This window comes from Pseudonaja textilis, chromosome 1 (genome assembly GCF_049901715.1).
Source record: "Pseudonaja textilis isolate UNSWEBS1 chromosome 1, rPseTex1.2, whole genome shotgun sequence".
NCBI classification, from domain to species: domain Eukaryota; kingdom Metazoa; phylum Chordata; class Lepidosauria; order Squamata; family Elapidae; genus Pseudonaja; species Pseudonaja textilis.
The window spans coordinates 117,088,511-117,210,406 of record NC_141990.1 but is presented as its reverse complement, the minus strand read 5'-3'; the positions used below and the strand labels follow the sequence as shown (position 1 = coordinate 117,210,406).

Here is a 121,896-nt window from a genome sequence, read left to right as displayed (position 1 = left end):
ACTGAAATATTCCCATTTTACTCTCAGAGGATAATTGAAAGAATAATGCTGACATCATTTTCCATTCTTCAAATACCTTTTTTCATCTGATTATGTGGAAAAATGTATTAATCTTTGCATGTGGTTACAGAAAACCTATTTCGTATGACTTATTAGGTAGAAATGGATAAAGAATAAGGTATTTAAACCCAAGCATTAATTTTTGGTCAGATTTTAAATTCAAATAAATGGCTTGTACAAATACTCAACAGTGATATCCAGCATGGTGTTTCATTCTGGCTCAAGAATGATGCCATTCCATGGCAATAAATACATACACAAAAAAGGATTTAGGCCGTATGTTGCAAAGTAAGGAGTGAAATATACAAATTTTATATATATCCTGTTGGATGACACAGAATGGCATTCATAGCAATTGGTGATTTGGACAGATACTACTTAACATACAATGTTAGAAACCAAATGGACCATGTACCCCAAGTTAATTATTGGATCCCTCCAAATAAAAACATCTGTATCTCCCAAAATATCCTTTATGACATGATAAAGAATTTAATCCACCCCAGTATTTCAGAGATTCAAGATACTGTTAAGATTATGGATAAAATTAATGGGGTATGAAAGAAAAATGACATAATCATGGGAGTTAATTTCAGCCAGTTACCCAGGCTGATGCCTTTCTATATGAACTAAAGTCAGAAGGGGGCAGGCTATAGCAATAATGTAAAAATTCCAGCTGTCCTGTCAGAGAACTAAGGAGTGGAAGATCCAATAGGAGTGAAAGGTCTTGATTTCTTGCAGACTCATTTTTCAGGAGATGACAACAGAGACAACAGAATCAGCTATCTTAAATGTAATCCTGACCAAAAGAGAGGATTTGGGAGATGGACTGAAAGTGCCAGGACCTTCAGCAAAGCAACCTCATGTTAAGAGTTCAAGGTACCTAGAAAAAAAAGCTGAGCCAAATCAATACAATAGTACCTTGGTACTCAATTACTTTGAAACTCATAGAATTTGGTACTAAACACATTTTGATGTAAAAAAAATTTCCGGATACTCGTTCGTTTGGTACTCAGTGCACCAACTAGAATTTATCAGTGTTGGCTGCCTTGTGACTCACTATAGTATTCCTCATGAGAAAAAAATTTGTACTCATCGTTTTTGGTACTCAACATGCCTCCCAGAACCAATTAACGCTGAGTACCAAGCAATGACAATATAAACAAGATATTGAAAAACAGTACTGTAGGCAACAAAGACAAAGTCAGTTTCTTTGTAAATGTAATTATTATAAAAAATATATTTCTTTTTTGTAATAGTTTTATAAATATAAAAATTTTATTTCTATAAACTGTATTTTGATAGCATTAGAACTTTCAGTACACTTTCTTCAGCATTTTTGTTATTACATTGAAGTGTACCATCATCTTTACATTTTTCCATACACACACCCAAAATTTTGGGGAAAGCAACTAAAGCAGCAATATTCAGATAGCAATGGCAACAAGATTCATTTCTTCCCAATAAACATATCCAGAAAATGGAGAAAGCTTGCTTGCTGGTGGGTTTAACACTAGTCTTCTTGGAAGTATCCCTAAAACTATAGTCCCTGCTCCAAAGCTGAATGTTGGACCTTCAGTGGAGAAATCACTTGATTTCCTCACAGAGGTCTCCAAGTGAAAAACCAGATACACGGATGCAAGGTGAAGAAACAGCAGCTCCATCTCCACTATGCTTCCAATCTTTCATAAGATGCCTGTGGAAATTCTCAGTCATCCAGGACAGAGTTGTCTCCAAAGTGCTTTTTCAAAAGGTAACTGGACTGTTTTTTTCCAAGAGGAGGGGGAGAAGGAAGAGGAGGAGGAAGAAAAGCAAGAAGAAGAGGGAGGAGGAAGAAGAGCAAGAAGAGGAGGAGGAGGAGTAGCTTCTCATCCAAGAAACTTAAATCAGTTGTAAGCGGATTCATCATTCACAAGCGGATGAATACGCCGTCTTGGAATGCTTGATACCTAATGGGGAAATTATTTTCTGGGTGGGCGGCTGCGCTCTGCATCGCGAGATGCAAGAAAGAGCCGTCCTTTCTCCTTCGCCTATGTTACTCAGAACGGGGGAGGGTATCTTCCGAGTACCAGCAAATGTCTCCTTTTTACATCTGTCTCTCTATCCTTGTCTCTCTCTCGAACTCCGAACCCCACAACTACTTTGTCACGGGGAGGGGCGAGGGGAGCGACAGAGCCGCGTCACCCTGCTGAGGAAAAGATGTCAGAAGCCGCTTTTTGCGCAAGCGGATGCGGGCGTTTGCCAGTAATAGTTCCGGTTGAGAACGCCGACGGCGCTCCGCCTTACCTGGCTTGACATGCAGGCGGCCGCTGATTGGCTGAGCTGGCGCGCCCGCCTGGCCCAGTCGCCGTGACAGAGGAGGGAGGAGAACGAAAGAGCGAGCCAGCTAGGAGCGGCAGGAGGGGAAATAGGAAGCGCTGCTGACGCTGCCGCCGCCGCTCTCGGATTGCCGGCTCAAGTTCTTCCTCTGGGTCCTCCGAACGCGCCGGCCGCCTCCGGCCCTGCTCCTCTCTCCCTCTTTCTCTCTCTCTCGCCGCCTCTCTCTCCTCCTCCCCGCTTGCTCTTCCCCACCCACCCCTTCCCCTCCTTGTCCATTCGCCCTTCTCCCCTTCGCCATGTCCACCCGCTCTTGCCGGGAAAAGGCGCAGAAACAGAACGAGCAGCACCAGGCCATCCTGGCCAAGCTCTTGCGAGAGGAGGACAACAAGTACTGCGCGGACTGTGAGGCCAAAGGTGCGGGAAGAGGAGGGGGCGGGGGGCGCAGGTTGGGGCGGGGGGAAGGAGGCGTGGCTTCCGAGACTGCCGGGCCTTGTGTGTCTGTGTTGGGGCGGGGGAGACGCAGGTGAATGGAGGTGATGGGTGAACCAGGTGAATGGAGGGAGGGGACATCTCTGGTCCACGCGAGACGCCAAGACACGAGATGGGTATCTTTGGCTTGGGTTAGTTGGGTTTAAGCGTCGGGTCGTGTAGAAATCATGCTTCGTGGCTTCACTTGTTTTAGGGACAACCCCTCCCCCCTCCCCACACGCACGCTTTGTGGTCGTTGAGTAAGCCATGATGAACAAGAGTTAAGCGTAGGCGCCGTTTGGTTTAGGGGTGGTTAGCAGCTGTTAAAAGTTCTGGCTTGGTTGGAAACGTGTGGCATTCTCGGTTTTCGGTGGTCATTTCATTGTACTGTTGTGTTGGATTTATCTTTCGGATTTCTGACGTTTCTAATTGTGAGCTCTTTTTTATTTTATTTTTTAATGAACACAGGGCATTTTATTGCGTTCATTAATGTAACGACAATAAAATCAGTGCATTAGTTATGGGCTGGGGGATGATATATAAACTGGAAATCTGTCTGAAGCTTTCATGAATGGCTTAGATCGTTCCATTATTTCAGAGTCGGGAAAAGCTTTGTGGTTTATATTGTACAGTGGTGTTTGCCCTAGAGCTTTCTGAGTTTGTCTTGCTTTTGCTCAATCCTCAGTCCTGGCTAAAGAAAGATATGAGTCATGTCAGAAGGCTAATATTGCTTTTCCTGAGTGCACAAAAGGAAGTAGCCACCTTTATAAATACTGAATTACTTCTGGGAAACATTGGCACACTGAGAATAAAAGAGAATCCTGGTTGCAAAAGTTAGTGGAATGTATTTCTGTAGATTGCTGTAATCGCATTAAGGCCCAGGGATTCACTATCTTAATAAAATGTCATTTGTTGATTTTTCCAAATTCAGTCTGTTTCTCTTGTGTGTAATTTTCAAATCTGTGACTTTTTCAAATAGAATTTTAAGTTTTCTATTATAAAAAAAAACCTGCACAAAGATAAAGCAGTCCATTCCAAACTCCTTTGAAACACGATATTCTTTAATGTAGCAATGATAATTAAGCTATGTATATTGAACAAATCTTAGATAACAAACTAAGGGATAGGGAAGTATTCCAAACCATTTGTCCATTTTTTTCATTTGAGATTGAATTTTTACTTGTTTCCAAGATGAGGCTCACTTTTAAGGCTGATTTAGTTTTGATTTATTTTACCTTCCCTCTTGTTTCCTTAATCTGCCTTAGAATATAACATTTTTGCAGTTTGGGAAGATGTCATGTTTTCTCTAAATTATTTTATGAGAAAACTGTAGGGAATGTGATTTGTGGAAGAAATTGGGATATGTGTAATTTAAATGCAGCACACATTTATCAAATTTAAATTTATAGTATGTACATATGTGCATGTATGTAATCTGTTTATAAAATATGTATTGATATGAGATATAAAGAAAGATTTATTTGAATATTTGTAGGATAGGTTTTACAATAAAGGTCTACTTTATTTTTATCTTTTTAGCAGAATCATTCCTATATAAATGGGAGTAGGTTTGTAACTTGCAAGAATATAAATAAAATTGCCAATACTAGAAAGTTTTAAAATGTTTTAAAAATATTTTCAATTGCCATTTGACAAATAGGAAAGCTTTAAAATAATTTTAAAAGTTTTCTCAGTAAGAAAAATATTAAAATGAAAAGAATCAGGTTTTAAAACAACATTAAGGGCCAACGGAGCTGTTATGAACACTTGAAATAATGGGTGAAATCCAATGTGTCTTGAATAGGTTTGAACTATTTCTCTCTGTAAATTCCCATGACATTTAAAAAAATGATCTGGTATTGTGAAGCTCTCCAGGGCAGATTACCCCTTTTCCAGCTTCATCAATGAGAATTATGTTTGTTGGCAAAATTAAACAATTTGGATTACATATTAAGAAGGGATGCGATGGCTCAGTGGTTAAAGATGCTGAGCTTATCAGTTGGAAAGCTGACAGCCTGGGTTCTAGACCCGAGTGCTGCGCAATGGGGTGAGTTCCCATCTCCTGACCATCTAGCAGTTCCAAAGCATGCAAATGCAAGTAGACTAATAGGTACTATTTCACAGTGGGAAAGTAACAGCGCTTCATGTGTCTTTGGCATATAGCCATGCTGATCACATGGAAAATGTCTTCTTCGGCCAAGAAACCAAGGTAAGTACCACACCCTAGAGTCTAACATGGCTGGACAGGGAAATCTTTTTTATTTTATGAAGAACATAATATATAAACATAAGCAGTCCACAATTATCTATCTGGCCTATCTATCCTGACCTGTCTCACAGTGTGCAACCAACCTCAAAAAGAAGTCCTTAGTCTCCCAGCAGATGGTCTTCAGAGAAAGACACACACTAGCAGTAAGGCTAATTGTCATTGATCCCCATGACTTCCATGAATTGGTCCAATCCTTTTTAGAAACTAGCCAATCTTGTAGCCAGCATCATATGGTAGTGAATTCCAATGTTTCTATTACTTGTACAAAAAATCCAATCCTTTTCCCTGTCTTTATTCTTCCCAGATTAGGTGAAATTACATTAGGTGAAATTGAAATCCATAAGTTAGGTATACATTTTTTCTGTTTGGATTGAGTAAAATTTTCATAAAAGTTTTCCCACTTTAAATTGAAACATTTTAGTAATCCCAATGACAAAATGTTTCATAGGAAGATTTAGATAGGAAGTACTAAAGCCTTTAACGAAAGGAATATAGATTTTTGATGTATATTAATATATATATATTTCAATGTGATTCATTACTCACATACTTCGAGTTTTTGAAATATGTCAAAAATAGTTTTTAGAGCATGTGTTTCCTAGTGGCTTATGTATTTAATTTATCTTGGGATCATTTTTTTCTGAGAGAAACTCCTGTCTGTTTTCATTGGTTAAAACAAAACTTGTACAGAAGGAGTTTATAAATGTATAACTTATTTATAAAACATGCATCTAGGGCTCTCTGACTCCAGAATAATTTAGCTGCCTTACAACAAGAAAGAAAATTACAGTAGCAAATTAAAATAAAGTTGATAGTTGCCCGAAAAAGAGCAATACAATTCTCTTTCCAATATAGTGCCCAACCTAAAGGGATCCATCAACTGTTCTATTCCAGGGTTTGGGGTAAGATCCAGGGGTCCCAAGCTTTTTTAAAAAAATTGGGAGGTTACATACAATTTAAATCTCCTAGGAGATGCTGTTCCAGAGGGTAGATGTTCCATCAGAGCGCTCCAACTTCCTGGGTGCTGCTAGATAATACCATTCTATTGGTGGGACCAAGAGCCAACTCTTTCTAATTATGTAAGGTAGAAGCCATAGCAGACTGTAACTACCTCCTACACTATGTGAGACTTTATAAGTGATACCCAGTACCTTGAATTGCACTCAGAACCTATTGATAACCAATACAGCTTGCAAGAAAGAGGTATTACAGGGACATTGTGAGAGCTGCCTGTATTGTTCCCCATGTTCATTTTGGACCAAGTAGCCCACAAGCAAAATGACTAAGGCATGAGTGGAATATAAACAAGGTCTCTTGATCCAGGAACTAATGCAGATGGTACACAAGATGGATCTCTATAAAGGTTTCTTGGGCACTGCTGCTGTCTGTTTCTTGAACAGGAAGTGAAAGTCCAGGAAGATTCTCAAATTGCATACCAGCCTTAAGTGGATGTGTAGGCCCATTCAGAAAACCCTCTGAGCTAGATGGTCTAAATATGTGATTTTGCTTGAGTCTATTCCTCCCCATAGAGGCTCCAACTGCCTTCAGGCATTTAACAAGAGAGTGAGGGCATCACTTGGCTGATCCAAGGTCAAGATGAGACAACTGAGTGTCATCAACATACTGATGATGTCAACCTGATGTTATCCTAAGTATGCACTCATTGAGGTTTACTCTTCAGCTTCCTGCATGATATCCTAGGTGTCTGTTCTAACATTTCATTTCCTGGAGAAAATGAAAAATTCTCTGTAATCAACAAACAGCAAGAGGTCACTTAAGAGTCTGACCTGTTTCAGATAGAGAATAAGTCCTTTGATAAACATCCATCAAATTCTCAGGGAAAGTCCTAAGCTTAACCTGGAAGCCCAGCGGATTTCGTAGAAGCCTGGAGCAGACCGTTCTAATAGGTCTTTCCTTTCTGGGAGCAAAGGAAGCAGCACCAGCAAGTGATTGGAGCAACACCAAATGATTGGAGAGTGATACAGTCATAACAAAGGACAATTAATATCCTGATTTGTAGATCACATTGCAACTGCCCCAAGATGAAAATCAGATATAGCATGGGACCCTTGGTAAGCACCAGGCACATACTCATTTGAGTCAGGTCCATGGTTGATATAGTGGCCATGAACTCCTTAGCTGCCCTAGACTGTTCCACCAGAAGTCTCCAAATCCTCTCCAGTGAAAGAATGTAGCAACTCAGGGATGTAGCTAAGCAGCAGGCAGACTAATAGAGCAACAACAAGCAACAACAAACCCAACTGTTTCCTAGAGCCCAGTTTCTATCACAAGATGTCATATCCAGTTATCTTCAGGGCAGAGTCTCTGAAAGCCATCAAGTCTTCCACGATGACAACGGCTCATCCCTTGTACAGCTAATGCTAGTCAGGCACAACAACTACAAGAAGGAAATACTGGGCCAATCAGGCTTGGTTATACATGTCAAGCTGCCTGCTTCTTCCATGATCATCCATGGGTAAAAATGGTCATACTGCAAACTCGGCTAGCATTTAATAGCCCAGAACCAGTGCCACCAAGGTTCCAATGACTTAGTCTTAGGTGAATTCTGATCTGAGGGCTGGAATGCAGGATCAATTGGAGCCTTCAATCATATCACCCTTATGAATATCAGATTCCTATCATCTCTCCCTCTTCCCATCACGATGCTGATGTTTTCACCCGCCTGCTATTCACCTGATGTTATCACCTGCCTTCATTTCTTCGCCTATTCCAGCCTGCCTTTAGTCTCCCTAACCTGAAATTCATCCAATCAATTTTCTACACATAACACACCCAAGCCTAGGTGTTCCTGCCCTTGGCACTAGGTAAACAAAGCGGTCAAATTAAATGAACCAACCAACTAAAAATTCCAGCAGCCACTCATTCACCTCACAAATTACCCCCATCCCTCCAGTACAGGATAGATTTCAGATTATACATAGGCTATGCAGAGTGGACATGTAACAGAATCTCAAAAGGTTCAGACTTGGAAATCTGTAGCTGCAGAGCCTGGGCAATCTGCTCCTCACCGCAGCCTTGTTCCCATTGCTGCAGTCAAACCCATCATATCAGAATTACTATTAAAGAATTATGACAGAAGCTCTCACTTGAACATTTAAAAGTAACTTATTTTTACCCCAATCTACCAATCTACCATACTTTTCTTTGGGTTGTACTTCTTAAAAATTTTTCTCTCAGGGTCCCTTTAAAAAGTTATGGAGGACTGCAAGAAACTTTTTTATTTGTATGGGTTATACTTATTGATATTTACTATATCAAATATTAAAATTGACATTTCCGGTCACCACTGCTTCTCATGGTTATTCTATCATTTACAGAGATAAAATTCTATTAGGATTCACTAACTGATTGTAAAGTTTAAGTTTAAACGTAGTGATAAAATCTTACTAAGAGAAAACACCATTTACATTAAATATCTGAAAGCTGCAAAGTTCAGGCCTCCTTCAGGTGTGAAAAATGTTCCTATCTTTAAAAAGCTTCAAATCTATTTTGGCTTTGAAATGAATCACTATGAGATCAGATGATATATGAAATAAATGGAAATATTCTGAGATGTCTTTACAATTCTTCTCTTGTTTCCATGTTCTTGTCCTAAGATGTAGTGGAAACATTGGATTACGGATCCTATCTCATCCCATTGTATCTTCCTTCCTTCCTTAGACATCTTTGTTAATGTTAATGTTTATCATTTTAATATTATAATGTTTTATCTTGTTTTTATCTTGTTTGCCTAGCGTTGCCTCATGGTGAGATTGGTGGCATATACATTTAATAAATAAAAAAATAAAACTATTGTGCCCAGATAGTTTGGTTCTGGATTAAGATAAGCAAATAAAAATGCTTACCAAGAAAGAAATGAAGTGGCATTGGTTAAGGATTCTGTGCCTATGGGTGCAGTTACGCAGTATAGCATTCTAAAGCTGCACTCTTTCTTCAGATAAACTAGTTGAGTGGTCTTTTGGGCCTTGTTTTTGTCTTTGGCTTACTTGTTATAGCAATGTCTGACTTTCCTAAATGTTATTTCAACACTAGGGTGGTTTAATATCTTTTATTGGATTGCCGTTAAAACTAGCCCTTGCAAAATGTGGCCATTGGAAGAATGGTAAAAACAGATTATACAGGGATGTGTTTGAAACTGGAAGTGTGTTTCATTTTATATATGAAAGAAAATATTGTGGTTCAGAAATTCAGCTGAGCTATTCTGGCCAAGTAGTTATTCCTGAAACAAAATTTGGAGAAGACTTACCTTACAAGTAAGGAAGGCTGATGTGTTTCGCCCTTCTCTTTTTCTTCATGGCCTGTGCACCAGCTGTTTATGATCTTCAAAGTGACTTTCTTTCTATCAATTATAGCAAGCTCAGCCTCTCCTAGGCGTTTCCTTTTTCTTATCTTCTATTATTTTCTATTATAGGTGGTTTTCATTTAGCTACCATTATTGGGACTAGCAGTGTGGAAAATCATATGACCGTGACTGGGCTTACAAGTTTACTTCAGCTTCCCTTTTTTTACAGTGTCAGAAGCCAGGTGGACCCAAATGGCAGGAAATGTTTCTCAAATCTCATAAACTCAGCTCAGTAAAAGGGTAAATTTATGTCCCAGTGTGGGGCAATTGCTAAAAAAAAGTACCTGTAGTGAAGTAAAGGAAAGGCCATTGATAATGAACTCTCATCCTGGAGTACCTTTTTTCCCATTGTTTTTCCTTGATTCAGCTTAAAATAATGATGCTAGCCTAATTCTGTGTGGTTTAGACTTCTTAATATGTTCCATAAATTGGAGGATATGTCCTTAAATCTGTATTTAATGCACATTTCATTGGCAGTCACCAAAATCGAGCCATTTTAACAGTGTAACTACAATTTTGTATTACTGTTGCTAGGGTTGTCTTTTCCATTTTTAGACAAATGCTAAAATCTTTAGAACATTCTGGTTGGTATTTTTTTATTGAGCTTATTAGATCATTTGCTTATTTTCTTGATTTTATTGCTGCTTACTTTGACATTATTCTTAATAGTAATTCCTTATATGAGGCTTTTTAATTTTTTAAAATTAAATTTTTATTTTTCAATATATAATCTGGGGTGGGTGTGGCCTGAACGTTATGCGTCTGGCCTGCAGGTTGCCAGTTTGACACCATGGTCTAGTTCAGGGGTCTTCAAACTTGACAGCTTTAAGTCTTGTGGACTTCAACTCCCAGAATTCCTCCTCTAGGTCTTGTTAGCTCAGGAATTCTGGGAGTTGAAGTCCACAAGTCTTAAACTTGCCCAGTTTGAAGACCCTTGATCTAGTTTAACAAAGAGGACAGGGTGATTTGATAGCAGTCTTCCAATATTTGGATATATGCTGTCACAGAGAGGAAAGAGTTGACCTACTCCAAAGCAGCTGAGGGCAGGACAAGAAGTAATGATTGGAAACTTACCAAGGAGAAATCCAATTTAAGAACTAAGAAGAAATTTCCTGACAGTGAGAACAATTAATCGGTGGAATTGCTTGTCTTCAGAACTTGTGGGTGCTTCATCATTGGAGGTTTTTAAGAGATTGGACAGCCATTTGTCAGAATGGAATAGGGTTGGACTAGAAAACCTCCAAAATCCTTTTCAAGTCTTTTCCTTCATTGCATTTTTCCCCAATGAAAGTTCTTTACCATTTCCCAGATATGTGTTATCTGAAGATAGAATTCACTTAAAAATGCTAGCGGAGAATTACTTTTCTTCAGTGTGCTGTTGCTAATTACTGTATTGATAGTTAACCTGTGCACATGGTTTTGCCCTTCATTTTCAGCACCATTTATTACTTTTAAAGGGATGTTTCTTTGATCCGTATGTGCAATCTCAGATGTATGCCTGCAGCTGTACTAGAGTAGCATCAACATATAAATCTTGGTGAGTTTGTATCTCATTTATTTAGGCAAATAACTTTTCTTTGGGGGAGGGGCTTTTCAGATTTTTTTTCATAAATGCTTCCTTGAATGCTTTCTCACTGTATGTTCAAGGTGATTCAGTATTCATTTATATTGTGTTTTGTATTTTCATTTCTAGCTTGATAACATGTATAAATTAGTAAGGAAGTCATGTTTGCCTTATATTCAACTTTGTGCTCTCAGTAGGATTAGACAAATTACCATGGGTACATTGTTGCTCAGTGTTTGTGTTTGTGTGTGTGTGTGTGTGTGTGTGTATGAAATGGCTGTGAAAGTCTGACTCAGACAAACACTATACAGAAGCCTGCTGATGGCAGATGAGATTCTGCCGAAACGTTGCTACAACTTTAAAAGCACAGCTACAATGATGTGGGAAAATACCCAAACAAAGCTGAATACCATACACACACACACACACACACACATATAGAACTGCATGTTTAAACAGTACAATAGAACTGGAAATATTTGAATCTTTTTTTCAGTTATAATATATTAGGTAAATTAAGTCCTACAGTAGACTAAACAAGAAAAAGATGGTTCAGTTGCAGTTGTTTCAAGGTTATGCCTAGATTTTCTACAAAAATTTAATAGTAATATGTCATTCTCTAACACGGTGCTTTAATGTGCTTGAGATAATAATGAGAAAATGAGAAAAAATTAAAGATTGGAATTGTGAAACAGGGAGTGAGCAGGGGTTCTGAAAATATTAGGACATCCTTTGAGGGGCCATAAGTGCAACATGAGCAATTTAGCTCAGTTAACCATGTTAGTAGCATACTAAAGAGGTTGTGAACCTTTCAGTTGTGGGAGAAAACAAAGGAAATAATAATGTAAAGCAGAGCATAAATCTTTTATTTCAGAGAAGAATAACAAGCATGTCATTTTAAGCTTTGAAATGCTTATCAGCTCCTTACATATTATATGAACTGAAACCTGTAGTCATTTTCCAGATAGATATAAATGATAATAAGCCACCTATCCTTAGGGAATTATTATCCACATATAGTTTATTGTTCAAAAATAGCATCTAGAATGGCAAGTCCCACATTATCCCTAACCCACAGAAATAAAATGGTTGATTACAGAGAGGGACATTAATTTAGGAACAGAAAGAAAAAAAAAATCTTAAATTATGGAGGTATGTATATTAAGGTTTTTTAAAGTCTCAGTGGAATTCCTTTTTTAAACCATAAAAGGCAGAAAAAAAACACCACTGGAGGTTTAGAGACTGCAGCTTCAACAAGCCTATTACAGCACAGCAAGACATGTCCGAAAGCTTTGACAAGAATGTGTCTGACAATCAGGAATGTGTATATATAATGTCATTTGTTCAATGCATCCTATTTGACTTTAATTAGATTCAGCCCTAAAGAAATTGGAGCCGTCAAAACATAGTAGTTGGCATTTCAAACTTCTACTTTGGCATGAAAAATAATGCAAAGTAACAAAGCATAGGGCTAAAAAAAAAGTAGAAAGTACAGTGGAGTCAACTCTGTGGTTAAAGAAAACGATCAGCAGTTGGGCTTTCAGAATTTCCTATCAGTTGAATTTTAGCTAGCTTTCCAAAGATGATTGATTCCAAGAAGCAATAAAGCAATGACGCATAGAATAAAAGGACCAGAAGGGATATCCAGGTCCTGCATTATCTACTGATAAAACTTCAGGTTTAAAGATCGGATTGCTTTTTCACCAAACGTTTAGGCAGCCAATTTTAGATTGTGACTTAAAAGTCGTCATTTACAGCTCTCCAAAATTTCTTTGCTTTGTGTGCTAGAATACACAAAGATACACAGAATAAAAGATACCAAGTTATTAATTTTCATTTCTATAGATTCAGGTCGCATAGCATGCTACCATGGACTTATTTTTAATGGACTCTTTCCCCTAAAAAAAAAAAGACTTACAAAGCAAGATAGTGCTAGGTAATGTCAGAAGAACTATTCGCATGCTTTTTACCACAAATGAAAACCTGCTTAAATCAATTTTTCTTGTTATCAGCTGACCTAATCATGTGCTTCTGTTGTAAAGAGAGACAGAAGCATTTTACTATATTATGCATCTCACTGTATTTATTAATAATTTTTAACAAAAAGCAGTATAAAATACTGCATATATAAATCAATAAAAATATATATACCCTCATATTACTTCAGAATAAATGTCAAGCCATGACCATTTAAAAAAATGTTTTTTAATGACAGCGTGCCTCTGTTAGCTAGCTCTTTGAGGTAGACCAGGTCAGGAAAAATAAAAACTAGAACTCCATTTGATTGACTAGGTTATAATAACAGAATCATGAAAACCTGATGTTTATTCTTCTCTCCTACTAATAACAAAAAACCAATTTTGAGTTGATTTCCCACGTTTTCTGATTTTTCTGGGCTAAATAATTGCCACATATTTTTTTTAACACTATCTGTATAAACTCCTACAGGCTTCAACCAGGAATATAAATGGATATAAATGTGAATCATACTTGAAAGCTGATATTTTCATTTGTGTTTGCCAGTTTCCTGTTTTATGTGTTTAGTTTGTGTGTAGGGGTGAGTGCATGCATGTATAAAATTGGCTGATCTTGTGGATACCAAAATATCCGTGGTGGCCATAAGCATCACATTGTTTTTCCATCCTTGAAATAAATGCAACGATAATATAACTTTTTCTATACAAACTGGATAGTTTTGTGCATTTAAGAAATAAATCATATTTCTTTCATACCCATGTGCACTTTTCCTAGTCATATTTTCATTATCTTTGGTTTCAAATAAGAAGAACAGAACCCCACCCTTTAATGTTTCATTTGCTCATTGTGTGCATACATAGACTGTGCCACTAGGTGGAACTATTAACCAAGTGAAATGCTCTGATTTGCTTTAAGTTACAATTCCTTGAATATCAGGAAAGGCTAGCTGTTAATAAAGAGAGAAACTATAGAACCCTCTGGGATTGGCAGATGTCAACAAAGCTATTTTCCGGCTTCCTACCCCAGGGGAAGCACAGGGAGTACTGTGGTCATCACTCTGCATTTTATCCTGTAGTTAAATCAATATAATAAAGATAATCTGAACTACAGAAAGATGATTAATATTCAAAGTCATCCTACATTTATAATATATGAATACATTTCGGCCCTGCTCACTGACAGGCATATTGAAATTATTAGACATTCAGAGTAGATATTAATAGATAGTAATTTTTATGTCAATTGAAATTCTGAAAACTGATCGTTGCCTTCTATTTATATGCAGTAGAAAATGACATTTTCATTTTAAGGAAAAGTTCTTTTCACAAAAATGTGTTTAAAGTAAGGCCTTTAGAGTTGCCTATAATTCAGGATAATATTTTGCTTGTATTTTGAATTTTTTCCATGATCTTTAATAATACTTTTAAACAATATCTAGAAACTAGTGCAGTTGGAATTAGTCATAGTACATTTTGGCTTCTAGTACAAATTGTCTAAACTCTGTCCAAAAGATGTACAAGGCTCAATATTACAATCCTCTACATGGCTTTCTTCCAGATAAATATTAGTTATAGCTGGGTGAAGAAAGGCAGAATTTTGGGATTGTTGGACATGATATGTTCTAGAATATAAGCATTATAAGATTTTAAATAGCTTGCTCTGTTATATAATAAACCATTGAAACACATTCTTTGAAATACATCTTTGTATCATTGGCAATTTTGATGTAATTTATATTTGTTTAATATATAAAGTATGTTAAGAATACCAGATTAAGCAAAAGGATTTCTAATAAATGAAAGCCACAATATCCAAGATTATCTCTGAATCTTAAAAATCAGTTCCCTCTCAAATTAGGTATTTTGGTCAATGTTTGGAAATAAAAGAAGAACCAAGTTAGTTTTGTGTATAGATCCAACAAAAGCAACAATAACCTAGTAAAATATAAGAACTTGTTTCTATTAGTTTTTTCCCCTTTCATTTTACCAACCTCGAAGGGATGGAAGGTTGAGTCAACCTTGAGCCCTGTCAGGATTGAGCTTCAGGCTGTGGGAAGAGTTTGTCCGCAAAACTGCATTCTAACCATTGCGCTACCAGGGCTCTGTAAGCAAGCTGGCTCCACAGCTATGCATATAGAGGTACCATTTATGGGAAGGCTCAGTACAGCAAAGCACCATCGTACTTCCCGCTCATGGATACTTGCAATAAGGGCAATTCCCAAAAGCACCCAAGATGGAAATGCTAGTGCCACTTTATCATTTTATTCCTCAGAAGTCCTCTTAAGTCAGGAAAAAGAAGAAGCATAGCTATTAGGGTATTTCCTCAGTCTCTGTGCATGAATTCCCTAGGTGCCAGTTTCTCTCATAGTTCAGTGTCTTCTAAGAAAATGGACAAAGAAGAATAGTTATTGGGAGGAACATGGCAAAGAAATAACTCCTAGGGACTCCAGGAAGGTTTTATGTCCCTTTTTTTTTACATAGTACTTTCACTCTTCTATATAAGAAAGTCCATGACACCATTGTCTTCAAGGGAATTCAATCCCTGTAAATTTTACATGAGTTGTTCAATCAAAGGGAAGCCAAAGCATTCCCATTAGTTGCAGATACAGCAGCTGACATCACCTTCCCAGTTACACTGATTAGGATTATGAGGTCTTAAGTGAATGTCTCCATGTACAAAGAAAAAAAATGTTTAAAGGTTTCCCTGTCCAGTTGTAATCGACTCAAGGGGGCGATCTCACCTATGGTTTTCAGCTGAGGGAGCCTGTATTGTCTGATAGATGCTTCCGTCATCATGTGGCGAGCATGAAAATACAGAATTCAGTAACTTTTTTGCTGAAGTAATACCTATTTATCTCCTCACATTTGCATGCTGTCAAACTGCTAGGTTGGCAGGAGGGATGGGGTGAGTAACAGGAGGTCACTCCATTGCGTGGCACTCAGGGTGCAAAGAAATGTCATATCAAACATCTTAACTGTATCCTGTTGGTAGGTGCTCCAGTAGCCTACCTGTTTGGGGAATGAAAAAGATAGAACTGACATAGTCATGAATCCTAATTATAGATGCAATATTTTTTTAAAAGAAGGCTGAAGGAGACACCAATATTCTAGCAGTCAAAGACTGCTTTTATGTTCTGAGGAACAGTCCTATAATTTTCAAAGACCCTAGAGTTGACTCCAAGGCACTTTAGTGATACTCTGCCAAGCTAGCCAAGGGGATGGCATTTATAGACTACTCTAACCTAGATATTTTCCAAACCATTGCTTTTCTGCTTAGCCATAGAGCCATCACGTACAGAAAAGATTTTTAGGGTTTTACTCAAACTCTACAGTGCCAGAAAATAAAGGAAATAGGAAGGCATCCTGGATCTCAAATGTTTTGGTTGGTTCTAAATAGAGATCCTAAAGTCTTATTGTATTGATTTATTTGTTCAATTTATTGTGATCCATCTCACATACATGATTCTGGGAGGGTCACAGAGTTAAAACATAAAAAGCCAATGCAAAAATAAAATAAAATAAAACAAAGCACACTAAAAATAAAAGCTGCAAGACAATCTGTGACCCACTGGGTCACCGTTTCAGAGTTATATCCTTACATAAACAGAGAAACAGAACAATCATGGGTGGGCAAAAAAGCAGTTGGAAGCAGGAGCAACTTCCAACTTCCTGCCAGCTTTATTCTTGGCTTTCCTTGTATGAAGTAACTCTTCCAACTCTGTTATTCTGAAGCTGGCAGGGAGTTCTGAGACTGATGATCGCATGACCCTTAATTTCAATCCCATGGGAGCCATTGGTTCCAGATTTTGGACACTTTCTGTAAGCTAGCCAATTTGGAGTACATTGATTCCAGAATTGTTATCCTGTGATGCACTGTTTCACCCTGTTGAAGGTTACAAGCAATAAAGCAGACACAAGTTTAATGTGTGTAGTTTAATATTGCATAGATTAAAACCATAAAATTTTTTAAAAAATAATATGAGACAGTGCAGTCCAGCTACTAATAGGGTAGCCACTTGGCATGATCCACACCACTGCAGTTGGATTCCCAGACAAGATGGCAAAAGACAAGCGTTAAAGCTCTTTGTAAGGGCCAAAAGGGTGGGTGCCAATCTTAGTTTGGGGACAATGATGCTTCAAAGAGTAGGTGCCATGGCAGAAGACATTCTTTTCCTGGGTCCTGTCAGATGACATTACTGAGAAGATGGGACCCATTATATGCTTCTGCTGGATCTCATGGGATGGGTAGATATAACTAGGGAGATGCGGTTCCTTAAATATCTTAGATTACTTTCAATCTAGAGACTAGCCACCCTTCCTGGACATACAAGAAGTAGATACTCTTTTGCTTCTCTTACCAGAGATTTCTGAGATTTCAATATCTGAGCTGCCTAGATAATGCTTTCCTCTTTAGACTGTAAGGCACGTCTAATATCCAGTGAGCTATCAAGTAATTTCTGAATCATAGTTTTCTATATCACTCAGTGTAGAAATATTTCTTTCCTTTACGGTATCTGTAGTATTGGGAAATTATTCTGAAGCCACAGCAGATCTGAATTTCTCACTTCACTAGCGCAGCTTCTGCCAGTGCAGCAAGAGGATCTGATATATAATAGCCGCAGTTCTTCAGATACAGCTTTTTTGGAAGCAGACCTGCAACCCCATAAATTAAGGTGCTAGATTCCTTTGCAGATTCCCTGGGATCATCCATCTCTACACATTCACATATCAAGAATTTCCTACAGGCAGCTTACCTTCTGAAGCCTCCACCTCAGGGTGTAAAACTCAATTTCATTGAGGGCCGCATCAGGGTTGTGTGTGATCTCAGGGGGCCAGGCTGGGCCTGGCCAGGGTGAACCTGGTCATCTCGATGTTACTTGTGTTGGGGGTGCCTGTGGTGGCCTGAGCGCTCTGCCAGTGAAAACGGGATCCCAAGCTCTGTTTTTGGCTGCAATGACTTCCTGCAACCCTCTGCCAGTGAATATGTAGTTTAGGAGGACCTCCCACAGTCCATCCAAGCTCCGTTTTCACTGGCAGAGGCACTGCGGGCTGATCCTTCACTGTTTCCAGGGCAATCCCACAGGCTACATCTAAGCACCCAATGGGCCAGATCCGCCCCCCAGGCCTTGAGTTTGACACCCAGCTCCACCTATTCATATAAATTCTTCCTCTCATTTCCTCCCAGGGATTTCCACCTGATCCTAAAAGATTTTGTGTTATTTTTTTCAACTTGATCAATCAGAGATAAACTATATGTGATCTTTCTATATGCAACTGTCTTCCACCACACCTGAACATATGTCTGTCCTTCTGCCCACATCCAGCCATAATCCTAGAGATGCTAGTGGGACAACTTGGACATTTGGGGAACCAGCAAATTCTACCTCAAAAGAATCAAAGACTGACATTGGTCAGATTACCTACTTATCTCATCCCCACCCTCTCAGCAATAGGGCTCATTGCTACAAGGACCAGACCGCAGCTGCTTTGGTAGGTAAAATGGACCAAGCCACCAAAGAGAACAATCTTCTTAGCTACCAGTTTTCCCTTGAGTACTGTTTGAAGGTCAACAGGCATGGCTCTCTATTCCTTAGTGAGAGACCACAAACTTAACGGGCACATCTTGGATAATGCTGTAACGAATAATGTGTTATAATTTGCTCAAAAGTTTCTCGCCCTATTTGGACTGCTCAAGTTAAGTATATCTATGAGCCACATTAAATAGAAAACGAGCTACTGTGAACCTACTATGAAGATTCATCCACCCAAGAAGACAATTCTTTGCTGAATAGGGAGGAAGTTGTAATATTTATCATTTGTATCTGTTTGTGTTCTGTTTTTAATTGTACAAAACTGATGAAGTTTCCTAGGATTTTGTGTCTTATTTTCTTTACAGATGATATATACTTACATAAACTATTATTGTGCTGTTTGTATGCGGAATTTGGGAGAAAAATAGTCTTTTATGTTTTTTTTGATATATTTAAACTTTGGCCATCTCCCTCATAGAGAGACTCTGGGTTTTTAGGACCTAACTGTAACTTCCGTTCTTGATTAGATCATATTGTCAAAACAAATTGGTTTATTTTTAAGGTGGGTGGAGGGAGGGGAGACTGTCTAATAATTATTTCTTCTTATACAGTATCTGTGCTGATACTATATATTTGTTGAATCATCCTTAAGTTGAAATAGTGAATGGTAGACATACAAATGTCCCTGTGGTCTTAGTTCCACATTTAATGCATCATGAAGTCACACTAATGCCCAAGCATATGCTGACAGTACATACATTTACCTGATAGTATAAACTATTCCTGGATATATATCTTTATTGGAGTTTGTTTTTGAAGCTTTTATGTCTGAATACAATGCCAAGACTGCTTTTCTTATTGAATGCATAATTGAGGTTCCCCAATAGTGAGTATAAGCTAAAGACATAGAGAATCTAAGTCTCTGATTTTGTGTTCTGGTTCAAAGTAGTTCCTTCTGCTTGACTGCAGAGAAACCAGCTCCATTTTGTGGTTTTATCCCTTGGTTTTTTTCATAAGAGTTTTAGTTTTAAAAATTGGTCTTGTGGTTGTTTTACCGTCATTCTCCTAATCCCCGTTTTCCTTTACCTCATGTTATTTCAATGATAAGTTTAGGTACGTCTTGCATTACGGTTTATTAAAGTTCTGTTAGCTTCTCTAGGAGCCTTCAGGATTGATGGGTAGAAACGCTTTAAACAGATAAGCAACTTCAGTTCTAGCAATGTCTGAATAAACCTTTTAAAATCCACTTCAGACTATAGAAAGTTTGCCTTAACCAAACAAGCAGCTCTCTACCAGGATAACAACATAATCATCAGAAGTATTTTTATCCCATTCTTCAACTGGAGAAAACTCCTAGAGCAGCTTACAAAAATCAATAACAGGAGTGTGCTGACTGAAGAGCTTTCACACATATTAACTGTAAATCCTAAGGAGCTATAGAAAAAAATAGCTGAAGGGTTAGACACAAAAGCCACTTTACTTTGAAACGGACAATTTATAATTGTTTGCTGGTACAACATTGTATGTTTCAGTCTTGATTCAAAATTCTTCAACCTTACCATGTTCAGTAGGGTTAATAGTCTCAAAAATTCTGAATTAAGACTTGAAATAACATTGTGTGGGGAAAAAATCAGGACATGTACAGGCTACCTACAATTTCTTTCTTTTTTAAATAAATTTTATTAAGTTTCCAAATTTTAAAAGCATAAAATAAAACTTTATACATTATTATCAACATCAAGACAACTTTTGCATCTCCTCACATTTTTCAGTATATGTATTTACTTATTCCTTTACCATTACATCTTACTCTTACTATAAATCAATATCTTTTATTCTTACATCTCAATCTTCTCCATGGTATATTTACATATTCCCTCATTCTTTTCCTAATTGCCATTTTATTTTCTTTTTATTTCTAAACCACTCATACCAGGCCCTATAATAAATTGAATCGTCTGTCTTTTATTTTCATCGTTAGCCTGTCCATCTCTATACAATCTATTTTTTTTTTATAACTACACCTTCTGGTGGAACCCTTTTTTCCTTCCAGAGTTGTGCGTACGAAATCCTTGCAGCTGTTAATATATGTAATGTCGAGCGGCGGAATAACCCGAGGCAAACACGGAGCAAACTTCAGCTTTTACTTTATTGTAACAATAAAGGGTTGCTGCAGCTGCTGCGCTAACAAGGCAGCCAGCTGGCGGACAACAGCTGATGCCGTTTGACAGCTCCCCAATAGTAATAGTAATGGTCCGTGTTCCCACTGGAAACACGGAACGGAGTGAAGACTTCAGCTCAGTCTTTTCCAAACGCCACACTCCTTTCCCCCAGAAAGCATGCATAATCCTTCAGATAACTCGGGCACTTGCACAGGCGGCCAGATCTTCTAAGTCCTGACGAAGCTGCTGCTGGAAGAAACTTTTCTGCTTGGTGGGCAACATCTGGTGCTGACGAAGCTGGCGTCTCAGCTTCAGGCATTTCTGGGCGAGGGACAGATGGCTGTTCGGGTAGGCTTGCGTTCCTGTTGGATCCGAGGGAAGTTTCTTTGGGCGCCGGCGGTTTCTCTGTTGCAGGAACGTTTTGAGGGCCATCTGCAGACGCACTCCAACGCCTTCTAAGCTGATCGATATGGCAGTGCTAGATGTGCCCGTCTTGCAGTTGAACCCTTGTCCCTGGAAGAGTGGGCAGCAATATCGAGGGCAGTGATGGGGAGTTTGAGATCGTTGATCTGGAAAACAGCATTAGTTGGTGCAGGATCCTCCACAGGAACAGGCAGGGGGCAGCGACTAAGAGCATCAGCGTGGCATAGACTCTTGCCAGGTCGATGAACCAGTGTATAGGAACAGGCAGCCAGAAATAAGGTCCACCTGGCCATTCTTGGAGACAAAATCTGAGGAGTTTGTCTTTCACCAGACAGAAGGGCTAACGGTGGCTTGTGATCCGTGATCAACTTGAAATAGTGTTCATATAGAAACATGGAATTTTTTGATAGAAGCAACTGCAGCCAAAGCCTTGTCAATTTGGCTGTAGTTGCGCTCAGCTGGGGAAAAAGTTTTGGAGAAAAAGGCAATGGGTGCCTCAGAACCGTTAGGCAGTCCATGACTTAAAACAGCACCTATGCCAAAAGCATCTGCTGCTAAAACTAAAGGTAAATGTTCATTAAATTGTATCAGGACAGCGTTGGATGTAAGTAATGATTTGACAGCATGGAAGGCATGGGCTTCCCTAGGTCCCCATTGCCAGGGGGATTGCTTGTCCAAGAGTCTGTGCAGAGGCTCTGCAATGGAAGCTTTATGAGGCAAAAGTGAAGCGTAAAAGTTAAGGAGTCCTAAAAAGGCCCGTAGCTCAGTTTTGTTAGTTGGTATGGGTGCCTCCTGAATAGCCCTTACTTTGGACTCGATTGGGTGTATACCAGAGGCATCAATTCTGTATCCCAAAAATTCTACTTATGGGGTGGCAATAGTGCACTTGTCTTTCTTTAACTTAAGACCATGCTGTCTGAAACGATCGAGGTCTCCTCTGACTCTGCAGTAACTGAGGCTTGTCGGGGCAGATATTAAAATGTCATCAAAATACAGAATTATGCCCGGTAATCCTTGAAGAAGTCTTTCCATTAAGGATTGGAAAATTCCTGGGGCTACACTTACGCCAAATTGGAGGCTCCTACATTTGAAAGCGCCCCTGTGCATTACAATAGTTTGTAGTTCAGCGTGTGTCATCAACAGGGAACTCTTGATAGGCCTGTGACATGTCTAATTTAGCGAAAATGGTTCCTGGCTCAAAAGAATGTAGTAGGTGCTGGATAACAGGGACTGGATAGGCGCTGATTTGTAAATATTTGTTCAATGACGTCTTGTAATCTGCACAGATTCTTATGCTCCCTCTTTCTTCAGGGGTGTCACTATAGGGGTTTCCCATTTTGCGAAGTCCACAGGCTCTAATACACCTTGTTTAATTAATTTGTCAAGCTCCATGTCTAATTTGGGGTGGATTGTAAAAGGTATCCTTCAAGGCTTTAAGCGGATTGGTACTGCCTGAGGGTCCAAGTTGAAAGATATTGGGATTCCTGAATAACAGGCCAGCCCCTCGCTGAACACATCAGCATAGTCATTAAACAAGGTGTCCACTTCAGCATTTGTAATAGAGTGGATTCCGCTTATATGGAGGCCAAGGGCAGGGAACCAGTCTAACCCCATCAGGCTAGGGAGGGCACCATCCATTACCACTAAAGGCAAGTGACCTTTAAAATTTTGAAATTGTACAAAAAACTTGCCTTTTCCGATGACTGGGATGGTTCTGCCTTGGTAGTCACGTAGGGTTAACTGGCAACTGTGAAGCTTCTTCTTAGCCATTCTGGGAAGTAGTTGTTTCAAGGTGCTCCATGAGATGATGGACAGTGCTGAGCCTGTGTCAACCTCCATCCTGCAAGGTTTTCCTTCTATGGAAACAAAAACACTAATTTTGTTAGAGCCTTTGTTAGTCAGCTTGGCTTGATAGGAGGTAGAACAGTCTTCAACTTGTTTTTGGAGATGTTGGGTTGCCTGAGGCTTTTGGGCAAAAGTCTTTCCTGCTTGACAGATCCTGGCTAAATGACCCTTCCTTTGGCATTTTAGACAAATGGCATTCCTGAACTTGCAGGATGCCCTGAGGTGGTTTCCCCCACAGTTTAGGCAAATGGGCTGATGCCATGGAAGTAGATTGGAATTTGGCCTGTTTTCCCCTTGACTGGTTTTTTGCTGCCTGAGGCAATTTACATCATTAGCCTTTTCATAGCCTTCTTCTGAGGAGGCTTCATCGTAATGGATAGCTGAGCTGCCCTGGCTAATTGGATTTCCCTGAATTTCTGCTACTGAAAGTGCTGATAGTTCAGCAGCTTGAGACTCTTCAATTGCTAATTTAAGGGTTAAATTCCTTTTAGCCAATAGACGTCTTTGTAGCCTTAAATCCCTGACTCCACAAACTAGTTGGTCTAATAACATGTCTTCCAGATAGTCTCTAAACCCACAATGCAAGGCAGCTGTTCGTAGGGCAGCCATGTACCCACTAATAGTCTCCCCCTCAGCCTGAATCCGTCTCCTAAAAGCATGATGCCTGGCAATTTGGGATGGCTTAGGGGAATAGTGGTTGGAAAGAATTTCCTGCAATTCTTCCCATGGAACAGTCTTATTGAACATGGAGCCAATAATGCCGTAGCAGTGTCAAACACTGTGGCTCTGCTAAAACTTAAAAAGTATGACTTTTTCCTATGATCGGAAATGTCAGCAAGGTCTATGGCATCTAGGAAACAGTCAAATCGGTTTCTGTAGGACTCCCTCGCTGTTGGTCTGAAAGGCGGGAATGCAGGGTTCAAAGTCATCTCGACTCAGCGGTGCTGGATCTTTTGAGAAAAGTTGAAATTCGTGTTCGCGAATAGTGACAGTAGCTCTTAAAGTGACATTCAGCTTGGTAGTGACTTTGGCTTTTTTTGTAGTGACTTCGCTCAGCGATTCTTTGCCCGGTTGCCTCTTATAGGAATCCCACCCTCATTGCCAGAGTTGTGGAGCAGTGGAATAACCTGAGGCAAACACGGAGCGAACTTCAGCTTTTACTTTATTGTAACAATAAAGGGTTGCTGCGGCTGCCACGCTAACAAGGCAGCCAGCTGGCGGACAACAGCTGATGCCGTTTGACAGCTTCCTTTTATAGCTGGCTGTCAAACAGCATCAGCCAATAGGAACAGTCCATGTTCCCGCTGGAAATACGGACTGGAGTGAAGTCTTCACCTCAGTCTTTTCCGAATGCCACATGTAACATAATATATCTATCTCTTTTATTGCTTTTTTTTTTGTTATACCTAATAAAAAAGTTTCCAGATTAAATTCCGTTTTCTGATTCGTGATTTTTTCTATCCATTGTTTAATTGTATTCCAATATTTTTTCACTTCCTGGCATGTCCACCAGGTATGAAAATAAATACCCTTTTCTTTTCCACATTTCCAACAATTTGGGTCTGAGTTAAACATTTTTGCCAGTCTTGCAGGGGGAAGGTCAGGCTACCTACAATTTTTAACAGATGTATATTGTCTACTTCTACTGTTTTGACAGCATTTTGTCTATAGACCTCTCTTCTACCAGACAAAACATCTTAAATCTTTCCATTTGAACTAATGTTTCTGGTGACATTTTGTCTATAATTGATCTTGACAGAAAGATGGATGTGGGGCTGCATTTAATCTATAAATAGTTCATTCTTGTCTGCAGTACATGTGGAAATGGGCTAACTAGGTAAAAAGGATTTTATTTTATTTTTTTGGCTGAGTACAACACGTTCTTTCCTTGCAGATGTCCCATAAATGGGATGATATCATCAGGTGGCAGTGCTGAAAATCTTAAAACATTTTGCATTTTTAGTAAGTTTGGATGAGTTTCCGAATGGAAATGGATGTACTTTCATTTATAGACCCTTAGCATATTTATTTCTACATTTATTTCACTATAACTTTTTTTTCTAAACTCTTTCTGCTGACAGTGTTACCCAAAATTTATGTAGCTGAGCACTATAAGAGCTTGTCTTTAAGTCTATTATACATTGATAAGAGTTTCACTATGCTTATTGTTTGCAGATTACCACTTAGCAGGCCTGTTGAGGATTATCTGGGCCTTTATAAAGAAGGATACCTGGATGATTTTGTTAGTCTCTTGGCAGCTAAAGTTAATGGGATGAGCGAAATAGGTTCTAATATTATTATCTGGATCCCTTAGAGCTTCTTAAGCCAAAGATAATAGATAAAATAGTCTGTGATGTGAGTTGTGCCACTTGTAGGCTTGACCATGTCTCCTTGGTTCCATCTGGCAGTTGGAGTGGAGAGGGTGAGCAGCTAGATCTGGCAAATGTTCAGTGCTTTTTTAAAAAAGTGTGTGCGTGTGAGGGTGTCATGCCATTTATTTTAAAAGAGGTATTTGTGTCCCTTTCTACCTTGAAGACATGCTCCTTTGACCTAACTGTTTTTGATATATTTTAACGATGGTTTTTGAAAAGGTGGTAGATGCTCAGTAACTGTGATGAAAAACCTAGATCATGTGTCATGTTGCCATCACGTGAGGTATTATGATATTTTTTTACTTCGAGGAGATGGGGTGGGTGTGGCCTGCGCATGATGCATCCAGCCTGTGGGCCGCTAGTTTAATACCCCTGACCTAGATGGAAAAACCAGGGGAGTCAGGTTTGTTTCAGAAAAGATTCTTGGATCCAGGGGAGTGGGGAATGTAAGAAAGTAAATCCACCTTAATTATACTACTGTGTTTCTCCAACAATACAGCCTCCCCCAATAGAAAGTCCCAGCATGTTGTATAGGCATAAAATCAAATTAAGCCTGCATTGACCTCGGCGTTGGTGGGGCAGTTCATATCGGGAAGGAGAGCCTGCCTGTCAGGTGCGCTGGGCGCCCCAGGTGAAGCTCTTCACGCTCTGCCCAGCACTAGGCAAGGCTGGTGGCTGGGCACTTCTCCCGGGGTGGGCTGATCCTGTGCTACAGCCCCAGGAGATTCACCTCCCCATGTGGGGTTGGGCTGCCCTTTCGGGCAGGGGAGTCTTTGTCATACCAGTAGTAGGGCGTCGTTTTTAAAAGAATTGGCTTTTCCTTTGAAGGCGAAGGGAAGGCGGCGACAGGAGCACCTGAAGCTGAGTGTCTCCGCCGGGCTCCAGTTGTAGGGAGGAGCCCTGGCTGGCCGTGCATGGCTGTGCCAAACGCCATGGCGTTGTTCTAAATGCCGTGGCAGCACGGGGAGAAGGGAAAGCAACGGTGGCTGAAGGTCTCCCGATACCAACACCGAGGTCAACATCCAAGCCGCCGCCACCTGCCCGAGGATGCAGGGGGGGGAATTAATTCACCCCCGAAAAGGCGGCCTAGCCGTTTTTTCGGGGGTCAAAAAAAATAAGGCCCGGCCTTATTTTGTGAGAAACACGGTAGGTATACAGTATGTGGTGTGGGAGAATTATTTCAGATTTCATTTTACATTACCCTGCTAGCAATAAAAAACTTTCTAGAAAGTATTTCCTTAGATTGCCAACTTCACAGGGTCTAATAACTACAGACAATTCTAGAAAAAATTGTTTATTTAGATTCCTGCCAGTCAAGATTCAGACTTAGTGATGAAATGGCAACATTTGAAACCGTTAAGTATAGTATCTTCCTAGACAGCCTACAGGGGCTGGGAATCAGTGTCCTGTATCTCTGTTCTATGTGAGTGGGAAGTTGCGGTCTGTAATCAGGGCAGCAAAGATAGTTTTTAATGCCATGAATGTTTCAGTAAAGAATATTACAGGATTCAATGCCCCCACCACCACCATGTCACTTAACATCTATATCATGTTGCTTAACATACACATGAATTTGCTGGGATAAATCATTTGGGGGTGGTGTCATTATTATGTAATGGATATTACATAAGCTCAATTCAGACTGCTGTTGATGGCCTACAAAGATTCATTATTGTATAGTGGTGGTTAGGCACCTAATGGCCATGTTTAAATGTGCCTGTCTGGCAAGAAGAACATAGCAAAAAAATCCAACTCGGAATTCCTATTCTACTTGAGCTATGGGCAATAGCTGTTGCAGTCTAGGTATGGACTTCCTTGCTTCCAGATGTTCAAGCAGCCCCTTCCTTTTTGGCATTGTGTAGAGCTGTTAAAACGGCACTGGATTGACATTTTCTGGTTGCCATTTGCATGATTTGTCTCTTCCTTTTGCTTTTGTTTTTATTTGATTTTTTTAAAAAAAATACTATACTGCCAAGAGGTTAGACATTGAAGTGGGTTGTAAAAAATAAAACTAGAAAAATCTCATAGTGCAACAAAGTGGGTATTATACTACTGAATTTCAGTTATGTGATCCAGGGATGCTCTGTACTCTGACTGCAATAGCCTTTAATCTAGAGAAGGCTGAAAACAAGTTTTCTTTTTAAATGATGGATGGATGGATATTTAAGTACTCTAAGTATTATATAGTTTAATTTTCATACATTTCTTTTAGGTCCACGATGGGCTTCCTGGAATACAGGTGTCTTTATTTGTATCAGATGTGCTGGAATACATCGAAATCTGGGAGTGCATATATCCAGAGTCAAGTCTGTCAATTTGGACCAATGGACACCAGAACAAATACAGGTTAAAAAGTTATATTCAAGTTGTATTATGGGAGAATTTGTTTCAAAGTATATGTTAATAAAAATGAATACTCTTGCTTGAATTTTAAAAATAAGGAAAAACCCAACATAATTTTTCTAGGTAGCAATATAATTATTTATTGATTGCTCTTTTATGTGGGAACTGCATCTTGCAACAAGTTATTGTAAGTGTTCAAGGGAGAAGTTTTCTTTCTAATTTTAGTGGCATCTTGTACATATCAAGGATTAGCAAAAGATAGGTTGTGCAAAAGGTTCTGACTAATAACAGGTTGTTCTGTTCTGTTCTGTTCAATTTGTTCAACTTGTTCAATTCCAAGTATTCCAGAGGTTTTCTGACTTTCTATTGGTCTGTTTCAAGTGTTCTGACAGGTCAGAATAGCACATTCTGAAGTTGATTACTTCTAGAAAATTTGGACCACTTTAGCGTTTGAATATTTAGTTTTTCAAGCTTGCAATTTAATGTTCCAGGTAGTAAAATACTTCATCAATTTTTAATGTTCAAAAAATGGTGAACTAATATTAGTTTGCTTTGTCTCCAAACTTGTATAATTTTTGTAAAATATTTATGTCTTTTTTCAGTTCTATTGCATATTATTCCTTTTACAAGCAGAAAGAATAATATGCAGTAAGAAGATCATCCTTTTTTGCTACCATATGGTTTGATATTTATGCAGATGTTTATAATCAGGGTCTAGAATTATGTTTTTATGTTATGAAGTTTTCAAACCAATTTTAATCATTATGCCTATGAAAAGTTTTAAAAACAGAATTCTAACATGAGGACTTCTTCATTCACTTATTAAAATGGCTGAAAATGACAGTAAAAAGATATTTAAAATAAACATTTCTAAATTATAAAGTTAATAAATTCCAAAGCATGTGCTATAATAAGAATACAGATGTATTGCTGAAATAGATTTTTAAAATGTTATAGCCTTAAATGTTTCTCTTGCTGAAAGCATTCAACTTTGCCCCTTTGCCATAGTGGGTAGCTAAGGATATCTGTAGAATGCTGAGGCTCTCAAACTTTGTCTCCAAGAAGGCTTGGAGTCTTTACCTGCTGGCCCACCCTTCTGCTTTGAATGCTGTCTTGGTAATTCCTGTTGTTGTCATCTCTTTTCCAGCAGCATACCAAACAAACTTCATCTGCCTAATCTTCCTATGAGTGATATGGCACACTCATATCCACTGGTGTCTTTCTGGGGATTAAAAGTTCAAACTATAAGAATTGAAATAATTTTAGCAGTCTAGCCTTCTAGTCAAATAGCATAGAGCTGTAGTGCTAAAGGATTCTGCTCTTCCTTGGAAACAGACCAATCTCACAAGAGATGAACAAAATTGAAATTTATTGGAAAAGAAAAAAGGATAAAATTTATGAACACCCTTTAATTTAAAATACAAATCCAGGTGGTAAAATAAGTAAATTACCAAAAATCATTCCTATCATAGGATAACAGCTGCTGAAAAGAAATGTACAAAAGAAAATACAGTGCCCCAAGTAGACCCAAGATGGCCAACACAATTATTGTAAAGAAAAGCTGCTTATAAAGAAATTAGACTGAGATTCAAATTATAACATTAAATTATTCAGTCATACCCACCCTTAGTTATGAATACAGATTGACATTGCACAGAGTTCAGTAGTTGGTACAAACGAATAACAATACAGGACAGTAACAATTTAGTTTAAAAACAAGCCATTAGGCCATATGCAATTCCCCACTAGATGTGTTACCAATTTCTACAGAAATAGTGCTACCTAAAGCATCTGGTCCTGTGTTCAGTTCTGGACATCCCAGCTTCTTGGAAATTCCAAAATTTAATCAGAGGCTGTTGATAAAGAATTTAGACTCATGTTTTTCCCAGTGTGATTCACAGCATCTGGAGCTGTTCTCACAGTTTTAAAACAACCAGGTTTTTCTGTCTCCACAGAGGAATGATTTCATTCTATATACGATTCTGGGCCCGCTTTGCCCCTCATGGGATATTGATGGTTTGGAGTGAGACGCTGCTCTGTCTATCATGGATGTCTCAGACTGAGCAAAGAAGCTTACATTCATAATAATCTTTGAAGAAGATTATCCAAAAGTTCCAGTAACTCTAATCATATTAAAGGAATTAACTCAAAAGTAGTAACCTGGACATTTATGAATTTTAGGCTTGTATATTTTTTTACATGTTCACTCATGAATATGTCCTATGCTGCCTTATTATAATTTTTATGTAAAATGGTTATTAGAACAGCAAGTTTATCTTAAAATGCATTAAACTAAATTGAACTTTTTTTTGTCATTGCTTTTAGTGCATGCAGGAGATGGGAAATACCAAGGCAAGATTACTTTATGAAGCTAATTTACCAGAGAACTTTCGAAGACCTCAAACAGATCAGTATCCTTTTTTGCATTTCCCTTTTTCAGGGAAATTGGGGAGTAGTTATATATGATGGTAATGTTAAAATGGATGTATGCATCCTGCACAATGGCCAAGTGTAAATGTCAAGATTCTCAAAGGTGTAAAAGTTATTTTTTTAAAAGAACTTAGAGGCTGCTTAAACTTAAACACTATTTCCATTTTAGTTTGATAAAGATACTATTTGCTTCAAGAATATTGAAGGCAGGAAAAAGTGCCCCGTTGCTTAAGTATAAAGTTACTAAAGATATATACGATACATCTGGCCTATTTTAAATAAAGAGCTAAAATTAATATATTAATAGTGCATTAGAACTTAACCCTGGTGCTGGGTTTTGGAAATGGAAAGTTTGGAAACTTGAGTCTCATCGTGCAGAAAAATTTATATTGAGAAATTGATTGAACTCAAACTAAATTTGTCTTGTCTTATAAAACAATCTTTCTCATCCGTTTGTCTTGTCTTATAAAACAATCTTTCTCATCTGCCAGTATTCCAGCTTTGACCCTCATACCTCCAACTTTCCAAACTGGTTGAGAAGGAGCAAATCCAATAAGTATGAAGTTGAAATAAAGCTATAGACCAGGAGTGTCCAAACTTGCAGCCACAAGCCGGACGCGTCATGTGCTGGCACCACCCCTACCTGGTTTAGTGAAGGGGAAAAAAGTCCCGACAAGTCACATGGTGCTGCTGTGATGCTGCAAGTTTGACACCTCTGCTATATACCCATCATAAATTCTAATTTTTATTAATGAAATTTACTGAATATGCTTGGAATGATAAAAACAGTTTACACACACACACACAAATACATATATTAAACACCCATTTTTAAAATTCAGTCTGAATAGAAACATTGGAGAAAATGTGATGTATTTGTCTTATGCATCAAGATGATTATAAAAGTATTAAAAAGTGCTTTTACAAAATCAAACGTGTAAAAGAACATTCTAGAACAGGGGTCGCCAACCTTTTGGACCTTAGGGACCACCAAACTCATAATTTTAGATCCCAGGAACCACAAACCGGTTCTGTGGGCCTGGCCTAATTTGTGGGTGTGGCTTGGTTGTCATGTGACTGTCTGGGCATGGCTTGTATGTAAATAATATAAATATATAAATATTGAATTTTTTTATTAAAAAGGGCAACTTTTACCCAAAATCAGGCAAAGCAGGCAGGCAGATTGAGTTGCTCACAGATTCATTCAGAGATCTATCTATCTGCCATTGGCTAGCTCAGTCTGTCACATAAAATTTGCTTGCAAGCAAACTCACAAAATTAACTCACAATACACCATGCACGTAAATATTGAATTTTTTATAAAAAAAGAGCAACTTTTACCCAAAATCAGACAAAGCAGGCAGATTGAGTTGCTCACAGAATCATTCAGTGATTGATCTATCTGCCATTGACTAGCTCAGTCTCTCAAATTTGCTTGCCGCGAGTCTGCACTGAATTTGCTTGCAAGCAAACCTTCAGTCCTAAGGGAGGTTCGGCTGTGCTGAGCCGAAGATCTAAAGACTAGCTAGAAAGCAAGAAATCCAACCATTTCCTGCTTCCTAGCTAATCTAAATCTCCAGGCACAGCAGAACAGATGATGGTCGGAAAAAGGAAAAATAGCAATTTAGCAGGCAAGTTTACCAGATAAGGAGTGAGTGGGCGGGGAGGGTTCCTGCGGGCCATGTGGGCGGTGCAGCCTTATGTTTCTGTGCAGCCTGGATTAATTGCTTTGTGGGGGTGCTCTGGGGGTGAGATTTCTCTGCGGCCCACCAAAATTTTCTTATGGCCCACCAGTGGGCTGCAGCCCACCGGTTGGCAACCGCTGTTCTAGAACGCTAATGAAAATTGAATAGGCATCCTAAATTTGAAGCAGTTCAGTTCTGGCTTTAGAATTATTATGTAAAATTACAGTTTCTGCACTGAAAATGTCTGTTGTTTTATGCTGCTGCTCTGTGTGTGTGTGTGTGTGTATGCGCGCGCACGTGCATATGCATGCATATGTGCATCTCTTCCCCCCCCCCCCTTGTTTTGTCTTTTCCTTAAACTAACTTATTCAGAGCTGTGGAGTTTTTTATCAGGGATAAATATGAGAAGAAAAAATACTATGACAAAAATGCAACTCATGTCACCAGTGTAAGTAAATATTACTCTTCTCTGAATGACTATGAGGCACATGAAAACATAATTTTATAATTAATATAATATAATTAATATTATAATACTATAAATAGTATTTATATAGAGGTATTAAATATATAGCAGAGACGTAATCCCATGATAAGAGAAATAGATTTTAGTATAGAACTTATCTCCATTTCTACTAACAGTATGCTTGGTATTACTTGTATAAATCATTAAATAACTTGATGGATATTTGAGGGCTTAATTCAGTTAGAATTTTCACCTCTAAATACACAGGATTGTATATTGTCAAACATAAACACTTTCTGAGCGCTGAACTGTTTCTTAGTTTTGTTCAACAGTTTATAGAGTCTGAAATAGGATCTAGCTCTAAATCTTAATCCCTAAGGAATAGGCATGCTGTTGCTAATGCAAAATGAAGGAAATATTTCAATTAATTCATAGTGGAAATATATAATTTATCAGAGAAAATCAATAGGAAATTAATTTCAAGCAACTTGTTAAAATTGTATGACTGAAGTGAAATGTGAAGTGAAAGTTTGTCACATCCATTGCTGTTGAAAGAATTTGAAGAGCTAAAATAATTGGCTTTAACAAGAATTGTTTCAGATCAGAATAAATGTTCATCTAGCTCCTAATTTTGTCTCTTATTAACCAACCCAAAACACAGTTGAGGTTGGTATTTCCTGTTGTTGCTAGGTTTATAAGCTTTGGTTTAAAATCAACTGTGAAAGAGATTACAAGTAGCCCTCGACTTATGACCACAATTGAGCCCAAAATTTCTGATGCCAAGCAAGATAGTTAAGTGAGTTTTGCCCCTTTTTGCAACCTTCCCCCCATAATTGTTAAGTGAATCTCTGTGTTTGTTTAATAACAAGGTTAAGTGAATGTGACTTCCCCATTGACTGCTTGTCAGAAGGTGATCACATGACCCCAAGACTCAGTAACGTCATAAATATGAACTAGTTTCAAAGTGTCTGAATTTTGATCACATGATCATGGGAATGCTACAAAAGTCATAAGTCTGAAAAATGGTCATAAATCACTTTTTTCAGTGCCATTATAATTTTGAATGGTCATTAAACAAATGATTGTAAGCTGAGGACTATCTGTAATGTAGCTTGCATTTGAGGTGGAAAATCAATACCTAATTCTCTGGGTTACTTTTCTTTTGCATTTTTCTATTTAGAAGTAGTTGTATACATTAGATTTTCCTTGCAGGACTGCTACTTGCCTTTATTAAAAATAGTATGTAGTTAAAGGATATAAGCTGTAATAGAAATGTTTCAGGAAACTTTTGAGGCTTTTGTAATTCAAAGAGCACGCTATAGATCTATGTTGGCGAACCTATGGCATGCATGCCGGAAGTGGCACGCTGAGCCATCTCTGCTGGCACGCGAGAGCTCACCCAGAAGAGCCCAACTGCTCATGTGCGCCCGCACCGCCGCTTGACAGCTGATTGTCAGGTATCTGGCGCGCATGGGTGGGGGGTGCGTGGGAGACAAGTGTGCATGTGCAAAGATGTGCAGCGCACAGGGGGATCATGTGCACATGCACAAGGGATGAGGGGGCCCCAGCATGCATTGCCTTCTGGATGCTGGCACACGAGTGCAGGAGTGCGCATGCAATTATCAGCACAGGGGCCGAAAAATGTTTGCCACCGCTACTATAGTCTCATCATGGAAGCAGGAAAACTTCTCTCCTTATAAAATGTTTATCATAGTGAGTAAGATTGATCACAACACACACATTTATCAGAAAGAAAATAATAGCAGTCCTTGTTAGCCTGCAAACACTCCCACTCCTTTCACCTCACATCATTTCAATTTCTGTTTTTCTTGAACAAAGAGTCTCACTTCCACATAAAAGTATTGGTCTGTACTACTCATTAGTTTCTTTTTCAAAAATTCCTCTGAGCTCTGCACAAACTCCAGCATCATTATTCTCGTTAAATATGATGCTAAAGTCTTTACTTTACAGTATACTTATCTGCCATTTATTAATTAAATGGACTCTTTAAGAAAATAAATTGAGGGCAGATAGCCCTGTGAGGAGGCAGCATTAGTAGAACTTGCTGCATGCATATTGGTGTCCATAGCATGGTATTGTTTATCTCTGGTATAGGGTGTCCAGTGATGCTGGAAATGAGGGGAAAAAGTTATGCCTGCCCTTTCTGTGAGCCATAGGGGAAGAATAAATTGAGAAGGCTGGCATACCTAAAGCAGCCTTCTTCACACTAACAGACTTTCAGATGACTGGATTTCAATGACAGGTAGTTCTTGACTTATAACCATTTATTTAACGGCCATTTGGAAGTCACTTAGTCAGCTGTCATGCCTAAAAGAGGCCTGGGACTCACAGTCTTCTGTTTTCTAGGCCAGTCTCTTAACCACTGCCCCAGCTATATTGTTAGAGCCAGAAGTAGCTGTCACATTTCTAAATCATTTTGTGCTTTAATTTTTCTGAATGCCTTTTCTGTATTGGGAAAAGTAAAACTATCTATGAGCTCATTGTAAATAATAGGGTAAGGGTTTAGAGGCTGTGGTTATAAAATTAATTTTCCACTCCTTGTAGCAATATCTTTGCTCCTTGTAGTATAAAAGTATATGATTCTTATTGTTATTATCAATAAGAAAAAATGTAAGATCCACAAGAATCCTATGATACATTACCTGCATGATTTGCTACAATTCTAGTTGAACTGAATCAGTGCAGTGCAGTGCAGTGCAGTAGGGAGACGACAAATGAAGAAGTAATTTTAAAGTTGTCTTTCCTGTTTAATTTCTGAGATATGAATTTGGGAAGCAATTAAAAGTTCATTGTTACCCACTGTTAACAAAAGACAAGTCTCCTGATTTGCTTCTGTACCTGTCAACAGTGGTGTCCCCCAAAGCAGCGTTCTAGGACCAACTCTCTTCATACTCTACATAAATGACCTCTGTGATCATATTAAGAGCAACTGCATTCTCTTCGCTGATGATGTAAAGCTATTCAACACCACAGACAATACTGTTACCCTCCAAAAAGACCTTGACTATGTATCAGAATGGTCAAACAAATGGCAACTTCAAATCTCAATAAACAAATGCTCTCTCTTACATATTGGCAAAAAAAAATCAGAAAATAAAGTACAAGCTAAATAATCAAGACCTTGTTGATGATCCAAACTTTGTCAAGGACCCTGGAGTACTCATCTCTAATGATCTAAGCTGTGACTACATAGCCAAAAAGGCATTAAGAGTTGTTAATCTAATCCTACGTAGCTTCTTCTCTGGTAATATCATACTACTAACTAGAGCATACAAAACTTTTGCTAGACCTATACTTGAATACAGCTCATCAGTCTGGAACCCATATCATGTATCTGATATTAACACAATTGAAAAAGTCCAGAAATATTTCACAAGAAGAGTTCTCCGCTCCTCTACTCATTGCAGAATACCTTATGCCACCAGACTTGAAACTCTAGACCTAGAAAACCTTGAACTACGCCGCCTAGGGGCCGATCTAAATATAGTATATAAAATCATACATTGCAATGTCCTACCTGCAAATGAATACTTCGGCTTCAATCATAACAATACAAGAGCACACAATAGATACAAACTTAAGGTTAACTGAACCAAACTTGACTGCAGAAAACTTATGTTTTTTCTTATACCTGTATCTTGTAAGCGATTGACAAATAAATACTAAATACTAAAACATTTGTGGATGTTTCATATATGATGATCACTTGCGTTCCTACACTGGTTAATACTGTGGATAAAGCAGAAAGTATTCAACAGATTGTGGATTATGTAGACATGCTCACAAAATTGCAAACTTCCTTATAATATGCTTATTAGTTTATGATTAAAAGGCTCTTTTTGACTAACAACATTTTCTTCTTGCTTTCAAAAGAGAAGGTTCTGTTTAGTAGTTATATATTTCATTAAGCATTACAGTACCGATATAATTTTTTTCCTTCATAAAATGAATCCATTGGAATGAGCAAAAATAAAGATTCCTTTGCCTATTTCCCTACTCCTATGGGATAGTAGTCTTTTTTTAGTTTTTTTAGCTTTTAATAATTCATGAGTCATGCTGAATAAAACTGAACAATGGGATGAGAGGCTTAATTATTTTCTCTTGTGATAGTGATGTGATATTATCTGACTTAATTTCTTTCTTTATATTCTAGCAGATTCATCCGTTGAGCATTTACTATACCCTGATCGGATTTTAACCTTTAAAAATGTCTTTAGTAAATTTTTAAAGGGCAGTTGACTCTTTGTACCAATCTATATAATAATTAATTCTGTACCTCCAGTTAAATACTAGGTTGAACTGAGGAAGTCATTGACTCTATATTTATTTTGTTTGGAACATATTTTCAAAAAATATTTTCAGTAGCAAAATTAGCCTAAACTTAGCTTTGTCTCTCCTCTCCTGTCTTCTGTTTCTCAAAAATTGAAAATAATAAAATATACTTTAAAATTACTTCTTCCTATATTTACTGTAGCCTGTCATGTTATCTTTCCTCATCTTTCATCTGCTTTGTACAGATGTCTTCCTCTGATGCTGTTCAACCTCAAACATCTCCTCCTCTGCAAGCTGCCTCTGAGCAAAGCAAAATGGAGGTATTCCCTCTTCTTAGTGTTTGTGTTGTGTTTGGTGCAGATGTGTTCTACTTTTGTTCTGAATAGCTATAGGACAGACTAATATATTTGTTTGTGGCTTACTCTGTGTGAATTCAGCTGTAGTTGTTCATTGCGGTTTCTATGACATATGGCTTAGCACAATGCAAATTCCGCCAATATGGAATTATTTTCTGATATATATTTGTCATTTGTCTTAGGTAGGACTAAAAGTATTTAAGCCAAACTGTAAATGTTGTTATATTGCATTTTGTAAATCTATCCAAAAAGATTTTCTTCCTGAACTTTCACAGGTCATCTTGAACTATTTCACAATAACATACAAGTCTGTCCTAGATTTGTAACTTAAATTGTATGTTAAGATTTCCTAAAAATAAATATTGTTATGGAGATAATGGATTCTGAGCAGAATTGGCGAATTAGTGGCATAATTTGGAAAGTGAATTATTAATTAGTAGAATGCATTCCTCATTTTCAGTTGTCTGTGTACTCATTTAGTAATCCTCCATCCTGAACATGTTTTCTTTGAAATAAGATCCTCTAATTTCAGTAACACCTATTTCCAAGTTATTTGATTTGGGATTTCTCCGCTGTCTTTTTGTAAATATCCACATAATAAAATTGCCAATTCCACATGACTTCCAAAATGAGAAACAGCTGCAATATCCTGACTACCTCTTTATTGCTTTCTTAGTCTTGAACATGGTTTAAATTACATCCACTGGGGTTTGCATACAGAGCTTGGATTGGAATTACAGCCTTTTAGTTATTTGCTTGCTTGTTTGTTGTTTAGAGTATTTGCAGGCCACTCACTTCTTTAAGGTTTTTTTTTGGGGGGGGGGGAGAAATCTACAGAAACAATCAAAATGACTGAAGACTAATAATCCCTTGTCAGACTAACCACACAATCAGATGTAAATGTATTGTTATGTAGTCATTTTCTGAATCATGCTTGTGCTTGTTAAGACATTCAACGCAATGTACATTTTTTAAAAAATATAACGTAAAATAAGGGCAAAACTAAAACCTCTCTATAACAGGATAATTATTATTTTAAATGGCTAGAACTGATGAGGTGTGACAAAAAGGGTCCTATTTTATATACTATCCAACCTGTCCTTTTTAAATCATGAGACGTACACGAATCTCTGATGGAAATGTGAGCTTACTCCTAAAGAAAGAGGAAGCCATGCAATGTCAGAAAATCTGAATTATGTGTTCATTTATATAGAAGCCTTTATTAATCAATATTAACATTATCAATTGTGTTGGAAACAAATTGGAAGCCAGGACAAAAACAGTGATATGGGGGATCCTAAGGTGCACATCAGATAAAGCATGTGGATGAAATTTTTGAACTCTTTAAAGCAGGGTGTCAAACTTGATTTCATTGACGGCTGCATCAAGGTTGTGTTTGACCTGTGGGGGGAGAATGGGTTTGGCCAGGGTGGGCGTGGCCAGCTCAGCGTCATTCGTGTCCGTGCCTGTGGTGGCCCAAGTGCTCTGCCAGCAAAAATAGGCTCCCAATCTCCATTTTCGGCTGGGATGGCCTCCGGCAAACCCTCTGCCAGCAAAAACAGAGCTTGGGAGGACTTTCGTTCTGCCCTCCCGAACTCCGTTTTCATTAGCAGAGGTGCCACAGGCCAGTCCTTCGCGGTTTCCAGATCCGGCCCCCAGACCTTGAGTTTAGGACATGTTATAATAATCTGTATGACATGTATCCCAATCACCAAATCATAGGTAGTCCCAGTGCTCCAGTATTTTTCTGGTGATGTCTTATAGAAGATATAAGAATGCAATATACAGCTTTTTAGAAGTCTTGTAGTGTAATGACATCAGGACTGAACAGTAATTCTCATACCATCTCTGATAATTTTCAGCTAAATAAACCATTAAACCATGCTTTCAATGCCATATTAGCCAAACATTTGAGAATAAGATGCAAAATCCCATAAAACCAATAGCAGTGGAAAAGATGACTATGATAAGACTATGGAGAAAGCCGATGGAAAATAGAAAACATATTCTATTACATATTCATATTCTACCATACATATTCATACATATTCAATTTTCTAGTCTTTCTGCTATAGTATTAAGGGGAGTATATTTAATATACTAGATATTTGAAGTACGTGCAGATGTATGTACAAGGTCAGCCTTGTAATATAACTCTTCACATATCGTATGCATATATAGTACATATACAGACCCATATATACCATATATGGCTTCTGATAGAAATAAATGTCTTTCTAAAATAGTTTAAATTAACTTTTATAAGTTAATATAACTGATATTTTGTTTTAAAGATTTATTATATACAATATAATGTTTAATGGAACATCTTTCCACAGAAGGAAAAAGAAAAGAAGAAAGAAGAGAGAAAAAGGGACAAAGAACCAGAAAAACCTTTGAAAAACTTAGGAATTGAAAAAGTAAGATTGGTTTACTTGTATTTTTTAAGATTATATCATTATTCATAATTAATAGTAAGTACATAGTGCTACAAATTCATTACAGTTTTTTACTCTTTAACTTTTACCACTGTTGGTCTTTTGGCTAAAATCAATTTTTATTGTTTTAGTTAAGATCACTTAACTTAACTAGTTTCAGAAGCATTACATCTGAATATTTTGTACAATTGAAACTTTAAAATATGAGTTGTCTTAACATCTGAAAAAGAAACTTCCAGGAAATGCCTGGGCTATAGACTACATTGGAAAGTAGGAAAAATTTGGAAAATTGAAGCAAGTGATATGGAGTTGTATATATAGTCATCAGGAATTGAGATTAGCTGGAGGGAGACTTTATTTTTTTCCTAATAGCATGATTTGCATAGCATTGCAACTGGAAATTTTAACAATGTAAAAAATTTGTGACGGTTCCTCTAAAACGGGTGTCAAACTCGCAGTGCCACAATGGCATCACGTGACATATCGCGACTTTTTTCCTCTTCGCTAAACAGGGCATGGGTGTGGCTAGCGTGTGACGCATCTGGTTGGTGGCCCATGAATTTGACAGTCCTGCTCTAAAAAGTGAATTCACAAGAAAAAATAATAACTTTTTCATTATTTCAGTCTGAGTAGGGCGTTAGTTGTCTTCTTGCAGTTTTCTTTCTATACTAATAATAGCAGATAGTTTATCGCTCTCACACATGTCACATAATTGTGATTTGGCAACCGGCTCACACTTAAAACATTTGCAGCATCCTGTGGTCATATTATTGCTGTTTGTGTTCTTCCCTGCCAGTTTCCCACGAGCAAAGTCAGTCAGGAAACTGGCAAAGAATGTTGCAAGTTGTTCTGGTAAGTTATTTGAGTTTGCATCAACACTCTACTCTATGCATTTGGTTTCTGAGGCATATACTTCCAACATTTCTTGCTGCTTTATCTCCTAGAGCAGATGTGTCAAATTCACTGCCCATGGGCCTGATCCATCACTCTGGCCACACCCATCCCATTTTAGCAAAGGGGGGGAAAAGTCACGATACGTCACATGACAACGTGATGACACCAGTTTGACACCCCTGTACTAAAGCTTAGGTAAACCAAGGGGTTCTTTGGGATCTGAGATCAGGCATAAGTTGCAAGGGTGCAGTCTTATCCCATATCCTACCAGCTAACCCGTGTCATGGAAGAACAGCCCTGCTTCCAGGTGCTTGCTAAAATGTGAACAAATCCATAGGGCGTTTGAAGCATACCATCTTAAATTGATGAATCATCCTGAAGGAATCAGTTCTGGTAACTAGGCTCAGGCTAGTTCATTGGAACAAAGCGTAAAACCAAAAGATGCAGGCATGCATTGCAATGCTGTTGCTACCATCTTCTCTGTTTTCCTTCACCTGTTGCCCCAGATGATCTTGCAGTCCGCCCAATTGCACTTCATGCCACCACACTATCCTCCTTACCTTTAATATTCTGTGTTGTTCTTTTTATTCTTTCTTCGCCTCCCTTGTCACATTCTGTTTTCTATATCCCATTCTTTCCCGTGTATTCACTGTCATTATCTCCACTTTCCACATTTATAATTATCCGTGCAATTTCCTTTCACGAAGGACTGCTGGCCTCTTGTCTCAAACCAGTCCCTCCTCAGCATACCTAACTTCTTTCTATTTCTAACCATGAAGATTGATAAATAGTCTATAATTGGCCAAAGTGTGGGAGGGGAGAGACTGGGGCAGCCATTCTGATCTAAACAGCAGGGATTGAAGAGAGGAGGAGGGACTGCATTCTGTTAAACTTTCACCTCAATAACTTGCATTGTTTTAAATCTAACACAGGCACACTATTTTCATTTATTAATGGACCAGCATTGTTCCTAGTGCAAAATTATTTCCTTTCAGCCCACTCTAGCTCTCAAGGTGGTCGTCACATAATTGTTGATAATTATAGCTCTTTTTTTTACTTTGGATCAGCCACTATATATTGACCATTAGTTGTTGATTGCTTCCAGCCAAATTATTTCTTCTGTTACAGCAGAATTATGCTGGTTCATCTCACTTTAAACGTGAACTGAGAAGAGATTTAAATTTCCTGGAATACTTCATTTCCTCTTCATCTGTTTGCAGTGCAGCATGAATAAAGCCTGACTTCTCTGCAGTGCTTTAGATTCACAAGGAAAGCAATGCTATGTCTGTGCCTCTTTTTCTGTTTGTGATCCTTTGATTGCTTCCAGCAGTAGTATCCTACTTGTTCCACTATTGGTTCAGTGATCACACACATGCCCCTAACGCGTGCATGCAGCTTTTCACACACCAGCTGAGGCGTGCAGCGCCAATCAGCTGAGGGGATAAAGAAGAGAAAAGCACAGTGGTGGGTGGGAGGGCCGATTGTGCACTCTTCTCTTCTTTCTCCTCTCAGCTGATCAGAGGCTTTTTTCTCTCCTCTCAGCTGATCGTGGGAGGCTTTTTTTACTACCAGGATCTGCCAAACTGGTAGGAATTTTTGCTACCGGTTCAGGTGAACCAGGCCGAACTGGTAGCATACCACCATTGATTGCTTCCTAACATGCACCTTTTCCCTTACGATAATATTCTTCAAATAATCTGTCATTCCTGGTTGGTGTCTTGTTCCTTTTTTTTTAACCAAAATAATGTTTTATCTGCTGGTTGAACACATGGTTGGGTGTGTGCCTGTATTTCAGTGACTGCTCTTCTGTGTTATGCTCAGTTATAGTCCAGCCTTAATGATACCACAAATCATTAATTTAGAAAGAACAAGTACAATAAAAAGTATTAACAATAAAATAAGCCACAGACATTATTATTGATACTCTAGGTCTTTTGCTTGTGCTTGGTACAACTAGCATACATCTCCCGATGTTCACCTCTTTCATACTGCTGTGCCTGATAATTTTACATTCGTTGAAAATCACAACTTTGACTATTATTGTTTCAATTCAACTGGTACTAAGAACACTCTTAGTGAAGCCAGCTGCTGTATTTGATGCTCCCTGTTTGTTATTTTGCTTGTATGAGTTTGCATAATTTTGAAAAGTAGCAATTTTCAGAGTTCAGGACATGCTTTTTGCCTGGCTTAATTATTCATTGGCTGCCTCTGCTGAATAGCATGCAGTAGCATTAAGTGCTTCTTTTGTTACGCTGTTCCAGTGAGCATAGGAAGGCTTATTTGATTCCACTTCAGAAGCATTGTGGGATTACATTTTTGCTTCCTTTTATGATTGGAAAACCTATAGAGAGGTCTCCAGGCAGATTTATTTGATGCAAACTGAGCATTGTCTGTAGCTCTGTTTACATTTAGAATGTGCAGTATATTTTACATTTTCACTATGTAATGCTGTCTTGGATCAACGAACACACTAGAAGCAGCTTTAAATATCTGCTGTAATAACAAGGAAATGCTTAAGACAAGAAGAAATGACATGTGCTTTGAAAATGATCCTGGAGTATGCCTTAGTAGAAGAGCGTGACATTTAGCCACATTCTACTTCTGCAAATACTAGTTTTAAGAATTGTTTTTCTATTTCTTACTGTTTTAAAACCCACATGTGAAAAATCCATTTGGATTAAATCCTGTTGATGTGATGTTCAATGCTTTACTAGGGAAAATTGCATCCTAATAAATTTAAACTCCGCATTCAACCTTTATATGAATAATATATCTTACTACTGGTATATCATATGTTACAGCATATTAAAGAATTGCTTATGATCCTTGCAGAAAATGTTCAGTCTGAAATATTGCTTATCCTTATTTCTCCATTGTCTTATGGGAAACCTTTTCCGTAGAATTGTAAGCCATTTCAAGCATTGTCTGTTTCTTTCATTTCTGCATGAGATGTTAAGATTAGAGCCTAATAGAAATGGACAGACGTCTAAAACTATAAGAACTGAAACACACTGTCTAGTTTAGCTCATTTGGCTGCAATTAGTCAAAGCAGTGTGATTTCTGTATCAAATTAAAAATGAATATTTGATTTTACAAACATGCTTGGGAAGTGCCCATCATCCTTTAAAGTGCTTTTGAACAGCCATGGAATTTGGTTTAGTTATTGTAAAATAGGAATTATTCAAACACGTCTCCGTAAGCAATAACTATTTGGAATCCTGTAATTTGGTAAGGTTTTCATAGTGATTGGTAGAGAATTTCAAGTAAAAAGAATTAGCTATTTTTATTATTTTAATACCTTTTAAAACATTTGAAGTGCTCAATTAGATCAAATCGCAAAACTGGCACAACTAAGATCTTGCACAGTATTTTGTTTATATTGAATAGCTGTTAATTCCAAAAATCTATACTGTAAAGAGTTTCTATTAATAAAATGGTTATTAATTTGAATGAACATCTGTCCTACTGAACTCCAGAAATTACATCTAAATAATTTCTGCCTACATGTTCAACTATTTAGAACATTATATAAGGATTAAGTTATTGCAAGATTATTTTTATATATTTAAGGACACCATAATATACACTGATTTCCATGTCAAAAAACCTTTATATTAAGTAATATCTGTTCATTATCTTTAGAGAACAAGACATTGATCAGATCCATTTGTATTACATTTAAATTCCTCTTCGAATTAATTTCATAGATATCCACTGCAGCTCATTCTTGTTTTAGAACTTCATTAAAATATGAATATATTCATATAATAAAATATTCTCAATTTTATAAAGCCTTTGATCCATTTTCTGTGCAAAAAATGTGGTAAAGAGGTGTTTTCAAAATTTGCAATATGGATTTCTGCTCCATTTTTTTTATCTTCTGGCTTTAATGTCCAACCTTCATGGTCCCTTATCATAAAGAAAACCCAAACTAATCTCCAATTTCCATGAGAAAATATGTAATTCAGACTTGTAATTCCAAATTCTCCACTTCTTTAATCCATTATTAACCTTCCAAAATCCATATATTAAGCAAACTGTTGCTGCATGGTCTAAAAAAAATGTCTCTAAAACTTTGGAAGTCAAATTTGAATCATTGTCTTTTTCAATAAATGAAAACTTTCCCAATAAATACAATAAAACCTTGCTGTCCAAAAGGTCTTAATTTCTCCACCATACCCCTCCCCCCCCAAAAAAAATCCCAAAAAATGATTAAGATACAAGACTTTGTCAAGGTTGATGCCCATAGACTCTGTTTTGTGATATGAGCTTGATGTAATCCCAACTTCTTGCCACTCCATTCATAAACCAAAAATGGTAGTTTCCATGGTTTACTCCTGAGGAGTATTTGGATGTGGGTGTTCTCAATCACGTGGATGATCTCAATGATCTCTTCTTCGTTTCTGAAAGGATATGTAATTTCTGAATTTTCTGAACCCCATAAATTTGATTGAGTGAGAGCCAAAAAGTTTCAATGTTACTAGGTAAGGAAAAAATAGAGGTGGTAGCAATATTGGCACTTGAAATAATCTTTGACCTTTTGGTCAAATCACTTCCTGGTCCATGTATGGTTGACTGACACTCTTTTCCTCAGCAGGGTCAGATTTATTTCAATGTTCTGCCCAGATACCAGAGGAAACTGTCCTTTTTACATAACAGAGATCCCTAGGGTGGGGAACCATATGTCTAAGTGTTCATATTATTCACACTACAATTCTACTAATAGCCATTCATTCATTCACTCATTCACTCATTTTCTGTAGCCACTCAGAGTCAGTCGCTTTAGTTGGGCAACTATAGAAACTGAATAAGTACCAGTACATGGCTGGAAAATTCACATATAAAGCTGGTTTTGATTCTTTGGTGATGGAGCAAACAGAAAAGAATGGAAATAGTTAAAAGCTTTAATTTAATAAGGTACTCACCAATGTTTGTACTAGAAGTTGCATAAGTAGTCAAATAATGAAATAAATTATGTGTGAAAACTAGTACTCAATGTTTCCTTACATTTCCATGGGACAGTTTTTGAATGATCCCTGAGGATGCATACTAAAAAAAACAACGTTACTGCTTGGAAACATTACACAAAGATTTGAACAAGGTTAAAATATGGAGATTGGTTTAGCTTTGCAGGAATGACTTGACATGTAGAGTATTTAATCAAATACATCAATTATAGTACTATGATGAAAGAAAATGATGCTTTAAAATTTGCAGGATTGTTAGGATACTGCAGTAGATTTATTTGTGCTATTTGATCTATGGCACACATTATTTTATTCCATGTATCAGTTTTCTAGTGCAATCTAGGATTTAAAATAAAATTTCAAGTGACATGATAACATGCTTTAATCTACTTGCTAATTAACCCTTAATTCCATTTACTAGTCTTGGATTTTTCATACATGTCAACTTTGAATCCCTGAAGAAAGAATGTGTTAATTTGTTATAAAACATGCCATATACATAACCCCCCCCCCCTTCAGGCATCCATGAGGGATGGATGGGACAGCAAAAAAGTCAGGATGATATTTACATCTTGTATAGAAATGGCAGAGTTTAATCTGCACTGTCATGACTATTGTCTGTTTCTTTGACCCCTTCTGGGATGGGGGACTTGCATTTCAAATATAGCTTCATCTTGGTTCTTTAATTTTAAGCATGTCCCCATAACAATAGCACCAAAGAAAACATGCACCTGGGGAGAAAGATTATCTGGCAACGCGGACCCACTTATGCTGGGAAAAATAAATTCTTGAAATCCTAATAAATGAAATGTTCAGTGTTGGTAACTATTTACAGAATTCATTTTATAGGAGTCTGTGATTTCATAGTTTTGCTTTCTACTAATGAATGAGCTATTGATGTGCTAGACTTACAGTACAACTTTTCTCAAGAAACTCAATGTATTTGGCTTATGTTCCAAGTTTTTTTTAATCTTTGCAGCAACTGCAACTTACCTATTGAGAATAATTAATAAATGGCTTAACTGAGTGGAGATTTTAATCATAGTCAACTTCTATGCTGACTATATATTGAGTAAGCCTGATTAGAAGAAGATGAGCTTGTGTTTAAAATTCAAGGAAGAAATATCAAGAATCTGCACTATGCTGATAACACTAAAGGTAGTCCTCGACTTGTGACCACAACTGAGCTCAAGATTTCTGTTGTTAAGTGAGATATTTGTTAAGTGAGTTTTGCTCCATTGTATGCCTTTCTGTCAGAGTATATTCATGAACTGGAAGCTTAGTAACAAAGTCAGTCAGTGAATAGGCATAGCAACTAAGTCAGCCAATGAGGGCTGTTTGGAAACTGAAACTGGAAGGAGCCTAGGCATGGCTTTATATTAAGCTCTGAAGCTGTGTTAAGCTCTGAGTCATCTGCAACTCTGAATCAAAACTAAAACTGTTCTCTGCTGTTCTCTCATCTGCTTGTGTTTTGCCTATAACACTCTACCACATTGGAAGAATCTACTTTGGTATTGTACATTTATATGTTATTGTGTATATAAAGAAGTTAATGAACCCTGCTGAATCAGTCATCTGTGTGTGCTTTCTGGATTTGAATTTCTGCTGCAAACTCTTAACACTTTCTTGCCACAGTAAGATGAATCACTGCAGTTGGTAAGTTAGCAATCCAGTTGTTAAGTGAATCTGGCTTCCCCATTGACTTTGTTCCTGAGAAGGTCACCAAAGATAATTACATGACCTTGGGACACAGCAACGGTCATAAATATGAAACAGTTGCCAAGCCTCTGAATTTTGATCACAAGATAATGGGGATAGTGCAAAAGTCATAAGTCACGTTTTTCAGTGCCATTGTAACTTTGAACAGTCACTAAACAAACTGTTGTAAGTCACGGACTACCTGTACTCTGTCTGATAGGTGAAAATGGAAATAACTGATAAGCTCTAGAAATGAAAGTCAAGGAACATAGCGAACAAAAATTAAGCATAAAAAAGAGCAAACTAGTGACAACAGTGCAGCAAACAGCCCTAGAACAGCTGTGAGATGGGTGCCTATACTAGGCAAGCAGGCAAGAGAGAAGGAGAGAGAGAGAGAGAGAGAGAGAGAGAGAGAGAGAGCGCTACGTATGTATGTATCTGGTGGATAGCTTCTGCCTTTTATGACTACCAACAACAAAGGAAAAGTCAAGAATTATTCTGTGAAGTAGCACTTAGGATAATTTTCCCACTAATACTTTATGGAAACCAAGTTGGAATTTAAAGGAACATGGTGTACTGTAAAAACTATTACAACTTTTGAACTTAATTCTTGGAGAAGAATATTGGCCAGCTAAATAAACAAAAGGTTCATAGAACAAATCCATTCAGAGTTCTCACTCAAGGCACTAAGAGCCGCGTTCGTATTGTTACATTTTAGACACATAATGCAAAGACCCAGCTCTCTTGAGAAATCCACATTGCTGTAAAGTTGGAAAGAAAGTTGGAAGAGGGGGAGATCAGTGATGATGGGTACGGCACCGGGAGACCGGGTTGGGGTGAAATCAGCTTGGACATCCATCTACATGGTCACTAAGAGTTGGTGGCACATAATCAGTCAATCTTTCCCGCATTATTATGACATTCAAAAAGCTCCATCTTAATAAAATATTATATGCAAGTGATGTTGGTGTTGTGTCGTAGCAAAGCAAATGAGAAATAATCTTGAGAGTCTTTTGTTTCAAAGGACACTTCAGATCGCCACAACTCTAGTTGCCATTGGGTAAATAAGTTGTTGCTTCCTACTCATGGTCAGATCAGCACCCTGTTAAGATTTGCAAAAGCTGCTAAGGGATTACTGTTTCAGAAAGCCTTCAGAGTCTGATAGAATGGCGTGTTATCACTTTGCAGTAGGTGATTGTTTTTATTGAGAGTGGAATGGTATTTCTCGGCAGGACAGTATTATTGCTTCTTTTACATTATGTTATAATGTGTTGTGATTATCTTTTTTTCCCCTGTATTGAAATGCCTGCTGCTTACAATTGTCTGTGATTGAAACAGACCGAAAGAATGAATGAATACACGAACAAGTATTCTTTCTGTCTCAGTTCCTCCATTGGCCTTTTGTAGAGACTAATCAAAGGGTTGTTGAAGTAGTGTATGTGAATGTCTCTGACCAGTAGGAAATAAATTCTGTCATATTTTGTTTTGCCAATTTGCCTTTTGTGTGTGTTCTATTATATACAATAATAATCATCTTTCCAATTTAAAGTAAGACTACATGGGGGCTCTTGTTTGTGGTATTTCACGTGTGTATATGTGTTGTCACAATCTCTATTCATTTTTAATAAAGCCTCAGAAAAAAGAAGATCAGCAACTTGAGCTTAAAACAAGTCCTAAGAAAGTACCAGAATCAACTGTTGATCTTCTGGGCCTTGGTAAGTAATTATCTATAATTTTGAATAGAACAAATTGAAACTATCTGTATAGTTGAATTGACAAAAATAATATGCAATGCTGCCTACTTAAAAGTAATGAGTTTATTTTGGAAGAGTAGTTATCACAAGATTCTGATGAGAGAATGCAATATTCACTGAGAAAATGCAATATTCTCAGAGCCATTTTTTGTTGTTGTTTAATGTCCCATCCTAAGGAATCAACATTAATCCTGTGTGAATTTGAATTTGGTTTCTCAGGACACAAATCTTTGGCTTCATTGTTGTGCTGACTTAATGGAGGTTCCCCCCCCCAAAAAAAAAAAAAAAATCAGGCCAGCTATTCTGAAAAACCATAAATGCCAGAGAAGGAATCGTTTATTCCATCCTTTCTCCTGCAACTAATTCAGCTTTTAACTTTTATTCTGGACACCTCCCCATATACTCTTTTTAGGAATATCCCTGTACATTGAGCACAGCAATAGCACTTAGATTTATATACCATAGTGCTTGTAGTGCTTTGCAACCCTCTCTAAGTGTTTTTACAATGTCAGCATATTGCCTCCAACAATCTGGGTCCTCATTTTACCAACCTCAGAAGAATGGAAGACTGAGTCCCCCTTGAGGCTGTGAGGATTGAACTCCTGGCAGTGAGCTGAATTAGCCTGCAATACTGCATTATAACCACTGTGCCACCACGGCTCCAAGGAACATAGGAACCAAGCTTCTCATCATAGCAGGGCAGAGTGCTTCAGGCCTCTTCCACCAACTTGTTTTGTTTCTGTGCTAGTTGTGCAGGAGAGTTAAGTGACAAGGCTGACCCTAAGCCAGGAGCTTTCCATCCCTCATTTGATCACAAGCTATTGTGTATGCCTTAGATATCCAAATCCTATAATAAATGAAACTGGGTTCTTAACATGCCACCTGGTGATACCAGTGTGCATCCAGATTCTTTGCTTTAGAAAATAATTATTTTAATTAAAATCATGGCTTCAGGTCTGAGGGTAAAATAGAGGTGATTTTGATTGCTTTAGCAAATTCTTTTTTCTCTCAGAGTGGATGATGCATTCCTGAATCATCTTTCAGAACTTTGGGACTCTTCTAACTAGCTGTGATGGGATTTTTAGGCATTAATTTATATTAATTCTGATTCCTTAAAAGATGCTGGAGTATTGTGATCAATAATGTGACCATTAGCCTTTGAATTCTCCCATGCTATTTAATTTTTGGGAAGCAGCTGTGATACATATATAATTGCAGTATACCTGCTGATGTATACCTAATGATGATGCTTATTGCAACTTCCCATGCTGCTGCCCCGGCCTTGCTTCTGCTATTCCCACCTCCTCCATCTTGTCTGTATTATCACCAATGCCAAAGAAGCATCTTTTCAAGAGAAAAGAGCCTTTAGAGAGATGATTGCAGGGTATTATAATAGGCTTTAAGTACTGTAGGACTTTGATTTCACTGTTCCAGAATGACACAGCCATGTATTAATTTAGACCAGTTATGGAGAGCATATAATTCACTCATTACAACAGCTTTACGGGAAGCTGAATCTGTTTCCAAGGACAGTTACTGAATGCTGGATTGTCCTACTTTAAAAAAAATGCCCCATATGAATTTTCCTAGATTTTAAGATCCTCAAGAGACCAAAAATATTAGTTTTAGTTATTAGAATAATTACCACTTTAGGACAGCATTATTATCCACCTAACTGAAGGCCACCAAATAGTGTGCTTGCTTTTGATTCTTCTAAAACTCTTCAGGTAATAAAATGGGAACAAAAGGTAGCTAGGATGGTAGGCGTTGTTTAACAATTTCAAATGTTATGTACAGATTTAGATACAATATGCGGGTTGTCTACAGACATTCAGTTAGGCTGCTGTTGACCTAATTATGCAAAATGATTTATTGTCATTTTTCTATAAGTAAGTTAACAATTTTGCTGACCCAGTTCATTGAGAAAGGATATCATTTTATTACTAGTATTGTAAATGGTGGTGTTATGGCCACCCATTCCAGAAGACTCTGGGCAGCAGTTGTTGCCTTAGTTGCTATTCTTGTTCATTCTCGCATATTCTACATATTTTTTTATATGAAAAAAGGAAACTCTTAGCCACTGTATATTTAAAAATATTCAGGAAATTACTGTGTTATTTTACTGTGGCATCAGTGGAAAGAAGTACACTTAGCACCTCTAGAGCTCTACAAATATTTAACGTGTGACTTGAATATAGGTTCCCATAAAGTACTAATGGTTTAAGATGATTTGCAAATACATCGTGGATAGATTTTCCCTTCTTATATTTCCTGTCTGGCAAACAATAAAGTATCTGCAATAGAATTGGAGAAGCACATGGAAAAAGGGAATCCATTCTATCAGTTAATTCCCTTCTCTGTGTATATGAATATAGCGAGACCAACGTGTTTACTCTCATCCTCTTAAAATATACACTGTGTACTGTTTGACCTTTGCCAGTGTATTTCAGATCGAAGAGCAATATTACCAACAGTTCACATGGTTTGTGGTTGTACTTATAAAATATTGTAGGCTTGACTAGTAATGTAGTGTTATTTTTTTCTCCGACTGATTTCCCAACCTTTTATAATACTGCAGATAATACCTGTTTTTTAGCTTTACTGATTAGCGTGTGTGTGTGTGTGTGTGTGTGTGTGTGTGTGTGTGTGTGTAAATTCCCCATACTAGAGATTTAAATTCACAGTAACTGACATCACTTTTTAAATTTAGAAACAAGGCATTTCCTTTAAAATAATATTTTTACAAAATTGCTCCTTTTGTTGGATGTCTTGCAAAACTATGCAATGTTACAGCATTACTTTTTCCATCAAGTTGAAAGACTGAATTTGCCAAAAGAAACAAAACTCATTTTCTGTTTGATATACCATTTATCAGTTAGATGTTTCATTAGAAAACAAATGAAAATGTAACCAACCATCTCAGCATATTATCACTTAAAAACAGATAATCTCAAATATCATGTGAGGGCATCAGTGGATTCATTTTAGATTGATTTTAAAATAACAGGCATTAAGGAAGAGATTTACCAAAAACAAGAAGAAACTAAATTTCTACCTTCTAAACAATATTTTGCTTAGATAATTTTCTGTATAATTTTCTAACCAATGCTCCCTTTGATGTTTTAAAATCCACTTTGAGATTCTGCAGATCCAGTATTGATTATAGAATAGCAAATTTTCTCCTTTTGGTATGTTGCAGAGATAAGTGATAATAAAATGTGAAACGAATTCTGTTTTTCTTTTCATACTTGGGAATATGGTATCATTTAGCAAACATTTGGCATGATCTTCATATTGTCCTGCCATCAGTAACTATAGACTAGTGGCAGGGACAGGAAAGCATGCCAGAATGAAAATACTATATAGTATGTAAATCTTGTTTGTTAAATTATGGTTCAATGTTATTGTACTCAAAAATTTAGGCCTCTTTGTTTTGACTCAGTTCTCTTATAAGCATACTTCCATTTTTTCTTAAAAACAACCTTTTCTGTTCAGGAAAGCCTGGATGTAAGAGACCGTTGGGGGGAAAGTATATCCATTGAGTTGGAATATCCGTTAAATCCGAATTTATGCATAGATTTAATTTACATCATTGGCATAATCATCCAAATGATGTAATTTAATATGAAAACTGTCAACTACATAATGATATAAATTGATATAAATGACAAATACAGACCTCCAATTGCTTCAGAAACAGTGGTCTGGTCCTTTGAGATTAAAATCCAAATAAAATGTCCTTGGAATCTAAAGTTTATAAAGTAGAGGTCCAGAGGATCATGGTTTTCCTGTATGACAAAATTGGACAAATTTGGCTAAATTCACCAGTTTATCAGAGCAAGCTGTTAAAAATTTGCAAGTTTTGTTTCATTCCCATAATCCTTGTTTATAAAACATGTTTGTCTATGTATCTTAACATTTAAACATTTGCCATTAGTGCATGTTAAATAAATCTAGAGAAAAAATTCTCAACCTTCACAACTTTAAGGTGTGTGAACAACATGCTGGCAAGGAGAATTCTGGAAACTGAGGTTCACACATCTTAAAGTTGTCAAGGATAAGATTCAATGGCTAAGAATATTATTTTCATGAATGGGAAATTGGGGGATTGAATTGTTATTTATCCTTCGTATAAATTGTTTCTGAATAGGCTCCTAACCAGGACCACAGACTTGAAGTATTTTTAAAATGTATAGGTTTCCTTTCAATAATAATTAAACTTATTTCTGAAACACATACAAAAACAAATTAGAAAAACAGATCACAAAACCAGAAGTTGTAAATTCAACCTCATCTCAAATTAGGGAAAATAAAAGATATTCAGTACTGGAATGATATTGGAGTAGACATTTGGATAACTAAAGGGTCCCTAGGAGCATCTGTTAAGTGCTGTGAGCGATAGACACATTGGCTAGTCCCCTCAGTGCAGCAGCTATGTTGTTAACTAAGTTAAATTTCCAAACAGGCATTGCAGTAGTGATCTGCATAGTATCTCATATCTATTTGAGGACAGCAGCTTAGAAAATTTTTTTGTAAAGCATGTGTTGCACTATTTTTAAACTGACCTTGAAAAATTTCAAAAAATATGTACAATATTTTGTGTTTAATGAATCAGTTTAATCAGTTTAAATCTATCATCTATCTAATTTATATACCACCACCACCCCAATCTCACAAGCAAGTAACTGTAGGCGGGATACAAATGCAGGTTTTTTTTTCTGCATATCTTTTCTTACAATTCTACCTGTATTGAGAATTGCTTAGGTTTTGCTTGTTCTTAAATCTCTTGACAGAAAGTACATTTACTATATCCCTTTTAATAGCTGATTTTATTGTAATGAATTAAAATATAAAATGTAACCAAATTGGATCACAATGGCCAGTAGATGAGTTTTATAAATTCTTGTAGCTTATCTAAGAGAAAAAGGAGAAGATAAGCCATTCATACTTAAAAATAATCATTACTTTCCTGGAAATGATACTTGAAATGTATTATAAAAAATGCAAGTGTGAAAATATTGTTAGAATAATAAGTTAGAATTCATACATTTGGAAAACCAAATCACTTCCTTTCATATGGATCCTATTTGATGTTACAGGGGGATCTCAATTTTAAGGTATACATATTTTGGCAGATTATTACAGGAACTGCAATTCCTATAGTGCAATATAGAACCCTTGACATATGGTGTGTTGTCCAGACAGTATATAGGTAATTGGGAATTGAGATAGTTAAGTTACAATTGGGACTTGTCCCCTTAAGGGAATGCCTCATGGTAAATATAGTTAATGCATCATGGGAAATGTAGTTCATGTCATGTGGTCATATCTGTAATCCTGACTGGTCACTGAATTGACCCTTGGTTGGGTTGGGGAGTTTCCTTTACTCCTGCTTGGACCCCAGCAGCGTGCTGGTGTCTCACCCTTGGGATGAAAGATCACTGTATTTTTACACTATGAAGTCAGCTGTGCAAAGAGTTGGACATTAGATGAATCTCAACATAACTGTGAGTTACACCTTGAGAATGCCTTGTGATCCAATAAAGAAACTTTGTATGGAAGCCTTTGTAGAGTTTGTCTGTCTGTCTTTATATTCAGCCAGCAATTAAAAGACAGAACATATGGATAACGATGAGCAAATGCCCCTATGTTTCTAGGAAAGTGCTGTTTGCCACTGAAGAACTTGTTATTCATGAAGTATCTCAATAAACTCTTTATTTGTGTATTTGTTAGTAAAATTCTTGAATTAAATAATCACTTTTTCTCTGAATCTGTATGTTCAGATTCAGAGAAAAGGTGATTATTTAATTCAAGGATTTTACATATAGAAAGGGGAAACTTTTCACTTGAGCATGAATAGTTCAAGCTCTAGAGTTCAAAACAGATGTCAGTTTTCCTTAACCTCATTTATTTCAACAACTGGCTAGGTTTTTTTTAACATTGCCAGACTTTTTCTATTTATGTACCACCTTCTTCTGAGCACAGGGGGAAAAGAAAGTTGTGTGGCTGTAGAAGGAATTATTTATCTTTACACCGGTATATGAATGGAATATGTTTGGGATCTGTCTGCTAATGTCAAAGTATCATGTAAACTCCGGCAATTACTGCAGAAAGTAGTTTGCCCTTTAACCTCCCCCTTCCATTCCTCTGAAAATTGGTATGATTGGAGAGTCAACTTAGTTACATAGCTAGGAGTATCAATCAACAAGTTTTGTTTGCATATAATTTTTCCTGAGTAGAGGCAATCTAACTATAGTGAAACCACAATGAAAGGTTGACCATTTTATATACACGTCACTTTGTCAATTTATGTGATGTTAAAATTCTATAAACTTTGTGTAATGTTAAATTCTATAAACTGTCATAAGTACGTAAGGTAAAGTAAGCTAAGATAAAACTTAATTGCTTCATCCAGGTTACTTTGTATGCAACAGACTTTGTTATTTTGAAGGCTGTCTTAATAGAACTTGCATCCCATGTCTGCTAAGCAGAGGTTCACTAAATTGAGGCTTCATTGCTCTGTAGTTGCTACATTGTTATCTCACACTTTGATTATTGTAAAGAACTATATTTGTGTTTTTATGGAAGTTACAGCTGGTATAGTATATGATAGATTGTTGAATGAAATTCTTATGTATATATTGAAGCAATTGCAAGGGCATGTACAGGTGAAACTCAAAAAATTATAATATCGTGCAAAAGTTTATTTATTTCAGTAATGCAACTTAAAAGGTGAAACTAATATATGAGATAGACTCATTACATGCAAAGCAAGATAGTTCAAGCCTGATGTGTCATAATTGTGATGATTATGGCTTACAGCTCATGAAAACCCCAAATTCACAATCTCAGAAAATTAGAATATTACATGCAATCAATAAAACAAGGTTTGTACATAGAAAAGTATAAGCATGCATATGTACTCAGTACTTGGTTTGGGCCCCTTTTGCAGCAATTACTGCCTCAATGCGCCATGGCATGGAAGCTATCAGCCTGTGGCACTGCTGAGGTGTTATGGAAGACCAGGATGCTTCAATAGCGGCCTTCAGCTCTTCTGCATTGTTCGGTCTCATGTCTCTCATCTTTCTCTTGGCAATGCCCCATAGATTCTCTATGGGGTTCAGGTCAGGCAAGTTTGCTGGCCAATAAGTAATGCCACAGTAATCCCACAGTTATTGAACCAGGTTTTGGTGCTTTTGGCAGTGTGGGCAGGTGCTAAGTCCTGCTGGAAAATGAAGTCAGTATCCCCATACAGCTTGTCTGTGGAAGGAAGCATGAAGTGCTCTAAAATCTCCTGGTAGACAGCTGCTTTGACCCTGGACTTAATGAAGCACAGTGGACTGACACCAGCAGATGACATGGCTCCCCAAATAAACACAGACTGTGGAAACTTCACACTGGACTTCAAGCATCTTGCAGTGTGTGCCTTTCCATTCTTCCTCCAGACTCTGGGTCCTTGGTTTCCAAATGAGATGCAAAAGTTGCTCTCATCAGAAGAGAGGACTTTGGACCACTGAGCAACAGACCACTTCTGTTTTTCTTTAGCCCAGGTAAGACGCTTCTGACATTGGTTGTTCAGGAGCAGCTTGACAAGAGGAATACGACATTTGAAGCCCATGTCCAGGATCCGTCTGTGTGTGGTGGCTCTTGATGCACTGACTCCAGCCTCAGTGCACTCATTGTGAAAGTTTGAATGGCCTTTTCCTCACAATCCTCTCCAGGCTGTGGTCATCCCTGCTGCTTGTGCACCTTTTTCTTCCACACTTTTCCCTTCCACACAACTTTCTATTAATGTGCTTTGATACAGCACTTTGGGAACATCCAACTTCTTTTGCAATTACCTTTTGAGGCTTTCCCTCCTTATGGCGGATGTCAATGGTGGTTTTCTGCACAACTGCCAGATCAGCAGTCTTTCCCATGATTGTGATTCCTACTGAACCTGACTGAAAGACCATTTAAAGTCTCAGGAACCCTTTGCAGGTGTTATGGCTTCATTAGCTGATTAGAGTGGGACACTTTGAGCCTAGAATATTGAACCTTTTCACAATATTCTAATTTTCTGAGATTGTGGATTTGGGGTTTTCATGAGCTGTAAGCCATAATCATCTCAATTATGACACATCATGGCTTGAACTATCTTGCTTTGCACGTAATGAGTCTATCTCATATATTAGTTTCACCTTTTAAATTGCATTACTGACATAAATGAACTTTTGCACGATATTCTAATTTTTTGAGTTTCACCGGAATGTCCTTAAACAACTGGTGAATCTGAATGCTTGACACAGTGCCTTCTTCATAATGTGGGCAATAAACTTAGATGATCTCTAAGTTAATTCACAAAGACCTTGCTATAAGCAACACACTATAATCTTGACTTATAATAATTAAAGTTTACGGCCTTGTTTTCCCACTGAAACCCATAAGATGACTATTGTTATATTCTTCAAATCTATAGTTCCCAAACTCTATGTTGTGGCACCCCAGAGCACTTCATATACAAGGTCACTATGGGGTTATTAATCACAATTTTGGCCTAGGGGTTCTGTGAAAAACATACTGAGACACTAGAGCAATTTGGGAACCTCTCTTAAGTGCCTATTTTCATCCTTGCTTTTCTTGGATAAATATCATGGAAAAAGTATTCTCTTTGGTTTTTCTTCTCTTTTTTTAAATCTGCAGTGTTTTAATGCATTAGTTTCACCTGTGTTTATGTGTGTACATATATGCATGTGTAATATATATGCATGTAAAGCATATATTTAACTTTTGTGGTGACTACACAGAAAATGGTATAAAAATACACTTAGCAGATCCAGTAAAAATTAAATAGGCCAAATATTGATTATTTTCATCTTTCCATTAATTATGTTTACAACACACTGTCCCAAAATTCTGAAGTTTTGGAATCTAACTCGTTAAAAAAGTATCTTCATAGAAGATTTGCCAAGCTTCTCCAGTTTCTGTGAATGCACTGCACATATAGTACATGCTAAGCTTTTGAGCTGATTAAAAATATATATTTAATGTAAGTACTGCAGGGACGCAAGAAAACCTATCCTGTCTTTTGCTGTGTGAATAAACTCAGAAGTAATTGGGGCAAAATCAACACAGTTGTATTTTTTTCAAGCAGAATAGAATAATTAGATCAACTTACGTTTTTGAGACAACTTTCTTCTGGAATTTTCTAGCCGTGATAAGCTTATTTGTAAATACTATAAAGTGGATAAATATTCATCTTACCATAATAGCATTACTAGAAAGTTACTGAAGAATCTGATTCCTGAAAGCCCACTTTATTATGATACATCCCAAAAGCGAATGCCTTTAGAAGCATCAAGAGAAAAACTACTTTTATTGCCTTGAAATTGTGTTTTCATAATTTCCGAGTTGATATTCTGTCTGCCTCTAAGCATTATCCTCCTAAAGACTTTTACTCCAATACAGAAAAGGATCAAAGAGAGAGTTTTGGCAGGTCCTCTTGGAGATGTCCTACATTTACTATAAATTTTATTTTATTTATTAATTGTTCTGGACCAACATTAAATGCCAGAATGTATATATTTGGTGTTGACCTACATCTAGGATATTGCTGTAGACTGTAGAGCACATTTTGTTTTTTAAGTCTAATATAGATATTTAGATGATTCCTCACTGAGGTATTTTTTCCCAAGAATTTGACCTTCAAACTCAGTAAAGGAAGAAGTACATCCCAAAGGGAAGAAGACTAAAAAAAAAAACCCAGAAACTCATCTTTATAGTGGAAATATGTGATATTTTATAAATAAATGCATTAATAACACAGCTATACTCCTTTGGAACCAAAAGCAATCTTCAAAGCATAAGTTGTTATACTAGTTTACGGTTTTGTAAAGCTATAAAGTGTACATGAATATGTTAAAAATAGTTCAATAGTCCACGGCAGATTTCATGCTGAGAAAAAAGAAGAAAAAAATAACATGGATATCTAGAGGGATTTCATTTCATGTTTATCAAATTGAGACTTGAGGCTGAGGCTGTTTCTAACTTTGGACTTGTAGGAGGATGGATGTTAAGGCTAATCACATAAATTTCACTCATAACATCTAAAAAAATGAAATACTGTATTTTTTAGTCAACTACCACTTATTTTTCAAACTAGTGGTTTATCTCCCTTTTGAATTACTTAGGTAGACAGGAATAACATTTCCTGTGTGTTTGGAATAGCTTAGGCATCTGTTTTGGCCACTGCATGTACTGTGATTACAGCTGGGGGTCCTGTAAACAAAAAACCTTTTTTCTTCCACTCACAAATGGTTTTAGTCTGTGTAACTTTGACTTCAAACTCACAATATCTTAAGACAGACTTTGCCTCAAGCAGGCTGTTATTGCATCTGTAAAATACAGATGGGGAATCTTTAGCAACTTCAGCCTAATTTAACAAGCTCTGAATTAAGTGCTACATTCTGTTCTGTTTAGTATTTTCCAAGAGACTATGGAAAGACTGCACCTCTACTGTTGTAAATTTGAATGATAAGGTGTTCGCTTAATATTGGTGGAGCCTAAATACAATTTATGAAACAACCTGGTGATTTCTGCCAACATACGGTAATCCTTGACTTACAACCATGATGGAACCTGTCCATCATAAGTCATGACAGTCATAAAGCATGTCGGCCATGTGACCAATCTGATTTTACAACCTTTTTGGTCATTACACGATCCAATTGTATTTGCTATATAGGATGCTTTTGCCAAAAATTTGAAGTAAATGCTGTTTTTCAACAAAAATGTTACAAATTGAAGTCACATGACTACAGGATGCTACAAATGGCCAGAAAGGTGGCCCAGTTGCCGAGCACCTGAAATGCGGGTGAGGGGGATATTGGAATTTCAGAAGCAGGTACTTTTGGGGGGAGGTGGAGTATCAAGAACTACCTTTTAGCTGTATCAGTGTATCTACATGCAATGTGTGTATGCTTCACAGTTATCAATCTGGCTTAATATTTTTTTTAAATCCAAAAAATGTAAGATGGTCCCGCTGACTCCTCTGTTACAAATGGAAGTACCATCACTCCTGCCCCAATTCTGAATGATGATGATCTGGATATATTTGGCCCAATGATCTCTAATCCTTTGCCAGCCGCATCTATACCACCTGCCCAGGTAAGGCACAAAAAACTATTAATTTAACATGGTAGTTGACTTTGGAATTCGTAATAGAAGCAATAGAAGGAGAAATGATTTATGTCAGTGTCTGGCACGCTATCAAGGTTACATTGGGAATAAGGATACAATCGGTGGTATTCAGCCAATTCACACCGGATCTGGTGAACCAGTAGCAAGAATTTGCAGTGGGTCACTGAACCGGTAGTAAATTCTGGCTGGCCATACCCCCCACCTGGTTGCCCTCCCGCCCGATGCTCACCCCGCCTGCCCGCCTGACATTCACCTAAGGTATTTCTTTTTTTCCCTTCCCAATTATCAGCTGTAGATAAGATCAGCTGTGCCAGGATTTCCCTTGCTGAGGCCCAGGAAGGCAAAAAATGGAGGGAGAAGCTCAGCCTCCCCCCTCCATTTTTTGCCTTCCAGAGCCTTAGGGGAGCAAAAATGCCCCCTCCAGAGGCTTCTTTGAGGCTCCCAAAAGGGAGCTTGGAGGGGTGCTGCGAGCCCCTCCCATCCTCTGTTCCTTTTCTTCCAGAACCCCAGAGGAGCTTTAGGGAGAAAAAACGCGCCCCCCCAAAAAAAACTTCTCTGAGGCTAAGAAGCTCCCAAAACAGCTTGGATGGGTACTGCGTGTCCCTCCCATGCTCTGTTCCTTTTCTTCCAGAGCCCCAGAGGAGCTTTAGGAGAGCAAGAATGACCCTCTGCTCCTCTGTGGCTAGGAAGCTCCCAAAAACGGGTGGGGGGGCTGCAAAAAAAGCCACGCCCACCCAGCCACACCCACAGAACCGGTAGTAAAAGTTTTTGAATCCCACCACTGGATACAATACAGAATATATGGTTAAAGTGGCATATTGCAATGTCAGGGTCCAGGTAGTCCTCAAGTTATGACAGTAATTGGAAATTCCATTGCTATACAATGAGATCACATGGCAGCCCAACTTAGCAGTAATATTCACAGCTATCACCGACACAATCATTAACGGAATACAACTGGTTATTCGGCAAGGGCCCATCCTGATCCATGCCCCTAGCCTCTTCTTCAACCCCAGCATTGGATTTGCTGGGTAGTATTGTGCAGAGCAGCCAAAAGGGCAGGTATGGGGGACAGGGGAGAGATTATAGACATGGGGGGGTTATGTGCCCTTCTGGTCGTAAGTGCAGGTGAACTGCCTACTACCCAAATTTTGATCATGTGACCATGCAGTACCCAAAACTTTAGGAACCAGGTGTAAGGACCATTCTCTCAGTGCTGCCTTTAACTTTGAACAGTGGCTACACAAATTATTGTTAAATGAGGATACCTGCATGTTAAAGTGATATCTGTGGCAATTTACAATACTTCCCTCTCCATAGCAGCACTAAAAAAAATTTAATAGCTCATTGGAAAGAGGTTAAGGATGTTTGCCCTTGATACTTCAATTGAGGCTCCCCAAAATTACTGGTTACCAATGAAACACATTTTTTATGTTACATTATAAAATAAATGTAAGGTCAAATATAGCTCCTTACATCAGAAGATGAACTGGAGATTATTTGAAGAAGCCTTTACTTCACTCATCCCTGGCTAGATTAGGAATAATGAGCTATTAACCTAGGTGCCAATTTATACTTTGCAAATTGAAGAAAAGATGAACATATGATTAAATTTTACTAATTTATAACTTCCAAGCTATTTGATCTGTTACCTTTTCATTATTCCTGTGCAGGGGGCAATGAAAAACTGATTGTGATTATGGTAGGAATGTGTCTCTCTCTTTCGAAACACACCTAAAAACTTTGGGAATCCAAGCTTTATAAACTATTTGAGACTTTCTTTCCATGAATCTTATTAATTAAGAATAAGTAGCAATTTAATTACATTTGCGAAAGATTGATTCATGGTGAAAATTTTGTTCAGTATTTCAGTTGTATTCCTTTTTCCAAATATTTCTTTAAATCACTTGAGGAAAAGGGCAGAATTGAATTTTCACTAAATCATAATTTCTTCTGAAAAAGTAAGGCACTGTAAAGTGGATCCTAAATAGAATTCTAGCAGTGACATGGAAAATGTAAGGGACTTTTTAAGAAAGCCACAAAATATTGATGAAGAGTATAAACTGATATAAAGATGCCCAGTTTCCAGATATGCACATGTAAACAGGAAATATAGCTTTTACATCTTTATTGCAAATAATTCACTTGCTGCACAAAATGCAGAACTACTCTTATTTTTTTTTTTTTTACTGCAGCTATATGCAAAGAATATACAACTTACATGCATTGATGCTGGTGTTATTTATATAGTGTAAATAAATTTGTGGTATTAATATTTGGGAACTTTGCTACTTGTCTCTGAAGTTGCTATATAATTTTTAACAACACACTTCTATCTCCACTGTTTGGCTTTCATCAGTCTTTGACTTTTATTTCCCAGAATGCTTCCACCAACCCAGTGGCTGCTACGTTATCTGCTGCATCTGGAGATCTTGATCTGTTTACTGAACAAACAAAATTGGACGAGTCAGCAAAGAAACCGCTCTCCAAGGATTCCATCTTGTCCCTATATGGCACAGGCACTCTTCCCCAGCAGAATGTCCCAGGTGATTACTTGTCTGATCTACTTCCAGTGTGCATTGTTTAAAAGATTACTAACAAACTTGTGGCTAGGTCTTCTTCCTAGAAGAAGGGATGCTCCTGTAGAAGTGAGTCTGGATTTACATTTTAAAAGTTATTACAAAACACCCAATTAAAACAAATGCCCAGTCTTGAATATGTATTTGTGTGTGTTTAAAGCAACTGAACCATGTATTGCTGAGCATTAAGCGCTCAGTAGCACAGGGAGATGAGGTATTTCATTGTCCTCAACTTTAGTCTCTTTTCCTTAGTGCTGCCTTCTTTTCATGTAGAGCTTAATTCAGAGACATGCTTAATAGAAATTACAGCCTCCCATCTGGGAAGACTTCTCCAATGAATAGATACTGATTAAATTTCCTCTAAACTAGTACATTAAAATCAGCTGTTGTGGTGCAGTGGTTAGAATGAGTACTGCAGGTTACTTCTGCTGCCTGCTGGCTGCCTGCAATTTGGCAGTTCAAATCTTACCAGGCTCAAGGTTGATTCAGCCTTCCATCCCTCTGAGGTGGGTAAAATAAGATCCAGATTGTTGTGAGCAATATGCTGACTCTTTAAACTTTACAGGGCTGTAAAGCACTGTAAAGCGGTATATAACTCTAAGTGCTATTGCTGTTAAAAGAACATTGCTGGTCATTATTCTTGTATTGCTTCTGCAATATTAAAATGCTACAATACTGTCGCATTATATTACTATTACTATAATAATGTCCACTAGTATAGTTCTGCCATTTAAAAAAGTGATTCTGGGATTAAATTCAGGATGTCCTGAATCAGATGTAATATATTGCTACTGTGGATGAAGGGTTGGAGAAGAAAAGAGATTTATATAGAAAAAAATGAACATTAAGCAGCAAACTGTGCATGATAAAAAGAACTATGGGAGTGTGTAAAAATATTCAGAAACAGAGATGAGCATTGAACCCTAAAGTCAGCTACAACTAGCAGAGTAAAACCTGCAGAGACTCCTTTATCTTTACCTTTTATTCTGAAACAAAAGGTGATTAACAAATAGACAGCTTAACAACAAATAAACGTCAATCAAGAAAATAAAGGAATTAAGAGAGATGGCATGACTCTTGAAATAAAAGCTTCTGCTTGTAAAGTAAAATTGATTTAACAAGCTGCTGTTTATGGGACTTCCCGGTGTAGCAGAAAAAAAATCTACATCCGGACATTTCCCTGAAATAACAGACTAAATCTTGTTGTATTAACAGTTCACTTAAATGAACACTATTTGCATGAGCTCCCATCATTTGTGTAGTAGTGCAAATTACATCATTATACAAATGATGCAAATTAACATGAGTTACATGGAGGATTTGGATCTAACAGGCATTTGAGACCTGGGATTAAAGGGACGCTAAATGGTATCAAAGTTACTATGTTAGGAAATCTTTTCACCTTTAAAAATATAAATGGTTGGAAATTGTTCTGATTTCATTAGAACAGAAAAGCAATTTTGGGTAACTTTACAATTGAAGTGAGCAACCTTTGTTCTTTTGGTTTGGTTTAGATCAAGGTTGGGGGTCTCCAACCTTGGCAACTTTAAGACCTGTGGACTTCAACTCCCAGAATTCCTCAGCCAGCTTTGCTGAACCACACACAATGATATGCCAGTGGGTGGGGGCAAGGAGGATAGAGCTAAACAGAAGTGGGGCATCCCTGGTTTTTTTTCCTGATAAGTTCTTTCCTCACTTATTACCATAGATAGAAATCTTCTGCTTTTCCCAGAACTACTGACTGAATTCCCCCCCCCAAAAAAAGTTGAAGTTTGATTAAGAATCAATTAAAATTAAACTAAGATTTTCAATCACTGCTTTAGAAAAACCATAGGTAATTAAATAGTCCACCATTAAGGTGTTTTGAGGGAAGTTGTTTCTTAAAATTCATAAATTGCCCAGTCATTTATTTTCTCTATCTCATCTGGTATTAAGATGAAGCTAACCTGCTAAAGGACAGAAATGGAAGTGATCGTCCATTGGTTTTACTATTCATTCCCCTCTGCCTTGGCTTGAGAAGAATGTAATTGCAAGGCCTTTGCTATGCACAGTTTCATTATCCCCGGTTTCCCAGATCTGTGCTTGGTAAATAAGATGATACCTCATTATCCATAGTCAAGGCTCATGTACCAGCAGTTTTGCATGTAAAATAATAGAAAAAATATATAGTTTTTTTCCCCAAGAACTCTGGGCTTGTTAGACTAGAAAAGTCTTTTCTAGTCTAACAAGCCCAGAGTTCTTGGGGAAAAAAACTATATATTTTTTCTATTATTTTACATGCAAAACTGCTGGTACATGAGCCCTTGACTATGGATAATGAGGTATCATCTTATTTACACAACCCAGCCACATTATAGAGCTAACTTTATATCGTGAGAGAATGAGCAAAGGATCAAGGGAAATATGAAAGCTGGGCCGGAACAAGAGGAAAATTGGTTTTCTATCTGTTAATGAATGCAAGATCTCCAAACTCACACCATACATCACCATACTCTTCCCTAATTGTTTAATTAATAGTTTTTACAACCTTCCTCAATCTGAAAACTCTAGTCAACATGCATGGAAGATAAACATGGCTTTTTAAACTATCATATAATGAGTCACCTGGAGGCAAGTTTTACTCCCTAATCTTATTTAGATAGCCACGTTGGACAAATGTGAGCTTTGACTGGCATAAACCTCTTCTTTTCCTTTCCACTCCTTCCTCCCCAAATAGGAGTCTTCATGGGGGCCCAGCCGCTGCCCTTTGCTGCCCAGCCCTCAGCTCATTTTCCAGCGTTTCCAGCCATGGGAGGCCCTGTACCTGTACCAGTGCCACCAGCCCCCGCAATGATGGGAAACATGATGGCCCCACCAGTGCCTGTAATTGGACAGAATGTAGGCATGATGGTGGGCATGGGAATGCCAAACGGCTTTTCAGTCACTACACAAACTGCTGGTTTGGGACTCCCTCAAAGCATTGGTGGGCCCCAAGGAACAGTATTGGGACAGATACCCCAGCCACAGAAATACGGCATGCACCCGCAAACACAGCAAACTCCGTGGAACCTTTCACAGGTGAGTATGTGCTTTTGCTGTTAGTTTGGCAGAGAACATGGATGCCCGGAGAATTTAGGGGTAGGATTCAAATGTCAGTAATTTGGATTAATTAAATGAGGAAAAATTAACTGAAGCATTATATTAAAATGAGAAAATCAGCTATTTGAAAAATCTGATTTTTTTTTCTCCCTTCTAGTTGAGAAGTAGTAACCATGTTACTACTACTAATTTTTCTACTTTAGAAAACTACGTGCAGATCCATTCTTGCTCTTCATTCACTACCAGGCTCTCATTCCCAGCCTGCTGGAAAGACACCGTGCACTGTTTATTTCAAACAAATAAACAGTGCAGGATGTTGTTGTTTTTAATCGGAACTCTCTTGAGCCCTTCAAAGCAGATGGCCGAAGAGTTTTGTTCCATTCTAGGAGCAGCCCCAGTTCTGATCGGCTGCAGTGCCTGGCCCACCTCCTCTCCCCAGCATCTGGTTGCTGCCCTGGGAAGCTGTTTCATCTTGGGCTAAGCGATTGCTGACTTTAAAAAAAAAATTAGACTTTGTGTGTGTGGATGACCTACTGATTATATTTAGGATGCATTTCATAAGTACATTTTTTAAAAAAACTTTAGCTGTGAGAAATTAACGTTGTAAGCAAATACACCAGTGTCTATCTGCTAGCTAGCTATATCTGTACCTATCCTGTCTATTTATATGTATACCTATATCAATCTATCTGTCTCTCTGTCTGTACCTATCATCCTGTCTTGTCTTGTCTGTCTGTCTATCCTGAAGTAATGGGCTTCAGTATAAAATGTGAATGTTTTGTTAACTGCATCTAACCACAGTCTTGTGTGTGTGTTTCACAGATGAATCAGCAAATGGCTGGAATGACTCTGAATAGTTCCAATAATATGATGGGCTTTGGCCAACCGCCCAACACAGTGGCAGGATGGACTGGAAGTTCCTCAGGCCAAACCCTCAGTACACAACTCTGGAAGTGAAAAGGCAATAGAAGTTCAAATCAGAGACCTGACATTCCATGCCCAAATACATCTAGTTTCCCTGTTCTATCCATGTACACGACCCCTTCCTCCAATTTCAAACATTCATTTTAAAAGTAATCTTAACTGACCATGTTGTGGTCTGTACTGACTTCAATTCTGATGTAGTGAAAAGCAAGTTGAATACATTGGCAGCTTTTTTTCATTCCACGATATGTTTTGATTTTGCAAATCTTACTTTTCAGAAAAGCTACGTGACCAACTGCATACTCAAAATTATTTTATCTTGTAGAGCAAATGTTTCCATATAAGGGAAATAGGTATCATGTTAGTGCTATCTCTAAAATGTAAACTCCACCCTGCAAATTACCCAGTAATCCTGTAGAAGGTACTGTATGAACCAAACATTACTTATATAAGAATGTACCTTGTATCATTGAAATATGCATTTCCTTGTGTGATAATGATTTTGTTTCATCATTCATTTCACTGTGATATTATAATGATGTGACGAACGGGGAAATGGCTCGCAAGAGAGAGAGAAACCTGGAAGGTCTTTGGGTTCCATCAATTTTCTTTCCACTGTTTGAGTTGCCTGTGTCAAAAGAAGCTGATCTGACCAACAGAGAATCTGTACAGAATTAATCAGCCGTGTACTGCACAGCAACTATACAGGGTAACTCAAATTATATATTTAATTTTGTCTTTGCAGTTGTATCCAGGTTTCTGCCAGTAAATTGTGTTTACATTTTATGGTGCCTCATATTGATAAGCGGTTGCTTCCCTATATTAAAGAAATCCATAAACATTGTGTAATTATTTTATTCTATAAGAATTGTGTCTATTCTTTAAAAACAATGCTTTTTAAATTCAGGAATAAAGCCTGGAAGCCACGGCGTAAAAGCTTCTCTTTTTTTTTTTTTTAGACTAATAACTTCAGTGCATTACCACCTCTTCACTGAACATGTGTAAAGGAAAAGGGAACAGTTAGAAAATTAAAGCAGGACAGAGAAATGCATGCAAAGTAAATGAAGCCTAAATAGACACATCTTCAGCTATCTGCCAGTGGTCTTCCATTAGGCTGCCAAAGGCTGCAGTAGTACAATAGCAATTTGTACAGTCTGAATATGGTAAGCATGTCCCATTTACGCCAACAGGTCACACTTCAATTCTGATATTGTCCAGGTGATACTTTGGCTCATTAGCTAGATTTACCTTTTCTGTTCTAGTATGCCATACGAGAACCTGGAAAAAGTTGAACAAAAAGCATTAGTTGGCATTGATTCTCCACAAGTTGACTAGTGGGGACTAATGTCCATTGTGGAAATAACAAACACTGATACCTTTGTGCAGTTGCTGGCTTTGGGTTCCAGTTCCTCCATTGTGATAATCTGCCTCAGAAAGTCAGATTCCTGCATCCCAGGCTGTGAGCCGTGGCGCCTAAATACAGCTTTCGGGTTGGATAAAATCACCTGAAGGCTTACAGCAAACCCTTTGGAAATCAAATATTAAAGAATTAAAATCATTTCATAAACATATTGAACTCTAGAATTAGTTGCGAGGAAGTGTTTAACCCTACCATTTCAAATAAGTTCCCAAGTATTTACTCAGTATCATGCAATGGTCTATCATGCTGTTACGTATACAAACTGACAGGTGTGCCATAGGTCACTTTTATTCTAAAAAGTTACAAGCTGTGTTCCTCCATATCTGTTTAACAACTTTACATGGTTTGTTAAAGTTTAAATAGTGACAGTCATCATAAAAGAGTTTCCATATGAACAAAAGGGAAAAGGTGAGATCAACCAATGCTTCTTCCCTGACACCATCTTTGTAATTAATTTAAAATTTAAGCTGAAGGCAAATGTAATTGTTCAAACAAAATAAATGTGACTGACTGAATTTACATGTAGACCTTTTTTCCCCATTTTCATTAAAACCAAAACCCACATTATCACTACTTTTAATATGTGACATAACCTATCCTTAAATGATGTAATTCTTAAGTGATGCAAAACCAGGTTCTGAAAAATTAATGCTCCAACACTGGAGGTTCTTTAGAAGAGATTGGGCAACCATTTGTCTGAAATGGTATAGAGTTTCGTACTTGAGTTGGACTAGAAGACCTCCCTTCCAACTCTGTTATTCTGTAATTCTGTTAATGTTTATTACAGAGTACCTCTGGTTTTGTTAGCCTTTTCTTTCAATAAAAAGTTTCAAGGAATGCCTCTCTGTACAGTCACAATTTGCAACCTTTGAGACCTTAACCAAATTATACTTTTGAATGAGACACTAAAAAAAAGTATTAATTGATTGGAAAGTAATCTCATTCTATCTTAACTGACTTTAAACGCAAATCTAGTTTTCGTCTTGACTCTACCACTTTAGAAAAGTAGCCATTTGACTTCCATCCCCCAAAATAAAAAATATTAGCCCATAGTCCAAGTAATTTTGTGCAGTTCTAGAATAAAAATGGCATTTCATCCTTAACATTATTTCTGTTAAAGCTTTTAACTTAATTGTGGAGAGCCTGGCAAACATTAGTACCATTTAAATGAACATATTTTGAAAGAACATTACATTCGAAACAAAGTAATCATATATGATGAGATCATTGACACTCAGCTACTGTTGGTTCTTAAGTCTGAAATTGGTGTGGAGCTGCTTTTAAAACACAGGTGTCAAACTTGTCACGTCATGTTGCCGTCATGTGATGTTTCATGACATTTTTCCCATTCACGGAACTGGGTGTGAGCTTGGTCTGCACGTGACTCATCCAGCCCATGGGCTGCCAGTTTGACCCTCCTGTTTTAAAAGGTGCTTATCACAGCTAAAGACTACAATCTTTATAAGATACCATTGCTGTTAAAAGTCAGAAAGTTCTTAAAAGATACAAGAACAAAAATAGTGACTCCCTACATCTACCAGTATTTTTATTGTTGCATCCATTTTGTTAGCTGCAATGGGACCCATCTGTAAGAATTAAGAATTAGAAACAACCTGAAATATAAAGGAGTACTGTCATCTGAGTAACACACTGCACAATCCCTTGCACAACATCTCAGCATCATGTGGGGCTGCAAAACTTAGTAATGCACACCATCTTTTATAGATGTTATTCACTAGTTCTTCTGAAGTAGCACTTATTCTATTTCCAAATTAAGATGAAAGGGAGACCTTATGGAGGAAGAGAAAAGGAAGGTGATTGGACTAACGAAGTAGAAAGAAAAACTATTTTCTTTTTATCATCTTCAAGGTATTATGGGACTCTTAGCATTCTGATTGAGTCTCCTATTCACTGCGCACAGAACTCTTTACAGCCATTATCAAGACAAATTGGTAATCTGCATTTTTTCAAATAAAGCTGCTACTAGAATTAGGTATAGGGTAATGGCAGCCTGAAGGCAACCAGTTGGCTTTCAAAAACTTTAAAAAGAGTTAAACATATCTTTAAGAATCCTATTACTTTTAAAAATAACAAGAATTAAAATTGGCTACTTAAGGAATAATGTAACTCTTCCTCATTAAGTCCTGAGTGGGAAGTTCGAGATGGCCTTTGGTTTCATTTTTGAACAGCCTACCTAATATAGGAATGAATGTTGTGAAATCTGAGCTACAATCTGCAGCAATTTTTTTTGCTGCACATAATATGCAGCTAATGAAAATTCTAGAGCTGTTGAAAAAAATAGCAGTGTTATAAACATCCTGAAACATGTCTATAGGAGATCATCTTCACAACTCTGCCAAAGGGAAAAAAATCCCCAGGCATTGAGCTCAATTTGAGGGTGTCTTTTCTTTTTAATAAGCCACAACTACTTACAGCTTCCAAAATGTACAAAATGGCTGTATTCAATGATGTTTAAGCAATATATTTACCTGGTTTTATATAAGGTGTTATATAAAAACACCAACCTTCTACTCCATAACCTTGTTGTAGAAACTAACCTAGAAGTAATCAATGTTATCCTCAAACAACCTGGGACTTTTTGGAGATAAACTGACTCTTCATGCCTCGGTTATGTCATCAGAACAAGGTAGGAGTATGAATCTGTTCTTCCTACTTCCAAACACCAATATCAGCTTCCTTCATTGGGGCCCTTAAGGACTCAGGCTGGTAGTTGAATGGGCCATCAGTTATCAAGTGCCATTTGCGCACAGGATAAATCAGCTTACCAAGGGAGCAACTTGATCAGGGAAGTCATGCAAATCTAGCCCCTGAGGCATTTTTATGCAAGGTTGATGAATATAACAGCCTATATTCAATCCGGTTCCAAGTATCCCATCTAAGAATTTTGACAGTCACCTCTAATGACTGAATACAAGCTATAGACCTGATTCACACACTGTACTAATTAGGTCATAATGTGATTTGGTTAATTTTGGCATAGTATATTGCATAAATTCCGCCACTGTTTACAAAGTGTATTTTATAGCTTTGCACATTGCTTATTTATTATGATTATTTATATCCTGTCTTTCAGTGTAACAATCTTCCCAAAGCAGTTTACAAGCAATATAAACAATTTTAAATGAAGACAAATACAGTTATAGAATCCTTCCCATAGAATAATTTGTAGTAAGAGCCTGAAGAAAGGGAGAATGTAAGTTGGGGAAATTCAGCAAATTACGGTTTATTCAATCAATATGATTAAATGAACTGTAGCTTAGGGCATTGGACCATTTCAATTTGCTCAATATTATTCATAATTAAAAAGTACAGAAGCTGGTGCTGGAGTGAAGTAACTCTTAGTAATTCTCCCACTATTGTTATTTTAATTTGCTAAGCATTTTATAGAAATTTTTTAATAAGTGAGATCATTTCACCAGCAACGCATGAATAAAATGCAAAGCAGGAAATATAAATCATTTGTCTGTATGGCCCCCTCCTCACCACTCTTCTAGCCACACTCCCATGAATCAAAGTTCAAAACTTTATAGAGTTGTGCAAGTATAAATCTATGACTGCATCAAAAGCAATTCAGACAGCACTTGAAATGCCTTTAGCATACACAAGAGACTGACCAAGCATGAAGGCTACCTGATAGGACTATGTAGTCTGTGATACAGTTGAAGATTGACAAGATTAATTTTTGAAGTGTTCTTGCTTTCCTGGCTATTGTCAACTTCTCCCTTAAGCAAAGCGTTTCAAGCTGTTCTCTGCCTACAAATCACTCTCACCAGGTTTTCTGGCAAGTTGTGCAAAATTATTCATCTTTCTGATGAATTAGCAGTTTTTACACTTAAAAGTCACAGCAAGGGCCTCTTAGTTGATGGAATATTGGCAACAATATGTTGCTTTGCAAGGCAGTTTCTAGATTAGGGATCCCTTTTTAAAAAAACAAACAGCATCAGCACAGACAGAAAATTGGGTTTTGGTGGGGCTTTGCAGTGTGGTGGCCAAAATGTCTGATTCAACTCAATTCAGAATTGAATTGAGTAGGGAATTCGGTATATCATCTGGATATAAATGAACCTGGTAACCTTGGCTGTTCCTTCAGTTCTTTGCTAAAAACGTTACATGATGGCTTTCATTGAACAAACCTGGGATGAGTGGTGATCCATTAAGAGGCCAGTGAATGTTATGAGGGTGCTCCTAGCAATAACAGACAGTTAAAGTTATTACAATAAAATCCATAGTTTATTAATCCCAGCATTTTCTACAAACTTCTGCTTGAACCTTTATCAGAGGCTGCTGATAAATAAGCATTTCATAAAAGCTGAAGCTACCAGAATTCTAAGAGACTCTGCTCACCATAAGACCCAGGAGTTTGCAAGCTTGTACTTATTACTTCAATAACTAGAAATGTTAATATCTAGTCCGCCCATTCTACCTTAATAGCTGAGATTCTGAAGAGATACTCACCTGCCATATCGATGGCGAAAGGCCTACCTGCCCGCCAACCAGTGTACCAGCCAACAACTTTGCCTTTTTCCACAATTGGGCGCTCGTAGCGTCGGCCCCCCACTAGCCCTACGGGCCACACAGAGACTTTGCTAGTGGTACGCATCTAAACGAAGAAAGCAGAACATCTTTTTCAAAAACAGGTTCTTTACAAAGATACCATGGAAAGAATAGTCACAATTTTTAATGACAGGGCTCTACATAGCGTCTCTTTCCTTATCTAATGCTTTCCAGATATATTCAAACTATGAAGTTTCCCAACTCTGCTTCAGGAAAACGTGGTAACTTCAAGCCTTTCTCTAAACCAATCTTTCTCAAGTTTAGCTACTTTTAAGATATAGCTGCAAGCTGACTGAGTAATTCTGAGTATTGAAATCCACACATATTTTTAAGTTGCCAAGATTCAGAGATGCTGTTCTAAACTTTAATTAGCACTATCAATAATTCTGGGCAAATGAGCAGCTGCAGTTAGTTGCAAACAGAAATAAAGGCTTTAGACAGGGGTGTCCAACCTCGCAAACTTTAAGACTTGTGGACTTCAACTCCCAAAATTCCCCAGCCAGCCATCTTAAAGCTGCCAAGGTTGGACACCTGTGCTTTAGACAGTAGCACCAACCTTTTGGGCCCCAGGCACCGGTTCCGAGAAGAGGTTTTTCCGTGGACCGGTGGGCATAGTTTCACATGTCTGCATCCCATGAATAGGGCTTTGCTTGATTGTGCGGCCTGTTTCCTGGCATGCCATGGCCCGGTACTGGTCCATGGAGTGGGGGTTGGGAACCCTTGCTTTAGCGGATGACTAGAGGAGGCAAGTAGTCAAGCACAAGACTTTGGCAGCTTGTTCTGAAGTACTAAATTGATAAGATTTATTGCAGGCAATTTTTAGCATCAGATGTTTTTGGAAATCACATTTATATGACTTAGAACTACAGAGGTAGAATTCAACTTTACTAAATTCAGGATGTGATATCTATTCTGAAAGGAATATCATAACGGTACAAACTTTTTCTACATAGAATATCCCATTAAGGGTCATACTCCAAAATTTAGAGGATGAGTTCATAACAAAAAAAATTTTTTGTTCATTTCTGTTTACATTTAATGATCATAACAGCTAGTTTTCACCAGGCTAGAAAGCGTGAGACCGAGAGTTCTAGTATTGCCTTAGGCATGAAACCAGCAGGTGACCTTGGACCAGTCACTTTCTCTCAGCCTGAGGAAAGAGGCATGTGCAAGCCATTTCTGAAAAACCTTGCCAAGAAAACTGCAGTCTCTGACAATGGGACATAACTGAATGGAAGAAGAAAAATATAATATTCTATTTTTTTCATAGAATTAGGGAAGATCAATGGAAACTTTGATATTCACAAAATAATAAAATGTAATCATTGGTGTGAACCTTGGAGATCATGAAGTTTAATCCCTTTGCCAGTGCAAGATTCATTTAAAAAAAACATATCATTAAAGAATTGTGCCAACAGTCCGTGTCTAGCTGTCTTCAAGAGGACTACATTTTTGTCATAACCCAGTGAGACATATGGAAGAGCACCAAGGAATATCCCAGAAGATAACAGCAAAACTTTCCAATAAAGCTGTCAAGAAAATTACATGGATACAAAGTTGATTCAAAAAAGACATTTTTTAAAGGTTAGTAAACAGATAATTCTTTGCATTAATTATTTAAGATGTAAACACTATGCCTTGGAAGTATTACTGCCACTAAGGTATTATAAAACATTATGCTAGCCTCTTGTACTTAATAAAATGCAAGAATACAAGCATTTGGGTAAACCTCATGCATTATTTAACCTTCCTCGAAAACCAATTTGGTACAGAGCTTTAGAAACATAAAAAAAGAGAGCACCATTAAAAAAAAACCTGAATAATCAAAACCTGGTTTACTAACAAATTGAAAAGTATATTCTGCTTCAGCTGATTATATAAACCAAGATTAATGCTCTTAACGCTTGCTCAGCTTTCAATGTCCCAATGTACAGCCATTTTCTTCCTTCATTGTGAACACAGACATTACATTCCTGCAGGCCTGTGTATAACAAATACACAGATTGTAGTAAACCTGTCTATTAAAATCTTGAACCAAAGAGCCATCTGCTCTTTTGCTTTTAAACAAAACACCTTTTTAGGACCCTCTGCTTGGCTTCTACTTTTTTCTACTATGTTGTATGATACTTTCTCCCAGGATTGAAAGCATGAATGATTCTTTTTCAGACAGAGCTCGACTCTTTCTGAAGGAAGACTCACATAAAAATGAACAAATGACAACCAATTTATGTTACCTTTTGGCTCCTTTGTCATTCGAAAAATAGCTTCCCTTAATTCAAAGCAATTATTTTCAACAACTCAAGCAATTATTTCCAATCCAACCTATGCTAATGTTTACTCACCTGCTGCTTTCACATCCCTTACTATAGGTGGTCCTTGACTTACAACCATTCTTAACAACGATTAAAAATTACGACAGCCCTGGAAAAAGATCTTATGACTGATCCTTGCATTTATGACCATTGTAATGTCCCCATTATTTTGTGATCCAAATTTGATTGCTTGACAACTGGCATGTATTTACAACAGTGGCAACATCCTCAGATCATGACTTTCCCAGGGGGATTCTAACAAGCAAAGTCAAAAAAAGGGGGGGGGACCAGATTCACTTAATGACTGTGTCATTCACTTAGCAACTGCAGCAAAAAAGATCATTAAAAACAGGCATGACTCAAGTAATGCATCCCTTAGCAATGGAAATTCCAGTTCCAGTTGTGGTCATAAGTCAAGGACTACCAATATACTATAGAGTGATGCTACTCTTAATAGAAAATTTAGTATCAAGAACACCATGACTTCACACACTGTAATGCCCAGTTCTGGCTCAGATGATTTGAAATTTAAGGACATATTTATCAAAATGCCAAAAGGTGTACAATGTCTTTGTATCCATTGTGGAATTCCTTCACAGCTTGCCTCCTACCTCAGCTTCCACTTGTACATACTAAACATAACTCCCAGACTTCGAACTGAAGATAAAGCAGGACAGCATGCATGATGGCCTTATTTTTCAGTCAAATGTCTTTTCTCTATATAAACGGTGATTGATGAGGGTGAAACATCTGTACCACAGCTCCAATCAGACTTGTAGCCACACAGTGCCTTAAGTCATTTAATGGCATCTTTATGCAGGAATTTGCAAGATTTTGTTAGATATGATCAGCTCCTGTAACAAGACTTGTTTGTCTGTATAATTATGGGGATAGGGTATGGGGATTATTTGATACAAGATGACATGGCACATAGCCATTAAAGTGTGTACATCATGGCTTATACTTTGGCAAACCTTGTTTAATCCCAGGTCTGGTTCAAAAAAAAAAAAGCATGTCTTGTTTCACAAACCATTGTTAAAATAATCTATAGCTTGGTGTAAATGCAAGGTGTAAATGCAGCTAGAACCTGCAAAAGCTATATTTCAAAGACTTCTTTTCAATTCAACCCTTGAGAAGATGAACACTGCAGCTGTTGCTGCCTTATGCATGGATGTCCCTCAGTTTCTAGAGCAGGGGTGTGAAACTGGCGACCTGTGGGCCAGATGCGTCATGCGTAGGCCACGCCCACCCCAGTTCAGCGAATGGGGAAAAAGCCACAAAACATCATGTGACGGCAATGTGACTAGGAGGTGAAGCAGCAGAAAAGATGTTTGTTGTAGAGCAGGGGCCTCCAACCTTGGCAACTCTTAAGACTTGTGGACTTCAACACCCAGCTTTGCTGGCTGAAGAACTTTGGGAGTTGAAGACTACAAGTCTTAAAGTTGCCAAGGTTGAAGACCCCTGCGCTAGAGCACTTTTTATAATATTTGAAGGTATCCCAGCTCCAACAGTGGCTTTTCAGGAATGGGAGAGACTAAACACATGTTCACATCTAAGGTAGGTTGATCTGATCTGCAACAGTCCCCCCCCACCGCACTCACCCAAACAAGTATCCATGGGGACAAGATCATCTCTAATAAATTCTGGCCCTTCACAAAACATTGTCCTCCAGGTTTCGTAAAGAGCTCTGGAGTGGTATCCTGTTTATACTCCTACCTGTATTTGACATGTAAAAGCCTGCCACTGCAGGGAGCTTGTGAGAGCTGGCTTAAGGAATCGCAAGTACAGTGGCTATAAAGCATCTGTTAGGCTGCTCACAGTTCTCTAATAGAGCTACTGAGACCAGAGACCAGAGAGTGGTACTGCTTCTTAATCAGTTTGTGGGGGAGGAAAGGGGAGAGAACAGCAACCTGACAGTAACGTCTTCTCTCCATTCTGACTCCAAAATATGAACTAGGCATCAAGGCCTTTTCTTATAAATTGCTGCCTGTCTTCTATGGGGACTTAATAAGTTTCTTAGAGCAAAACCTCAGATGAGGGAAGAACCAATTGCGCTTGCTGACTCTCTCTCCCTCTCTCTCTTTTTAAAGAATGGCTGTTGTTCCCTAAGAATGAAAGTGCAACATTATCCACTGCAGAATTCTTGCATAAAGATAAGTGACAGTAAAGGTCAGATGGATCCTATTGTATTATCTATCACAACACCACCAATACTGCAGTTTTTGATGTATCACATTGCATGAATTATCTTAAATCATCCAGAAAAGTCAACCCATAAGGAGGAACTGGCAATCGTTACCTGGAATAAATAATTTTAAGGACATTTTCTAAGACTTCATATGTTTTAGTCCGTAAAATGCTAAGTATTTCAATTTTTTTTTAAAAAACCAGAATTAAAACCTAGTGGCATTAGGCTTTAGACTTCCTTGGCAATCCATTCCAAAAGCAGGAAGAAAAATTTAAAATATGTGTAAAAACACCGTTTAATTTAAAACTCCAAAAATTACATTCTCAAAAAGATTTTGCTTGAAGGAAACAAATGAATGAATTGGGGGGAAGGGGGTTGCATAAATTATTAAGTAGGGAAATTTTGAAAGTTAAAATGATAATTTTGAATCAAGTGCAATTGAAGTTCTATAACCAAAATTTATAACTTCTCAATTTTAAAATACAGGTAGTCCTCAAGACCACAATTGGGAACCAGGATTTATATTGTTAACTAAGGTGGTTTTGTTAAGTGAGTTGTGTGCAACCTTTTTGCCACAGTTGTTAAGTGGATCATTTAGTTGTTTAGTGAATCCCTCAGTTATTAAATGAATTGGGTCCCCTCGGCGACTTTTCTTATTGGATGCTGGCTGGGAAGCCGATGTGGTATTCAGTGAGTTCTGACCAGTTCTGGAGATCAGGTAGCAGAAATTATGAGTAGTTTGGAGAACCTCTGACTGGCCCTGCCCCATCTATTCTCTGCCTCCCGAGTCCCAGCTGATCGGCTGGGTCTTCTTTTGTTGCCCTGCACAGGAGAACGGAGCTGGAAAGCAGGTTAGTGGGGTGGAGAGGGAATGGGATTTTGCAGTAACTTTCCCCCCAGGAGTGGGGAGGGAATGGAGATTTTACAGTATCCTTTCCCTACCAAGCCCACCAAACCACACCCACCAAGCCATGCTCACAGAACCAGTAGTAAAAAAATTTCAATTCCACCACTGCTGGAAAGATCCCAAATGGTGATCATGTGACAGGGGATGCTGCAATACTTGTAAATGCAAGCTGTTTGCCAAACACTCACATTTTGTTCCCGTGACTATGGGGATGCTCCCGATAGTCATAAGTGTGAGGATCTGGAGATATAATACAAGTGTTGTTAATTTTTTTAAAAATAAGTCTCCTTCTCCAAGTAGAACTTGAGGAAATTTTAGTAGCTACTAAATCCAGTTAATCGAAGTAATACTAATAGGGACCAAAACCACAAGTTAAAAATGGCTTCCATTGTACTGAACTGAAAATTAACATTTTCTTAAAGGAGTGAACTGATGCTTAGAGAGCAAAGGAAGTGTGAATAATTGAATAAGCAGTGTTGGCCTTTACAGATCCATATCCAGCAAGGCCCAAACATGAGAAGATCCGTTCATATTTTTATACTTTTAAGAATCATGCAGAAATTATTTCTTAGTTTTAAATGTGAAGGTAATCTGAGGAGGACTTATTTCATTTATTCTTGGAATAATATTTTATCTACTATGATCCTAAAATGTTGGTTGATTTTTTCATGTTATTGAAAAGTAATAATGCATCTCGTGGCTTATATATTACTTCAACATAAATTTAAAAAACCGCCAAGAAGCAATGCATAATCCCTCTTAAGATACTTACTTAAGTTACACTTTCTTACAAAGGGAGACAATAAAAACAAACCCATATTGGACACCAGCATGACTTACAGCCAATCTAGAGATAAAAGGAAGATGACAGGGCCACATGTAGTTTGTGCATGGGAATATGGACCCATGAATAGTATTAAAGAAAACTGAGACATGTGCTTGGGATTACTGGTACCTCATAACCTCGTGGAGTCAGATAATGTACAAAATAAATAATAAATGTTAGGGTTGGCACATATGCCCAGCTTCCTGATTCTCCTTTGACTTGCAAGAATATCACCATTCAGGCCTGATTAGCAGCTATTAGGTGAGCACCAGGTGGCCATTAGGTTGAGGCTCATATGTGATTGCGACTTGCAACCTTCTGATGGCTTCCATCTTGAAAGTGATAATAGAGCTGTGGTGGCACAATGGTTAGTATGCAGTATTGCAGGATAACTCTGCCCACTGCTAGCTTTCAATTCTCACTGGCTCAAGATTGACTCAGCCTTCCATCCTTCTGAGGTCAGTAAAATGAGGACCTAGACTGTTGGGGACAATATGCTGATTCTGTAAACCACTTATAGAGGGCTGTAAAGCACCGTGAAGCGATACATAAGTCTAAGTGCTATTGCTATTGTTATGATTACTGGAAAACAGCAGCTTATCACAAAAGTTCAGTATTTTAACATTCTAAAGAACCACTATAGTAATAAAGCCAAATAATCAACAGATACCTGTGGTTTTAAATCATAAATAACACATTGGTTTTGTTCCTTCTAGTCTTTTAAAATGTTATGCTAGAATTATGTTCTATAATTGGTCTTTGCTATTCTCAAAAGGCAACTTTGAATTATGTCAGACTATTTACAGATGGTAAGACTGAGACAGAGAACTCAAATTGGAACTACAGAACGCATATTGCCATGGCAACCATTCAACCCCAATTCAGGAATTGATCATTAGTACAACAAATGGATAGTGAGGTAGCACAGTCAATCTGTTGTGAACTTTTATCAAAACAAACAAATGCAGAGACAAAAATATTATGTACTTTTTCAGATTTGGGGCGGGAGCTACTACACGTTTCACAGAATTCTAGAATTGGAAGGGTCCATTTCAGGTTCGAGTTAAAGCACTGGAAATATCCAGTAACTAATTTCTTCAATTGTTTCATTGACTTATTGTTAAAGATAGTTTTTTCATCTAACATTTCATTGGAATATGTAATTTAAATTCATTATTTTGTGTCCTCAATCATTCTTGAATGATTGAAGACACTTCTTAAATTTCTTTTGTGTGGCATCTTTTCCAATATTTGAAAAGTATCATGTATAGAAATGTTAATGGCTATTGATCCCGGGATCAAACCTGATGCAATACACTTGATAACTCACTTCAGTTTTAAAAGGAAGACATTATTGGTGGCTGTTGTTTGAATTAGCTGTGATTCACTGTATAAACATTACCACCCAACCCATATTTAACTAGTTTGCTCATCTGAATTTCAAGGGATACTTCATCAAATGTTTTGCAGAAGTCAAGGCATTCCCATGTTCTACTAAGAACAGCTATAAAAAAATGAATTGAGACAATCCATCAAGACTAATTTTTGACAAATCCACTATAGGTAAAAGTGCTTAAAATCAATCTATATTTTCTTTAGAAGTGTCTAAAATGATGTCAAACTGATTGCAGTTCCTTTTATTCATCTTTGTTGCTTTCCTTCACTCATCTAATATTTATCTATTTTCCTTTTTTTCTTCAAGGTAATGAACAGACTTTCAACCAAGCCACAAGCAACTTCTTTCAATATCAGTGAGAAGAAATCCACAAAGTTCTAAACTCATTCAAAAGTCAGAAGATATTCCCAGCTTAGAATCTTAATATGCCAGAGATTCTCCTCCATCACCTAACTCGTCACAATTTACAATTGAATTATATCCTATTATGGATGTATAAACAGGTGCAACATTATACATTCCAGTTTTTTAAAATGATTATTAGGCTAAAAATAGTGCAGCTATAATTCTACTATAAAAAGTATAAAACTCTTTTGAGATCCTGACTCTGAAAACTCTGATACAGTAATTTTAATGTGCTTTATTTTCCAAACAGGTTTGTTAACTAGATTTTCTCCAATTTATCTAATATTCTTGTTCCCACTGGAAACCAAAAGAACTTAGAACAAAAATCTTGTTCTTTGCTTCAGAAAAACAAACTCTTGAATCATCAGAATGGGATATATAATAAAGGAAAAATACAACATTCCACTCTACACAATTTCATAGTGTTTCATAGATAAATTTTAAAATGCAAACCTGACATTGTTCCAAAAGAGATGCTTAGTCCCTATTCCCATTTTTTTCTAACAGACACATAGGGATAAAGACTTACAGAATTGTGGGAGAAGGTTGACACTCTTCTCTCCTAAGCAAATTATTGAGAGAGGAAAAAAAAACCCTTAGTTAGTTTCCTGCTAAATTTAGTAGCAGTAATGCATAAATGCAGACTGGTTGTAAAAAAATCTCACTTTACCCATTCAGCTTGAAAGCTATACCTCATAATCCATTCACTAAGAAAAGGCAGAAACGGGTTATAAGAATGCTAAATATCTTTTCTTGGGTAAGCCTCGATAATGGTCCTGGTATCAACAGTCAAAATTGCTTTTGGAAGGATAGGAACATCAATTTCCTCTCATGCACCTATTTTTCAGTTTGACTGGATCCTGACCAAACAGGATATACTCAGAATTTAAGGGGTTATTTTTTATCCTGAGAGAAAAGCAATACTGCTTTGTAAATAGATTCCAGTCTTGGAGGCAGAAAAGGCAGTGACTCAGAAATTTTTACTGTTTCCCAAGTTTTCAGTATCGGATACAAATCCTGGTAAATGATCATTTGGAGAAAAACAATTCCCACCTTCCTTCTACTAAGGATGTAAAATGTGCCTGTGACATTCTCAAAGAGTTGCCATATATTTATTTGGAAAGAGTGCCAGATCAATACAGAAAATGCTGTTCTCTTACATCTAATTCAACTTTCCTCTGAACTACAATTCCCAGAGTATCCTGCAGGGGGGAAAACAGATCAATATAAAATTGCCTCTGTTCAGGAATGTTCCACAAGCTGTATGCCCACCATGCCCAGACAAACACAGTCAACTAGCCTGTTGCGATATGACACATCAGTAGGAAGTCACGTACACAGACAACCCAATACACATACAATACATATATAGGGTGACACTATAGGAACAGCTACGTGTAAAACCTGAGTCACTTAGGATTAACCATATATGGCAATGTTTCCTGTTCCTGTACAAAATCCTGAGTCAGCTATAGCATAAGGATTAACCATATATGGCAGTGTTTCCTGTTCCTGTCTAACCTCATGTAACCTAAACCCACCCCCCTGCTTGCTGCACAATAAAAGAGAGGGCAAAGTTTGCTCTGGGCTCTTTTTCCTCTCACCAAAAGAAACCTTTGTGTCTGTCATCTTTGCCATCAAGAGGAGCCCACCCAGACAGTCTGTCTGGGTGCAGGTCGTCAGCTGATTCATCCTGGTACTGGGACCCGCAACTCATCAACTGGTGACCCCGACGTGATTTCACAACGTGCTCCTTTTCTAGGGAGACGTCGCCCTGACTCCCGTACTACCCACTGGGCAACAGCAAGCGCATTCGTAAGTATGGGCTCCCCACTTTCCAAAGTTCTGTCCAAGCATGTGGATGAACTTCATTTTTTAGTCAGGAAGGCCAATGCTCTGCAAAGAACTAATGGCATGACAGTCTTTCCTCTTTCAAGGAAAGCTATAATCTCTTTTCTGCTCTATCTTCAAAAACATTGCCCAGCCTATTCCGAGGATGGCACTCTTAAACGCTCCACATGGGAGAAAATTGGGAAATGGATCCATCAACCTCCTCGGGCAGCGCCACATATTCTCTGTACCTGGAGAGCGCTCATGGCTGCGATTGATATTTTTTATCCTTCTCCTGATTCAACTTTGAATCAACAAGATTCCCTCCCTCCTTCTTCAAATCCCCCCCCCTGCTCTTTCAGCAGCTCCTTTGTCTAATTCCCCCCCTGCTCTTTCAGCAGAAACTTTACCCATCTCCTCTTTGTCTTCAAACACCCCCCCGCTCCCCCCTCCCTCCTCCCCTTCAACAAAAGCCTTACATTCCTCTCCTTCCTCCCCCCTTAATCCCCCCTCTCCTCTTCCAGCAGAAACTCCACCCACCTACTCTTTGTCTCCAAACGCCCCCGCTCCCCCTCCCTCCTCCCCTTCAACAAAAGCCTTACATTCCTCGCATTCCTCTCCCCCCTTCCCCCCTCCCCTCCCTACAGCATTTCAGCCTCAAAATCTTCCTTTACAAAACCTGACTCCTTCCCCTCTAATACCCTCCCCCTTGCTTCGTAACACCTTTCAGGAAGCTTTAGCTAATGGGAAGATTAATGCAGAAGATCTTTCTTGCTTCCCCATGATCCTCCAAGCCCCAGTGGCAGGAGGCAATCCAGTTGCTCAGTATGCCCCCATGGAATGGAATCTTATGAAAGATCTTAAATCTGCCACCACCAACTATGGTCTAAAGTCACCCTATGTGCGTGCCATGCTGGAGAATATCTCTAACAACCATAATATTCTCTTTTCTGAATGGCAAACAATGGCTTCAATGCTTTTGACGTCCTCCCAGCTTGCAGCGTGGCACAACGATTATCGCTTGGCCGTCTCCATGGCTGCAACAGCAGGGCTTCCCCAGGGTGTCACCTTGGATCACCTTTTGTGCCAAGGAGCTGTGATCACCCCACAAGATGAGATTCAAATGGCTACTGAGGGCTATCCTATCATGCGTAATGCTGCTCTTAATGCCTTTCGTAGGGTTCCTGACCCATCTCAACCCTCTTTGTCTTTTCATAAAATTCTTCAGGGTCCTTCTGAACCTTATACCTCTTTCATTGACCGTCTATCAGATGCACTTAACCGGCAGATAGAAAACCCCCATGCGCAAGCTGAGCTTCTCTCAAAGCTTGCAGTGACTAATGCTAATTATGATTGCCAACAAATCCTGAAACCTCTTCAGTCCATTCCACATCAGACCCTTGCTGACTATATTAAAGCATGTCAGAACGTGGGAACTGAGGCGCATAAAGCCACTGCCCTTGCCTCAGCCATTACCTCCTCGTTTGCCATGACCACCCTCGTGCAGGGAATTGTTTCAACTGTGGCAAACCTGGTCATTTTAAGTCTCAGTGCCGTTCGCCAGGAGGTGGCAGTGCACCCAAGGGAAGGGGACCTCCTCCTTCCTCTGTCAAGCCAAAAACAGTTTGCCCTCGCTGTCGTAAAGGTTTCCATTGGGCTAGCCAATGTCGCTCTAATCCACATCCCTCTCCAAATGCCCCCTCGAAACTAATTTCGGGGCCAGCAACTAGCCCTGCCTCCAAGGTTGCATCTACTTCGTCCCAATCAGCTTTCCCTGTTCTGCTTGCAACTGCTATCATCTATGAGGATCCTGGATCTGTCTTTACCCTCCCTCTCACAGTTACACTTCCCCGCCACTCTCACCTCACACGCCCATCTTGCTCATCCCAAACTCCTCTTTGATCATGGAAGGGGTGATCGCCCCCCTTTCTTTATGACTCATCCGCTCTTAACTGCCTCTCTCTTACAGCAGTAGGTGATAGACCTTTCTCATTACCTGCTAACACTATCGTAGCCACTCTTATCATTCTCCCCTCCTCCATCCCCACTTCCTCTTCCCCCTCCCTCATGGCTATTGACTGCTCTATAGAAGCTTCAAAACCTCTGCTAACAGTGTCTCTTAATGGTCGTCCTTTTACAGGACTGGTGGACACTGGAGCAGATGCCTCGGTAATTTCAACCACTGAATGGCCCCCAGAATGGCCCCTTGAACAATCACCTTCTGTCCAAGGTGTTGGTGGAGTTCAAAGCGCTCAGGTCAGCTCTAATTGGCTTACGGCCATTACCCTAATGCTTCTGCTTCTGCTCTCATCAAACCTTATATCCTTCCCTTGCTTACAATCTGTGGGGTCGGGATCTTTTAGAACAGCTTGGAGCTACCTTTCACATTCCTTGATTCTCATCATGTCTGTTTCTCTCCCTCTTACCCTTAAATCATCCATTCCTGTATGGGTAGATCAGTGGCCACTTCCCCAAGAGAAGCTGCTTGCTCTGACTGCTCTTGTCTCTGAACAATTAAGTGCTGGTCATATTGAACCTTCTACCAGCCCCTACAATACCCCAGTTTTTGTTATAAAAAAGAAATCTGGGAAATTTCGTCTACTTCAAGATTTAAGGGCCGTGAACTTTATCATTCAACCAATGGGTGCCCTGCAATGTGGACTTCCCAATCCAAACCTTATCCCACAGCATTTTGACCTTCTAGTTATTGACCTTAAGGATTGCTTCTTTTCCATCCCTCTTCAACCCCAAGATAGGCTTCTATTTGCTTTCACTGTCCCAGAACTGAATAACTCCAGACCCACCAAAAGGTATCAGTGGAAAGTCCTTCCTCAAGGGATGCTAAACTCTCCCACTATGTGTCAGCACTATGTTGACATGGCTCTCCAACCATATCGCAACCTATATCCCTCCTTTCTTGTATACCATTACATGGATGACATCTTGGTCGCAGCTGAAGGCCCTAAAGGCACAGTTGCAAAACCCTTCCCATCCTCACTAAACTCTTGACCACAGCAGGCCTCCACATAGCCCCTGAAAAATACAATCTCACTATCCCTTTCAATATCTTGGTCACAAACTCCTGTCTTCTGCTGCCACTCCTGCCTTACCTTCTCTGACTCTCCCTTCCTCTCCAACCCTTGTACAACTTCAACAATATCTTGGCACGCTCAATTGGGCACGGCCTTATCTTTCTGTCACTACTGCAACCCTTTCCCCTCTATTCCATGCCCTTACGGGCTTGAAACATCCTTCAGATGTGGTCCATCTTACAAGACAGCACTTGGAGGCACTAGCCCAAGTCAACAATACCTTAAAGCAAGTGTGGGTGGATCGCATCATCCCCAACTGTTTGCTATCTTTGGCTATCTTGCCCACACCTGCTCTCCTCACAGCTATTCTCTTCCAAACAGCCCCCAAAACAAAGAAGCTGTGCATCATTGAATGGCTTCACCTTCCCCATACTCCTAGGGCAACTATTACCTCCCGGGCCCTTCAGCTCGCCTTGCTCTGTACTAAGGGCGTCACCGAGCTAAGGCCCTACTCGCCATGATCTCCAGGCAATACATGTTCCTTTCAAACTGTCTCAATGGGACCCCTTTTTCAGACATCTGATGTATTACAGGGACGCTCTGGAAAACTGGATTGGTCCCATCTCTTGCCATCTCCCTTCTGACCCTCGTTTGCAGCTAATAAAACGGTACCTATTACCTTTTCCTCTCCAGTAGTTGCTTTTCCACTAACTCAAGCCATCACAATCTTCACTGATGGCTCTAAAACTCATGGTGCCTGTGTCTGGTATGATCAAGGCAACTGGCACAAGCAATTGACAAAGCCCCAATCTTCAGCACAACAAGCTGAATTGGCTGCCTTTAACTTGGCTTTGAAAACATTTCCTGAACAACCAATTAACATCATAACGGATAGTCTATATGTCTCCCAATTGGTCTTACATATTTTTGAGGCATATCTATCTCCTTCTATACAACCATCATTAATGACACTGTTGCTTCAGCTGCAAATGCTCATTCAATCTAGGACCCACTCTCTATTTGTAGCCCACATACGTAGTCATCAACATCTCCCAGGTTTCCTTTCTGAAGGGAACCAGGTAGCTGATACTGCTTGTAAAATACTTCCAATCAGTATTAAGATGCCTCAACCTTCCCCTCTATCAGCAGGGAAAGTCATAGTTATTTTCATCAAAACAAAAAGGCTCTGGTTAAACAATTTGGCATTTCTCTGGAAGAAGCAAAGGCAATCATCCAACAATGTCCCACTTGCAGTTTGCAAGCAAAAACGCTTCCTCAAGGGATTAATCCCAGGGGCATAGAGGCTTGTGAGACATGGCAAATGGATGTCACTCAATTCTCACCTTTTGCCCCTTGGAAATACCTTCATGTGTCTGTTGACACCTATTCAGGGTTTATTATGGCCACCCCTCAAAGGGGAGAGCGTCAAAGCATGTTATTAATCATTGTATTCGGACCTTCGTAGTGCTGGGATCGCCAAAATTCTAAAAACAGATAATGGACCAGCCTATATCAGCTCTCAATTCTCTGAGTTCTGCTATCACTGGTCCATTATCCACAAGTTTGGGATTGCCTACAATAGCCAGGGGCAAGCTATTGTTGAAAGGGCTCATCAAACCTTAAAATTGGCATTGCAACCATACATGGGGTCAAAAGGCCTTAAAGGCCCCCTAGCCTCCCAGTATTACAAAATGTGTTAAATGTTTGTCTGTATACGCTTAACTTCCTCAATCTCACTGGCACCCCTCCCTGTCTGCTGCATCTCGACACTTTACTAAACCACCTGTTCCCACTTGAGACCACTAGTCTATCATAGACAGTTACCTGATCCTGCATGGAAAGGACCTGCTGAATTGATCACCTGGGGTCAAGGCTACGCAGCAGTCCAGCTTCCTGACAGAACTCTTTGGGTTCCTGCAAGGTGTGTCCGCCCATATCACCGCCCACAACCAGCGGAGCCATCATCGAAAAAGATGACAGCACTCCTCTTCTTCCTGCTTGGCTGTTCGTTTCGCTGGACTGATGGGACATCCACCAGCCTTAACGCCACAAACCACACAACATCACATGGGTCATCAAGGACGCTTATGGACAAATACTCAACTCTACAACTAATTACACCATGATTTCTTCCTATTTCCCCAAATTACATTTTGACTTTGCTGAAATGATTATGTATTATTGACAAAAAAAATCATTTTGTATTCAGGTACAATTGTTTCCCAAAATTGATGTATATAACTCAGAAGATTTTGTTTCTTTACTAGAACCTAGACAATATAACCTTAGGGCAAAAAGAGAAGTAGTAACTGCTTTGATGCTAGCTGTACTGCTGGGATTGGGGGCTTCTGGGACGGCCATAGGTATAGCTGGCCTTGTTACTTCTGATCAGCATCTTCGCCAGTTAAGTGCCACCATAGATGAAGATCTTAGAAGGGTCGAAAAATCCATTCTTGCCTTGCAAACTTCTCTTACCTCTTTATCTGAGGTGGTCTTACAAAACCGCAGAGGCCTAGACCTCTTGTTTTTGAAACAAGGGGGACTATGTGCTGCTCTTAAAGAAGAGTGTTGTTTCTATGCTGATAGCTCAGGAGTTGTCCTAGATTCCATGAAAGAACTAGACACCAGATTAAAATTAAGAGAAAGGGAACGAACTTCACAACATACTTGGTATCAAGGACTATTTAACCTTTCCCCATGGTTAACAACATTGTTATCTGCTATAGCTGGTCCACTTATCCTTCTCTTGTTGGCATGTACCATTGGACCATGTGTGATAGGTAAATTCTTAGAAATCCTTAAAAGAAAATTTGGCCAAATTGATTTGGATTTATACTCAAAACAAAAACAAATTAATGCGCTAATAGAGAAAAAGGCCCTCTTGCAATTCTCCTCAGATTCCGATGACTCTGATAACGAGTTCACCAAAGATGCTGCCAAAGGGGAACCACGAATTCTCATGAACCTATGACAGGATGAGTGGAGGACCTAGACTGGACATAACAGTGAGGATAGTGAGTAAATAGCCCTAAAAACAAGATAAAAACAGAGGAGATGTTGCGATATGACACATCAGTAGGAAGTCACGTGTACACAGACAACCCAATACACATACAATACATATATAGGGTGACACTATAGGAACAGCTACGTGTAAAACCTGAGTCACTTAGGATTAACCATATATGGCAATGTTTCCTGTTCCTGTACAAAATCCTGAGTCAGCTATAGCATAAGGATTAACCATATATGGCAGTGTTTCCTGTTCCTGTCTAACCTCATGTAACCTAAACCCACCCCCTGCTTGCTGCACAATAAAAGAGAGGGCAAAGTTTGCTCTGGGCTCTTTTTCCTCTCACCAAAAGAAACCTTTGTGTCTGTCATCTTTGCCATCAAGAGGAGCCCACCCAGACAGTCTGTCTGGGTGCAGGTCGTCAGCTGATTCATCCTGGTACTGGGACCCGCAACTCATCACTAGCCTAACTAACCTTGTAAGACAAAATATAGACGTTTCATTTCCCAAACTAGGTAACATCATCAGTGCTACAAAGCAGTATTGCTTTTCTCTCAGGATAAAAAAAAAACCCTTAAATTCTGAGTATATCCTGTTTGGTCAGGATCCAGTCAAACTGCAAAACAACATCATCTCTAGCATGGATGATGTTACCTAGTGTGGGTAAGGAAACGTCTGCAGGAAAACAACCAAAATCAGAGAACAGCAAGGACCCCTCATGTCAACGCTGAGCTACAAGTATTTTCCTTCATCGAGACAAAAGACACTGAAGACAGTGTCTTCATAGTTTTTTTAAAAAAAGCTATCTTTGGCTTTGTACCATCTCCTCTAGCTCCCCTCAGGATGGACTCTAGCCTGGAGACTCCAGGACATTCCTAATTAACACCAGACTTCTTTTCCTAGACAATACCGACTGAATCACTGGGCTGCAGCCATCCACCATTTTTGTCTTCTAAGAAAGCCTCTTAGCCCACACGGAGCCATTCTTAGATGACACCCAATGCCAACACTCGCCTCTGCAATACACCAGCCCCTTCTCAAGATACTAAAAAAGAATGACTGAGATAGGAGCCAAGTGGTGTCTCAAAGCTGTGCAAAAGGGACCTTTTGGGGTGGGGGGCAGGGGTTAGTCTTGCAATTTAGCCAATAATTAGCATGCTGAAGGAACTCTCCCTTAAAGTCTTAGATTTTTTTAAAAATATAATAGCCTTGTTGAATTGGGGAAAAAAGGTAAAAGAGGTTAACAACAGAGAAAAGGCAGGTTCATCATTCGCTGATTTACTCAGCCAAGTTCTCAGAGGATCTGTATGGACTCTTTGCTAGTCCCCACTGCATTTTCATTCATTCAGGCTTTGAAGGAGTGAAGGTTGTCCCTCCCAGGAATTTTTAATGCCTCAGTACCACTTCAGGCAACCCAATGGGGGAGATGTATTCACAGCAAATCACCGGTTCAAAAAGAAAATGCATCCAGAGGGGCGGGTGACTAAGAAATGGACGCCAGAACTTTCCCTGCATTCAAGACTTCCAAGCAACCTCCAGCAGCTTAATGGGAAAGAAACCCAAAGCAGCTAAATGGTTTTCTTTTCAGCCACTTTTCAATGAAAGCTTCAGAGCACAACTAAGGAAAAAGCCAAACTCTCGAGGGGAGGAGCAGCACCTGCCAAAAAGGCAAGCCTGCTGAAAGAGACCCAAACTCATTTTGAACCCTGAACGCATATCTGCAAGGTTGAGCAGCCTTCTGAAGAGGCTCTTGGGGGGCTCGATGTGCTCTGCATCTTTCCGCGGTGCCTGGCTTTAATCTATTGATTCTTAATGCACTTATTTGCAAAAAGGAGGAAACTGTTACACGCAGCCAGGGGAGAAAAAGAAACGATAACTATCTAGCCGCTATCTAGACTCACCAAAGCAGGAAAGAAATGCCACACAGTTCTGTGGGACATGAGGATTCTCACATATGCAGATGGGATTTGTAGTACAGATGAATAATCTCTAACTGGGAGAAGGGGATTTTTTTAAATATATTAGAGAATTTCTCTTGCAGTATACAATAGCTGTCAAACTACCACTTGCAAATTGCACACTTTGCTTGCTGAAGTTGATTCATCTTACTTATTCCTGCATGCTTTGATATCTCTCCTTTAAAAAGTTTCTTCCTGCCAGAGGGAAATGGGGGGGGAATTGGGGGGGCTGGCTAATTTCTCCCTGTTTCTTCGAACTCTTTCCCAAATACTTCCCAAATTTTATTTAAAAGAATAAACAAAACTTGCTGTTGAGAAACGATGGCGAGAAAGCCTTTCTATCCACTGCCCTGCTTTCAAGCTTACAATATGTCTGGAGGTCTCTGCAGAACAGAAAGTAATCATTCACACATGTAAAGAAAAAAGAAAAGGATAGAAAGCAAAAATGAGTAATAGTTGGAACTATTTTACAAATCTCCAAGTGCTATCTTTATTTTTGCTTTAAATGTTTGCTTAAGGTAAGGGTTTTTTTTGTGGGGAGTTACTTCAGCAAAAGAAAAGGAATCAAACTTGGTTCTTTAAAAACACCAAGCTGACACTGCCAACACTGCAGAAAAAAATCTCTGCATAGTACAGCCAAAGGCTTGGGAGATGGGAATAATAAGATGATGCTGAAGAAAAGAAAAGCAAGGCAATTTGGTGGCAACCTTCCTTGACACTATATAATGGGTATCCCTAATGTTTGAGGCTTTGGCTTGGAGTGAGAAAAGGATACTGCAATTAAATCAAAGTGCAGTGCCTGGGGTGTAAATTTAAGTGGAATTTAGAATCTTCAATCACAAGAAAGGAAGGAAGGAAGGAAGGAAGGAAGGAAGGAAGGAAGGAAGGAAGGAAGGAAGGAAGGAAGGAAGGAAAGAAAGAAAGGGAAGGATGAAGGAGATGGAGGGATGAGGAAGGAAGCGGGGGTGAAGGAGAGGGAGAGATGAAGGAGAGGGTGGGAGGAAGAGGAAGTAAGGAAAGGGAGGGATGAAGGAGAGGGAGGGATGAAGGAGATGGAGGAACGAAGGAGAGGGTGGGAGAGAGGAAGAAAGAAGGAAGGAAAAGGAGGGATGAAGGAGAGAAGGGAGGAAGGAGAGGGTGGGAGGGAGGGAGGAAGAAGGAAGGAAGGAAAGGGAGGGATGAAGGAGATGGAGGGATGAGGAAGGAAGGGGGATGAAGGAGAGGGTGGGAGGGAGGGAGGAAGGAAGGAAAGGGAGGGATGAAGGAGAGGGAGGGATGAGGAAGGAAGGGGGATGAAGGAGAGTGTAGGAGGGAGGGAGGAAGGAAGGAAAGGGAGGGATGAAGGAGAGGGAGGGATGAGGAAGGAAGGGGGATGAAGGAGAGGGTAGGAGGGAGGGAGGAAGGAAGGAAAGGGAGGGATGAAGGAGAGGGAGGGATGAGGAAGGAAGGGGATGAAGGAGAGGGTAGGAGGGAGGGAGGGATCTTTGCTAGAGGCTTTGTAAATAATTTAAAAACTATCCCCATGTTTTTTTCACCTCACAACACAGGCACTGAAATTAAGTTTTACGCCTACGGTCTGGTTCAAAGGGGTTGGAGCACAAGAGAATGCGCGGATCTCACTTGGTCGCTTAAGGAAAGCCTGAAACGATCTATCTGACCCCACAACCCCGCCAGCAGCCCCGGGTGGAGAAGGTCTGGCGGGACGAGAGAAAAACCACGCGGGGTTTAAAGCCGCGGAAGCGCTGGCAGAAAGAGGCAACTTGAAGGGCGAAAGCGTGTTTTGGCCGGCCAGCGCGGAGTTTCTCCGGGGCGAGCGAAAGGCTCCGAAGCTGGGAGGAAGCTCCGGGGGTCTCCTAACGGAGCGAGGCCGGGTGAAGTGGGCACGCCAAGGCGGCCGCCCTTGCTCGACCGGGGGACCGTCTCTCGCCTTCCCCCGCTTCCTTTACCTCCTCGAAGAGCTCCAGGCTGTAGGTGTTGTCGTCGTCGGCGAAGAAAAGCACCCCCGGCTGGGAGGCCGGCAAATGCTGGTGCCTCTGGCGGATCCAGGCCAACCCCGCGTTGCGCTGCTCCGTGGCCCTGGGTTGCCCCGGCCGCTTGTACCTGCGCGGCGTCAGCACGTGGAGGTGGGTGCAGGGCGGGCCGCCCGCTCGGCCGAGCCCCGCGGCGAAGCGGCTGACCAGTTCGGTGCCGATCGCCGAGTCCTCCACCAGGATCCAATGCAAGCGCGCCACCTGCCGGAAGGTGTTGGCCAGCCGCGTCAGCTCCGCTTTCTGGACCGGCCGGCTGTAGGTCGGCGTGATGGCATAGATGAGGGGCAACTGCTGCAGCTCGGCCTCCCCCCGCCACCGAGGCGCCTCCTGGCGAAGAAGCGCGGGCTGCGGCCGCCGGGCGAGATGAGGCGACGACGGACGGGGCGGCCGGTTCCCGCCGTCCGTATCCAGCATGAGGATGACCAGCAGCACCCAAGGCAGCAGCACCAAGAAGCGGCTCAAGATCAGCGACTTCATGCTGGCGCCGCCGCCGCGCCGCCCTCCCGCCTCGCCGCCCGGGACGCCGGCGCTACAACCATCACAGCAGCGGCAGTGGCAGCGGGGGAGAGAGGACGCCGGGCTTCCCCCGCCGGCGCCGCCTCCCCCGGCGCGGAGACTCAGCCGGTGCTGCCCTCGCCATGGAGCGGGCGGCAGGGCGCAAGGCGGGAGCCCCGCTTTCCTGGCGCTGGGAAGCTCGGCGCAGCGAAGGCGGACGGGCACCTGGCGGGGAGGGGAGGGGATCGGCCGCCGTGGTCCCAACACCTTGGAGAGGGAGGTGGGCGGCGGCGTGGGGGGGGAGATCGCGCCGAGCTCGGGCAGCCGGGTCCGCGCTCTGCAAGCCGGCCGGGACCGGGGACCACCTCAGGGTGGGCGGGCGGGACCCTCCCGGAACTCTCGGCTCTCTTGGCCAGAACCCGAAGCGAGGCTGCTTCGGGGAGGGACTCGCGCTCCGGCCGCTTTCAAGAGCCCCTCCGGATTTCTGCCGGCGCTTTTAGGCTTCCCGCTGCTTCCTTCTTCCTCGCTTCCCGCTCAGCATCCCTTTCTCTGGCGCCTTCCCCACTCCCGGAGCGGTGGGGGACTCTGAGAGGAACGGAAAGGCGAGAGGGTACCGGGCTCTTCCTCCTCCGGCTCCGCCAGAAGGGCGGCCCTGGAAGCGCGTCGGAGTCCCGGTGGGCACAATCGGAGCTGGGAGGCGGAGTAGCCAAGCTCCGGCGGGAGGGAGACTTCGGGACGGCAAAGCTGCTTCGCCTGGTGTGTGCGTGGGGGGAGGAAGAGGGGAGGGATCCCCTCGGGTTTGATGCGGCGCAGGGGTGGGGAGTGGATGGATGCTGCTTCTTCTCCGGGAGTGGGGGATTTGCTGCCGCCGCCGCTCTTCTTATTCGCTCGTCCCTTTCGCTGCGGGTTCTGTGGAGAGTTAAGGAGCGGAGCGAAGGAGGCTCGTAGGCTGATCAACTCTGGAGATTCGAAGAGGGAGGAAAGTAGCCGGCTTGTGGCGATGATTAGTCACCCCGTGAGGGAAGGGTGAGGGGAGGGCCAAACAGCCGAGCCATTAAAAACGCTTGGCTGTGGAGCTTGGAAGGACGGGGCTGAAACGGGGCAAACGTCCAAAGCGGGGTGGGGTGGCGGTGGCGGGGGTGGCGGCAGAGAAACAAGTGGAGGGTTGGTTGCCCACGGGACTTGGTGCTAGGCTTCCCACCGCGAACCTGCTCGCCCGCCTTGGCCGCGCCTGCCCGCCTGCCTCCTCTCGCAGTTGTTTAACGGGGCGGGCGAGGGAGAGAAGGCGGCGGGGTGGCGGTGTTGGAGTTACGGTTCCTTCCGTTCCGTCCTCCTCCCCCGCCTTCGGAGTTGGAGGAGAAGCGTTTTCAGCTCTTCCCTGCAGTAGTAGCCTTGAAGGGAGATAAAGCCTTCTTTACTCCTGAAATAGAAGTAAAAATAATAATAATAATAATTTAAAAAAAAGAACCCATCCTGATTTCACACAAATGCAGACCTGCTTTTAGCCAAGCGATTCTTAGCGTTTCTGGGCAAAATGCTGCAGCTGTTCCGATTCTCCCCCACCCCCACCCCTTAATATAACACCGTATGAGAAGAAATCCAGAATGCCTACAAATGGAACATGACAGCTTTCCCCTTCCACACAATACACGTTTGAGGATAAGGCAAATTTACCATAAACGCTTCATCTGAAAGTAATCTGAACGAACAAATTATCCCTGTTGTTGTTTTTTTAAATGGTATTCACTGTGGCCGGCATTTAGCAGTTTATTTGGCTTAATTGCGGCTGGCAAAATAGCACATCCTGTTTTAAAGCTTAATAGCATAGGGAAGGATATTGCCTCTTCGTGGCGATTTAAAAAAAAGTTCTTCCGTGTGCACAAACAGTATTCCGAGCAAGGTTATATAATGGGGTTTATGAGTATGCCTGCACCGTGAATACCAACTTCCAAATAGGAGACTTAACTCTGATGGACTAACTTCTTTGCATCGTGGTGTGAAAAATTCTCTTACTTTCTGGGAGTTCTGATTAAATAACACCCTCATTAGAAGTTAGATCATTAGATCAGAAATACTGAGCTGGGATTTGGCTTTATCTCCCAAGAAAATCTTTTGCAAACTTTTAAGCAACTTTCCAGAGGAGGACCTGGAAAACATATCCATGAAGTTTTAGACACTGTATATAAGGATGAATCTTCTATATATAAAAGCAAAATACCACTCACGCATCATCACACAATCTCCAGAACTGTATAGCCTACAAACTTGAAATTTGGCACATATGTTCCTCTTGGCTTCTAGGTGCTCACTAAGAAAGGATTTTTCGAAATGACTATCAGAGCATTAGTATTTCACATGTTATTTTTAACATGCTCTGGTGCTAAGAAGTTCTCCTCCCCCTCCCCACCTGAAAAGAAATTTGTTCCAAATACAAAACACAAGCAGAGGAGAGGAGTTTGTTTCAGTTTTAGTTTCACTGCACCAAACAGCTTTAGTACAGAACAGTTGAGCTAAGCCACGCCCAGGCTTCTTGCTGTCTCCTTGCTCACATAGCAAATACTGTTTCAGTTTCCAAACAGCCCTCAACTTACACACTGACAGGACACTAGCCAGATGGATGCTGGTAGGCAGAGGCACAATTTTTTCCCCTTATTTTCTTACCCCAAAACTAAGCCCAATCACATTGTTTGTAGTGAAGTACGGGTATATATATATGTAAGCAATGGTAATTGTAATCAAAATTGTGATGACCCAGGCTTGGCACAAAAGCAACAAAGTCACAAAAGTAGGTAAAGTCCCTTTAATACCTCCAGCTTGGCCCCCAATGTCCAGTTATCATCAGCTAGAGAAAAAACTCTCTCAAGAACAGTTTTTAAAGGGAAGAAATTCAGTCCGAACCCAAAGTACATATAAATTGGACCCTAAATGAATGCGAACTCATATATGCAACCCTGTACAATGCCATTACTACACTGGGACTGGATCAATTAGTAATTAACAACACTAGACTCAACAACTGCCTCGACCTTATCTTCTGCAAATACAAGAACACTTTTCAAACAGTGACCACAGTATGATCGACTTTTGTCTCAATTTATGCCCTCACAAAGAAGATCATAATGATAGAGCCCCAAAATACAACTTCAAAAAAGCCAACTATGATGTCATAGATCATCTCTTGATTAGCACATTCTGTTCTCTAGGTGTAATACTACAAAAGACCATTATAATGCATCCTTGTTTGAACTTGAAAGAGTCATTAAACTATATGTACCAGTAGTAACCCCCAAAAACAAAACAAAAAAACAAATTACCCATAACAATAAGGAAACTTCAATTTAAAAAAAGATCACTATGGCAAAAAAATGAAACTAGCTACGTAGCAAACTTTAAAAACCAATACAACATCTTATGCTGACAGATAAAAGAAGAATGCACAAATTACCACTGCAAGCAAGAGGAAAACCTCCCACATACAATATCCACCCATGCCTTCTACAATTTTGTAAACACCAAACTTAAAGACTCAAGAGCCATCCCACCCCTAAAAGGACCAAATGAGAAAGACTGCAACCATTAAGCCATTAAGACCAATCTCTTCAACACATTCTTCAGTTCAGTCTTTGTAAACAGCAATGGTTCATGCCCCACATTTCCTAGTCGTACCACAACTAACTGTAATGACCTACTACATATTGACTTTACAGAAGATAATGTAGAAAAGGCACTACATAACCTAAACCCATCCCTATCTATTGGCCCCGATTGATTATGTGCATACTTCTAAAAAAAGCTCTCTTCTGCCATAGCAGAACCCCTAAGCATTATTTATGAGATATCATTCAGAATCAGCTCCTTACCAAACCTATGGTCCTTAGCTACGGTCATCCCTATCTTCAAAAACGGTGACTCCAGCCTGGTTGAAAACTACAGACCAATCTCACTGGGTTGTGTCACTTGCAAAGTCATGGAATCAATAATTAACCAATTCATCACTCTCTACTTAGAGACAAACAACCTACTCTCCAAAAAATAATTTGGTTTCAGGAAAAAATAATTTGGTTTCAGGAAAAAATCTTCAACTCCTACACTGCAAAAACATATGGACTACTCTACTTGACCAGGGTAAAGCTATCGACTCAATTTACATAGACTTCTGCAAAGCCTTTGATTTAGTGGTACATGACAAACTACTGTTAAAACTAAACTCTTACAGCATTTCTGGATCCCTTCATAAGTGAATTACTGCATTCCTGTCAAACAGGCAACAAATAGTAAAAATAGGGAGCGCTGTATAAAACCCTGCTCCAGTTAACAGCGGTGTTCCCCAAGGCAGCGTTCTAGGACCCACACTCTAGGACCCACACTCTTTATACTCTATATAAATGACATTTGCAATCACCTTATAAGCAACTGCATCCTCTTTGTGGATGACATAAAACTATTCAACACCACCGTCAATGCTACTGTCCTTCAAAGCTACCTTGATTATGTGTCTGGTCAAACAATTGGCAACTCCAAATCTCAACCAACAAATGTTCTGCCCTACACATTGGTAAAAAAAAATCAGTACACCAAATACAAACTATGCGGATATGACCTTGTTGCTGATCGTCACTCTGTCAAGGACCTTGGAGTTCTCATATCAAATGACCTAAGCAACAGAGCTCACTGTTAACAGCATTGCCAAAAAGGCATTAAGAGTTTTAAATCTAATCTTACAAAGCTTCTCCTCCGGAAATATCAAATTGCTAATTAGAGCATACAAAACTTTTGCTAGACCAATACGGCTCACCCTTTTTAAATCCTGTTTTCCCAGCTGCAGCTAATGAAGGGAATCAGGGCCCTCTTCTCCCCCGTAACTCACGTAATTTGTGTTGCTCCCTTATCTGTTCCTCCCTGTGTGCCCTAGGATGAAGAGGAGCTGGCCCTGGCTCTTCCTCTGGAGGCCCAGCCGGACTGTGCCCTTCCCCAGTTCCTTCCACAGCCACTGGAGCCACACTCCCACTCCCTGACAGCTGTTCAACCTCCCCCTTGAAATCAGATTCCAACAGGGGCATGACAAAAATTATGAAAAACTCTATACTTGGGTAAAAAAATAATCTGTGTTTAAAGTACTAAAAGGTACTTTTAACCTTTTGAAATTAAAAGGTTAAAAGTATCTTTTATTGAAATTATCCAGACATTTAAGTAAGTACTGGATAGTTTAATGAACTGCCTGGTGTCTAAAATAAAAAGGTAGACTTTTTTTTCACTTCTGTGTTCCAAAAGACAAAGACAAGGCCCAGTATATCTGAGAAACTCTACTTGACTGCAGATGTAGTATATATACTTGATTACAGGTGTTGCTCAAGTAGGCAAGGCTTACTTTGCCTTTAGATTAAATTAGCTTAAATAAACCTCAGTGTCTCTTTATCCATAACCCTGCAGCTTTATAGCTTGTGGGGAACTGATACTCTGAAACCACAGACTGCCTTTGTAAGCCAGGATAGAATCAAAGTTCAAGCACTCATGCTGAGAGTGCTTCAGAAAACTCCTTCCTGAGAAATCCTAAGTTTTCCCGCTCCTTTTGAATGCTACCCCCACCTCGCCCCAGTTGCATGATGCAAAGTTCGTTGAGTCCGGCACTCCTCCCAGGAACCTGCTTTTAGTTGAGCCACAAAATCTTCACTGGCATCCCAATAACTTTTTAAAATGCTGGCTCACCTTTTGTATATACTTTTTTTTTATTAATTCAGAGAAGAAGAAGAAAAAATCCTAGGATAGATATAGGAAGCCGTGCCATCTCATACATATTCCATACTTCTGCAGGAAGAAGCTGGGAAGCAAAAACTGCCTGGTTTTTATTAGAGGATTTCTAAATTCCCATCCTTTTGCTGAAGGTCTGGGCTCAGGTGGTATGGGAACTCTTGGGGAGATGACTTAACTAACAGCAACTTTTGTGGGAACAGGATCTCTATTCTAACCTTAAAATGGTAGAATAGAGCCAACAAGGCTATCGTAAAAATGGGTGGTTAGATACACAGGGAATCAACACTACAGGGAGTTGGCAATCTTCCCCTCTAGAGAGAGGATTCAAATCCCATTTCTTTTTCTTATTATTCAGTGTAAGAGATGGTGGACACAAAGTCAAAAAGGATTTTGACTAGATTGGAATCTTATGGACATTTACTTGATAGAAAGCCCAAATGAAAACTATAGGGATTTTTAAGACAAGTGTTTTATCGGAATTTTGCAAAAATACAATATAAAAGAGATTCAATTTTAGTTTTAAAATTAATAAAATATGATCCAAAACATATGTACTGTAGTACTGGTTATGAGTTTAGTTAACATCCGCAGTTCTAAAACTAACATTTCATTGATTGGTTCTTCACTTTGAGGCTTTCTTTCCTGGATCCATGTCTCATTATTCTCCATGAATATGCATAGTCTTGGACTGCAAATGAAGCCTTATAGGCAATGAAGCCTTATAGGCAAATGAAGCCTTATAGGCAGCCTTATAGGCCTTATAGAACTTTTTTCAATCTGAATTTTGCAGAAAGGCAAAAATGATTTGGAAATATTTACTTTTGCAGACTAAAGCCATCACTGGAAAATTCAATTGCCCAGTTCAATATTTTCCACTGTCATTACAAAATCAGATTCTTGATGGTCTCTTTTGTTTTCATTATAGAAAGAATATGCTGAATATCTATCATTTACCAGATATTGCTGTAAGTAATAATTTGAGGACAATATTTTCTTCAGGTTGGCTTTGCTAGGGAAATAGGTGTAACGTGTGCAGAATTGCAGCCCAAAGCATTAGACCACTTCAGAACACTCCCTGTGCAGTTTTATACAGGCACCTATCTAGGCCACATCCATCTTTTTGGTACCCAGAGAGGACATACTAACCCCGAGGGCTTAGATGCAGCAAAGATATTAGAGTGATATAATCCAAACTGAAATCTATGTGAAATCAAAATGACAAATGGCCACACACCAAACATCTAAATGAGGAAACATCTGTGCAGTGGAGAGATAATTAGAGTTAGCGTGTTCTGCAGAGAAATAGAAGAGTTGTTATGTGATTAATGAAAGAACACAGGGATGGAGCAAATATAAATAGTTCAATACATCCCAATCAGAGGATCTCTGGAAATCATAGTAGCCTGTTTTGTGCTGAGGCAGTTTATCTGAAGGCCAGTAACAGAAATAGCTTCTCCCTCAAAATAGGAGAGCTACCAGTGTATATGCATATGTGCCTGTCTCTGCCCATGTGTTGTTTCCGTTTTGCAAATAACCCATAGTAGAACTCAGCATATGAATTAAGGATGCAACTGATAAAGCTTGAATCTGTTTCACTAAGAAAGCAAGGGCAAGAGGGAAACCATCCATGCATGCTGTTTATTGCAGCACAATAAGAAAGAATAAAACAGGACAAGAAGTGTCAAAGAAAAGTTCAAGAATAATGAACTGAGGAAGTGGGCAGCTGATTTTCTCTTGTACTTTAGAAGAGTGTCCAGACACATCAGCCAGTTACAGGTTTCCTTTTTTTCTTTTTCAATGTTACTGCTATGGCTGATAAATTATGTTTATTGTTTTCTGCATCATACATACTCCGCCAAATCGGGTTTATATATCCTAACTGTTACTCTAACTCTGTTTAAGTTCCTTTTGGGTTTAAAATGGAACTAGTAAAAGAATCAGTAATATTTGGCTTCACCTTTTTTTAAAAGCATACATTCTACAATTTGACTGAATGCTCTAAAGAACAGGTGCAAAATGTGTGTCTTGAAGGGGCACAGGAAGGCTGCTAGCATCATTTTTGGAGATTTCCCCAACTCTCAGGTAGAGCCAAAACTAGGAGCTTTTTTTTAAAGTGGACAACTCAACCTCCAGATATCATGTGTGAGAGATAGAAGATAAAGACAGCCCCTCCCAGGTAGTTCACATATTACAGGGGTCCCCAAACCTGGCAACTTGTAGACTTCAACTTCCAGAATTCTCCAGCCAGCTATGCTGGAGAATTCTGGAAGTTGAAATCCACTTCTGTCTTAAAGTTGCTAAGTTTGGAGACCTCTGACGTATTATATTGTAGATGCAGAGAATACAGTGATCAGTCTGGAAAGATTTTGTTTATAGGTATAAAGCAATGAAGAACTTCGCTTGGAATAATCACCATTTGCCATTACTGGTTTTGAGCCTGACATCAAGTGAAAGGCTATAATGGGCACCTTTAAGTTTTGGGTACATTGAAGGTTCCCTTAAAACCCCAAACCCTTTGATAAAATGAATATTTGCATCACCCATTTTTTTTCAGTGTGTCCCTCAAAGTGCTGCAAGCAATCTGATGCTGTCTTTGAACCAACAGGATCAGTATACTTTTGGCCTGATATTTTAGTTCAAGTATTATTTATTTATTTATTTATTCATTCATTCATTCATTCATTCATTCATTCATTCATTCATTTATTTATTGTCAAGCAATTATAAGTTAACAGGTATAAGTATAAACATGGTCATGAATACATGAAATGGATACATATAAGAGCAATAAAAAGAAACAATAGGACAGGTATGGTAGGCACATTGGTGCGCTTATGCACGCCCCCTACTGTCCTTTTAGGAAACAATTTTTACTAAACAATTCGTTCATGGAATTTGTGGCATTGTGGGATTTTATTAAAAAGCATAAGGGGATTGCAGAATCTATGTGCACAGGTTTGCTACAGTTGCTGAGTTGGAAATATTTGATTGTGTGATAATGGGGAAGGGAGGGAAGGAAGGAAGGAAGGAAGGAAGGAAGGAAGGAAGGAAGGAAGGAAGGAAGGAAGGAAGGAAGGAAGGAAGGAAGAATAGTAAGAGCCCTTTGAAAATTCAAATTTTCTATTTGGACCAACATTTTAAAAATAAATATAAATGTTGGATTTTGGAATGAATTGGCTATATAATATTCATATTTTTTCTACTTTTACGCTAAAATGATTTTCCATCTATCTTGAAAAATCCCGCCAATTTAGAGATGATATTCTTCTTTACTTCATCTTTTATCACTTCAGGTATTGAAGGAGATACAAAGTTTAGTTTTTGCATTTCTGGCAGCCTCAACCATTGTTATTTGATGCTGCTGTAGTGATGTCTTTTATGTTGTTTCTCCATCTTCTTCTGGGTCTGCCTTATGTTCTTTGGCCTTCTTCTCTTTTTCTATATACCTTGTATGGTGTAAAATCCCCAGACATTCTCTCCAGGTGAGAAAACCGCTTAAGCTGCTGTCTTTATATATAGTTTTTAAGATTGCTTCTATTCCAATTCATCCAAAAAAAATGGCATTTGGGGAGCCAAAGTGATTAATCCATGATTTTTTTAGCCATCAGGTATTCCAATTTTCTCTTTCTTTGCCCTCCAGATATATGAGATTTCACCACCAGCCCATAATTTATAATCAGTGGTAAGGCTTGGCATACCGTAAGTTCAACACATTCACATCAGGGTGGGATTCTACCGGTTCTGACCGGTTCTATAGAACCCCTTGTTACTTTCTAAGCAGTTTGGAGAACTGGTAGTTAGAAACAATCTCCTTTTGGGTTTTTTTTCACCCTTATTACATTCTTGGCAGACAGCTTAGACTTACTGTCTCCGAAGGAGGTTTTTTTTTTCTTAAAAGGGAAGGGTTGTTTTAAGCTTTTTAAACTGTTGTTGAGAATACGTCTTGGCTAGCTAGAAAGATTGACATTCAAACATGAGTTGACAAACCCTTTCTGAGTTTTAGTCTAAAACTGGTTTTTGGTGAAGTTTAATTCTGTGGCTTGGTGATGTTTAACCTGTGTTTACTGATAGGATAATTTTCCCTATTCAGCTTTGTTTGGAAGGAAAAAGATTAATCTCTGTTCCTGAAAAGAAACTGGTTTGAGAAATCTGCTAGTTCCTGTGTTTATTTGTTCTGGTAATTGGTTTAACAAGCAACAGCTACTGTTGTGATTTAATTATTTGTATTGTGTTTGAATTTTTTCCTGCCTCATAGTTTCTTTTTCTATCTGGGGAGGGGGTCTTCCTTCACTGCTTTAGTGGTATCTGGCACTGTCCTTTTGGGGTATACTTCCAAAAGGCAGGATGCAAGCTTGGCACTGATTTTTTACTGCCTTTCTGGGGGGCATGTGATCTTTCCTTAAATCTGGATGATTTCCTTAGAATATCTTGTGAGATGAGTGAGACCAGCTGGTATTTTTAAGTGGTGCAAATGGATCTAAGGATTGCTTCTCTTAGGTGTGCTCTTTCTGGAGAGCTTAAATAACCTCTTTGCTAAAGGGTTTCACTTTAAGAGCAAGAGTTGGCTGCTGATAGTTATCATTGCATTTTAACTATTTTAATTCCTCAAGGTGCTCTGATTTGTAACTCTGGCTTGCAGGTATTTTTAATCTAATGATTGGTATTTAGGGCAGCTTTTTGCAAGCAAAGAAGCTTTTTGTATTTTTCTACAGGTGATCCTTGACTTACAACAGTTCATTTAGTGACCGTTCAAAGTTACAATGGCACTGAAAAAGGTGACTTATGACCTTTTTTAAGGTCATACAACCATTGCAGCATCCCCACTGTCATGACAGGCCAGGCAAGGAGAAGCGCCCCTTGACATGAGTGATGTCGAGTTGGCCATGCCCACCCAGTCACATGACCCCCAAGCCACACCCACCAACTAAGCCAAGCCCACAGAACTGGTTATTTAAAAATTTGAACCCCACCCCTGATTCACACCTCAAATACTCATTATTATGCCCTTTGCTTATTGTCTTCCTTATAAATTAAGGCCCTGTTAAAGAGCTCTTGAATCACCTCGTCCTCCATGCTGTGCAGAATAGCAAAAGATGAGAGATCTTCCTCTTTTGTGTACATCAAGTGGACATTGTGAGACACAAACAATCTTGTGTCTTCTTTTACAACCCCCCCTGCACCATTCTTTTAATCCAAAGTCTGGCACAGGACAGTCCTTCCTCTGTGTGCTTGTGTACATTATATTTCTAGTTCAGTTAAAATATAGTTGGTTTCCTTTGGGATTTAGTATGTTGAATGAGGCTTTTAGTTATTACTCTAAATGATAGCTCTGGCTTTGTGAAGCCACATAATTGTGGTTTATTTTATAAATCAGCCTTAAGCAGACCATAATCCCGAAATCTAAATTTGCATATACCTAAGCGTGAGCAAATTTCATGCCCCCTTCTGCCTCTTTAAAATCTTCTGATTTGATGATGGGATAGTAGAGTGATTAAGGGGTTGGTGTAGGGTCTGCTTGGGCAGGGGATTGGACTAGATGACCTACAAGGTCCCTTCCAACTCTGTTAATCTGTATCTGTATCGCCCTTTGACTGGGGATGACCCGGATTCAAGTTTTCTCTTAGCCATGGAAATTCTAGAGAGACTTGAGGAATGTCAGTCTCTCTGAGCCAAACCTACCTCATCGAATTTTGGGATTGGTTTGAGCTCATGGAGGAGAGATGAAATATAACTCTATTAGATAAATATTTATCATCCTCAAGGGGATGAACAAAAGTGCTCTGAAAGAGCAGCAGGGGGATTCTGCGAAAGTAAATGAGATTAGATGCTAAAAGAGCCGTGAAAGCTTGAAGGGCATTTTAGTGAGTGATACAGGAAACCTGCTTGCACAGTCTGAAATAGCTTCTTCTGGTAGAATCCTAAAAGTTGGCAAACAATTCTTTGCTCATCAAACCAAGCTTGTGGCATCGGATTCCCGTTCCAAATTAAATCTTCCTAAAGCTACCCCTTGATGATGAGAAGATGGCCCCACGAATGGACTCTTAGCTTCTGCTTTGCCCTGGTTTGGCGGCATTAGGATTCCCACTGTCTTTCCTTTTCTTTGGCTTGATAGTCTTAGCTCTCCGAAATTATGGTTGTAGATAACAGCACTGGGGAGAAATAGCTATTAAGATTGATTGTTCTCTGTGAGAAAACCATTTTGCTCCTTCAGGAAATAGAAGCAGTTAGAGAAACATATAAATGTACCATCATTCGACTGTGGATAAAAGAGGGAAATATCTATGTCAATTTCAACAGGTGGCACTTGAAAATATTACACTAAATATTCATTGACTGCACGGGGTTTTCAAAGCCATTGCAGTGCAATCTGTGCTACTTTTCTGTGGGAGTGTGACATCTCAACACATATACAAAAGGAGCGAGACTTTTACCAACAATGATACGATGCTGGTTTCTTCATTTCTTCCCATGGATCCACCATGCATGGATTAACTGGATCCTCCATGAATCTCTCTAGTATCTTTCTAAACTTCAAATTGCCTGCCCCTACCAGAAATGATGACAATGCCGTATGAAAAATTATTATCTTCTGTCAGTTCTGAATCTTCCTGCAGATGGTTTTTTTTTCAATGGATTGCTTCAAGTCCATGAAACATTTCGTGCAAAGGAAAATTTCATCTCAGGGATGCTTGCATATATGATCAGGGTTAGAGTTAGTTACCAGCGAAAAAGTCTGGCACCACCACAATATCGGTGCTCCTTTTTACATCTTTATATCCCTATAATATCCCTATAAAATAGGGACCTGATGACTCACTGGCTAAGTCCCTGAGTTTGTCGATCAGAAGTTCAGCAGTTCGAATCCCTACCACTTGTAACAGAGTGGGCTTCCGTTACTTGTACCAGGTTCTGCCAACCTAGCAGTTTGAAAAACGGAAGTAGAAAAATAGGGACCACTTTGGTGGAAAGATAACAGTGCTCCATGCACCTTTGGTGTTTAGTCATGCTGGCCCGATGACCACGGAGACATTTTCAGACAGAGCTGGCTCTTCAGCTTAGAAACAGAAATGAGCCTCCGAGAACCAGAAACAACTAGCACACATGTGCAGGGTAACCTTTATAATAACTTTTATATGCACCTGGTGTTGGGATCAGCAAGCGCACCATGCAAATTGTACTTCTATTCTCCATTGTGTACCTGTTTACTCCCTTGTCATCCTTTCCTTTCCAATTAATACAAATACAAACATCAATTCCATTTTTGCTAACTATCTCAGCATCAAGGTGAGTATTCCAGAGGGCAGGAAAGTGGGGGAAAGGAATAGTCATGATTGTGTGATTTCTCACTTAGCAAACATTTTTGCTTAATGACAGAGATGCCAGTCCCAACTGTAGCTGCTAAATGAAGATTATCCGTGCATAGGAGAGGAAGCTACACTGAGACAGAGCAAGGTGAAGTGGATTGGCTCCAGGTCAGCAAATAAGTGAGGCAAGATTATCTTTCCTCATTTATTCAGCCTACATGCAGAATGTAGAATTAAGGAGAGTAGATTGGAAGAAGGTGAGTATGGTTTTAAAAGAAGAAACACCAATAATCAGTGCTGTGCTGAAAATGCGAATATTCTGTAAGTTCTAGGAATGAAAGTCAGGGAGCACATTAATAAAAACGATTCGCTATAAAAATAAAATACCAAACTAATGAGAAAAGGTACAGCAAGCAGCTTTAGAAGTGGCGATATATTGAAGTGGTGAATACCTCCTGCTTTTTCACTTTGATTATCAACAGGGAAACATACTAGTAGTCAAGAAATAAATTGCAGAGTAGCACTTGTTATGGCACAATGAAGACCTGCTGTGAAAAGATTCAGATGCTGTGACATGCATACACTTAAAAATAGTTTTCTTTGTGACATTCCATGGAAGTGAAAGTTGAAGAAAGTATGAAGAAGCAGGATAGGATGAGCATTGATTCTTTCGAACTTTGGTTTTGGAGAAGGCTCCTGGGAATAATATGGAAACAAATGGGCCATAATTGTATTGCAGTTCTCACTTGAGACACAAATGACCATGCTCAAAGGCCCACCCTTTGGACACATTTGGCCTAACCTATGGTCACAAGCCACGGTCATCCCCATCTTCAAAAAGGGAGACCCCAGCCTAGTTGAAAATTACAGACCAATCTCCTTATGCTGCGTCACGTGTAAAGTCATGAAATCAATTATTAACCAATCCATTATCCTCCACTTAGAGACAAACAACCTACTCTCCAATAAACAATTTGGTTTCAGAAAAAAAAACTATCATGTAATTTGCAACTCTTACACTGCAAAAACATGGATGACACAACTCAATCGGGGAAAGCAATAGACGCAATCTACATAGACTTCTGTAAAGCCTTTGATTCAGTGGTACACAACAAACTACTCCTAAAAATAAAATCCTATAGTATCTCTGGGCAACTACATAACTAGATAGAAGCATTCCTGTCAAACAGACAACAAATGGTCAAAATTAGGCTTCCTATCAAATTCTGTACCTGTCAATAGTGGTGTCCCCCAAGGCAGTGTTCTAGGACCAACTCTCTTCATACTCTACAGAAATGACCTCTGTGATCATATTAAGAGCAACTGCGTTCTTTTCGCTGATGATGTAAAGCTGTTCAATACCACAGACAATATTGCTACCCTTCAAAAAGATCTTGACTATGTATCTGAATGGTCAAACAAATGGCAACTTCAAATCTCAACAAATAAATGCTCTGTCTTACATATTGGCAAAAAAAATCAGAAAATAAAATACAAGCTAAATAGTCAAGATCTTGTTGATGATCCAAGCTCTATAAAAGACCTTAGAATACTCATCTCTAATGATCTAAGTGCTAGAGCCCACTGTAACTACAAAGCCAAAAAGGCATTAAGAGTTGTTAACCTAATCCTACGTAGCTTTTTCTCTGGTAATATCACACTACTAACTAGAGCATACAAAACATTTGCTAGACCAATACTCGAATACAGCTCATCAGTCTGGAACCCACATTACGTATCTGATATTAGCACAATTGAGAAAGTCCAGAAATATTTCACAAGAAGAGTTCTCCACTCCTCAACTCGTTGTAGAATACCTTATGCCACCAGACTTGAAATTCTAGAACTAGAAAACCTTGAATTACGCCGTCTTCGGTCTGATCTAAGTATGGTATATAAAATCATACATTGCAATGTCCTACCTGTCAATGAATACTTCAGCTTCAACCATAACAACACAAGAGCACACAATAGATACAAACTCAAGGTTAACCGCACCAAACTTGATTGCAGGAAATACAACTTCAGCAACAGAGTGGTCAATGTCTGGAATACTCTACCCGACTCTGTAGTTTCTTCCCCAAACCCCAAAAACTTTAACCTTAGACTGTCTACTATTGACCTCACCCCTTTCCTAAGAGGTCTGTAGAGGGCATGCATAAGCGCACCAACGTGCCTACCGTCCCTGTCCTATTGTTTCTTTTATTTTTCTTATATGTACCCATTTCATTGTATATGTATTCATAACTATGTATATACTTATACTTATTATCTTGTAAACAATTGACAAATCAAATAAATAAATAAAATAAAATAAATTATGCAAAGACCTAATTCTTTTGTACGGTCTCTAATCCTGGGAAAGATGGAAGGAAAGACAACCAGCAAGATGGATGGACTTGATTACAGCTGTGACGGGTGCACCATTGGAAGACCTGAAAGGCCAGACCAGGCATAGATCATCGTATGTAAGATCTGTCTATATAACCAATAAAAGTTGACATAAGCCATCAATGTAAGCCAATCTGAATTAATGCAAGCTGCATAAAACTATTATTATTTTCTTTGGTTGTTTCAAAGCGAACAGCCTTAACAACATCATCGTCCTAGCTTATTTGTGGAATTTCACTGTACATCCAGACAAGATAGCCCCCCCACTAGTGAATGTAGTATTCTTTCCCCATCACTGCTTTGTTAATATCTATACACACAGACGTATACATCAGTAGTGGGTTCCTACCTTGGTTGCTACCGGTTCGGTGGGTGATTGTGCATGCGTGCATGCACCCCTTACATATATGAGCGCGCGCCCCTAACATGTGCATGCATACCCCTAATGCACCAATCAGCTGAGAGGATGAAGAAACAAAAAGCTAGGAGCGACCTTCCCACCCGCCCATGAGCTTCTCGCTTCCTTTGTCCTCTCAGCTGATCGTCAGAGGAACCAATTCGGCTTTACCTATAGTTCTTTTAACTACCAGTTCAGCCAAACCAATACTTATTTTTACTACCGGTTCAGCTGAACTGGGCCAAACCAGTAGCATACCACCACTGGTATACATAGAGCCTTCTATAAAAAGACAAAACTATTGTGCAAAGTCTGATAACACTAGGGGATAAATGCCTTGTTTCTCTGATCTCACAGCCCTTCTTAGCTGATTCTCCTTGCCTTTTCATTGGTTTGTTTCTTAAATTCCCTTTTCAAAACTTTAATTTATGTAGTGGCTCCAAGGAAGAGCTATTCTTCAAAATCTAGACACATGTTCCCATCACATCACATTGGGAATAAAAAGGTCCAATTAAGGTTGCTTCAGCTCCTGAAACTTTCAAAAGTCCTCCTCCTCTTTGACTCAAGGACAAGACCTGCATGTCCAATTCTCTGATGTTGCTCGCAAGGCCACATGCCAAAGGATTTTAGCCTTGAGCTCTCTGGTGTTCAGGGAAACAGGAGCAAAAAGAAAAAAAAAACCCTCCAGTGTCCTTATTCTTGATGCTTTATTTCCTTCCCCCCCCCCTTTTTTTTCTTTTAAAAACATTGGTCTCTCCTGATCATCTTTGATTCAATTAAAGAAAGAGCCTACAGTATGTGCTGCATATAAATGAGACTTGCCTTGTAAATTTATAAAATAGCAGATGTGCCAGTTGAACAGAAAGCTGTTTTAGGATTTATTTATTTTTGCCTCTGTGCTTTTGCTTTTGGCCAGGGCTTCACAACAAGTTAGCTGCTTTTCACACCCCTTGCCATTCATCATCTGGCCCCAAGCAAATCTAAATCCCTGGGCACTTTCTTCTCCTCCTCCTCCTCGTTCCTCCTCCACTTTTTCCTTTGTCCTAAAAGTTATAAAAGTATAACATGGAAGCAATTTAGCATTTCTGGTCAGTTCTCTCAAAAAGATTATCCCGAATAAGGGTTAAGTGGTAGCAAAACCCATCATAAAATGTAATCATCTGTACTGAACAGACCTATTTTAGAAGCATAATAGGAAGTTCTGAAGTGAGGAATATTTCCTGGCAAATAATTCGGTGCTATCAGTTTTACAAAAATGTAGGAAGAGCCACACTGGACTGAGACCAAATGCTAGTGCCATCTTACACAATCCCTTACGTAAGAAACTGCTAATGGGGCAATATAACAAGAAATAAACATATTTATATACCATAGATTTTAGTTAATTCTCTCCTGTTTAAATTCACTTGAGTTATAAGTCCATAGCTGACACTTGAATCATACCCTGAAAACGTTCTATTTGTTTGTTTGCTTCAAACTATGCTCATCTTAAATATTGTCCAAGGAATCACAGATGGCTTTTTTCATCCGGTGAAAGATAATATTTTAATTATAACTGTTTTATCCTGGAAGCCCTTAGGATAAAAGTAATTCAAAATAAGGTTTCTTCTAATGAAATTTCCATTCCAGAGAGCAGAAATTCCAATGAATATTACACTTAAAAAAAAGATCCTATTATCTGTATATAATAATACTGGATCTTTGAAGTCTCAGGTTGCCATACTGTTTATAAATAATATCTTTTTTGGTCAATTGTTTTCATATCAATACTGCATGTAAGCTTAGATAGCACAGGTAGTCCTTGACTTCCAAGTTTGCTTAGTGACGGTTCAAAGTTACAACGGCACTGAAAATGTGACTTATGACCATTTTTCATGGTTATGACCTTTGTAGCATCCCCATGATCATGTGATCAAAATTCAGATGCTTGGCAACTGGTTGATACTTATGATGGCTTCAGTGTCCCTGGAGTCATGTGATCACCTTTTGCGACCTTCTGACAATCAAAGTCAATAGGGAAGCCAGATTCACTTAACAACCAGGTTACTAACTTATCAGCTGCAGTGATTCACTTAACAATTGTGGCAAGAATGGTCATAAAATGGAGCAAAATTCACTTAACAAATGTCTCAGTTAACAACAAACATTTTGGGCTCAGTTGTGATCCTAAGTTGAGGACTACCTGTATGTAAGCAAGCTACCTGGGCATTTTCTCCATATAATCTAATATCATCTATTGCTGATTGATAGGAACTCTTTGTTCTTATTGGATAAAAATCTTGCATCTCGTTTTCCCCCAACATTGTAACTGGAGGTGTCAGGGATTGGATGTATTGCCTTCTGCTTGCACAATTGTGAGTTGCTACTGAATTATGTTTATTTTGTATCAAATAATTATGAATTTTAAGAGAGATTTCTTCTGTGGAGAGCAGTGGTGGGATTCAATGTTTTTTACTACCAGTTCTGTGGGCGTGGCTTGGTGGGCATGGTGTGGCTTGGTGGGCATGGCTTGGTGGGCGTGGCAGGGGAAGAATACTGTAAAATCTCCATTCCCACCCCACTCCTAGGGGAAGGATACTGCAAAAATCCCCATTCCCTCCCTTCTCTGCTAACCTGCTTTCCAGCTCTGTTCTCCTGTGCAGGGAAACAAAAGAAGACCCAGCCAATCAGCTGGGACTCGGGAGGCAGAGAATAAATGGGGCGGGGCCAGTCAGAGGTGATATTTGCTGGTTCTCCAAACTACTTAAAATTTCCGCTACCAGTTCTCCAGAACTGGTCAGTACCTACTGAATACCACCTCTGATGGAGAGCATGAGCTATAAAATGGAATGACTAAACACAAGTGGAATTCTTTATTTCTGCCTTGTTATGTGCTTATGTGCACCTAGATGTTGTAGACAGTTGCTTATATTTTCTATTGCTTAGGCTGAATCCAAAGCCATGTTGAAACCAGAAAACATTCAGGAGGAAGTGAGTGAGGAGGAGGGAGAGAGACAGAGAGAGAGATCAGAGTTGGGGAGACTATATTCATCATTTCCCCCAATATCTGGAAATTTTTCCATCGTAGAAAACATGCAACTAGTCCTTTCTTCTTGTGGAGAAATCAGGAGGAGAAAAGAGTATTAGGTATGATTACTGCCTTGAATTATTTATAAATAATAATATAGCTGGGAACAATAATGATAATGATGATAATAATAATAATAATAATAATAATAATAATAATAATAATAATAATAAACAAAAACAGTACATTTGTCCCCAAAAGAAGATTACCTTCACCTTGAGGTAATTCATGCCAAGACCACCTCCAGCAAAGTTGAGACAAGGCAAAAAAACCCACCTTGCTTGCCTCTGTTAACATATTTTCACATGAACGATTTAGCAGAAAAGCTAGTGTTTTGCTTAGGTTAAAAACAGGGCCTCCTTTTGTGTCCTTTGAATGTCAGGAAAGATTAGCATTGGCAAGTTACACAATCGATCTGTGCATAGAGTCTATCAATTCCCAACTTCCCAGTTCTCTGGGCTGCAATACAGAGAATATCCAGATGGTATTTTCAAGCAATTTATAGTTAAATAATTTCGATTGCATAGCTTTGGTGGCCACAGAGTAAGAATTCCATTCACAGCAGCTGGTCCAAATGGGTCAGAAAAGCATTTGGACAAACTCAAGAGAAGATGAGAATTCTAATCTCAAGAAATGCCTCCAGAACTCCAGGAGAATTCCCTTTAGCTGTCCACGTTAGCTCTAGGAAAACCTATTTGAAAAGGTTTTTTTGCTGCCTTATTTTTCCTAGCCAAGGACTAAATTGCCTTTTCTTCACCTTTTCCCCCACGGTCTGTGAACTATTAAAATAGGCTTTGATGGTGCTGATATTTTCACTGCACCGAGCCAAGTGTCTTTCTCAACTGTTTTTAGCCTTTCCTTCAAGCATCAGTCCTTTAGAATCCACTCCTAATGACAGGCAGAGTAAAGTTGAAAGACATCATCCCTTTGTAGCATTCTGCCTTCAGTCTTATCTCAGACCAGGTGCTGAATGTAATATTTCTGCTTACCACATTTCTTCTCTAAAAGCAGATGGAGGGTAGGAAGGGCAGAAGGAAAATCTGTGCCAAGACGTCCCTTGTTTTGGCTCTGTGTAGATAAAATGGCACAAGGCTGCTTTGGGGGGGATTGTTCAGTCAAAGCCAACCTGCAGTCTATAAGATACCCATCATGCCCCTCTCGGGACTCTGACTTGGAGGAGGAAGCTGAATAGCTGACAGGGAGTGGGAGTGTGACTCCATTGGCTGTGGAAGAAACTGGGGAAGGGCAAAGTGCATAAGCGCACCAACGTGTCTACTGTCCCTGTCCTATTGTTTCCTTTATTTTTATTTTTCTTATATGTACCCATGTATTCATAACTATGTTTTTACTTATACCTATTATCTTGTAAGCAATTGACAAAAATAAATAAATAAATAAATTCTGTTAAATCCGGCTGGGCAGAGCAGGGAAGAGGTAGAGCAAGGGAGAAGGGATTCAGAGGAAGACCCAGGCCCACCCTCTCTTCATCCTAGGGCACGTAGGGAGGAACGGAGAAGAGAGCAACGCGGGTTGCGTGGCTTATGAGGGAGGAAAGGGCCCTGATTCCCTTCATTAGCTGCAGCTGGGAACACAGTGCATAAAAAAGGCAAGCTGCATGCAGCAAGCTGTTGGGACAAACGTGACTTTATCTTGTATCGTCGTGGTTTATCTGCATTCTTGGCATCTTTCCAAATGTGTGAGTTTTGCTGTGCTTTCAAGTTTGAAATTCCTGTTCCTGCCCTGCCAAACGAATTACTTCAATTTGGTTTATTTGGATTTTAAGTTACGGTTTGTGTGTACCTTGTTTTGAACTGATTTTTTTTACAGTCAAAGGCTGTGCCTGGGAGAGTTTTTCTCCATCCCGAAGGTAATCTGGACATTGGGGGCAAAGTTGGAGATAATAAAGGGACTCTTATTGCTTATCTGACTGTGTTGCCTTTGTGCCACGCCCCAGGTCATCACAATATCCATCCCTGTAATGATTCTCTGGATGCCGACTTGGGCCAGGGACATCAGATTAGCAGGACAAGGTCTTTGCTCCTTTGTGGCCGTGAATCATTTTCTGAATAGGCAAGGTTAAAACTCCTCAAATCTGTACAGGTAGTCCTCTATTTACAACTGATCACCTAGCGACTGAAATTATGACAGATCCTCCAGAAGCTACTTATGACTTGGTTTCAAAGTTGTGGCCATTGGAGTGCCCCTCTGAGTCTCTACATTTATGACTTAGTGGTTTTGGCCTACTCCCAATTCTGCACTTACCCACCCAAGGGAGCCTAAAGGCAGGCAGCAGATGCTACTGGTGCATTGAAAGGCAGTCACTACTTGGAGGCCTTGGCCTACTTCCCATCCAGGAACTGTCTGCTCCTCGGTTAACTGTGAGGCAAAGCAACATCCAACTCACCTTTCTGATTTTTGCAGAACAATCCAGGCACACACAATGCAACACAGTGCAACATGAGGCATAGCTTTCTTACAGAAGCTGCCTCAGGGCAACTTTGTGCTATTTTGCAAGCAGGCAGTATTCTCATAGGTTTTTCTTAAGGAGGTTCCACAGACAAAGGCCTCCAAGCTGTAACCACCCTCCATGTGCCAGTAGCCTCTGCTGCCCAGTTTTAGGTACCCTTGGGTGGCTGAGTGGCTAGGTTGAGAGTAGGCCAAGGCCTATGAGAACCCCAAGGGGCAGAGAGCAGAGCACAGGGTGCCTCAAAGATGGGGGGGCTTGGGAGGGTCCAAGGCAAGTGAGCTGTCCTGCTGAGGCATGCTGTGCTCTACTTAAGAACCTGCACGTCCATTTAATGACCACATCAGGAAGAGCAGGGGCTGAGAATTATTAAGTAAGGTCTTCTTGCTTAATGACCATCACCACTTGGGCAGGCTCCATGATGACCATAGGCCAAGGACTACCTGTATGTGAGTGGAAAGAATAGAAAAATAAGTTTCTTCTTCTCTAGGGGCGGGCAAACCACTTTCTCTGTTTATACATCTAGGCCTCTGCATCCAGGGTTGAAATTTGGAAGGAAGCTTGCTCACACATGTGCATTATATATACATGCACACAAACACATGCACACAAATACTATACAATAGGCTGTCTTTTGGCAAAACCTATTTTACCAGTTACAGAGGATGGGACCTTGGGGAGTCCTATCTGGGCTTTGATCTTCTTTTGGGCTTATCTTCATTTACATATGAGCCCTGGTGGCCCAATGGTTAGAATGCAGTACTGCAGAGCTAACACTGCTCACTCCAGCAGTTCGATTCTGAACGGCTCAAGGTTGACTCAGCCTTCCCTCCTTCTGAGGTAGGTTAAATGAGGACCCAGATTGTTGGGGGCAATAGGCTGACTCTGTAAATTGCTTAGAGAGGGCTGTGAAGTGGTATATAAGTCTTAAGTGCTATTGCTATTGCTATTTCAATCTGAAAATATTTGAACCAAACTGATTCAAACTGATTGATCTGACACAAACGCTATCTGGCTACTCCAAATTGAACCCGCTGAACTATGTATTTGAGCCTGTTCAGCTGTGTGCCCACCAGAGGTTTAGTGCCCTAGATGCAAGCATTTTGAAGGGGAGAGATGGAAAGAGGAGTGAGGTAGAACCCAGAGCCCGTGGACCAGAGATTTTCATGCTGCTACTGGGTTTGCTTCCTATAAGGAGTAAAGGGAGTGGGGGAAGGATGCTGGTAGCAACAGAAAGTCACGCTTTCCTATGTATCCGGGCCATGGATGGGAGCGCTGGATATTTAAATACATTTCCATCTCAACAATTTTTATGCAGTGGAAAGCAGGAACATGGCTCTTTGGAGGATTGCTTTGATTACTTCACAATGCAGTAAATTACGCCTGCTGAATTGGGGAAGCTTTGCTGTTCCTTTGGCCAACCGGAAGCTCAACTGTCCTCCCTAAAGGCCTTCAGTGTTGCCATTCCTGGGTGGGGGAGTGGGGAGGGGTGTAGGATGAATCCGTATACAGCATTTCTCCTATTTCTGTTCACTACTTCTGCTGACTCTGCCCTTAGCAGAGAAAGAAGCTTTGAAGTATTTCTTTTGAAACGTGTAGGATGCATTGGTACAGGTAGACCACAAATGAGCCCCAAATTTTTTTTGGTCATCCAGTGAGACGTTTTTGTTAAGTGGGCTTTGCCCCATTTCACGACCTGCCTTGCCTCAGTCGTTAGGTTGAATCTGGCTTCTCCATTGACATTGCTTGTCGGAAGGTCACAAAAGAGGTGTCACATGACACAGCGCTATGAACCAATTGCCAAGCATCTGAATTGTGATCACATGATCACGGGGATGCTGCAAAGGTCGTAACTTTTTCCAGTGCCAGTATAACTTTGAAAGGTCACTAAATGAACTGCTGTAAATCGAGGACTACCTGTAATTAAAAAAAGGCCAAAAAAACATGCACTCTGTCTTATTAGTAAAACCTAAACTTTCTGTATATTATATTATAAATGTATCTAAACCATCAAAGAAAGTGATCACCCATGGTAACTTGGGTGTCAGGGATCCGGTAGTTACCCCTATTTAAATCACGAGTCTCTAGCCGGATTTTCAAAGCTTAAAGAAGATGTGTTAGGAGAAGATACGCCGGTGCTGCCTGGGTAGAGCCGACTCTGAGACACATCATTCACTGTCACCCTTGACCCTGGTTTTCCCCCACCCCCTGGGTGTATCAAAATTCATATTCTACAATGGGACACATCCATAGCTTTAGTCACCTGGAAACTATCTATGAAAACATTTATGGAATGCAGTTTCAGTTTTGCAAGCTGCTACACTACTCCCCCCTCCCTTTCTGTTGGCAACTCTAAAAGACCAGAGAAATATTTTATGAGTTGACACTGGGTGGATTGTGGACAGGAGGAGAGTCGGACCAGGCTAGGACATCAGGAAACAACAGAGCAGTCAGATGATTGTAAAGTTAAAGCTCAAAAGAAGACAATAAAATGACATGTATGTTGTTACCAAGAAAACAACATGGACTTGCTGTTTTTCTTTTTTTTCCCCCATCTTTTGCTTTACTAAAGAACAGTAGGAATAGCGAAGGGACAACAAGATGAAGTTATCTGACATGTAAGCTCTTTCGGGCTACAGTTTATAATGCTTATGGAGTCCTTGGTTCTCTCTGAGCTCGATTGTTGGCTTGAGACAATTCCTTATCCAACTAGATAACATCTTCAGTTATCTAGAACTGAAGATGTTAACCAGTCTGGTAACAAAACTTCTGCAAGCCAACAACCAAATTCAAAGAGTACCAAGGACTCCACGGTTGAGCCCTGAGCTACAGCTACTCTCTTCTACTGAAACCATACCTTGATTGGAATGCTGGATTGGGCAGGCAGTGTATTAATCTTTCAGGTGGGAGATTGAATAAATTAATAATAAAATATATTTTCTTGGCTCTCCTCTTTATCGCTGTCTTTATCATCTCTGTGTCCATTTATGGCTCCGTCTCTCTCCTTCCGTCTCTATCTCCCATTGACTTCATAGGGATTACAATTCAACAAATTCTTAAATTATGCGCGAAAGGTTTCTGTGCGCTCCCGCTCCACTTGCCCAGCTGCCATTGATTTTTGTGATGTAAATTAAAATCAATAGTTTTTAAAACTGATAAGATGGGAGGCAGAGGGCAGGAGGCAGAACAAAGGGGCAGGATTGAAGACAGTTTTAATTTTGGAGACATGTGGAGTTGATCACACCCACTTCCTTTTTTGTCCTCTTCCTATCTTGCCTCTCACACATTTTGAGAGGCTTCCAACCCAAACAATGGTGCAGCTATGGCCCATGCAGATAATTTGTGCATCGTGCAAAAAATTATCATTTTCGGCAAATTCATCCCAATATATTTCTACAAATCACCAGTTTAGAAGGGTCTGCCTTGCCTGAAATCACTCTTGCAATTATTTGTAAAGGAGGCAGCCCTCCCCTTGTACTCCATGAAGCCTATTGCTGAATAAACTTCTGTAGGATTACACTGTTTGCTCTACTTATTGTATCCCATTCATTGCTTCTGTGATAATGACAGGTTGTTTGGCCATCTCTTCCCAAATAGGCTGAAGTAGCCCCTAGCATTGTGACTCTTATTTCCAATTAAGAAAGGACTCTATTGGGACAACTGGATAAACCTTTCTATTTCTTAAAATTAAAAGAAAAACAAAGGCAGGATTTGGAGCAAAGAGGACTCTTTAAGCGAAGGATTAACGGTGTATTGTCTGCAATAATCCATTATTGTAAAGTGCAAAGCAATCAATATACTTATAATAAACACATAGTTTCAATCAATATACTTATAATAAACACATAGTTTTTGGTCTTTTCTTCAATATTCTTAAATGTCCCTCAATATATGGAGTGGTGTTTCCTGATTGCTTTTCTCAGCTCCAGACACTTTTTTAAAAGAAAAAAAAGAAAAGAAAATGGCACCCTTAGGTTTTTAATAACATCCCTCTCTTGCCAAATGTCAAGCTTCCAGAAATTCCTTAGTGTTTTGGGATTTAGCTTGGTCTGGGATGCTCACAGTTTTCTAGTTGAAATTATGGTTGAGTTTTTCTCTGCTTTGTGAGATTACGGAGTTTCCATGATGTCTTCTGACTATTTGTTGGTGTTTATGGATGCACTCTGCTGGTCTTCTTCATGTCTGTCCTATATAGTGGCTGTTTCAGTCCTTACACTGTATTTATTCATTCATTTATTTATATCCCACGTTTATTATTTTCACAAATAACTCAAGGTGGCAAACATATCCTTCCTCTTCCTATTTTCCCTGTAAATAATGTTTGTTTTTTCTTCTTGGGCTTCAGAGTCTTTTGGTTTATGTAAGATGCGTTAGAGGGCTTTAGTAGGTTTGTTAGCTATGGTAATACCATGTGTTTGTAATGGTCTGTTGGTTGTTTCAAAAATGTTTTTGACGTACGATAATATTATTCTTTTCCAAGCTTGTGTTGGTTGTGCTGTAGTGCATTGAGTGGCCAGGTATTTTTTGATAAAGTCACATGAGTATCCATTTTGTTGAAAGTTGTTGTATAGGCGGTCTGTTTGCTTTTGGGGGCATTCTGGATTGCTCCAGCACATATGTGCTTGTCTGAATAATGTTCTTACATAGCTCCTCTTATGGGAGATTGTATAGCTGCATTGGTAGTAGAGCACTTTGGCCATGGAGTTTGGAAATCAATTTGATTCTGAACAGTATTCTTCTGTGTGGATCTATAACAGGATTTCCATTTCTCTGTTATGCTAGTTCAACCATGTACTAATAGCTGCCATTTTCCAACTAGCAGAGTGGACAACGATTGCTGCTGGCAAAAGAGATTCTAGCAGTATCCTCAATAACAATTTATCATATCTTCTGGATTATCCAATCATTGTAGTGGTGCTATAAAGACTGACTGACCTCATTACTATTATTTTGGCATAACTGTAGCTGATAGAAAACACTACCCATCAATGTTTTGCAATTCTCTGCATGTGTTACTTTTGCAGTGGGAGGGGCCATTTCATTTTCTCTATTTTTAATACATTAAATTCTCCTTTGTAAGCTAGATGGAGAGTAGCAATGTGCAAACATCGTGGGCATAAATTCTATGCACATAACAATGGTTTGGGATATACTGGCAAGAACTTTGGCAATGACACACAGCTGTAATAGCTACAAAGAGGCATGGAAAGGAAGATGCAGAGCCAATTGGGGAAGTAAGCTGGTTGGACATATTGTACTGGAAGCCATGTGAACTACCAGCAATGTCCTTGGCTACGCAGATGGTACATCCAACCAATCTGGCTACTGCTTGAATTTCCCAGCACTTTTCATTTACTACCTCACCTTAGGTACTGTCATTGCATCATTCAAGGAGCTAGGAAGGTTGGAGGGTGAAGGGTTAGCTGAAGATGGGAAAAGAAAGGTTCTGATGACTGGCTGGCACACAGGACAAGTGGGGCCACCCTGGAAATAGTGAAGGACTGGCCCGCAGTGCCTCTGCCAGCAAAAACAAGCTCTGATCCGAAGGAGCTACTAGCACAGCTAGCAAACCATCGGCATATATTTACTGAATCTGTGACGTTATTCAGAAGTTATTTCATCAGGGCATTATTAGTATCATTAATATTATCACTATTAAAACAATGTGTTGATAGGGATGTTGCAAAACAAATGGCTGAGTGATGGGAAAGATTTAAAGTCTCCCTCATCCAAGTGCAGGTTTTTTTTATTAGTCTGAACATTTTAACCCATGTACTTGGTTCACATACGCTAAATTAGGCACATCCAACTGGCAGCCCATGGGCCACATGGAGCACGGGATGGCAAGTAATGTGGCTCCATAAGACCATAAACTTTTAACATGTGATTTTTCTACATGAACTATATTAAATATTTTATGTGCGGCCCAAGACCATTCCTCTTTGCTCAGTGTGGTCCATGCATGCCAGAAGATTGGACACTCATGTGCAGGGGTGGGATTCAAAAATCCCAGCAATTGATTTGCTGCCTGGTTGCTGGGTGGGTGTGGCCATGGTGAGCGTGGCCTACCAGAACTTCAGGGAGGGCCATTTTTCACCTTCCCAAGGGTCTGGAGGCCTCCCCCAGGCCTCTGGGAGGGCAAAAACTGCCTCCCCTGGGCCCACCAGGAGCTGGAAACAGGACCATTTTCCCCTCTCCCAGAACCTCCGGGTGGATCCTGCACTTACCTACATCAAAAATGAGCTGCGTGGAGACTCCGAGGAGGGGAGGGGAGGGGTAAGTGGGACCAGACAGTCGGCTGAAATACCAGTTCGGCGAACCAGATGAAAACTGAACATCCAGTTCACCCGAACCCATCTGAACCAGTAGAATCCCACCCCTGATCATGTGCTAAATCATGGTTTGCTTCAGAAGCAGCTGTTGATTCTGTTCATACAGTCCACCATAGTAAAACCAGATCAGCCACATTATGGTTTAACACAGTGGTTCCCAAAGTGGGCGGTACTGCCCCCTGGGGGCGGTGGGATGCCTTAGGGGAGCACTGAGAGGCAAGGGGGCCGTCAGGGGGGCACTAAGAGGCGGCAGGGGGGCGCTGGAGGTGAGTGTCAGGGCACAATTTAGGGGTGAGAAAAAATCCTGCTGTCGCCGTGTTTGAGGCAAGGCTCTGCAGGATCATCCCATTGACTTGCACGCTCTGGTGCAAGGAGCTCTGCCCCAAACGCAGCTTTGGGAAAGGAGAGCATAGCCAGAGTGGCTTTGCTCGCCTTTTCAAACATCCCGCCACCACCGTATTCCACCCCATTGAGCCCCTTGCACCAGAGGCACCTGCCCAAGCAAGTCCAAACGGTGCACGAAGTCAATGGGGTGAGCCTGAGAGAGGGAAAGAGTGAGGAAAGAAAGAAAGAAAAAGGGACAAAGAAAGAGGGGGATGGAAGGAAGAGACAGAAAGAAAAAGAAATAAAGAAGGAGGGAGGGAGGGAGGAGAAAGATAATGAGATATCTATTCTAATCCAATCACCTGCTCCAGCAGGGTTAGAAGGGTGTGTGTGTGTGTGTGTGTGTGTTCTCCTTGTAATTTACCAATACATTTTGGTTTTGCTTTCTTCAGAATTGGCATTGTAATACATGGAGGAAAAGTAATTTTTTTAGGGTGGAGATCTGGTCCAATGGATCCTATTTAAAGCCTCAACAAAATGTGAGAGCTTCCTGATAATCTTGGCCATGTTTCGTCCACAAAATCTTTAATTAATAGAAGCCAAAGATGTTTCAATGTGCTGACAAAGATGCTGGCAAAGATGTTTCAATGTGGAAGAGGGCTTCTAAACTAGGCCTCATTTCAATCTGATGCATCAGGTCTCTCTCTCTCTCTCCCTCTCTCCCCCTTCCCCCTCCATCCCTCCATGCCCCCCCTTTCTTTGTCCCCTTTTCTTTCTTTCTTTCCATTTTCTCTTTCTTTTCTTCCTTCTCTCTTTCTCTCTCTTTTCTCTCTCTCTCTTTTCCTCTCTCAGGCTCACCCCATTGATTTGACTTGCTTAGGCAGGTCCCTCCAGTGCAGTGGGCTCAATCGGGCGGACCTGCGGGGCCGGCACCTAGAACGCGGCAGTGCCGGCACGTTTGAAAAGTAGAGCAAAGCCAGAGGTCGGTAATTTTTGCTGCAAAGAATTACAAAAGCTTCTGGGTTGTGCACAAGAAGGGACACA

The 121,896-nt window shown here is 39.5% G+C and overlaps 2 protein-coding genes across 3 annotated transcripts; one reads left to right on the top strand and one right to left on the bottom strand.

The window, feature by feature from the left end:
• The first annotated feature begins 2,427 nt into the window (after positions 1-2,427).
• Positions 2,428-67,371, top strand: SMAP1 (small ArfGAP 1). 2 transcript variants are annotated; one of them, XM_026695161.2, is made up of 11 exons: positions 2,428-2,793; positions 27,565-27,698; positions 30,021-30,106; positions 32,183-32,258; positions 36,815-36,889; positions 39,265-39,345; positions 48,553-48,637; positions 59,688-59,821; positions 62,235-62,400; positions 65,150-65,490; positions 66,334-67,371. In XM_026695161.2, exons 1-11 carry the CDS (start codon positions 2,676-2,678, stop codon positions 66,466-66,468), a joined length of 1,431 nt encoding a protein of 476 aa, XP_026550946.2. In that variant the 5' UTR covers positions 2,428-2,675; the 3' UTR covers positions 66,469-67,371. The 2 variants fall into 2 exon arrangements, with proteins under 2 accessions (XP_026550946.2, XP_026550945.2); XM_026695160.2 differs by lacking the exon at positions 36,815-36,889.
• Positions 66,512-93,191, bottom strand: B3GAT2 (beta-1,3-glucuronyltransferase 2). Its single transcript, XM_026695162.2, has 4 exons — positions 92,244-93,191; positions 72,332-72,476; positions 67,812-67,960; positions 66,512-67,713 (listed from the first exon to the last, which is right to left on the bottom strand). Exons 1-4 carry the CDS (start codon positions 92,802-92,804, stop codon positions 67,627-67,629), a joined length of 942 nt encoding a protein of 313 aa, XP_026550947.1. The 5' UTR covers positions 92,805-93,191; the 3' UTR covers positions 66,512-67,626.
• Between the last annotated feature and the right edge of the window lie 28,705 nt (positions 93,192-121,896).

Bases quoted from the DNA above. Each gene is read 5' to 3' on its own strand.
- SMAP1 (XM_026695161.2), top strand. From the start codon at position 2,676: ATGTCCACCCGCTCTTGCCGGGAAAAGGCGCAGAAACAGAACGAGCAG. The intron at 2,794-27,564 runs GTGCGGGAAGAG...CATTTCTTTTAG, and splicing joins CGCGGACTGTGAGGCCAAAG to GTCCACGATGGGCTTCCTGG. The intron at 59,822-62,234 runs GTAAGGCACAAA...TTTATTTCCCAG, and splicing joins CATCTATACCACCTGCCCAG to AATGCTTCCACCAACCCAGT.
- B3GAT2 (XM_026695162.2), bottom strand. From the start codon at position 92,804: ATGAAGTCGCTGATCTTGAGCCGCTTCTTGGTGCTGCTGCCTTGGGTG. The intron at 72,477-92,243 runs GTAAAGGAAGCG...TTCTTCGTTTAG, and splicing joins GCCTGGAGCTCTTCGAGGAG to ATGCGTACCACTAGCAAAGT. The intron at 67,714-67,811 runs GTATCAGTGTTT...AACTTTTTCCAG, and splicing joins AAGCCAGCAACTGCACAAAG to GTTCTCGTATGGCATACTAG.